The 110,054-nt window shown below is 36.5% G+C and overlaps 16 protein-coding genes, 1 long non-coding RNA gene and 2 pseudogenes across 21 annotated transcripts in view; 7 read left to right on the top strand and 12 right to left on the bottom strand.

Annotated features, from left to right (window-relative positions):
• PRL (Minichromosome maintenance (MCM2/3/5) family protein) overlaps positions 1 to 807 on the bottom strand; it is a 6,073-nt gene extending 5,266 nt beyond the window's left edge. Inside the window, exons 1-3 of the mRNA XM_086251227.1 lie at positions 745 to 807; positions 355 to 414; positions 38 to 261 (exon numbers count right to left, since the gene is read on the bottom strand). Coding sequence (XP_086107353.1) covers positions 38 to 261; positions 355 to 414; positions 745 to 756 — 296 coding nt within the window. The 5' untranslated portion in view covers positions 757 to 807. The remainder of the gene's footprint in view (positions 1 to 37; positions 262 to 354; positions 415 to 744) is intronic.
• A 9,594-nt stretch (positions 808 to 10,401) lies between these two features.
• On the top strand, positions 10,402 to 11,689 carry LOC147280358 (uncharacterized). The gene is made up of 3 exons (XM_086252189.1): positions 10,402 to 11,184; positions 11,293 to 11,553; positions 11,654 to 11,689. The coding sequence occupies exons 1-3, from the start codon at positions 10,402 to 10,404 to the stop codon at positions 11,687 to 11,689; spliced, it is 1,080 nt and encodes a 359-aa protein (XP_086108315.1).
• An 8,945-nt stretch (positions 11,690 to 20,634) lies between these two features.
• Positions 20,635 to 21,250, bottom strand: LOC147280357 (uncharacterized). Its single transcript, XR_015123213.1, has 2 exons — positions 21,193 to 21,250; positions 20,635 to 20,981 (listed from the first exon to the last, which is right to left on the bottom strand). It is a non-coding gene; the product is annotated as an uncharacterized LOC147280357 (long non-coding RNA).
• A 1,827-nt stretch (positions 21,251 to 23,077) lies between these two features.
• Positions 23,078 to 24,208, top strand: BZIP53 (basic region/leucine zipper motif 53). The gene has a single exon (XM_086250842.1). The coding sequence runs from the start codon at positions 23,597 to 23,599 to the stop codon at positions 24,023 to 24,025; it is 429 nt and encodes a 142-aa protein (XP_086106968.1). The 5' UTR covers positions 23,078 to 23,596; the 3' UTR covers positions 24,026 to 24,208.
• Positions 24,209 to 25,162: 954 nt separating this feature from the next.
• Positions 25,163 to 25,778, bottom strand: CP12-1 (CP12 domain-containing protein 1). The gene has a single exon (XM_086252602.1). It carries the CDS (start codon positions 25,741 to 25,743, stop codon positions 25,357 to 25,359), a length of 387 nt encoding a protein of 128 aa, XP_086108728.1. The 5' UTR covers positions 25,744 to 25,778; the 3' UTR covers positions 25,163 to 25,356.
• Positions 25,779 to 27,455: 1,677 nt separating this feature from the next.
• Positions 27,456 to 30,697, bottom strand: EXT-LIKE (hydroxyproline-rich glycoprotein family protein). The gene is made up of 6 exons (XM_086251007.1): positions 30,532 to 30,697; positions 30,296 to 30,396; positions 29,473 to 29,582; positions 29,139 to 29,214; positions 28,819 to 28,959; positions 27,456 to 28,428 (listed from the first exon to the last, which is right to left on the bottom strand). Exons 1-6 carry the CDS (start codon positions 30,623 to 30,625, stop codon positions 27,613 to 27,615), a joined length of 1,338 nt encoding a protein of 445 aa, XP_086107133.1. The 5' UTR covers positions 30,626 to 30,697; the 3' UTR covers positions 27,456 to 27,612.
• A 4,043-nt stretch (positions 30,698 to 34,740) lies between these two features.
• On the bottom strand, positions 34,741 to 37,754 carry LOC147280353 (protein FAR-RED IMPAIRED RESPONSE 1-like; annotated as a pseudogene).
• A 3,045-nt stretch (positions 37,755 to 40,799) lies between these two features.
• On the top strand, positions 40,800 to 46,153 carry LOC147280352 (Prolyl oligopeptidase family protein). Of its 3 annotated transcripts, none has more exons than XM_086252574.1 (11): positions 40,800 to 41,110; positions 41,305 to 42,283; positions 42,853 to 42,981; positions 43,241 to 43,540; positions 43,624 to 44,082; positions 44,228 to 44,293; positions 44,531 to 44,591; positions 44,681 to 44,830; positions 45,003 to 45,140; positions 45,353 to 45,663; positions 45,796 to 46,153. In XM_086252574.1, coding segments are annotated over exons 1-11 (2,865 nt in total). In that variant the 5' UTR covers positions 40,800 to 40,839; the 3' UTR covers positions 45,797 to 46,153. The 3 variants fall into 3 exon arrangements, with proteins under 3 accessions (XP_086108700.1, XP_086108699.1, XP_086108698.1); XM_086252573.1 differs by having other exon boundaries at positions 45,791 to 46,153; XM_086252572.1 differs by lacking the exon at positions 45,796 to 46,153 and having other exon boundaries at positions 45,353 to 45,667.
• A 179-nt stretch (positions 46,154 to 46,332) lies between these two features.
• On the bottom strand, positions 46,333 to 47,845 carry LOC147280351 (cytochrome c oxidase subunit 5C-like). The gene is made up of 2 exons (XM_086252578.1): positions 47,694 to 47,845; positions 46,333 to 46,728 (listed from the first exon to the last, which is right to left on the bottom strand). The coding sequence occupies exon 2, from the start codon at positions 46,715 to 46,717 to the stop codon at positions 46,526 to 46,528; it is 192 nt and encodes a 63-aa protein (XP_086108704.1). The 5' UTR covers positions 46,718 to 46,728; positions 47,694 to 47,845; the 3' UTR covers positions 46,333 to 46,525.
• Positions 47,846 to 50,348: 2,503 nt separating this feature from the next.
• LOC147280350 (uncharacterized) lies at positions 50,349 to 52,565 on the top strand. The gene is made up of 2 exons (XM_086252577.1): positions 50,349 to 50,899; positions 51,801 to 52,565. The coding sequence occupies exons 1-2, from the start codon at positions 50,464 to 50,466 to the stop codon at positions 52,346 to 52,348; spliced, it is 984 nt and encodes a 327-aa protein (XP_086108703.1). The 5' UTR covers positions 50,349 to 50,463; the 3' UTR covers positions 52,349 to 52,565.
• Positions 52,566 to 53,673: 1,108 nt separating this feature from the next.
• TBL6 (TRICHOME BIREFRINGENCE-LIKE 6) lies at positions 53,674 to 56,123 on the top strand. Its single transcript, XM_086252576.1, has 5 exons — positions 53,674 to 54,653; positions 54,804 to 54,996; positions 55,140 to 55,330; positions 55,510 to 55,668; positions 55,765 to 56,123. Exons 1-5 carry the CDS (start codon positions 53,899 to 53,901, stop codon positions 56,063 to 56,065), a joined length of 1,599 nt encoding a protein of 532 aa, XP_086108702.1. The 5' UTR covers positions 53,674 to 53,898; the 3' UTR covers positions 56,066 to 56,123.
• Positions 56,124 to 56,244: 121 nt separating this feature from the next.
• On the bottom strand, positions 56,245 to 63,404 carry SWN (SET domain-containing protein). 2 transcript variants are annotated; one of them, XM_086251104.1, is made up of 17 exons: positions 63,213 to 63,404; positions 62,874 to 62,975; positions 62,533 to 62,804; positions 62,216 to 62,380; positions 62,002 to 62,086; positions 61,741 to 61,890; positions 61,603 to 61,650; positions 61,444 to 61,503; positions 60,033 to 60,634; positions 59,308 to 59,461; positions 58,824 to 59,041; positions 58,040 to 58,171; positions 57,643 to 57,730; positions 57,492 to 57,539; positions 57,280 to 57,408; positions 56,842 to 56,919; positions 56,245 to 56,767 (listed from the first exon to the last, which is right to left on the bottom strand). In XM_086251104.1, the coding sequence occupies exons 1-17, from the start codon at positions 63,390 to 63,392 to the stop codon at positions 56,576 to 56,578; spliced, it is 2,703 nt and encodes a 900-aa protein (XP_086107230.1). In that variant the 5' UTR covers positions 63,393 to 63,404; the 3' UTR covers positions 56,245 to 56,575. The 2 variants fall into 2 exon arrangements, with proteins under 2 accessions (XP_086107230.1, XP_086107229.1); XM_086251103.1 differs by having other exon boundaries at positions 61,444 to 61,515; positions 63,213 to 63,402.
• Positions 63,405 to 65,478: 2,074 nt separating this feature from the next.
• On the bottom strand, positions 65,479 to 68,908 carry LOC147280347 (DELLA protein RGL1-like). Of its 2 annotated transcripts, none has more exons than XM_086252580.1 (3): positions 67,946 to 68,908; positions 67,120 to 67,147; positions 65,479 to 66,383 (listed from the first exon to the last, which is right to left on the bottom strand). In XM_086252580.1, exons 1-3 carry the CDS (start codon positions 68,906 to 68,908, stop codon positions 65,479 to 65,481), a joined length of 1,896 nt encoding a protein of 631 aa, XP_086108706.1. The 2 variants fall into 2 exon arrangements, with proteins under 2 accessions (XP_086108706.1, XP_086108707.1); XM_086252581.1 differs by lacking the exon at positions 67,120 to 67,147 and having other exon boundaries at positions 65,479 to 66,426; positions 67,943 to 68,751; positions 68,788 to 68,908.
• A 1,819-nt stretch (positions 68,909 to 70,727) lies between these two features.
• Positions 70,728 to 71,562, bottom strand: LOC147280346 (uncharacterized; annotated as a pseudogene).
• A 3,505-nt stretch (positions 71,563 to 75,067) lies between these two features.
• Positions 75,068 to 77,404, top strand: LOC147280345 (berberine bridge enzyme-like D-2). Its single transcript, XM_086252188.1, has 2 exons — positions 75,068 to 76,703; positions 77,310 to 77,404. Exons 1-2 carry the CDS (start codon positions 75,068 to 75,070, stop codon positions 77,402 to 77,404), a joined length of 1,731 nt encoding a protein of 576 aa, XP_086108314.1.
• Positions 77,405 to 80,014: 2,610 nt separating this feature from the next.
• Positions 80,015 to 80,897, bottom strand: LOC147280344 (uncharacterized). The gene has a single exon (XM_086252362.1). The coding sequence runs from the start codon at positions 80,889 to 80,891 to the stop codon at positions 80,034 to 80,036; it is 858 nt and encodes a 285-aa protein (XP_086108488.1). The 5' UTR covers positions 80,892 to 80,897; the 3' UTR covers positions 80,015 to 80,033.
• Positions 80,898 to 83,870: 2,973 nt separating this feature from the next.
• On the top strand, positions 83,871 to 85,385 carry LOC147280343 (uncharacterized). Its single transcript, XM_086250463.1, has 3 exons — positions 83,871 to 84,210; positions 84,358 to 84,498; positions 84,719 to 85,385. Exons 1-3 carry the CDS (start codon positions 84,122 to 84,124, stop codon positions 85,266 to 85,268), a joined length of 780 nt encoding a protein of 259 aa, XP_086106589.1. The 5' UTR covers positions 83,871 to 84,121; the 3' UTR covers positions 85,269 to 85,385.
• Positions 85,386 to 86,330: 945 nt separating this feature from the next.
• On the bottom strand, positions 86,331 to 89,699 carry CLPP5 (nuclear encoded CLP protease 5). Its single transcript, XM_086249787.1, has 9 exons — positions 89,432 to 89,699; positions 88,761 to 88,880; positions 88,547 to 88,661; positions 88,373 to 88,465; positions 88,065 to 88,110; positions 87,892 to 87,964; positions 87,321 to 87,355; positions 87,142 to 87,230; positions 86,331 to 86,784 (listed from the first exon to the last, which is right to left on the bottom strand). The coding sequence occupies exons 1-9, from the start codon at positions 89,557 to 89,559 to the stop codon at positions 86,527 to 86,529; spliced, it is 957 nt and encodes a 318-aa protein (XP_086105913.1). The 5' UTR covers positions 89,560 to 89,699; the 3' UTR covers positions 86,331 to 86,526.
• Positions 89,700 to 90,419: 720 nt separating this feature from the next.
• Positions 90,420 to 94,579, bottom strand: LOC147280341 (HIT zinc finger and PAPA-1-like domain-containing protein). The gene is made up of 7 exons (XM_086249786.1): positions 94,059 to 94,579; positions 92,461 to 93,236; positions 91,471 to 92,110; positions 91,279 to 91,379; positions 91,095 to 91,184; positions 90,848 to 90,975; positions 90,420 to 90,761 (listed from the first exon to the last, which is right to left on the bottom strand). Exons 2-7 carry the CDS (start codon positions 93,127 to 93,129, stop codon positions 90,617 to 90,619), a joined length of 1,773 nt encoding a protein of 590 aa, XP_086105912.1. The 5' UTR covers positions 93,130 to 93,236; positions 94,059 to 94,579; the 3' UTR covers positions 90,420 to 90,616.
• Positions 94,580 to 110,054: the final 15,475 nt, after the last annotated feature.

Raw genomic sequence — 110,054 nt, 5'->3', positions numbered from 1 at the left:
ACAAGCAATAGGAATTAGGGTCTTGCTTTGAACTCACAAGTAGCGCTTGATTTCTGGAGGCATCTTCTGATGTGGATCTGGACCATCCATATTCTCCGGTCCATCATCAGACCTTTGTGTCATCAATATGTCATGATCATCATCTGTAAAGGCCTCTGTAGGCTCTGGCATGAGCTCATCGATAGCATCAGCAAAAACACCAATATACCGGCGGGTATTTTCAGTTACCCGTCTGAGGAATTCTTCATCCAAGTCCTTATACTGCATAAATCCAAAATACCAGTTGGCTCACGACAGAATTTAGGGTTTTGCAAAAAACAAAATAAAATAAACAAAGGCATAGGTGTGACTTACATTAAACAAGTCCTCAAGATCAATCTGGATTGATCGAAATTTGCGGTTTGCAACTTCTTGCTGAAAAGAAGGGAAGAATTATAGCTCCTTAAAAATAAGAACAACTAAAAACAAAAAATGGTCTCTGTTTGCTTCACGACCAAAACAAAAAAGTCTCTGTTTGCTGAAAGCTCAAGAGAAACTAAGATTTAATCATCAATTCATATACTACTTTTCAGGACAGGAATACAAAAAAGAAAAAGGATATTTCGGGTTTTGTGTTGCTTAATTAAGAATTTAGAAAAAAAAAAGAGGATCCTGCATTTTCTCGGGAACCAAACAGGAAAATAGGGTTTTCAACCGTACTGTTGTTTAAAAGAAAATGTGTTAAAGAAGATAAGGTAAACTCACAAGGACGTTCATGTATTTGGCTTCACCATTTACATCAGCAAAGTTCGAAATGAATTCCTTCGCTATCACTGTGAAAATTAAAAAATGAAAATTACAAAATGAAAATCACAAAATGAAATCGAGTATGAGAAAGAGAGAGAGAGAGATGTGAACCCAATTTTACCTTTGTCAGCGTCAAAGTTGAGGTCCTTCATGGTTCACCTGCAAAGAGAGAGAAGGGGAGAGCAAGAGAGAGCGAAGGAGAGCGCAAGAGACACGGAGACAGAAAAGAGAGAAATCAGATTTGGCGGTAAATGACGGATGGGGATGAGGGTTTTGGCGGGAAAACGAAGTGGGAACTGAGAACTGGGCCTCTATTTTTTTTTCTTGTGAAGTGGGCCAAGGCCCAAAACAAAAGAAAAACTAAAGAGGAACATCCAAGATAGAACAGCCCACAGCCACCGAATTCTTCTCGCTGTGGTGATCTGGTCTATACATGCTTGATATTGAAGTGTCTGATTTACTGCATGTAATTATTTTTTAAATGACATTTTTGACCTCCTCTGTCTGTTAAACCACTAATCTTGTCTAAATTATATGTCATTTTAAGTTGATTTTATTACACTTTACACATCTGAATTTTGAGTTTAATCTTATTTCACCACCTAAAATAATGGTATTTTGGTCTTTTCAAGTCATTTTTTTATTGTCTCAAAACGAGTAAAGTGTAAAAAAAACCTTTTTTCTAATAATAAGAACTCGAAAAAGACCAAAACACCCTTATTTTTAATAAAAGTTTAAACAAAATTAGCTAAAGATGGTGCAACAATTTTTTAATTCAGGTGATAAATTGGCACAATTTTTTTAGGTGATAAAGTGAGTTCGAGTCTAAAATTCAGGTGGGTAAAATGTAAAAAAACCTTTTAAATTTTTATCATGTGGACTAGAGAGATTTGAGATCATTTTTTCTTTTCCATGCACTGTGGAGTGGTGGACTATGATTAGTGTTATTTTTCATTCTCTAAATTTTTTATTTTGTTACTTTCCCCTTCGTTAAGAAACAAGAAGCATATTTCAAAGAAAAATAGATCAAATATTTAAAAAATATTATAAATCTTGCAGTGTAGATATAAATATCTTAGTACATAGTCCAAGTAAATTTGAATGTATAAAGCATTTAAAAATTATTTTTAGAGAATTTATAAATAATGGTATAATTATTAGCAAAAACAAAATAATCTTAGAAAAAACTGACATGAAATTTTTAGGATTATACATAAAAATAGGAACAGTTAGATTACAACCAAGGAGGAAAATTTCGTTTTTTGAGTAAGGGGAAATTTTATTTCAATTCCATACTTTTTCGGTAAAATTTCGTTTATTTCGCCGAAATTTCGCCGAAATTTTGGGCGAAATTTCGGGCGAAATTTCGAAGCCTACTAATGTGCAAGTCTGTTGTCTTTTCGCGATACATTCACGAAATTTCGCCGAAATTTTGGCGAAATTTCGTTTTTCATTTCCAGAAGTCAGAAGTTCAGAACATTTCCCAGCCTCCCCGCGATTTCAGTCTTCGCGAGAGACCGGAGGGAGAGAGGGGAGGCAGAGACCAGAGCCGCCCGTCGCCGGAGGGAGAGAAGAGATCGGAGAGGGAGATCGGGGAGGGAGAGGGAGGAGAGAGAAGAGATTAGGCGGAGGGAAGAGGGAGTGAGGGATTGGGAGAGAGAAAGAGAAGGTGAGAAATCTAACTGTCTAAGCAAAGTGCAGAACTGAGAAATGATTGAGTTCAAATAAGTTACTGGAATTGGAATATACTTGAAGTTGAAGAGAAGTTTTCCGCTCCTTCTGAACTTCCTTGAAGAGTCCTCGCGTTGGGTTGGAACTTGGAGCCCTGTTGGAGGTTTGACATTTGACAGCTTGGCTTTCCAAGAAAGGGAATATCACAATATCACGTTCATTGAACAGTGGCCCAAATCATCTCTTTGACTCTTTCCTTTTATTTATGCAGTAGACTAGTAATAGTGTAATACTAATGAAAAAAGACTAATCATCTCTTTGATTCTTTCCTTTTATTAATGGAGTAGACTATTAGTAATAGACTAATAGTGTAATACTAATGAAAAAAGACTAATCATTTCTTTGATTCTTTCCTTTTATTAATGGAGTAGACTATTAATGATTAATGAGAGAAGACTTGAGAGGTCACGGGGGAAAAAGGAAAAATGAAGGAAAGAACGAAAAAAAAAAAGAAGAGAAAAGAAAAGAAAAAAAAAAAGTTTAAGGTTGATTGGGTCATTGGGGTTTGGGGCCTTTGGGCAATTGGAAAAAAAAAAAAAAAAGATTTGGGGTTTCGTTTGGCCGTTTTAATGTTTCGTTTAGTTGTTTTTAAACCCTAATATATTTTTATATAAAAAATAATTTAAAATACCCTAAAGGACCTAAATACTAATATCTTAAACAATATGGAATATAAATTATAAAGTATATAGAGTTTAGTGAAAAATTATAGAGTATAAAGAGTATTAAGGTAGATAGAATATATAGGGTTTAGTATTAGGATTTAGTCTATAGATTATAAAGTATAAAGAATATACTAATTTTATTTATTTATTATACTAATTTTATTTAATAATATTTGCTTCCAGCGCGCATTATATTCACCTTATATCACATGAAACCTACTATATAATTTAGTTTTTTCAATATTTTTTATCAATGTAGTAAATAATATGTTAAATAAACATATGGTTAAGTTTCATTCAAAATTTCCGTATTTTGATAGCAATTTCCGTCGTTTTTGTTTAATTATGTCGAAATCGAAAATTTACTCGAAACCGAAATTTTACTCCTTGATTACAACCTCACATAGCACAGAAAATCTTAAAGGTTTCTAGATAAATTAGAAGACACAAAACAGCTACAAGCATTTTTATAATTACTAAATTATGCAAGGAGCTTTATTCCTAACCTAGGTAGAAAAATAACAGTGTTACATAGTAAAACAAGACAAAAATATTTCAACTCTGAAGATATTAAAGTAGTAAAGCAAATTAAATAAGAAGTACAATTAGAAAATTACTATAAAATAGTAGAGACACATCATCAACATTAGGATGGGATGCCACAAGCACCACTACCAACTAGCAATATCAATAACAGAGCAAGTAGAATGTCACAAGCACATTATCAGTTATTAGTATCCGTAATAAAACACCTATTTACTCTTTTAATGGTATTAAAATTTAGACAGTGCAAAATCCTTGAAATCATTTTTGAACAGCCAGCCTGTTAAAACTCTAGGTTTGGGGATAATTTTCTGATATTTTTCATAGACACCACAAAGTCAGTATATGTACAGAGCCTAAGCCACAATTACAGGAAACAAATCAATCTATAATTACACCCGTATATCTCTACCTAATTACAAGGTTTGACCTTGTTATCAACTAATTACAGTAATTAATTGAAAGAGTTGACTCACGGCAACACTCTCCCTCAAGTTGGTGCATGGATATCGCACATGCCCAACTTGACAAGTGAGTCAAGAAATACCCTGCTAGCCACTGCTTTGGTAAGTACATCTGCTAGTTGGTTTTCGGACTTCACAAATGGAAAGCTAATGATTCCTACTTCAAGCTTTTCTTTGATAAAATGTCTGTCAATCTCCACATGTTTTGTTCGATCATGCTGAATAGGGTTGTGGGCAATATCGATGACTGACTTGTTATCACAGTATAGATTCATTGCCATTCTTGGTTTAAATCCCAAGTCCTTCAGTAAGTTTTCAACCAGAGCAACTCACATACCCCAAATGCCATACCTCTATACTCAGCTTCGGCACTTGATCTTGCTACTACTGGTTGCTTTTTACTTCTCCACGTCACAAGGTTTCCACCTACAAAGGTGAAGTATCCTGAGGTAGACCTTCTGTTGTCAGCCGACCTTGCCCAATCAGCATTAGTATATCCTTCAACCTTCAAGTGACCATGATTAGAGAATAATAGACCTTTGCCTGGAGCAGATTTCAAATATCTCAGTAAGCGCTCTACAGCATCCATGTGGGGTTTACGTGGGTCATACATGAACTGACTCACCACACTTACTGCATATGCAATATCAGGTCTGGTATGAGATAAATAAATCAATTTTCCTACAAGCCTCTGGTATCTCCCTTTGTCAGTAGACGATGCACTCAAACATTCAAATAGCTTGTGGTTCTGTTCAATAGGAGTATCAGCTGGTTTACACCCAAGCATCCCTGTTTCAAATAACAAATCCAGGACATATTTTCGTTGGGATAAAAAAATACCATGCTTCGATCGAGCCACTTCAATCCCAAGAAAATATTTCAAGTCTCCAAGCTGCTTCATCTCAAACTCAGAAGCTAAATATTGCTGTAAACTAGACATCTCCTCATGATCATCTCCTGTGACCACCATATCATCAACATAGATAATCAAAGCAGTAATTTTACCTCTTCTTTGCTTCAAGAACAAAGTATGATCTGAATTACTTTGTTTGTAGCCAAAATTCTTCATAGCTTTGGTGAACCTGCCAAACCAAGCCCTTGGTGACTGCTTCAATCCATAAAGAGTCTTCTTCAGTCTACACATCATTCCTGTGTCTGAATACTCTGATATATCTGGAGGAGGATCCATATATACTTCTTCAGTGAGGTCTCCATGCAAGAAAGCATTTTTGACATCAAACTGGAGAAGTGGCCAATTCTGATTGGCAGCTAACGATAAAAGCACTCTGACTGTATTCAGCTTGGCAACTGGTGCAAAAGTCTCTTGATAGTCAACACCATAAGACTGAGTGTACCCTTTTGCAACCAACCGAGCTTTGAACCTTTCAATGGATCCATCTGCTCTATGTTTCACTGCAAATACCCATCTACATCCTACGGTTCTCTTTCCCTTCGGTAGGAGAACAAGTTCCCAAGTTCCATTTTTCTTCAATGCTTTCATTTCCTCTGTCATCGCTTTGGTCCACCTAGAATCTGCTAGAGCATCCTGCAATTTACTAGGGATAGATGCAGAGGATAATTGATGTACATAAGATGCATATGACTTGGATAACCTATGGGATGAAACGTGATTATTAATTGGATATTTGACTTTGGCTTTAGGATCAGATTCATACATAACAGGAGGAATACCTCGAGTACTACGAGGTGGAAGTTGATATTTTGGAGAATTAGACACAGAATCAGACAAATCAGAAGAAGAAGGTACCTCAAGAAGCACATCTGGAGGTGATTGTACTAGTGGTTCAATAGAGGGAGTTGTATTATCATGGACATCACCAGAAATAATATGTTCAGGAGCATGATGTTCACCATCCCCTTTTGGAGTTGAATGTTCGGATGAGCGTTCAGGACGACCGTGATCACTAGAAGAAGTAGAATGCTCAGATTCAATTTCCTTTGTCTCTTTTAAAGACTCTTTCATCTTGAATGTATCATAAAACCCCAAGTCTAAAACCCATTCGGTCTGAGTCGTCGCTTCACCATTCGTCTCCCCCGGAAGGGAAGAATCAGTACTTGTCATAGGATAAAATAACTCATGTTCATGGAAGGTAACGTCCATAGTCACATAGAATCTCTGAGTTGAAGGATCATAACATCGATAACCTTTTTGGTTAGAGCCATAACCCACAAAGATACATTTGAGAGCACGAGGATGAAGCTTGTCACGCTGATGAGGATGTATGTGGACGAAAACCACACAACCAAATACCCGAGGCTCCAAATGTAAAATAGAGGGAAGAGCAAAGTTATCAGACAAAACATCCAAAGGCCGACGAAACTCCAAAACACTGGATGAAGTTCGATTAATGAGATAAACAGCAGAACTAAGGGCAGCACCCCACAGATAAGTAGGTACACGTCCACCAATCAACAATGCTCAAGCAACTTCCAACAAATGTTGATTTTTCCTCTCAGCAACCCCATTTTGTTGGGGAGTGTGAGAGCATGAAGTCTGATGAAGGACGCCATGAGAATCAAAGAAATCACGTAACTCATGATTGACAAATTCACCTCCATTATCAGAACGAAGAATTTGAATACGAGACTGAAATTGAGTTTGAACCATGTGATAAAAAGACTTAATTGCAGCACAAGCATCAGATTTATATCGGAGAAACTGAACCCACACCATTCTGGTACAATCATCAATGAAAGTAATAAACCATTGCATACCATGAGTAGTAGTCAGTGGAGCGGCCCCCTAAACATCAGAATGAACGAGTTGGAAAGGAGCAGTAGCCCGATGATCACTTGGAGTAAACGAAGTGCGGTGACTTTTAGCCACCACACAAGTTGCACACCGAAAGTCTGAAGCACTACAACCAATGAACAAGGAGGGAAATAACCGTCGAAGATAAGAAAATGAAGGATGGCCTAATCCGCGATGCCACAACCAAACCAGCTTCTTATTCCCCAAGACCTTGTCATCAACTAAATGAGCATGTCCAAAGCGGCCTAAATTTTCATCACTGTCTAGATAATACAAGCCCCCTCTTCGAGTACCACTACCAATTCTCTCATGTGTGCGGATGTCCTGAAAAATACAATGAGTGGGAAAAAAAGTTGCAACACAATTGAAGGACTTGATTAGTTGACTAACAGAAATAAGATTGCAATTTAGAGACGGAACAAAGAGCGTATTAGATAAAGACAAAGATGGAGACAAGGACACAGTACCGACTCCTACAACGGGAGAGGACACACCATTGGCATTAGTAATAAAATGTGGAGAAATAGGTTTTGACAAAGACTGAATCACATACTGATTATTAGTTATATGGTCAGAAGCACCAGAATCAATTATCCAAGCATTATCACATGTAAATTGAGGAGTACTCAAAGCAGAATTAGGTGTACCTGACGTGGCAACAAAGCCGGAAGTATAGACAAAATTTTGACTAGGAACCGACGTCTCCACCTTAGAGTCAGAGGCTGCCAAATATGTCTTATCGGAAGTAATTAAGAAAGATGTTTTTTTACTGAAAAGCAACATGTTTTTTTTTTTTATAATTTTTGGAGTGCTAAATCAAGAGAATAATCTTTGAAAATAACAGCACATGAAAAACTTATTAGAGCACTTGAGCAAGAATTTTTTAGCTCTAATTTTAGTTTGGGAAAAATTTTCAAAAAGGACACGTACTTTGGGGTCAATCTTAGTTTAGGACACCAGTTTGAGTTTGTGTTAGTTTAGGACATATATTTCGAGTTTGTATCAGTATGAGATTTTCCGTCACTTCTGTCACAACCTCTGTTAAAAACAGACCACGTGACTTATTTTAAAGGGCAAAATTGTCACTCCCTATGCTTTTAAGACAGATCCAACTGCAAGAGATACTTTAAACAAAAAGGAATTCATTTTAATGATTTAGAATTCAATCTGGTCGCGCAAAAGTGTTCGCTGGTTAGGGTTTTAGACTCTTTCTTCTTCGATTAAAGGTGTAAAGGGGATTTTGGCTTTCTAATCACTGCACAAGTGATATTCGCTGCAATAAAAAGTGATATTCTCTGTTGGGGAGAAGTGATATTCTCTGTGGAGATTCGAAATGGAGTTCCTGAGGACAGATGGAGATCCACCCGAATACAATAAGTTGTCCCCTTAAATGATTGTTTGAAGATTCTTTTTGTAGGGTTTTGTTTCGATGGTTTATGTTGGTGAATCGATGAAGAATTTTTTTTGGATGGGTCTGTGTGATGTTGTGTTCTGTACATTGACTATCTTTGTCAATTCCATTTGTTTATTGGAATTGCTAGGCCGTGCACCCCATATGTTCAAACCTTTTTGACATTTTCTGCTTTATTATTGTCTTTATGGGTAAATGGGACCAGAGATGTTGAATAAATAATTGAGGGTAATGGGAATCCTAAATGGTCTGCTATGGTGGGTGTAGAGTAAATTATTGGTAGGTGTAGTGTAAATGAGACTCCTAGTTTGGTATGGTGTAACATTTGAGTCATGTTGGGATTGCTACTGAATTAAAATAATATAATGGATTAGAATAATGTCTTAGGGTTTACTAATTAGAATAATGTCTTTATTGTAGTTTAGACTCTGATTTTGTTGTACTTTAGGGTTTACTGCTTAGAATAATGTCTTTATTTTTGCATGTTGTACATTAGTGCATGTGACTTTGAACAGTGTTAATAAGCATGACATGGCTTTATTTTTGGCAGGTAATCCAGACCATTTCACTTTAGAATTTCACCATGGTGGTAGGCTAGTGAACTTAAATGATGATGGTAGTGAAAAGAGATATGTTGGTGGCATGATTACTTGGGGGGATTATGCCAACATTGACTATATGTCTTTACTAGAGATGGATGGTCTAGCTAAGCTATTAGGGTACAATGAAAACATTGTGTATTATTACAAAGAACCAGGACATCCAGAACATAGGGGGTGGGTAGCTGCTATAAGTGATGCTTGTATATTGAGACTATGTGGTTTTCAAACACCTCAGAGAGTGGCTGTGGTGTATTTCTGTCATCCAGGGAACCTAAATACTGGTGCACAGCAGGTAGTGCATGAACCAAAGACAATATAATTGTTTGATGGCTCTGAACCAGAGGTTAATGCTAATGAGGGACTAAGTGAGAATGAGGCATTTGAAGAATTTGATGCAAAGCCATCAGTCAACCAACAAGGAGAGGTACATGCTACTGATTTTGGAGAGGTACATGCTACTAATTTTGGAGAGGTACATGTTGGAGGTTATGAAGATGAGAATGCCGAGGTGCCTGAGGAGGAATGTGGTGAAGGAAGAAACTCTGCAAGTGAGGATGAAACAGATGAGGATGATTTTGATTATGTGGACATTGACTATCAGCAGAGTGAAGATGAAACAAATTAGGATGATTATGTGGACCCTGAGGTTCATAGTGATGATGGTGGGGGTTTTGGTGAGTTTGACTCTGAGGACATGACTAATTCTGAAAACATGGGGAGTGTACAAAGTTCATCAGATGACTCTAAAGAAGATGATATTCCAAGGAAGAGACCTAGAGTAAAGCCACCAAGGCTTACTGTTTTTAAAAAAGATGTGGATATGAAAGATCCTAAATTTACATTGGGTCAGTGTTTTGCATCTATGGAGGTATTCAAAGAAGCTATCAAGGAATACTCCATATTGAATGATAGAGAGCTAAGTTTTAAGAAGAACCATACAAAGTGGTGTAGAGTGGTGTGTGCACCACATTGCCCTTGGCATATCCATGCTGTCAAGGATAACAAGAGTGACAATGTGATTGTGAGACAGTTCCTTGATGAGCATACTTGCACAGGTCCTAGGTATAACTGTCATATTAATGCAAAATGGTTGGCTAAAAAATATGGGGATAATTTTAGGACCAATCCTAAATGGGATGTTGGGGCTTTCTAAGAGCAAATCTTGAAGCAATTCAATGTAGAGGTTACTAGGACAGTGTGCTACACAACTAGAAGGCTTGCATTGAAGAACATTCAGGGACAGATTGAGGAACAATTTGGCATGCTGTGGGATTATGCTGAGTAGTTACAAAGGAGGAATGAAAATACAACTGTCAAGATTCAAAGTAACCTTCTTCCTGGGGATCAACCACAGTTCCAAAGAATGTATATATGCTTTGGTGCATGCAAGAGGGCCTTCATTGATGGATGTAGACCTGTGATAGGTATGGATGAGTGCTTCCTTAAGGGACCTCACAAGGGGCAGCTTTTGACTACCATAGGGGTGGATGCTAACAATGGAATGGTTCCATTGGCATATGCAATTGTGGAAATCGAAAACAGAGATAGTTGGGGGTGGTTTATGCAGCACTTGATTATGGATTTGAACTTGGAGAATTCACATCATTATGTGATACTCAGTGACAAACAAAAGGGTTTAATTGATGCAGTAAAGGACTTGCTTCCCAATGCAGAACACAGGCATTGTGTCAAGCATTTGGGGGAGAACTTCAGAAAGAAGTTTCCCAGCCTCTTACTGAAAGAGATTTTTCAGAGTGCAGCAAAGTCAACTTATGAGGCAAAGTGGAGGTCAGAGATGAACAAGATGAAGGAAATAGATGGTGAGGCATACAAGTGGTTTGATGATAAGCCTCCACACCATTGGAGCAAGGCATTCTTCAAAATAGAAGCAAAATGTGATTTGATTCTAAAAAACCTATGCGAGTCATTCAATGCAACAATCTTAAAGGCAAGGGACCAGTCAATACTTACCTTGCTTGAGAGGCTGAGAATGTATCTAATGTTGCTTTTTGCAAGAAGAAGAGAGCAAGCTCAGAAGTGGAAATATCAACTAGGGCCAAGGATCAGAGGCATAATAGACAAAAGAAAGAAGGACTGTTGTATGTGTAGGGCTTTTTGGTGTGGTGGAAAGAAATATCAAGTAATCACAGATAAGCATCAGTATGCAGTTGATTTGGATCTCAGAACATGCTCTTGCAGACAGTGGGATGTAAGTGGTATACCTTGTTGCCATGCAATATCATCTATTTGGAAGCATGGCAGTGACCTTACAATTTAAGAATTCACATATGAAAAGTATCATATTACTGCTTACCAGGCAACATATGCATCAATGATTAACTCTATGCCTGGGAAAGACCAGTGGATTAGAACAGGGAAGCCACCACTCAAGCCTTCATGCTATAAGAAACAAGCAGGAAGACCCAAGAAAGTAAGGGCCATAGATTCAAATGAACCAAAGAAGCCACCAAATCCAACAAAATTGAGAAGGTTTGATGTCACCATTACCTGCAAGAAATGTGGTAAGGAGGGTCACAATTCAAGGACCTGTGGAAGAGAAAATGATGTACAAAAGAAGGTACCAAACTGACTGTGTGTGCTTAATTGACATATTCATTGACTAGATTTGAAAATATCTGATGACTCTTTGTGGTGTGTGCTTTTCTTTCTGTTTGCAGGGAAATGAGAAGGTTCAAGGTGATGGACAAGAGTAAGGCCAGGACCTAGACTAGCAAGCCAAGAAGGTAATCTAAGTCAAGAGCCTTGTTATTTTGTTCTCTTTTTAATTGCAGTCTGAACACATTATTTATGGACTTGAGTTTGCTTGCAAGTAAAAAAGAAACCCCAAATTCGAAGACTGAGGTCTAGGAATGCAATGCAACGATCAAAAAAGGCTTCACTAAGACCACCATCTGCAGATTCATCCAACCCCCCAACCAGAGAAGTGTCATCTCAACCATCATCCTCTGTGAGACCACAATCCCAACCAACATTCATTTTGCCACAAAGTTCATCACAACCTTGTACTTCAAATGTGACTGCCACAGTGCTCCCCAAAAAAAGGTTCAAATCACCTGTCAAGAAGAAATCACTAAGGTCGAGGATCCCATGAAGCCAATACTAATCTGTTGTGTTCTGAAATTTCTGAAATGTAGTTTGAAGTTAGGATGATCACAAGGTTTTTTTGTGCAGGTCTTAGGAATATGACCACAAGGTTTTTTTGAGTTGTACTACTGCTTTTGGGTTAAACATTTTACTTTTGGGTTAGAATTCTGTTTGTGTGAAGTTGGTTAAACATATATCTTACTTTTGGTTAAACATTTTACATTGTCATGATTAGCTATATGTTGTACTGAATGAGATAACAATGTATGGAACTATTTTTGGCTTCAAGTGGTTTGGAATGCTTTCCTTTGAATGTATATATAACAAGTCTAATTTGATTTTTGTCCATATGACTTGTCTTGGATTGAAAATACAAGGCTTATTTACATTTCGAATGAAATCAACTTATTTTTGGTGTTGCAAAATAAATGGTCAATTCTTCCCTTTAAGAGGTTTATGTGTTTATCTTCAATCCAATTTGATACAATCCAACAAAAAAAAAATACCAAGACCAGCAAATTGCCAAAATATCCTTTCATTTAAACTTAAACATTGCCATTACAATATAAGGCAATCTGAAATGTTTGGCCATACATAACACAAAAGCAGATAGCCTTAATCTATTCCATTCAACCCAAAACGGATAGCCTTGATCTATTCCATTCAACCCCACAATATTAACAACCCGAAAACATAAAAACCCGAAAATATTCCATTCAACATTTATGGTCCATTGCTTTTGCCATTCATCCAGGAAAACACAAAAATCAACCAAGACAATATCAAACAAAACCAGAGCTTCTTCACCCTTGCTTAACCTCGATCAACCTGTGTCTCCAGCAAACTTTGTTTCCTTAGCAATCCAGGTATCACTTGCCTTGACCTTGCACACATGGGAGGATCAACCCATCTGAAAAAATCACATCCTCCCTTGGGATTCTGGAAATAAAAACATAAATTACTTAACTAAAAAACCCATAGTAATCTACATGTGTAACGAAAATCAAACAAACACAGAGCTTTTATACACCCTACTCTGGAACAGCCATCGAACCTTCTGCCAGGGTTTGCATCAGTCCAAGCCGTGATCCTTGCAGCTGGAAAACCACAATAGCAGTACCTTCGACCCACCGGTTCCATCATCACACGCAGGTATGTTATTCAAAACCCAAAGCCTCTATTTTATCCTCAAATGAATAGAATTTTGTGTTTTTATAAAGACTTAAAGTCAGATTTTAGGGGGAAATCCCAGAAAATTGGAGGGATTCAATGTTCTGTGGCGGGAAGAAAAACGGGGCAAATGCTTGCAGTTGGATCTGTCTTAAAAGTATAGGGAGTGACAATTTTGCCCTTTAAAATAAGTCACGTGCAAGTCACGTGGTATATTTTTAACGAAGGTTGTGACAGAGGTGACGGAAAATCTCATACTGATACAAACCCGAAATATATGTCCTAAACTAACACAAACTCAAACTAGTGTCCTAAACTAAGATTGACCCCAAAGTACGTGTCCTTTTTGAAAATTTTTCCCTTTTAGTTTTCAAGCATTACAAAAACATTTTGAAGCACTTAATAATGATCATAAATATAATGGTTTAATAAAGCATTTTTGTATTTTAAATCTAAAACACCAAGACTTATTAGCTCATCTGTTTCGACAATCATTTATTATACCACAAGAGGTTAACAAGCCTAATGTTAGTAATAATAGTGCAATTTAATAGGTTTCTGAGGCTACTCAGAAAACCAGTGAGGAAACTCACAAGTAAATATTAGAAAAGGCTAATGAACCACTTTCATGTAAAATGTCAGCAAATAGTACAAATGAAGATCCCTCATTACTGCACGAATCGATTGAAGCAAGAATAAGGCAACTCGCTTTTCACCTTCAACACCAAATCTTTAAATAATTTTCAACAACAGAAACAACTTTGCATTTAAAATTACAAAAGGCATTATATCAGTCAATTTCTAATCCTAAATTTGGCATGGACATTATTACGCAGATATTACCTCCATCTTTTTGTGCAAAACCAAGTTCATGTGTATATAGTCCATACATCAACATAGCACTAGCTCACATCAATATGCAAGACTAGGAGCTTTCACATTTTAGCTATAAGCATAACAGGAAGTAAGAAGTAGTTAAAGTTACTCCTAAGCTGCTCATTAATTTGGTTATCATAGTCAGTTATATGTTTCTAACAACAGCCATTTCCAATAGTTCTCTCCAAAGTTCCAGTATTTAGCATAGATACATTTAAAAAAGTGGCATGATCTCTGCATTGATTTCCTCAGCATTCCCCTAAAATGGTTTATAAATAAAGTTCATAACCAAGCATATCACATAACAGTTTTCAACAGGAGTAGGTATTTTGTCACTTATGTAGCAGCATACAGGTGGACGCCGAATATTGAACACATCCAGAGGTTTCAAGGAGGCCAACTTGTCCAATTTGATAATTTCAATGACACTCGTCCCAAGCTTATGCTTATAGAAGAAGATGATATAATATGAGCATTTGCAGTAAAGAAAAGATTCTCAATAGCTCCTATGTACCTATACTCAACATGACAAATCCATGACCACTTTTATTTCTAGCATGGATGTAATTATCATTTCAAGACAAAGGTTGACTTGGTTATTACAAAAGCCTCCAAAATGGGCTGAAAATGGAAGTATCCCAATTTAAAGCAGGCCTAGGCTAATTCCACAACCCTCAGTTGCTGAGTTCACCACCCTAACATATTTGTCCAACTTTTTTCCTATTTTACCCTCTCTTGCAAAATGAAGATGAAATCACCAACACTCATTCGATAGTTATCTACCGAAACCTCCACCAATGTTCGACAGATAACTACCGAATAATCCACAAAAGTTTGGCAAATATATGTAGAATGACCATTCGGTAGTTATCTACCAAAACCTCTACCAATGTTTGGCAGATAACTACCGAATAATCCACCAAAGTGTGGCAGATACCTATAGAATGACCATTCGGTGGTTATTTACCAAAGGGTAAAATTGAAATTTTTGAAATAAGATGGTGAACTCAGCAGTTGAAGGTGATGAATTTAGCCTAGGCCTTAAAAACAGCCCGGTAATTGTAATTTGTGTTTTTGAACTTTTGTTTTTGTCCAACCGGTCTAACAAGGCCTTTACTATCATCATCCAAAAAGCCCACAACACAATAGCCCAAATGGACAAGCAACATCAGTAGCATAGATTACACAATATAAGCATGGCTTATGTCACAACCCACCTAATCCTCCTGCCAAAGCCTTCCTTCTACATTCAGTAAGTAATGTACAATTTTCACTAGCCCTGTGCAAATGTTATCTTTAGAGCATATACAATGACATGGCTAATGCTATGCTATATGCTAAATATAGCAGAATTGATAAAAAAACTCACTACAATGACATAGCTAAATTTAGCATTTGCTATGCTATTGCTAAATTTTCCACTATATATAGCATAAAATTTAGCAATTGCTATTGAGGAACTCAAGAAAAAAGTGTACCCACCATTTGAAAAGTATGGGTAAAAAAAGAATAAAAAACCAAGTGAAAAAAAGTGATTGGTTGAAAAAGTGCTGGGTCCCATGAGGAGAGAGAGAAGAAAGGATATTCACATGGATGGAAAAGGTTGCAGCAAGAGGCATGAGGATGAGCATCTGTCATGGGTTGATTGGCCATGTATTCAAATTTTACAATTCTTAAATTTGACTTTGACATGAAAAATACTAAAATATTAATTTGGGTATTAAAATAATAATATTTAAATATATTTAATATTAGGCTCATATTAAAGATCTCATTAAAATATAGGTCCATTGATTTTAACTACTAAACTTTAATAACTTTTTGGTTTAGGTACCAAAATTAAATACCATTTTAGATTAGATACTAGTTGAATTGTGAGATCCAAAATTTTCCAAATTTATTTTGGGATTTTTCTTTAATTTCTAGAATTTTTCTAGAAATTTGTTTGGCGGAAAATCGTATTTTTCACCTTACGCTTTAATTGTTTGACCAACTTTGACTAGAGTTTTGACCCAAGTTAGACCTTTAAAAGGTGGTACTTTTACTCACGAACCCAACGGAACAAGTCTCGTATTATTCCGAGTCCGGGAGATTATTTTATGAATTTCCCAAAATTTCTTTTTCTTTAAAGCATTTTATCTTAGTTTGTGGAGCTTGAAATTTTCGAAATTTTTCTAAAGGGCAAATTGGTAATTTGACCTCATAGTTAATTAGTACTAGTCGATACGAGTCCGTAGTATTTTTCGGGGTATTTTTCTGAGTCCCGAGCTATTTTTAATTAATTTTTGAAGTTGGGGAATATAGGAAAAATAAGATAAAATAGGAAATACCAGATCGCGCCACGTGGCACGATCTGAGCCGTTGGATCTCGCATGGCCCATCTGATCCGACGGCTGCATGTGCAACCAGCTGCATGGCCCGCGACACGTGGCAGCCTCTCCACTTGACACGTGGCAACGGTTGGTGGTGAGTCCACCCACTGAGTCAACGAGTTGACCGAGTTGACTCAGTCAAGCCTTCCTATAAATAGTGCCGCACCCTTACTGGTTCTTCACCCATTTCAGCCGCACGCTTCCCAAGAGAGAGATTCTCTCTCCTCTCTCCTCTTTTCTCTCTCTTCTTCAATCTTGTTTTGAGTTTATCTTGAGTTCTGGAGCTCCGATCGACGATCCGATTTCGCCTACGCGATCGTGGCGACGACTTCTTCAATTCTAGTAGTGTGAAGGCTATGTTTTGGTGAAGTTTTAAAAAAATCATTTCTGAGCTCCATAGGTAATTTCTTGATCCCTGTCGAATTTCTGCTAAAATTTTGTTAAATAAATCTCTTGTTAATTAGGCTATTTTAATCTTGTTACTTAGCAAGTCTAGTAGTACCGAGACTCTGCTCGTGGGAAGTCTTCAACAGGTATACCCTTAACCCAGCTTATTTAATTTGCTGTTGTTTAAGTGGTGGTTATAGACGAGACGCCGTTTAACTGTTGTTATTAAATGAACTTAATAAATATTGAGGCCATATCAGTGGTAACCAAATAACGTGATGACTAAGGTCAGTCCATGAGCATACAAGCGTTGGGTACTGAGCCAGAGCTCCCTCAGTTTCCCCATGCACTGACCTGGTCACGTTGTAAGGTTCATATCTGATCAACCTCCTCGACAATAAATTAAAATAAACTTAGAAACCACACGGTCTGACATGACTGTCTGCCTCGGGGAGCAGGGTCATGCCGGATCAAGAATTTAGAGAAGCCTAGCAAGTTGCGCTAGTGCCAAACCTCTAGATTTTACCTGGTCTTAACAGACAAAGTCGAGAGTACGTTTAGTACGTTCCTAATAGCTGTCGTCGGATTCGGATCTCCAGTTTCCCAACAGGTACAAGTGGGACCCAGACACAGGAAAGGGATCAGGCAAGGGACACACTTTGGTAAAACAGGTAGGGGGAAGGTACCATATCCCGGTTATTGGATTTCCTGCCTATTTTCGTACTATATGTATATGAAAATGTCTTTCACAGAGAATGTGCATGATTTTTGTATGGCATATTTGTGTGATTTTCTGTATGATACCTTGGACGACCTGAGAGTAACGGGCACGTGTTGTGACCTTGGGTTTCGATCCCCTAAACCTCCGGAGGGGTAAGTACGGACTGGTTAATCGAATGTCCTTCTGGGGAGGCTAACCAATGTGGTATTACCAGGTAAATGGATACTCTCACCACAGTATCGAGGTGGTGGTTGAATTTTCAATACTGGCGGTTGGCCTGTATGTGATCGGTCGCAGGTATGTTTCTGAACTATGTCACGTAACAGGAAGGATTATCACTGAAAAAGATGTATGAGCATGCAAAGGCTTTACTCACTGATTATTGGCATAATTATCTTTATCATTACTGGCTTTGGTTACAATATTATTGATATCGATACCCTGTTTTTGGGTGTGCATCGCTTTTAAACTGTTTTCCTTGAAATCCTATATTTTCGAGTATTGCTTCAAACCTAACCAGAATTTTCCCTCGAGGGGAAGCGATGAACATATGTGACGCTTACCCCCTACTGTACTCTTGTGAGTGCAGATAATCCAGTTGTTGGAGACCAAGATTGAGGTCGTGGGTGTGGCACTTGCAGCTTGTCAGTTTCAGTCTTGCTATCTGGTTTAGATCCTTTCTTTGGATATGTGGTGGTGTTTCTCTTTCATCCTCGTAGGTGGCATATCCCAATGGCTATCCATGAGTCTAATTTGTTGCACCACTTTGTTGAAGACTGAATCACTCTGGCGTGGGTTGGACTATCCTGACATATCTGTTTATCTACTGTTTTATTATGTAGCATTAGGGTTAGTGTATTTGAAACACATAACCCTCACGGGTTGGTACTCTTTACTGTTATTTATAATATGAGGCATTTTCAGTAATTTCTTCCGTTGTATTTTTACTACTCTGATCCAACCCGGGTTCTTCAATAAAAAGGGCTTAACTCGTTTTAGAGAGCTTGAGAATATAATACTCGGGGTAAGGGGTATTATAGTCTCAAGATCTTTAAGACGGGTGCCGCTGTGGTGTTCCCAGTTTCGGGGCGTCACATGAATAGTCAAACCTTAATGAAATTAAAAAGCCTTCAACAGTTCTATATTTACTTGCTATGCCATTGTGAAAAGTACAAATCTACCCTTCCCTCATCATCAACATGAATGACTTCCAGCCACTGTTTTCCGGCCGACCTCTGGCCACCGTCCTCCGGCCGAACTCCGGCCAAGCTCTACTCATTACACAAAAAATTAAATTAACATTTAACATGGAGGGGATTCGAACCCCTCTCATTCAAGAGGAATGAAATATCTCCCACCATTACAGTAAGTTAACTACTATGCAAAAGTATTGTTTTAACCTAATTTATACTATACTATTATATATTTTTTAAAAAAATAATTAATCCAATTAGTCACAACTAATCTAAAGTTGTGACTATCACAATTAAGTTGTGACTGTCTTTAGATTTAATTGTGACCGATTTAAGATGTGACTATCTCACAACTAAATCAGCCCTAAATCTAAAGTGTGACTGATTTAGTTGTGATCAAATGATATTCATAACTAAAAAATCCATAAACTCTAACATGAAAACTAAAGACAATGCACCTAAAGCAACCCCAAAATTCATATAACAATGAATTAACAAAATTTGAAGTTGTGAATGATATTCATAAAAAAATAAGTTTAACATAAAACACCTACATGTTTAATTAACATAAAAGCTAACATAAAAAGGAAATTTGCATTAAACATATACCCTCTTAAGGAGGAAATTAAACCTGTGACTGTTAAACAGAAATAATTTGACATTCATCTCTATCTTTGCTTCCATTTAGAAGATATCATCTTAAATCTAAGTTGTGACTGTTTCGTCACAACTTTAGATTTAGCTGTGACTAACTTTAAGGTAGAAAGGCAGCCTATTCTTAAAGACAACTTCAGCCTAATTTTTTTTTGATGTACCATTCAAATAGACGGAGGAACTAGAGCCGAGCGCCGGAAGAAGTGCTCAGTTGTTATAAAAAAGTCACTGCCGAGTGCTTGGTACCATTAACCAACTTCATAACCCAACCCTATATTCCTAAATCAAACAAAAACAAAATCATTAGAAGGACTACTATAATAAGAGAAAGTTTTTTTAAGAAATCTGCAATTACATATGAATAAAGAGTCATGCATTTGGCTTCCAATTCACACACAAAGGATTCAAATAGAAAAAATAAAAAATCAAACGGATTAATACAGAACACCTAAAAATAATAAAAAATTAACTGTGACTGTCACAATTTAGTTGTGACTGTTTGGTAGTCACAACTGCATCTGAAATTGTGACTGTCCTACAGTCATAACTAAATCTAAAGTGTGACTGATATTGAAAGAGATAAGTTTAGGTTCTTAAAAGATAGACCCTAATGTCCTAAATTCCAACATGAAAACTATAGAAAGTGCACATAAACCACCCCCAAAACTCATATAACAACGAATTAACAAAATTTGAAGTTGTGACTGAGATTCAGAAAAATAAATTTAACATAAAACACCTTAATGTTTAGCATAATATAAACATAAACAGGGGAATGCATGAAGACCATATAATACTAACATAAACAGGGGAATGCATCATATTATGAAGCTACTGATGTTTACACATACCTACTTTCAGCTTTGAGTTTATTGAATCTTTGAGTTTTACTTGTGGAATATCAATTTTACGCAGCCATATGTTGCAGAATCCTGCTTAAGCTAGCTTCAATAGATGAATTTCATATAAAATGTAATGTAATGAAACCGTGTGATTGATGACCCCATCACTAATTTAACAGCAATTTGTGCAAGTGCCATAGTTCTAGTTGCTATATTGATGTTGGATCCTTGATCAAGTCTTTTCTTATAGGATGCTAGAGCATAATATGCAACACATAAATTAAGCTAGCTCACTAAAACATGCTTATGAAAACAAGCCTTATGTAGAATAAACACAAATTGACATATTCAAGATCCAGATCAAAGGATTTCTCTTTAAAATGTATTCTGGCAGCCAAAACAGAATGCCAAAAAAAGTTTCTATAACCTCAACTAATGAAATTAAGAACAGACAAAAGCTAATAATAATCAACATATCCTACAAACTAACAATGTCTCTTAATTCCAGCCAGTAGAAACATACATGAAGAGTGCTTGGGTGCATAAATGAGCTTTCTGATATAATACTACATAGATTTCAGCTTCCTTTGTCTATATATATATATATGAAAAGTGTACCAATATACCCACCTAGCTGGAAGGTCATACGCCTTAGTAACCTTTGCCATCCCTGTTCGGCATCCACCCTGTCAAGAAACAAAGGTATACCAAATCAGTTGAGTCTGATATTAATTAATTTAAACAGAACACCAGTGAGAAAGCTTTAAAAAAAGACATATTTCAAGTATCAAGGATTGTATGACCAGTGTCTGAAGACAACATTCTACTACAACTGAGTATAAAAAATATATATATTTCAATATAAAATAGCTAAAAAACAATCAATAATTAGAATACCAGTGCTGCACATTCTTCTGCAAGACCAGGTCCAGCTGCGGCATGCAAACCAGGGCTACAGTGTGCTTCATCCATGTTCTGTAAATGATCAAATTGAAAAGCATGTCAGGAATAGTACAATTTGTTAGTCACATGCATCTTTTAGTGGTTCAATCCGAATATGCTTGATGGTGTTTCCTGATTAAAGGCAACCTTATTGGCCCAAGGGTGGATTGATTTGAAAACTAAAAAGTCCTTAGAGGCCCAAGCATGCTTATTTTCAGTATATAAGCATGTTCATTAGGTAATTAACCTTGATGGCCCTTTGAATAATGATCATCACCGAACATTAACATTAGGTAAGTAAGTAGTTGCTAAAATCACTCTTCTAGTAATGCCTAAAATCATGAATAGAAGTTGTGACTGAGCTCCACAAAAAATTTAAAACTCTAATGCAGAAATCACAACAACGGAACAGTCACAAACATAAAGAGAAATAAAAATCAAATCAAATACAAAACAAGAATTAAAAAGAAAAAACATAGCCAAGCCTAAACTCCAAAATTAAACAATATACAAAACTTGAAACAGACACACACAAATTACTCAAAGATAACAAAATCCAAAGATCAAACCCTAAGAAAATTAATAAAAGAAATTCATAAGCAACATATATCAAAACAAATTAAAATTGCAGTATATGAACAAAAAATTTAGATCAAACTCAAGATCAAGATTACCAAACCAACACCAATTCCCCAATCTGACGATCTCCTCCACACCAACACCAAAACCACAATCACCAGCGCAATCTAAGTCGTCTCAATTACCACCACTGTGTTCGTCACCGAGCCGCTGAACGAAACCCAACGCCAACTCCAGCATCTGCACCAAATCTGTCTCTGTCTCTCTCTCTCTCTCTCTCTCTCTTAGCTCCGTGAAGTGAATAGCTTGGTGCAGAGCTACAGAGCTATAGAGCTATGGAACTATGGAGCTCTCTCTGTCTCTCTTTGGGATTCGATAGCAAGGTTGGTGAACAAGATTGAGAAATGATACGACCCAATTTAAAAGAGTTCGCAATTTCGTCAAAACCATTTTAACAAACTTCAACTTTCATCAGACATGGCCCAAAGGGTAAATCTGTCAATAATAAGGCCCAAAAGAACAGGCTGTTAGTTTGTGACCTATTCTGAAAATTAACTCTATTAATTAGTAGCCCAACCTAAAAATTATATGGTCTTACTGGTTTTCTAAAAAATTATTGGGATTAGGTATTTAACCCAAATTTTCTATTAAAATATTTACAAGCATATAATTATTAAAATAATTTAATTTATTAAATTTAATTTATAAAGATATATATAAATATATTAAAAATATAAACATACTAATATATAGTTATAACTTTTATGCCATTAAAGCAAAAAACATAAAAATTATTGCTAAATACTAAAATAGCATATAACAAAAAGTCATTATACATGCTCTTACGGTCCTAATTTTCATTAACTAAGCATGCTGTGTGCATTTATGAAGGCAGGTGAAGGTTGACCAAGCTTTGTGGCTTCCTATTTCTGACTGACCAATCAGTGAAAAAGAAAAACAAAAAAGGAAGGAGGTAAAGAACCTTCCTTCTATTTTTCCTCGGGTTCATAGTATAATAGTATAATGGTTGAAGTGGCAAACGTATTAGCTGTGTATTCAGTAATGCACGCCAGCCATGACACACAAAATTAACACAAAATGCCATTAAAAAATATAAACTCCCATTTTTTATTATTCTTTAAACCCACCATACCCCTTACAGTTTGTGAGCTTCCCCTATAAAACCCCCATTCGAGAGCCTTCTCAACCTTCTTTCACCTCGCCTCTCATTTCGCATTAGTTTCTCCGCTACGCGTTTTAGATAAGTACTTGCCTTCTCTCTCTCTCTCTCTCTCTCTCTCTCTCTCTCTCTCTCTCTCTCATTTTCGCTTCTTCCGAGTCCTCTTGTCTTTTTTCTTGATGTTTGATTAGTGTTTAGATCTGAAGTTGATCTTGGGTTTTCGTATTGGGGGTTTGAATTTCTTGAATCGTATTTCATTTTCGTCTAGATCTGATTTGGGGCTTGGGAGTTCTGGGTTGTTGTCACCTACATCAATGAGTCTCGTGTTTTTATGACATACGCTATTCTCATGCGTCGAATTCGTTTGCTCCACTCCTTCTCATATGTCTTCCTCTACTGGTTCTACGTCTTCTCATGAATTAATCGAATCAAATCGCTGTCTCTGATTCCAATTTCCCAGTTCTAATCCCAATTTTTTTTAGTCCAACTTTAGAAACCCTAATTTTTTTTTCAATTTTCTTCGCAAATTCCCATTTCTAGTTCATCGAATTACAACCCATTCGATATTTATTGTTGGGTAAAATAAAATACCCAAAAAAAATGGGTTCGGTTGAGCGACAATCAAGCTCAGGATCCGATGGGTCTGGGACGGTGGACGAGAGGAAGAGGAAGAGGATGTTGTCAAATCGCGAATCCGCGCGGCGGTCGCGGATGAAGAAGCAGAAGCAAATGGAGGATCTGACGGGCGAAATCAGCCGACTACAAATCTCAAACAATCAGCTTGGGCAGAGTATTGATGCCAAGGAGCAAGCCTACGGTGAGGTGGAGTCAATGAACAATGTGATGAGGGCTCAAGTTATGGAACTGACTGACCGATTGCGTTCCTTGAACTCTGTCCTCCATATCTTTGAGGAGGTCAGCGGCCTCTCCGTCGACATCCCGGAGATTCCTGATCCTCTACTCAAGCCATGGCAGCTTCCCTACCCCACTCATCCGATTTCGGCCTCTGCTGACATGTTTCTGGGTTGATCTATTCTGGGTCACTTTAGTTTTTGTGCTTTGTCTTTGTGTTCCTTCGGTGTATTTATCTTTGATGTTTTTTTTTTTTGGGTCTTCGTTAGTCTCTGTTTTCAAGTCTTAATAATGGTTCTCTGTCCGTACCGTATGTACCAGGTTCATCATCTTTGTATAATAAAATGTTTGTTCTGGATATCTCTGTTTTCATGGCATCGCTTATTGATTGCGTTATCTCAAATTCCCAATTCCCAAACATTCAAGCCCTCCTCCATTTTGGGATTGGATTGGAAAACAGATTGTTTGTTGATTAGTTCTATATTTCCATGGAAGTGGTGGGTGGTGATTCCTGTTTTAGGGGCAAGATATTCTCATGTTGATGTGATGGTTAGATAGATATCTGAATTGAATTGTTAGATAAGTATCGATCAAAACACAGACACCATGGACCGAGCCTCCGTTTATAGTCATTCAATTTACTTGGAAATTCTATTCACTTTGAATTTAAAAAACTATAATCAGATCAGAGATAATAACACACGGTATAATCAACTTATTATAACAGAGGAAAGAAATTAAGGTAAATAACCAATATATATACATACGATATAATCAAACTTAAGTGTTATAATATAATCAAGATATAATCAACTTAATAGTTACAATATAATCAAATTAATACGTTCAAAATACCCTTACATCGATTACCTTACCATCGAAACTGGAGTATTGATTGGCCAATCACACGATTAACACATGGGTCAATGGTTGATTTCGAAATAGAATAAACTTCCCTTTGAGCTTGGACAAAATCCAAAGCAACAGAAAGAAACGGTGATGGTTGTCGGTTGATAACATGATACCACCAAATCATGAGCCATGCTTCGCGCTTAATGGTAGTCACGAGCCTTTAATTAAGTAATTAATTTTTGTTTTTTGGCCACTAAGTAATTAATTACTTTAAAAGCGACCAAATACACCTTTGGTAACTGATAACGCCAACCATTTTAACATCTAAACGGCTATATAAAAATGAAGTAAAAGACGAGGACTTGGGTTAGGCCAGTTGGCAAAGCAGTTTCGATCCCCTTTTCCACCCTCTAGGCCTCTTTGTAACAAAAAGAAAAAAATAAAGTAAAAAACAACAAAAAAGAAATAAAAAGCTTCTCCATAATATTTGGAAGCTAATAATTAATCAGCAAATCATCATCTTTCACATAATAAGTAGGAATGGTATCATGTGAGATAATTCATAAAACAAGGCAACAAAGTTTGATGACGCAACAGGTATAATTTAGTTGTAACATAAACAAAGTACTAAGAAATCTAAAAACACAACAACCTCATCAGGTGTCATAAGTGCGGCACTCGTCGGTTTCGGGGTTGTCCTTACAGTAAGTCTCCAACGGGTCGGATCCTTTCTTGTTGTCTCGGGCATGGCTGGCCGCAGCACTGAGCTCCTCAACCTCGTCCCATGCAGCCACGCACTCTCCACTGGCCGGGTCATCAGAGCAAGCCTCCTCTGCGCTCTTGATGCTCTCAGCCACCTTCTCGGATATTTTATCTGGTGCTGCACCCACAGGCCTTATCATACTCATGCGACCACTGCCCAACTGGCTCCACCTTTTCCATGGGTTGTTCAGCCATGCTGACTTAGCCTTTGGTGTTTCTCTTGCTTTGTTCAACACTCTTGGGCTTGATAGGCTCACTCCAGCTACGCTAGTTGTTGCCATTTTAGTTTCTGGTTTCGTTTCGTTTGCTTTGGTGATGACCAGCATCAGGATTTAATTGGGGTTCGCAGTGTTTTATGATCGCATACTTCTTATCGGGTCACAGCCAATCATATGCTTCCACGTCAGAACGATCACAGAAGATATTTTTTAAAGACGTGCCCAAAATTCCAAATTAAGCTTGCAAGGCACACACAGTTTCGTCGTTTTACTGTATGGTTGTATACTTGTATGTATGATATTCAGAGCTTGATATTTTAGACCTTTCAATTATATTACAGGTTTTGACAGCCATCAGGTATCAAACTATTCAAAGGCGTGTAGCATGTAACAAAGTTTCTTAACCAACTATAACTCCTCTCGCTAAAAGTCAAGAAATACACACCTAAATCAAGCCAACCCCCAAATCATGTTAGAATGATTCACCAGATATTATTAACAAAGATTTAGAGGAACAAATGCTCTCCAACAACTAATTAAATATACCTGTATGCGTAAGCATTTCTTGTTTAATTCATTGTATAATTTTTCAAACAGCAAGATAAAAGAAACCAACTTCCATTAACACGCAAGTCCACATAAATCTAAGGCTTAATTATCGATTTACCACCTAAAACTGTAACTCATTCCCACTTTACCACCTGAAAGTTTTTTTGTCCTAGATTACCACCTGTAACTTACACCCGTGTCCCATTTTACCTTATTCCGTCAACAATTCCGTTAATGCTGACGTGGCGCGCTGGATGTGCGCCACGTGTCACATCTTTTTTTGTATTTTTTGATTTTTTTGATTTTTCTATTTTTATAAACTTTGAAAATTAATTAAAAATAGCTTCGAGCTTAGAAAAATACACGAAAAATTCCTACTGACTTGTCTTGACTAGTACTAATTTACTATGGGGTCAAAATGCCAATTTTCCCTCTAAAAATTTCCAAAAAATTTGGAAAGTCTAAATTTATTTCTAGAAAATTAAAATACTCTAGATTCTTTGAAAATTCATAGAATAATCTCCCAAACTCCAAAAAATATGAGATCTGCACCGTTAGTCTTCTAAAAACTAACAATACCTTTCTCGTGAACACTTGCTACCCAAAAAACCTCTCGGTCTTAGAGGAAAATAAAATTCCCTGTAAAATAAATTCTAAAAAAATTCTATAATTTCTGTAAAATCTTAAAATAATTCTCTAAAACAGGCTTTTGGTAATTTTTCAAAATATTTTTGAGAATTTGTCCAGAGTTTACGAAAATTCTAGAATTTATTTAATAGAGGAAAATTTATTTTAATTTTTTAGAAATAAATTTGGACTTTCTAATTTTTTTGGAAATTTTTAGATGGCAAATTGGTAATTTAACCTTATAGTAAATTAGTACTAGTCAAGACGAGTCCGTAGGATTTTTTTCGTGTATTTTTCTGAGTTCGGAGCTATTTTTAATTAATTTTCAAAGTTTATAAAAATAAAAAAATGCGAAAAATAAAAAAAGATGTGACACATTGCGCACATCTAGCGCGCCACGTCAGCATTAACGGCCAGATCGTCAGCATTAACGGAATTGTTGACGGAACAAGATAAAATGGGACACGAATGTAAGTTACAGGTGGTAATTTGGGACAAAAAAACTTTCAGGTGGTAAAGTGAGAATGAGTTACAGTTTTGGGTGGTAAATCGATAATTAAGCCTAAATCTAATGAGGAAATTGCATGCTTGAAAGAGTATGAAGCATAAAAAGGTGATTCTCATTCCCGAACACGCATCCACAATTAACAGTAACATTTAGTGCACCTGTCCACTATCCAGTGACATTTACACATTAAATCACACAAACAAAATACGGGAAACATCTGGAATCCCAAGCACCTAGAAATGAGAAACTTACTGACCAGCTGATGGATTCGTTAACAATTCAAGTGATTTAATTAAGTGATCTACTGCAACAGACACATCATCAAATGCCAATGCCCCAACTGCAAATCTGGCAGCCTTATGTGCCTCGGCAATTTTCTCAGGTGTTGGCTGATAGCTGCTATCATACTGGTACGTCTTTGCAGGGGTAGGAGCAGGTTCTGAAGCAGTCCCATTTCTGTTGCTCGACTGGTATTGGGCAGCTGACGAGTAGTTTGTTGGTGAAGGAGCTGACGGGTAGTTTGTTGGTGAAGGATCAGAGCCCTGATGGTAAGAGGGAAAGTGGGATGAGACTGCTGGAATATTGCTTTCTGTAAAACTTGGATAAGATTGGAAATTAGGATAGGAGTAATTAGTTTCATGAGAAGGATAGTTATGTGGCAAATGCTGTAGGGGTTCATGTGGGTTAGTTTCATGAGAAGGATAGTTATGTGGCAAATGATGTTGGGGTTCATGTGGGTAGGGTTGCTGGTTGTATGGCTGAGAATAGTCAGAAGTTTCTGATCTATTTGTTGGGGGAGGTGGATGGAAATCACGGGAAGGGTGACCACCAGTAGGGTAAGATTGAGGTGGTGGCGGAATGTTAGTAGAATGCTGGTCTTTGACTTCATCATGGAACTGAGGTGATGACTGAAAGCTAGTAGAATGCTGGATGTTGACTTTATCATGAAACTGAGAAGGTGCAATGTCTGCAGAATGCTGCCTGTTGACTTCATGATAAAACTGGGGTGATGGATCAGATTGTGGTCCAGGACTGGTAACTGCAGTTTCACTAGGCCCAAGATCCTGCAAGGATAGACATAGTTGAAGATCAAATCATACAAAAAGTAAAAACTCATAAACAAATTTTTCTCCACTAACAGAAACATCATTTTACTTTCTTAATATGTTTATAAACATGCAAGCTAACGTTCTTTAACATATACTCTTTCATTCAATGAAGGGGCCTTAATTGAGAAGGCATGGATTAGCTATATCCTGCTTACAACCCCCACCATCTTACGGCCACAAGTAATGAATTTAGAATCATAGCCCGAATTTTATCACTTTGTTCTCAATGATAAAAAAAAAAATCATGAATCACTTCAAATTGATGATACCAAACAATTAAAAGGAAAAATCCCTAATCTATCCAACAAGTTCAAAAGAAAACTACTGCCAAGTTTAGAAACATACATATTGACCACTAGTTGTACTTGATGGAACTGAAAAATCATCATCGCCAGCCGGGGGGCCTGCTTGAGGCTTCCTTCCTTCTTTTAAAGCTTTCCTTATATCTGCTGCTTTCCAAGCTGCATACTTCTGTTTCTGCTCAAGCTGTAAAAGATCATAAAATGTAAACTACCCAGCATCCAACTGTATAACCTTCAAATTAGTAATAACATAGCAAAAGAAGAATGCACATCACAAATCATTCGAACTACAATCCTATAACCCTAATGGAAAAGAATATATGAAACTTCAAGCGAAATTGCGAAACATAACCAGAAACTCACATCAGGCTGAGGCACACCAAACTGGTTAAGAATCTCAAAGAAAATGCTTGCAGCATAGAATGTTTTTGCAGTATTCCTGTAACAAACTCAAAAAGAATTATTTCTGTATCACATAAAATCATTTACTTCCAAAGAAAATGTAAAATCCTGTAAAGAAACATGAGCTGACAACATAAAGGGAGCATTATGACAGGAGCACTGCATTCATGAAACCTAGAGGTGTGGAGATCAAAAGTTGAACTCTCAGAGATTAAACTAAATGAATGGTTCATAAAGACATAAGAACTCAATCCATTTTCAAAGAATATGCATTACCACGAAAAAATTGACTTACAAATCTGCTCGACCAGCACGATCTTGCTTGTCTGCCTTCCCGAAGACATTTAAGGCAAATCCCTCAAGATACAGATTGTCTTCAGGGCCCAACGTCAGTGACTTCTTATCCTATAGAGCAAAAGTATCAATTGGGGGCATAGAAATCTATGAATTTTATCACAAAATAACTTTGCAAAAACAGCAGCAAAACAAGTATTCTAGTTATAATATTGGTTACAATTCAAGACTGACCATGGGAAAAACTACAGGGCCTATACAAACTTAATGCAACAACAACCTAGTTTGCATTTCTCACACTATAAGCAACCATTTTTGCTCCGTAAAGAGTAATTCTGAAAGGCATCGTGGATGAAGTTCCAATTAAATGGAATAATAAATTATAGGAACCCTGAAAATGCTTAAAGAAGGAATTGGTAAGTAAAACGATGAATGTTCTTGTTGTTTAAAAATCAACCAATTCTTCTTTGATACAAAAAATCAACCACTTCTTCATTACTGAGGCAAACAAATAGGAAAAAATGCGAGGGCATTACAAGAAACAGAAACGTATCATTCTTTCAGTTGCAAACCGAATCCCAACAATTTATTTTGCACATTGAAATTAGGTTACACGGAACCTAAGTACTAGAGCAACTAAAAATCAGAGTCAATTAAGATATTTGTACTCAATTTCCAGTAATTGAAGCATAAGATGCAATCATGCAAACTTAAAGTTTCATTACTGTTTTCCTCAGTTTTCTCCGAAACCAAACAGACCCAAACAAATTAAAAAAAAAAATCCCATATTTCCAAAATAAAAAACGTCTAGAAGAAGAAAGGACCTTTTCAAGTTGCTTCATGAGGGAAATTAGGAGGGAATTGGTGGTCTTGGTACGCTCGTTCTGAGGGATCTTCAGCCCTCGCTCCATTGCGTATAATCGACCTAAAATCAATACAAAGATAATAAAATTCAATTAGTTCAAATATTAAATATAAAAAACTCACGAGGATAGCAAGACATCGAATTGGCAGATAGGGTTTCAGAGCTAATAAGAGAGAAAGAGAGAGAGAGAGTTACAGTAATAAGCGACCATCGGTTCGTGTTTCTGCAACTCATCGGCTCGTTGGAGGTACGGTAAGAGAAGCTTCGCAGGCTCGTTATCGCTCGCCATCTATGGCTTCGTCTGCTGAAGAGAGAGAGAGAGAGAGAGAGAGATGATTTGAGCAAGGCAAGCTTAGAGTACAAGGCAGAGTCCTGAGTCTAGAATGGGGTCTGAGTCATCTGACGATTATGATACGACGTCGTCGTCATCGTCGTCAATACCTAAGCCAGGTAGTAACCGACCCAGGCCCAATTCACTGGAGGACCCACCCAATATTCCAATTGGCCCAATTCCACAAAAGCCAAAGTTCACTCTTAGTCCCTTTAGTTTGAGTTAGGTTCCACTTTCATCTCTGTAATTTTAATTATTTTGATTTTAGTTTTGTAGTTTATAAATTGTTACAAGTTAAGTACACATTATGATTTTTGTCTATTAATTCGTTAAATTAGTCATTAAATCGCTAACGGTATATAAAGTACATGACCAAAATCGAAATAGTTTGTAAATTACATAATTAAAAGCACAACAAATTTGATGATTTGATGAACAAAAATACTAACTTGTCCTTGAATTTGCAACGATTTGTAAATTATAAGACCAAATCATAACAATTGAAATTATAGGGACCAAAGTGAAAGTTAGCTCGAACTACAAGGACTAAAAGTGAATTTTGGTTTTTGGGCAAGGTAAGCTTAGTACAAGGCAGAGTCTACAATAGGGTCTGAGTAGGGCTGCCCATCGGTCAGATCAAATCGGTAAAAGGATTAATACCATTTTGCTCCCCTGACTATTACACTTATATCAGTTTGCTCCCCAGACTTCTAATTTGAAAAATTAAGGACTCTGACTTTTTTTAATTTTGTCAATTGAGGTTCTTCCGTCAATTTACACATTTTTTTTATCCAAATCTTTGAGGACAAAATGGTCTCTTCCATTTAGATCTTATCATTTTTTCCTCATGCATCATTTTTTCTCTTTTATTTCTCGCTAAATTCTGGTTGATCATCTCGACATTTTAGATGAAAAATGTATAAATTGACGGAATAACCTTAATTGGCAAAATTGAAAAAGTCAGGGTCCTTAATTTTCCAAATTAGAAGTCTGAGGAGCAAACTGATACATGTGTAATACCCTGGGGAGCAAAATGGCATTAATCCCATCGGTAAATGGCCTTACCGATTTGAAAAATTAAGGACTCTGACTTTTTTTAATTTTGTCAATTGAGGTTCTTCCGTCAATTTACACATTTTTTTTATCCAAATCTTTGAGGACAAAATGGTCTCTTCCATTTAGATCTTATCATTTTTTCCTCATGCATCATTTTTTCTCTTTTATTTCTCGCTAAATTCTGGTTGATCATCTCGACATTTTAGATGAAAAATGTATAAATTGACGGAATAACCTTAATTGGCAAAATTGAAAAAGTCAGGGTCCTTAATTTTCCAAATTAGAAGTCTGAGGAGCAAACTGATACATGTGTAATACCCTGGGGAGCAAAATGGCATTAATCCCATCGGTAAATAGCCTTACCGATTTGATTACCGAAAATTTTGGTAATTCAACTTCGATGCTAATTACCGAGTCGACTTTTTCGGTATTCGGTATTTTTCGAATCCTTCGATTTTCGGCAATTTTTGATCTTTTCGATATTAAACACAAAACGCCATGCAGTTCCAAATCCCACACAACAGAAAAACCATTAATCAAAACCAAAGCTACCTGCAGTTCCAGATCGGCGAGATCGGTGACTGAGTTGGGTGAGGTAGATCGAGAGTTTGAGAGATGAGAGATGAGAGATGGAAGAGTGAGAGTCTGAGATAGGCAAAGAGAGAAAGACAGAGGGAGCCGCCGACATCTCTGGCTTCGATCCACCGTCGTGGCTGATCGAATGGAGAATCTGAGCACACCATCATGCTCAGGATGTCGAGAGGAAGAAGACTTGGGTGGTGGGAAGCCTCGAAGCCAGGAAGGGAAGTCAACGCCGGCGACAGTGCCAGATTCTGGGTTCGAGTTCTGGGTTTTTGATCGGATTCTATGTGAAGAGAAATGAGGGAGAGATGAAGCTTTTGGGACTAGTCCCGTCGCCATCAGCCGCCAAACGAGAGAGTTCTATCGGAAAAGGTGATCGGCGCAGGGAGAGGGAAGAGAGAGAAGAAGAAAAAAAGTGAAAAGAAAAATTGGGAAAGTGATAAATGAGAGGGAAGAGAGAGTCACGGGGGGGAATAGGGGTGGGTGGGCACGGAAAAAAATAAAAAAGAAAAAAAAATTTGAGCAATTGGGATTTCGATTGAGGTTTTGTTTGGGGTTTTGTTTAGGATTTGTTTTGGGGTTTCGTTTAGTTGTTTTAATTTATATAATACATTTCTATATAAACAAATAATTAAAAATATATATCCTAAACCCTAATATAAACTATAGTATAAGACTATAATACTATAATACTAAACCCTAATATAAGACTATCATAATATATGTTACATATATAAACTATAGTATTATAAACCATATAGTATATACTATCAAACATATAAGTTTATACTATCAAACTATAGTAACTACTAAGTACTAACTAGTTTATAACTTTATAACTTTATATATAACTATATATGTTATATACATAAACAATGTTAGGTGTATATAACATTATAGAGTAATTAATAAATAATAATAGACTTAGCGTATAGGGTTTAGGATTTAGAAATTAGAATTGTATGCTTGGGTTTTAAGTTTTAACTTCTAATTATAGTGTATAGGATATTTAATAGAATTTAATGTATTTAACTTTTAAATTTTAAGTTTAGGATATAAGGTAAAGTGTATAGACTATAAAGATTATACTATATAAGGTAAAGTGTCTAAACTATAAGTATAACTAAAAGTCTAAAATTATATACTAATTAATAATTTTATTATATAGGGTATAAGTATAACTAAAATTCTTTATACTAAAACATTATTATATAAGTAGTTTATACTTTATTCTATATACTATATAAAGTTATAAATTATATACTATATAAAGTTTGTAAAGTTATAAACTATATATTTATATAAACTATATGGTATTATAAACTATATACTAATCATATTAATGTAATAATAATACATATAAATATATATAACTATATACTAACCATATTAAATTATTAATGTAATAATATTACATATAAAATATATATAACTAAATTTTGGTAATTGTTTTGGATTTTTCAGTATATATTTTGGTTTTTTCGGTAATAATCGATTCGGTTGCTTTCGATCATAAGTTTCGATAATCGGTCAGTTTACCAACTTTTTTCGATTTTTACCAAAACCAAACAAACTTTTTCGGTAATTTTTTGGTTTCGGATTTTTGATTTTTGGCTTGTTAAAATCGATTTACCAAACCAAAAAATTTTGGTCTGTAGTCGGTCTGTTCGGTAAATACCAAACCAATGGGCAGCACTAGGTCTGAGTTATCTGATCATGATGATACGACGTCGTTATCGTCAATACCTAAGCCATGCCTAATTCACTGGAGGACCCACCCAATATTCGAATGAGGTTTCCTACCCACAGTCGACTGTTTCAAAACTCACCTACACGTGGAAAGTTAACTAATATGAGTTGTGATATATTATATTAAATTAAGTTTTATGGCAATCCAAAAGGTTGCAAAGGATGCCTTTAATGTTGCATAGCCTTTTTTGAAAACAGATACTTCCTCCACCTATTAGTTTCTAACATTCCTTTTCTACCCCTCCTTGAAACCATCAGATAAAAGACTACGGCCTCAGGCCCTCAGTCATTCTCCATATCAAAGACAAGAGGATATTCTGTTTTTGCACTAGTCATATTCTGTTTGTGCACTAGTCACTATGCACAAGAAGATACTCTGTTTTTGCTATATTTCAATCTTGTATGTCAGCTTGGCCAGTTAACCTTGGTTGTTGTTTTTTTTTAAATAATTTTGATCTATATTAAAACAAACACACTAGACACAATCACATAATGTATTATCGTCTCAATTGCATAAAAAAATTTAGAAATAAATTGGCTAAAAGAAATTGGAGAAGTTCTTTTTATGGTCAAACAAATTTGGAGAGTATATCATCTCTAAAGTGGCAAACCAAAAAAAAAAAAAAAATCATCTCTAAAGTTAAATTTAGTTTAGAGCTATATAGAGTATTCAAATTTATAGTCTCTTAATCACTAATAACAACTTCAAATTCTTGTTCATTGACACGGCATCTTTCTTCTCTTTTTTTCATATTCCACACCTGGAAATGACAACAAAAATTGATCATAAAATCAATTTAAATATAACATTAGTAGATAAAATATTATTAACATATTATAATTTTATACCTTAAAAGGTTTTCTAAAATGTGGAATTACTACAAGATGCTTATAAGTTTCAAATAATATACCCACCTGCACCAAAAGTTAAAAATAAGAGCTTAAGAGTGATCATAATTACATTTTAAAATATTAATATACAAGAAATAAATATTGGACTTTTGTTATATTACCCTTCTTTGGTTGTGGGGTTGTTGATTGATCAAAACAACCATGAGTTTCGATGTCAACAAGCCATCAAAAGAACTAACAATGGTCGATGCAGGATTTATCTACATGTGTATCAAATATCAAGTGAGTTACATAAATAATAGAATTCATTATCTAAGTTCTTTTCATTTACTAGTATTTATAACACTATCTCTTATCATATCATGTAGAGATCCTTGACTATTTTGAGAAATATCAAAAGTTTCATTTGTTGAGTTTGCACGTCCCTGTATTATAAAAAGTTCACTTTAGAGTTATTTGGAACTTGTTCAAATGTATACTAAGAAAATGATTGAGTCACTTTGGTTTTTGAAATAAAAAAACTGCATAAAGGATAATCGGAATACCTTTCTTTTCCATCAACTTTCCATTTGATTACTAGGCACTTCAATATTTATATCAGCCTGAAAATTTACAAGCAAAGATAATGTTTAAGTAAGAAGAAAGACAATTAAAAAAATATAGAGCAACACGATTAAGGTTTTAAACTAACCTTTTTTGACCTGTTGCATTCTTTTCAATTTCATGCTTTTTCTTTTAGGAGCTCCCTTTGTCTTTACAACTTATGGGTCATGCACATGTATTGCACAATTGTTACTGTGCACATTCTTGTCATCTTCATCATGAAGCCCATGAGGTTGTTCCAAGCATTTGAGAGATTGATTAGCCATTGCACATTTTTGATTAGCCATTGCACATTTTTTCAAAGCTTCTTTCATTGCAAGATATGCAATTTCAAAACTCTCTTGAGATATTGACTCCTCCTTACTCAACTTAGTAGCTTCTTGAAATAATTCATCAAAACGTTGCTTCTAGCTTGGATTGAACATCTTTTGGGATATGTTTTATGATATACATACTCTTCACATCTTTAGTTCATCTCTCTAATATATAATAAGATAGAATGTGAAAAATCCCCAAAGATTGGAATACAACAATAGCATGTCTACAAAGAAACTTGTTATATTCAAATAATCTACAAAAACAATAAATCTCCTCCTTTCTTGCATCTTGTACTACCATGAACTCCTCATTTTTTTCAAAGTCTCTAACTTTGAAAGTTGGGTCATATTGTCTTCCTTCTCTTTTTGAGAATAACATCATGCAACTCCTAAAATCTCAACTTGAAACTTTTTAAAAACTTCATGTGTGTAAACCATGGACATTTGTTTTTCAAAAGGTGATGGCGACTTCAAAATAAGTTCTTGTGCCATGTTCTAAAATCTGCTTCAGCTTTTTTTCTTGCCTATCTTTGAGTGACACTTTGTATTGCTCAAAAATTCTTTCAAAGTAGTCTTTTCATTCACATATTTATCAAAAAAAAAAAGTTCATACTTTCAGAACGTTGAGTTGTAGACATTCCAACAAAAAATGTGTCTCTCATATAAGTGGGCACCCAATATGAACGATCTTCAAACAATGATGCAAGCTATTCATTTTCTTGAAGCTCAAATCTTTTAATCATGTCCCACCATCTTCTCTCAAAGTCTTCACATGACATGAATTGTAAATGCAATTATTGAAGATCCTCATGAAATTTTCATGCTTTTTAACTACATAGTCAATCTTTTCAGGAATTTTGCTTAATCTATGCCATAAACAATGTCAATGTCGTGAACTTGGAAATACCTTTGAAATGGCTGCTTTCATAGCTTTGTCTTGGTCAATTAGTATAGAAGTTGGAAGTTTTCCACCCATTGCTCTAAGCCATGTTTGCATTGTCCATTCAAATGTGAGTATATTCTAACGTGAAAGCAATGCACACCCAAGTAACGTAGATTCAAAGTGATTGTTCACACCAATAAATGGAGCAAATGACATATTATACTTAGTGAGATATATGGTATCAAAGGAAACAACATTCCCAAAAATCTTGTAGTCTTCACGACCCTTTTCATCAACCCAAAAAACATTTATCAACCCAAAAAACATTTATCAAACGTTGATTTTCATCTAAATCCATTGCATAAAAGAAATTAGGATCCTTTTTTTGCATATGCATAAAATGCTTAAGCATAGCTTTAGCATCCTCTGATGCTAGTTCCAAACACCTCTCTTTATCAAAAAGATTTCACATATCTTTTTTAATAAATTCAATATTTTCATATCCCCCATGTTGTTTGGCCATTGTAGCAAAAATTTTGCTTGTTTTCACACCAACTGCATGTAATTCTTCAATACAATTTTTGTCAAGAGAGGATATATTCCTATGACATGAAAATAGTGTGCATATTCAGGAAATAGTTCATGATTGTGTTTTTTGATAAAATTATGAACTACCCATTTTTCATATTTCCTTCTTTTCACATGCAAAGTATGCTTTACAATCTATTTTAAGGTAAGGTCTTGAATTAGATGCATTACAATCTTGTTTCTTGCCATGCCTTGTACAAGCAAACTTCACATCTATAAATTCTCCAGATGCCTTTTGTGATCGACGACTAGCACCAAATCCTATAGATTTGGCATACTTTAAATAAAATGATTTTGCTTCTTCATGTAAAACCAACTCCATACCAATGTAAGGTTCTAAAAATTTGTCTTTTTCATCACCATGTTCTTCAACATTTTTAAAATTTTCATCAACATATACATCATTATCCTCATCACACACTTCAACATCTAAGTTTAAATCAATATTTAAACTCATAGTGACCTATTGAAATGCCTAAAAAAAAAAAAATAGCTCAATCGATAGATATAAACATCATATAAATACAATATTTATTGAAACTATATAATAACTCATTGCTATGAACACCTAAAAAAACCATATATATAACTCAACGTTAAAAACAACTAACTATTTTCATGATGCTATATCAAAAATCATCAGAAAAACATACATTACCTTGAAAAGAGAAAGTTGAACACTGACTGCTCACCAAAAAAAAAAACACTAATTACCTACCACTTTGCCCCAACTCGTACCATAAGCAGGTTTTACAGTTCACTTTTGTTCTGATGTTGCAGAGTTTTTTTGTTGTTTGAACGGATATTTCCTTGCCTGTATATGGCTATTGAGGTGAAACCGTGAAACAATAGAGAATAAAAGTGTGTGATCAATTAAACTTCTGTCTTCACAAAAAAAATAAGAGTAGAAAAGGAATGTTAGAAACTAATAAGTGGCGGAAGTATGGTGGAAGTATCTGTTTTCAAAAAAGGCTCTGCAACATTAAAGGCATCATCTGCAACCCTTTGGATTCCCATACAACTTAATTTAAAATAATAGGGTTAATTTCATTTTAGTACCCCAAGTTTGCTTCATATATTAATTTTATATCTCATATTTAAAATATTTTAATGTCATACCTCAAGTATAATACCTCCGTTAATTTTAGTGTCAATTCAATTGTTAAATGCTGATGTAGATGCCACATGGTTGGACACATTGTCAAATGTCTTTACTAATAATGCCACATGGCAAGAAAATAATAAAAAATTATAAAAATAAAAAAACTAAAAGACTAAAACACAAAAAGAAAAACAAAGAAATTACCTATACTGCAGATCTCCCCACGCAACCCCACCCTTTTTTTTTTCTTTCTTCTTTCTTCTTCCTCATCTTCTTCTGCAATCTTTTTTATTTGTTTGGTCTGATCTTCTGCAAATCTCACCATTACCTTTACCCACCCACAACCGTCAAAATAAAAATAAATAAAAAAACAAAAAATATAAAGAAACCCCACCCAGTACAGATCCCCAACGCACCCCACCCCTGTCCAAATTCACCCATGTGCAGATTCAACTCCTTTACAAAGCATTTTTATTTCTTACCCAAGCCCAGCAAGCGGAAGTCCACCACGATGATGGTTCATGGGTATCTCTATTCCGTTGGTGGCACAGCCCCGTGAATTTTATTTTTTTCCCGTTTTCTTTATTTTGTGGCTGGGTTTGGGTAAAGAATAAGAAGAAAAAAAGACGAGGAAGAGGAAGAAGAAAGAAGAGGAAGAGGGAGAAGAAGGGGAAAAAGAAAATGGGTTTGGGCCTTGGGGTGTGCGTTGCGTTGGAGGGGGGGAATCTGGGATTGTGAATGGTTTTTTGATTTTTTTTTTAAATGCTTAGGTTATTTTTTAATAATTTTTATGCCATATAACATTATGTGTTGGGCTACATGACAATGTGTCATATTACGTGCCATCCAAATCAGCGTTTAATAATTTATTTGACAGTAAAATTAACGGAGGTATGACATTGTAATAAATTGAAAACTTGAGGTATGACATTGCAATATTTTAAGAGCAAATTACAATTTAGTATCTCAACTTTACATGTTGTTTCAACTTAGTACCCAAACTTGAAATTAAATTTGCAAAAAAGTACCTCAACTTTTATTTTGTATCAAAATAGTACCTCCGTTACTTTTTCTATCAAATAAACCGTTATCTGCTGACGTGGCAGGGGTACTTTTGTCTTTTTTCCCAAATTTAAAAAATAATAATATATTTTAAAACTTTTGAATAAAAAAATTTCTTAAAATAATTAAAATAAAAAAATTTCTTTAAATAAAAACCTTTCCCCCTCCCCCTTCCCTAGCCTCCTCCCTCAGCCCCTCTTCGCCTCTCTCCCTCCCCACTCCAGCCCCTCTGGACCCACCACCTCTCACCCAGCCCCGACCCACTCGCTGCCCCTCACTCAGCCCCTTACCCAGCCCCGACCCACCCTCCTCCCCTCACGTAGTTGAGCGGGTTCTCGAGCGCGAGACGAATTGAGGACGAGATGAGGTTGATAAAAGTGTCCTCGCGGAAGGGAAAGTGGATTGGACGAGTTGGGTGAGGACTCGGGCATAGCGCCCAAGCCTAGTTGTTCCAAACCAGCATGTCTGCCGTTGATGGCTCTCGTCGTTTTGGGTGTAGGGCTGAGTGAGGGGTGGCGGGTGGGTGAGGGGTGGCGGGTGGGTCGGGGCTGGGTGAGAGGTGGTGGGTCAGGGGGGCTGGGTTGGTGGGGAGGGAGAGAGGCGGGGAGGGGCTGAGGGAGGGGGCTGGGGAAGGGGGATGAGGAGAGATTTTTATTTTAAGAAATTTTTTTATTCAAAAGTTTTTAAAAATATTATTCTTTTTTAAATTTGGTAAAAAAGACGAAAATACCCTGCCACGTCAGCAGATAATGGTTTATTTGACAGAAAAACTAACGAATGTACTATTTTGATACAAAATGAAATTAAGGTATTTTTTTGCAAGTTTTCAAAGTTGGGTTACTAAGTTGAAATAACATGTAAAATTAAGGCACTAAATTGTAATTTACTCATATTTTAAATATGAAGTATGAAATTGAAATCTAGAGTAAACTTGGAGTACTGAGGTATGACATTATTCAAAAGGTTGCATATTTTTATGCCATATATCACTACTCATATCAGTGAACTTTTCACGTGTAGACAAATTTTGAAAACAGTCAACTTTTAGTTGGCTTGTTAAAATTGATTTACCAAACATAAAAATTTCGGTCGATAGATGGTGGGTCAATTCGATAAATATCAAACCAATGGACAGTCTTAGGTCCGAGTTATCTGATCATGATGATACGACGTCGTTGTCGTCAATACCTAAGCCAGCCTCAATTCACTGGAGGACCCACCCAATATTCCAAATGGCCCAATACCACAAAAAGCGTAGGGACCAATGAGAAACTTTTTATTTGATTGTACTTGACAGACTCTCTTTTAGACTTTTAGTACAACACAGTGGCACGAAAGTGGTAAACTAAACTATCAAAAAATTAAAAAAATCAAGGGGATGAATGATATGATGCTCCTTCACAAAGTCTATCATCGCCTATCTTTTCTCTCCCTCACTCCACACTCCTTCTCTTTCAGACCCGCGCACCTCAGAACACCACGCTCCCGAAACGACACCGTAAGGTTCATCAGAACCACCGCCCTCATGGCTAGCTCTAGGCTCCGCAACCTCGTCCCAGTCAACGCGGTCGCGGCGGAGGACGGTGGTGGTGGGACCTCCAACGGCTCTGCCTCTTCTACCACAGCTACCACTGCACTTGAAGATGAAGGTATTTCACTATTTCATTTCAACATACATATATATATATATATACAGATGCATGTATATTTGTTGTAGAATATGTAGTTGAATTTTAGGACTTTTAATTTGCTGGGTTTTCTCGCAACCTTGTGTTTAGTGATTCATCTGAGCTATGAATTTTAAAGCTGAAGAATTTTGACTGTGTATGTATTTATGTACAAGTGTTGGGAGTTAGATATCGTCTTCCTCCACAAGAAATTAAGGATATCGTTGATGCTCCACCACTTCCAGCTTTGTCATTCTCACCACACAGGGATAAAATACTGTTTCTCAAGCGGAGAGCTTTGCCGCCATTGGAAGAACTTGCAAGACCAGAGGAAAAGCTTGCTGGTGTTCGTATTGACGGAAAATGCAATACAAGGACTCGGATGTCATTTTATACTGGTATTGGGATCCATCAATTATTGCCTGATGGTACCCTTGGGCCCGAAATAGAGATTCGTGGATTCCCTGACGGTGCTAAGATCAATTTTGTTACTTGGTCCCCGGATGGTCGCCATTTAGCCTTCACCATTCGATTTGATGAGGAGGATAATGCTAGCAGTAAGCTTAGAGTGTGGGTTGCCCAAGTGGAAACTGGGATTGCTAAACCTTTGTTCAAGTCACAGGAAATTTGTTTGAATGCGGTTTTTGAAAATTTTGTTTGGGTGAATGACTCTTCTTTGATAGTTTGCACCATTCCCCTGTCTCGTGGAGACCCGCCAAAGAAACCTTTGGTTCCTTTTGGGCCTAAAATTCAATCTAACGAGCAGAAAAACATTATTCAAGTTAGGACCTTTCAGGATTTGTTGAAGGATGAGTATGATGAAGATTTGTTTGACTACTTTGCCACCACACAACTTGTATTGGCTTCATTGGATGGGACGGTGAAAGAAATTGGTCCACCGGCTGTATATACATCATTGGACCCCTCTCCAGATCAGAAATACCTTTTAATTAGTTCAATTCACCGACCATACTCTTTCATTGTACCATGTGGAAGATTTCCAAAGAAGGTAGATGTGTGGACAGCTGATGGGAATTTTGTTAGAGAACTTTGTGATTTGCCTCTTGCTGAGGACATCCCCATTGCATTCAGTAGTGTGCGAAGAGGGATGCGTTCTATCAACTGGAGAGCAGATAAACCATCAACACTCTACTGGTATATATATCTAGCCCTGCTTTTAAACTATTTGGATATCTTCAATGACATCTGTTTGAGATCTTATTTCTCTCTCATGATATCTTAAGAGTGAAATATGAGAACATGCGTTCAATAAGGATTTTCTACGAAGGAGTAAAATTCATGGTTTCTTGAAGTGATAGTTAGTTTTCTAAATTTTTAATTAAATATAATTCCAGCGCATGCGCTTGAAAAATGAAATAGTAGAATGACAGTCTATACTCTGTTATAATTCCACATTATTGTAATTAGACTAATCTTTCTTCTGTAATGGCTTTAGATTTTTTAATTTTATCCCACAATGCATTGCCATTCCGTATCAATGATATAAACAATTAACAGAAGCAACTTTAATCACTGCATATATGACCTGATCATGAATCAGGCCTCAGGCCAACTTTTTTGTCGGGTTTTGGCTAGACCCATTCAGAATTTGACATCTCCAATCCCAAGCCTAACCCTAAACCATGGTCAGGTCTACATATGATTTGTACAGAGTTGTTTGTCTATATGGTTTTGGTACTTGTTTGACTCTCTGATATTACTAGGGTTGAGACCCAAGATGAAGGAGATGCAAAAGTGGAAGTTTCTCCACGTGATATTATTTATACAGAGTCTGCTGAGCCACTTGAAGGTGAAGGGCCAACAATCTTACACAAACTTGATCTCCGCTATGGGTATGAACTTGAGCTATTAATTTTTTCTTCTATTGGCATAATAAAATGATAAATGTTGAAATGGTGGATGTATCCTGGAGAAAAGGTGCAACTTCTTTGTATGTCTGTTTTATTAGGATGTGGAAAGAATGGTGTTTCCAAAAGGAAATTTATGTCTAAAGACTTCTGAAAAATGTGCTAAGGAAGCATAAGATACTTCATGATGGGCCCAACACTAGCAATACTTGTTTTGATGCATGTGAATTCTTCATTTTCACAGAGGGATTTCTTGGTCTGATGATTCACTCGCTCTAGTTTACGAGTCTTGGTACAAAACACGGAAAACAAGAACCTGGGTAATTTCTCCTGGATCAAATGATGTCAGTCCACGCATCCTATTTGATAGGTCATCAGAAGATGTGTACTCCGATCCTGGCTCTCCCATGCTGCGGAGAACTCCTGCTGGGACATATGTGCTTGCAAAAGTAAAGAAAGAAAATGACGAGGGCACTTATATTCTACTGAATGGAAATGGTGCTACACCAGAGGGGAATATTCCATTCCTCGATTTGTTTGACATGTAGGTGTTTTAAAATTACTTGTTTCTGTTGTGTTTTCCAAGTGCTCATTTGTGCTGTAGTGGTCTAAACCAAATTCTTTCAGAAATACAGGCAATAAAGAAAGAATATGGAAGAGTGACAAAGAAAAGTATTATGAGACTGTTGTTGCTTTAATGTCTGATGAGAAAGAAGGAGATCTGCCAATTGATCACTTGAAAATATTGACTTCCAAAGAGTCAAAAACTGAGAACACCCAATATTATATCCTAAGCTGGCCAGAAAAGAAAGCATGCCAAATTACAAATTTCCCTCATCCATATCCACAACTGGCATCACTGCAGAAAGAGATGGTCAAGTACCAGAGAAAGGATGGGGTTCAACTAACTGCAACATTATACCTTCCACCAGGCTATGATCCATCCAGAGATGGCCCTCTTCCATGTTTGGTCTGGTCTTACCCTGGAGAATTCAAAAGCAAAGATGCTGCTGGACAAGTTCGTGGTTCTCCTAATGAATTTGCTGGCATAGGTCCAACATCAGCCCTCCTCTGGCTGGCTCGAAGGCATGAAATACCTCCTCATTGTTGTCTTTCTATGTTTTGGTGTTTCTGCTTTATGGTTCTTCTTTGCATTGGACTTTTTTGATGTCTGGATTGTTTCAAAGTTTAAGCATGCTGGACCAGTTTTTGATTGCTCCAAATCTTGCAGGTTTGCTATTCTATCTGGACCAACAATTCCTATTATCGGAGAGGGTGATGTGGAAGCCAATGATAGGTAACTTGTTAGTCACATGTTAAAATATGGATTTCTGTTTCCAGTCATATGATTAATATTAATGTTCCTTATGAACTCATAAGCATTTCTCATATGGTTAGTGACAGAAGATGATTCATAACATAAATTCACCCCATTGTTTGTACCCCCAACGTGCTTTTAATGCTTTAGAGTTTGTCAATGAATTTTAAACATATATTTTTTTTTCAATGAATTTTAAAACATATTTTTGACCAGTTATGTGGAGCAATTGGTTGCAAGTGCAGAGGCTGCTGTGGAGGAGGTTATTCGACGTGGAGTAAGCTCCTTCATATTTTCAATATGAATTTTAGCATGTTTCTGACTTTAAACTTACCTTGAACCTCTTCTGGTGCTACCCTTTTTAAGGTGGCTCATCCAAACAAAATTGCTGTTGGGGGACATTCATACGGGGCATTCATGACTGCAAACCTCTTGGCACATGCCCCTCACCTTTTCTCTTGTGGAATTGCACGTTCTGGTGCTTACAACAGAACGCTTACTCCTTTTGGATTTCAGGTAGAAATTTTTTGCAAATAATTAGACGCTTACCAGAAGTTTTTTACTTTTTTTTTCAATTGTATATATATTAAATATATTTGTTCTTCGGCATTTACTCTTGCCATGACAACACTAGGTTATTGTTTTACCTTTTGTTTTGATGTTCTGACCCTTTCGATTATTGGTGTAGAATGAGGATAGAACGCTGTGGGAGGCTACGAGTACTTATGTAGAGATGAGTCCTTTCATGTCAGCTAATAAAATTAAGAAGCCAATCTTGCTCATTCATGGAGAAGAAGACAATAATTCTGGAACTTTAACAATGCAGGTAAAGAGGTCCTTCACCAATCACCCCCTTCCTGCATTTCTGTGTTAATGAATGAGTTTCATAACATCCTTCATGCCCTCTCATTGTTTCACTCTTTCAAATCAGTTTTTTCAAGAGCGGATCTTTATTCTGTTTGATACTTAGTGACATCATGATTTCTTCTTGTTTGTAAGTTGTTGATTTGCTATTTATTTTGTGTGGGTGCTATGCAGTCAGATCGTTTCTTTAATGCTCTGAAAGGTCATGGTGCTCTTTCCCGCCTTGTGATTCTTCCCTTTGAGAGCCATGGCTATGCTGCAAGAGAGAGCATCATGCATGTGCTATGGGAAACTGATAGATGGTTGCAGAAATATTGTGTGTCAGACACTTCCAAGGTAAATGCAGATCTTGATGCAAGTAAAGACAATTTAGGCACAGGATCTACAGATTCTGAAAGCAAAGCAGTTGCTAGTGGAGGCGGTGGCCCAGAGGTGTCAAATTCTGAGCATGAAGGAGTTGACTCGTTGCCAAGGTCATTGCTATGGTAATTTTCTTCACTCCCATAGAAACAAAAGGGAGATGACAAAATTTCACTCTCAGAAGAAAGAAGCAAAATAAGAACCATTCAGCTTTTTTTCTGATTTATTTATCTGATAATTGATATGCTGTAGAATAGATTGCTGATTTTGCTGCCGAGGACCGTAGTTGGCACATCTATGTGGTGTACAAATGACACAAGACCTCACAGATGCTTGTCCCTGTGAAAGTGCAATAGCAAGATGTCTACTCGTCATAAGTGCCATTTGCATTTGTACCATTAGTGGTGTATCATTCGAAATTGTAACCTAAACTTAAATTTGCCCCAAAATCCTCTCAGCATTCAGTTTGGGAGAGGAGGTTGGAGGTGAGGTGGGATTAGGCTTGTGTTCCATAATTTACAGTTGCCATAAAGCTCTTGGAATAAAAAGATACCATTGAATCTTTTACGCATAAATTGTGTGAAAATAAACATTGGGTTGATAACTTTGATTTTATATCTTTGTGAACAATGAGTTTTGAGATGAGAAACGTGTACCATTTTCATAAAAATTTTAACTCTTGTTTCAATTGCATCAGTCTCTTTTTAGTTCTAGAATTAAATTGAGCATGTAAAACACAAATTACAAACAACCAGATAACATCCCAACTTGAGAAACCATAAAAGCAATACAAGGAAGCAAATATCAAATAGATTAACCAAATTCCATTACAGTAGTCCACAATAGTACGAGAAACTTATTATTTCATAACCCAAACTAAGCTCTTCTTAAGTTCGAGAGCCAAATGGAAAGGAGAGACAAAGATTAACAAACTGTTGAATGTGTCCACAAAAAAAGTGTCCATAAAATCATGATCGACACTAACATCTATTCTTCAACAACAACACTGATTTCACCTTTTTCCAGCAAGTCATAGAAAGCCCTCACTTTCTTCTGCTCATTCCAGTGATGCATTTTCCATAGGCTTCCAGCAGCTAAAGCAAGCACCGAGCCAATACATATCTCCTTGATAACGCTCGGTCCTTTCAGCGTGGCATGAGCAATCTTATGACCAGCCATTGCACTTATATCTGCAATTAATAAAGTTTCACATTCTCATTTTCTTTGCATTGTAAGGCACAAAGCCATGAAGAAGCCATGATTAGCTATACATATGCAAACACATAACAAGCCTAACAATAAATCCAAAACGACTATGAAATTTATGCACTTAATATCATTTAGATGATCTCAGAAATGGTAAAATATGATTAGACATTACTCTGTTACAAAATACATTAACAGTTGAAGCTACTCTCAGTTCATGCATTAAGGAACTTCCTTCTAATTTATTATTTTTGCCACCCAGGATTGAACACAAGGCACCAGGAGGCCTTGGATTTATGTGGATTTATCAATAGGATGTCCCCATAGGAACATGTATGAAGAACATAGATATACAAGAATGCTAAAAATAATACCTGAAAGGATACTACAATCAAATCAATAACCTCTATGTCCAACCTGACCATCATCACACTTTGGCATCTAAAATTTATGCCTCAAAATTTAATCTTTTTTACAGGATGCCCAGAATAAATTTGGTGAAATGAAAAAAAAATATAAAAGGAATAAACTTTTTGTTGGTATGAAAGCAAAGTTTGGTGTCACAAATGAGTTTGGCATGCACAATTTCTTTTAGTTGGAATCTAAAATTTTTTGTACAATCCATGAAAGTTTTCAAGTGGGTTGTGTGCTCGTTGGGTGGAGACTAGGATTTTCACCAAGCCCTTCATCCAGAAATTCGATTTATCCATTATTTTCCTACATATTCAGGTCAACCAAACAGAGAACTAAGAACAGCATGAAGATACTCATCGAACCTAAAAGAGACATAAATAATTGGATTGAAAAAGCAAAATATTGCGTACAATGATACAACAATTACACACATATAGACAAACCCTAAAAATACGATTTGATTAGCTAAATAGAACAATAATCGAAAAGAAAAATCAAATAAAAGAGTGAAATGAGATCGATGTTTAGGTTTTACCTGAGACTCAGAGAGAAGCTGCGGTGAGATGAGAAAATGGGTGTGAAATTGTAATTATGAATCCTTAAATTGGGGCTTCCTTCAATCCTCCACAACTGATTCGCAGCCTAACCCGTAGGCTCTTCGTTGTTAAATCTCTGTTTTGCCCTCAGATGCTGTTTGTTTGTGGGGTTATAATGTTCTACTACAAGGTTGGACTGAGCCTGATCGCTAATTTATGCTGGGTTATCATATTCGACTATTTTATGTTTTGGGCCTCTACTGTCCACTGGTCCAGTCTTCTCCTTGGGCTTTGGAACTTCGGCCTGCATAGTTCTACAGATCATAACATGTATTTGCACATACAAACCCAACTTAATCAGTTAATCTAAGTCAATTATTTCATGGCCAAACAAATAAAATAAATTACTCTCAAGAACAAAAAATTTAAAGTTTTTAACTGGAAATCTACCTAAAAAAAAATTAAGCTAAATGCTATTCTATTCGCCTGGCATGTCTAGAGGCGAGAAAAAGGCTATCGAGCACTCGGTATTCTTGCCGAGAGATTGGCGGAAGCAGATGTATTCTCCATCTGCAAATTTTAGGTTGCAGATGCAATTTTTTAGGTTGCAGATGACATATTTTAGGTTGTAGATAAAAATTTTAAAATGCAGATGTAGGCAGCTGTCGAGTGCTCGGCAAGAACTGCCAAACGCTCGGTAAGAATTTTGTCTAGTGACTTAAGTTTTAAGTCAAATGGACTGTAGGTTAAGTTTGTTTCTCATTTTGACCTTCTACTTAAATTACCCAAAAAAAAAAAATCTACGTCAATTATTTGCTAATTAAGTAAAAGTTCAGTATTGGTCTTCTCTTCCCCAATTTATTTTAGGGAAAATTTTAGCACAAATTGGTCACATGACCAATTTTAAATAGCATTTATGACTGAATTGACGGAAAGTCTTTGATTGGTACTTAAGTAAACCAACAGTACTTAATTGAAACACTTTAAATGTCGCATCCTCAACTGAGACAAGAAATAAAAGTCGAGGTCTTTTGCTAAGATTTTGCCCTCACAAATTGGTCACGTGTGGGTTACGTTTAAAATCACGTGACCAATTTTAACGGCGATTATGACGAAAATGATGGAAAATCCTTGATTAATATTTAAGGACTATAAATTCTTAATTGGAACATTTTAAATGCCCAATCCCTCAACTGAAAAAATGAGTAAAAGTCAGAGCTATCAATATATCAAATTCTAAACGGTACTAAGATCTTTTATTGAACTGGGTAAGTGGGTAATCTACCAAGCAGACTATCTTCTTTTTTTTTTTTTTTTGGCCACTCAAGCAGACTATCTTCAAATCCAAAGAGAGTACACATTCCAAAGGTTTAAGGTAACACTATTTGACTGTGAACATACGCAGTATCAGCTAACAATGATGATTTAGATCTTTTGTTTTAGACAAAGGCAATGTAGTTTAGATGTCATTATTAAAAAGGCATCATTTTCCACATTTTGGATTATTCTATTTTTTATTGGTTTTTTTTTTGCCAACATTCTATTTTTTATTGGTTAAGATACAAAGTTTTTGTCTTTTAGTCAATGGTCGCAAGTGGTAGGCAAATGACATACAATGACTCGATGGGAAATGGGTGATATTAAGCCAGCAGCACTAACAGGCAAACTACTTTCAAGTTTTCAACAATAAAAAATGGAGATTTACAGGCTATATAGCACCCCAAAATTGAATCCATCTTCCACATGCCACCCTTTTTTAAAAGTAAGTAATGTCTGCGCTTTACATTTTGAGTAGTCATATGTTAATGGAATTATGGAAGCACAAAAGCAGAGCAAAATTTGAAATGGTATGGTACAAGTACAACTGTACAAGAAGAAGGCTTTTTTTCTTTTTTTAAGCAGACCAAAAAAAAAAAGAAAAAGAAAAAAAGAAGAAGAAGGCTTTTTAATACATTGTAAAGGTAAAGCGCACGAGAATAGAGATATTTTGTATTTACTTTTTCCTATGCTGTGCATGGAATGCCAATGCAGTAATGCTATACATCCACCACCCACTTATGGACAAAACACTCGGCGTTAATACTTTTTTATCATTTCAAATGCATCAACAAACATAATCAAGGCAACCAAACCAATCAAATGATACACCCAACAAGGCAACAAATCAATATGCACGAACTATTTTCTTTTTCTTTTATTTTTTCGCTTAAATAATTTGAATTCATCTCAATTAAATATGGAAAACTTGGTAGCTATTTTATTCAGATAAGTGTCATTTTATTTCTTAAATTATTGTATTTGTATCAATTTGCTTCATATATTTTTAATTTAAAAAATTAAAATTTTTTCAATTAAGGTAATTTCGTCAATTTATTTGATAAATTAATACAAGTAATTAGCATATGATTACCATTTTTTCCTCAATAAGAATTTTCGTGATGAGCATTTAATTTTGTGTAAACATAGCTTTAAATAAAAGGTGAGTAAATTAATAAAATTACCTCAGTCGGTAAAATTAAAAAATTAAATATCTTAATTTTTCAAATTCTATTTATTGAAATTGTTAATAAGCTCATAACATTCAAAGTGTGATCCACATAATTTAATCAAATAATGAATTATTAACCTTGTTATTTTCACCCATCCATGGAAAACTTAGCTATGACTCTTTGAGTAGGAAGTTGAAGTGAAGTTGATCCCATAAATACCCACTCTTCACCTAAACATTAACTCTCCCTCTCTTCTAGTCTTCTCTTCCCAACAATCAACATGGCCTTCTTTCTCTGCTCCCCAAAATTTGTGGCCCTCTTCTTCGTACTCTCAGCCATACCCGTAGCCTACCTTATTTCCTTGGAGCTTGCCAAACCCACCTCCCACGTCTACCACTACCACAGCGCCGGCTGGTTCCGGGAGTGCGCCAAGTGGGACGATCTCAACCGTCGCTTCCTCGTCTCCTTCTTGGACGGCGGCGTCGGTCAGATTTCGGTGCCCGACGATCTCACCCCCGATACCATCTTGGAGGAACTTCCGCTCGTCAAACACGTTGACTTGGCCGGAAATGCTTCCCTCGGATTCGTCATCGACCGCCCAAGGAATCGCCTCCTCGTCGCCACTGCTGACGTCATGAGCAACCGCTATGGTGCGCTGGCGGCGTACGACCTGTCCACGTGGGACCGGGTGTTTCTCACTCAGCTCAGCGGCCCAAGTAAGTAATTTCAAATTTCAATCCATCTCCTTTTCATTTCAGGCTTACTGTTATTTGTACTGTAAGGTTCATATTTCACTGTGGACCATTGATCTGGGATCTGGGTTATTCAATCCGGGGCAAACCCACATGAAAGAACGGTCTGGATTGAAGTTCAAACGTTTTGAACTTCAAGCTCTTGATTTTATCAGACCAAAACAAAAAAGTTGTTGATTTTTAGCCACAAGTTTTGACTGTTGTTAAAATCTGGAAAATTTCTTGACTTTCATGGTCCAGCCATGTCAACCACCTGGGGACAATTTCATTTAATACAGCTACCCCTCAGTAGGTGAACTAAAGCTGATTCATTCAGGCCAAATTTATTAGAATGCAAAAGCATGTTATTAAAGTAAATTTCTCCAAAAATTATCTTTTTGGTCTTGTCTAGAAAATTTGAGTTATTCTTGTACTGGTTGGTGTGTTAGGTGTGTCTGTCTTTTATTTCTTTTAATAAATATCTTAGTACTAATAATTGAAATCAACCAACTTGAAATGAATCCTATAGTTAATGGGAAAATTTGAAATGTTTTATAGTTCGTAGACCAACTTGAAATGGACCTAGATGTAAAAGTAGTTGAGCCTTGATTTAATTAATAAATGCCAGACACAGCCTGTTATCTTTTGACTAGAGGTGGGGTTGTGAGTTGTGACTAGTGATTTAAGACTTGATTTTCAAAAGACAAGAAGAAAAAAAATTATGAAGAGTTGAAGATGGTTGTTTGATAATAATACATGTTGCCATATTCTTGCATCTTTGATAGATATAGATTAATAATGTTAATGTCAAATTAAGCATGATCATTGAACTTGTTAGGCCATGTGTGTTTTATATCATATTTGCCTGTTTTCCCTGTGGATGCAGGTGATGAGAAATCGTTTGCAGATGATGTTGCAGTTGATGCAGAAGGCAATGCATATGTAACAGATTGCAAAGCCAGTAAAATTTGGAAGGTTGGAGTAGACGGCAAGTTCCTATCAATAATTAGAAGTCCTCTCTTCACTACAAAGGAGTGGTACAAAAACTTGGTTGGCCTAAACGGAATTGTGTACCACCCAGATGGGTTCTTGATAGTCATTCACACTTTCAGTGGCAAGTTGTTCAAGATTGACCTAGCAAAGGGAGAGGAAGTGAAGCCAATTGAAGTTGTTGGAGGGTCACTAACATTTGGAGATGGTCTAGAGCTACTATCTCCCACTCAGCTTGTAGTTGCTGGGAACCCTTCTGGTAGGCTGGTGGAGAGCTCTGATGGGTGGGAGACAGCGTCTGTCGTGGCAAAATTCTCAGGGCCGAAGCACCGGTTGGCCACAGCAGCAACCGTGAAGGATGGGAAGGTGTACCTCAACCACATGGTTGGCATGGGGTACCCTAAGAAGAAGCATGCCATTGTTGAGGCAGTCTTTTCTGCTTGAAATGGACTCTCAAGTACTCAACTCAACAACCACCATCATTTACTTTGTAGATTAGAATTAGATGTTGTCTGCGGTAAATTTATGTTTCAGTAAGCAAACCACATTTTGATGTTGTGAAGGAATAGGTGTCTACAGTCTACTGGTCTGTAATGAATTGATGAATCGTCTCTGCAATCTTCATATCTGCTGCCCAAATGAGCTATTGAGGCTACTAAAAGGCTTTTAAACCCTGAATTGTTTTATAAAATGGGCTAGGTTATATGCCCATGATGTATGGGCATCTAGTGGGCCTATATTTCATGCATTAGTAAACTCTACTACATTTGTTTAGTGGCCCAATTTTTGTTATTTTTTTTTGTTAACAAAAACGGTAGCTCATGGCCAAAAAAAACAAAAACGGTAGCTAAACTCCAAAGTGGGATGTGCTCCTTTCGTCACATGAACACACGTTTTAGTGCAAAAACTATAGGTAACAAAAAGGGTTACGATCCTTACAGCTCAGGATGAGAGCCACTGATTATTCCTAACACAAACATTGTCACGACTCGAAGTTGGAATTAGGATACGAATCTCAATTCAATTCTTTTCTCCATTTATTTGTGGACAGTGACAAGCCATTACCATCATGTACTAACGTCCAAGTTGCAACACAGACATCGCCATTAATGTTTCTCAGAATTACTGTCCTGCCATGCTCCTCATAATCTTGTTTTCGCAGGTTTCTGGCTATTAAATTCGTTTACAAAGACTAATATACCCCCTTCGTTTCCATAATTCACATTCCCCAAAGTTTAGTATCACTTGCAAGCAAAGCAAAGCTAGCCAACTATGACCTCGGCCTACAAGGTAAACTGAAATGGGAACAAAGGGTTTGTAAAAGGAGAATATGAGTTTTGAGGTATTCACCAAGGCTACTTTCTAGAAAATATAGATAACTTCAATTTGAATCTTGTTAAACTGAGAATATGATTATATTTTAAACATATCTTCCGAATCCATGTTAGTGTGTAATTAAAATGGAGTGGCACCTATTTTTTAGGTTCGATGTTAATTGTTTGTTTTTGACTGGTTAAAAGAATTAGTCTGATGTATAAAAATTGACCCGGTTAAAGCAACACTTTCGATTAACACAAAAAAAATAAAATAAAATAAAATTAATTGGTAAGGCAGTTATAAAAAAATAGTGGTAATAATTGAACTCAAATGAGGATATACTCGTCATTTTCTCATGCAGTTAAGGTTATGCAGTGTATTCCATGTACAATATTGTAAAATAAAAGGCAGGACATGGATTATCTGTTTGTTTTTTTAACGACCCACTTTCCCATTTAGCAACTGCTCTGCTTTAGCATTGCCTGCTCATTATCTGCAAGTTTGCTGTACAGCCTGTACTTACTATTTTTCCGAATTGTTTTCCTTCAAGTTTCTACAGCATCACACAGTGTCACAGAGACTACGAAATCTCACCCAATTCTTATTGACTTTTCTAGGGAAGCATATATTTCCCACTCTTTCAGTCCAAGTGAGGAACTGTGAGAAACGGATGAGTTATGGAGAGGCAGAGAAGTTTCTCCTTTAAGCCCACTAGATTCTTAGTATTTTCTTTTACGATCTCTTCCTCTGTCATCTTCCTCACTTTCTTCACCATTTGGGTCACCAAAACCACCCCTTCAGTGCTCCAAAATACCCATCTGCAGTTCAATACATCCTCACTCGTTTTGGGTTTCAAACCCATTGCTGTTCATACTTTGACTGGTTTCAGTAGAAATTTTTCAGCAAATAGTCTGAAAAATTCATTCTTGAATGTTACCCGCTTTGGCAAACCTGAAAATGCTTCTGGGTGTGCTGGGGTTTCACTTAATAGTGGGTTACAGAGGAAGAAAAACGAATCCGAAGTTGCACAACATGAAGACAAAGGCGGTGGGTTAGATGGTAATATCACAGCAATGGCCCCTAGTGCACCTGCAATCTTATTTGAGAAGATTGAGATGTCTGAAGTGCAAAATGTTGGAGCAACTACATTGAAGAAGATTCAAGCCACAATTAGTAAAAGGATTGAAGTGAAGAAGATAAAAGCATCTTCATTTGCAAAGGCTCAAATTTCAAGTAGTGGGAGGTTTGGAGACAAGAGAATTAGAGGATGCGATTTTACAAGAGGGAGGTGGATATATGATGAGAGCTATCCTTTGTACACAAATGTTTCCTGTCCTTTCATAGATGAAGGTTTTAATTGTCAGGGTAATGGGAGATTAGATAAAGACTATATGAAGTGGAGGTGGCAACCACAAGATTGTGACATTCCAAGGTACCTCCTCATTGGATCTTTTATTTTATTTTTTAAGAAAAAAAATGTAGCCATAGATGATGGGATTCTTTAAGCTTGGTATTTTGGTCTAGACACAATGTAGTTAAAAGATTGCAATCTTAAGTACTGTATTTTTGGCCTTCCATATAGGTTCAATGCAACAAAAATGCTGGAGCAGATAAGAGGGAAAAGACTAGTTTTTGTGGGTGATTCAATCAATAGGAATCAATGGGAATCCATGCTGTGCATGTTAATGGGAGGTATAAGAGATCCAAAGAGGGTCTATGAGACCCATGGCCGCAGAATCACCAAAGAGAAGGGGAACTATAGTTTCAAATTTTTGGTAATTCTGCACAGCTGTTCTCTCTCTCTCTCTCTCTCTCTCTCTCTCTCTCTCTCTCTCTCTCTCTCTCTCTCTCTCTCTCTCTCATGTTGATTCATTTGCTGGCTATCCTAAGTATTTAATTTCTGAAGTTGTTTTTACAGGATTACAAGTGTACAGTTGAATATTATGTGACCCATTTCTTAGTTCATGAAAGCAAGGCGAGAGTAGGGCAGAAGAGAGTGCAAACCTTGAGAATTGATTCCATTGATCATGGTTCATCTAGATGGAGAGGAGCTGATATTTTGGTATTCAACACTGCACATTGGTGGTCCCATTACAAGACTAAAGCTGGGTCCGTTCCCTTATTGAACTATTAAGCTTTTTAGGACCTATGCTACCATGCTCATTAGTTGTTGTGAGATTTTACTCGTATTGAAATCTGATGATGAGTTAAAAATCTCATGTCCACAGAGTAGTGATATATAGAAAACTTCTTGAATTGGAATAAGTGACATTTGGATCTGATAACAGGATCAATTACTACCAGGAAGGGGGCAAAGTTCATCCACGGCTTGATGTTTCCTCAGCTTTCAGAAAAGCTTTGATGACCTGGGCATCATGGGCTGATAAACATATCAATCCACGCAAAACCCGAGTTTTCTTTCGAAGTTCAGCACCGTCCCATTTCAGGTTTGCATATGTTCATGCTGCATAAACTTCTTATATGGTAATGTCGAAATTGTGAACGTCGGTTGCTGACTGAGATTGTAACCCACTGATGAATAGGGGAGGTCAATGGAATTCAGGTGGGAGTTGTAAGGAAGCTACTCAACCCCTCCTCCAAACTTCAAGCTCCTCTTATACAGAGAAAAATATAATTGCAGAGGAGGTCATAAAGCAGATGAAAACTCCTGTAACTTTGTTGAACATAACTGGCTTGTCAGATTACAGAATAGATGGTCATCCATCTGCATATGGAAGAAAATCATGGAAGCACTCCTCTTCAGGCATTCAAGATTGCAGTCATTGGTGTCTTCCTGGCATTCCTGATGTCTGGAATGAATTGTTGTATGCTCATTTGCAGTAACTGAGGGTAAACCGCTTTCTATATATCTAACTTGTAAATTCTTTCAATTATTTCATTATTTATCAAATTACTGGTTTCCAACAATTCTTTGCTTTTAGCACGCCCTCCATGAAAGAAGTCATATTTTCAAGATAAATAAAGCAATTCCGAGCCATTTATTTCCTTAAAACAAAAAAAAAAAAACAAAACAATTCCCATTATTACCATAACGACATGCCTCCCTATAAAAGCATTGTCGAGCCCCAATTGTAATATCAAACAGCTAGAGGAATTTCTAACTTATTGCCAATACGATCCATAAAATTAACCTTATTGTCTAAAATTTCTATAGTCAAGAAACACGCTTGGGCACATCAGCAAGCCATTCGAACTTGGAGGGAAGCTAGGGTAATTACTTACAAGCTTCCTCATGAAGACAATTCTCGTCCCCACTGTTGTCATGGATAAAAACCTCCAGAATCGAAATATGCGCCATACTAATGTACATTCCAATCCATGCCAAATTTGCATTCAATGAGATTGGTGTTTCTTCGCTCTGCCTTGATAGACAGATGAATCATCCTTCTTAGAACCCTCAGGTTTTTGAGCCCATGCAGGTGCTTCTTTTGGTCCATATTGATAATCATAGAAGAGCTCCTCACCAGCATCCATATGGTCCTTGGCAAATATGCCCACTCGGTGATCTCCCGCGACCAACATTACCTATGCAGGCCGCCGTATTAGCTCAACCAATGATGATAACTAATCAAACAGAGGAATCACTGAAACTTAAATACCTTTGCATAGCAGTTGGGGTTCGGTGAGTGGTTTGCAAATTTAAGCTTGTCTCCTTTTCGGTAAGCATCTACGACGTACTGTAAGTAAACAGGTGACATTGAGATCTCATGCCAGAGTAAAGCTATACGTATTACATATTTTCCATGAATGACAAATGCAAATATAAAGGCAGTAAAGCACCGACTCACTGAGCTAAAAGCAAACAGAGTAACAGGCAAGAGCTTAATTGGTGGAGAATAACTGCCAAACAGTAAGGCTGAAACCTAATGTTCATTTGGGGGAAAACAGTGGTCACCTAGAAAATTTGTTCTTTTGTTTTCCGAGCTTAAAATTTTATGATAAGTAGGGATTTAGTGAACAGCTCCACGAGCCATGCAACCCTTAAGAAGGAAAACATGAATACTTTGCACGAAATATTAATATTAATTTTCCCTTACCTGATCATTCAAGTCAAAAAGAAATGACGAGTTTGCACGATCATAAATCTTCCCGCGCCTGTCTGCTTCCTCATGGGAGATAAGTTCACCAGTATATTCTCCAAGATAATCATGTTTGGTTACAGGGTTCTGAAATCATATAATTCAATTTGGTGAGAAGAATTAGCTATAAATTAGTAGGAAGCCAAATAGATTAACATTTATCTTCGAACCTTTAAAAAGGCTCCCCATCCAGCAACATCAGACTTAGCCAATAGAATCTGAAGAAAAAGAAAGGGGCAGGCAACCATAAATCATAAAGTAAATTATGCCGATTGCAGACCACAGCAGTAATTTATTAACTAAACACCAACAATTGCTCACCCTCTGTTGTTGCCTCAGAAGAAGCCTCATGTTTCCACATTGACCATCTCCCCGTCTTAGTGGCTCGCCTACTGAACCGTCCCCACAACTGCATCAAGTATGTTATATTTAAAACCACCACCAAAGGTATAACAAACTCTCTACAATGAGATACAAGAAAAAAAGAAATGCTTAAATAGACCGGATGCCTCCTGGGAACCCAATTATTTTGACATAAGATTGGAGCTCAAATAAAAAAAAAAATATGTGCTTGCTTCAAAAAGCTCGACCGCTGGTCCATCATCAAATGAAACTCATTACCTAATGCAACAGAATTTCGACATTTGATTTTGCAGAGAATAGCATGCAACGAGTGTCCAAAGTCACAAGTAATAGCATACATATAGAAACTCATTACCTAAGCCAACAATTGCGACAGACATCTGGGTCGCATTCACGCCCAGCAGCAAAGCATGGGCACTGCCGACTTCTGCATTGGCTCTTTGCACAGTGGCATCCCCTGAACCTATTCTTGCAGCTCTTTGGGCACCTGAAGATGTAAGAATTAATTGATCAGATAAACACTTTCCATTATGCAACCAGTGGAAACTTTTGTGGGCAAAAAAACTGCAAGTGAGTACTTCATAGTGGGTTCATCTAAAAAGTGAAACACAACATATAAACTGTTTTTGTTAGCACGTAATTAGCCAAGCTTAATAATCACTTGAACAAACCAAGCCTGAGAAATTTATTGATGTAGGTTTTTAGGATTGCAGATTCAATTCGCAAATGCAAAGAATCCCTATTTCTTTTAGTTGCAAGGTTGGGCAGTAGGGGTACTCCTTTCTATCCATCCATCTCTCCCCAACCTTAATGAAGGCAAGATCTGAATAATCTGGTACTTGTATGAGGCCTTAGGAGATCAAATATGCAGGCAACTTGGCATCTTCTATGTATCATGTATTTCACATTTCATATGGGACAACTTTCAACCACACACACACACACACATGAAAAATCCCAGCTCCTTTAAATATTAAAATTTTACTGAAAATGAACTCCAACATACCCACAGGATGTTGGGATGTTTCTTATGAAATTATTATTCTTTTTCCTTTTTTCTGATAAGAAACATCCCAGCAACAGTTGTATGCATTTCTTTACATCATTAGATAACTATTTTAAAAACAAATCTAACATACCCACAGTATTTTTCACAAGTTCCAGTATGCAGACAAGGGCATTGCTTTCCACACACAGACTGGCATACACATGGTGTATATTGTTTTCGGTACTGGTCTTTGCCATCAGCAATTCTTTTCCAGATTGATGGGTGCCCAGCAGACTTCCAAGAATATTTAAGCCTCCGTGCTTTGCCCCTTCTACGAAGTGACCGTGACTTTCTTGGCATCTCTTGGTCCTAACTCAAGTAAAATAAAAGATAACAGAAGTGTAAGTGTGTAACTCAATGTTGCAGAACCAAATGATTGGGCTATAACAGGGAACAGTAAAAGAATAGGGGTGAAAGGACGATGATAGATTGACTAGCAACTGCGGAGTAAAATACATGCTAGATCAGCTAGAAAGTTCCACAGGCCTGGTTGCCAAAATACCTTTACAATCACCTTTTAATAGAAGATATTTAATAATAAAAGAAATAGGGAGGAAAATTTCTTTGATGTTTACCATCTGATCCGTATCAGCATTTCCATTATCTTCCATAACCAAACATGGTCCAACAACAGATCTGTTAGGCATTGAACCTCTAGTATCATGCATGTAACTGGACACCTCCATGCAAGTCCTCAAGCCAGAAAGTAAGTTCCTGGCTATGAGGCAACTGTAAAATATGAGTTACCCATTAAGTACAAAGAAATATTAAGAAAAAGATACAGTATGTCATATATATAAAACAAACAAAATTAGCAACATGAAACATTAATTTGCAAACTCGTGCAGGAGGATACCATCGTTGAACTTTCCTATGAAACCTAAATTTCCTACCAACCCAAATGGCACATTCTGTTTGCAATAGGAGAAACTATAATGTCATTAGACTATGCTACATGGACTTAAATAAGGATGTAGGCAGACAGTCTATTCCAAAGTGTCAAATTGGCCTGTTTCAAAATTTTGGGGTGCACTTAGCCATATCTTTTTGATAGGAAACATCATAGTTGTATTAATAATAATGGAGAATTCCAATCAAAGTGGACCAGCAGTCCACAAACGATGGTACCCTAGGCCTCCAAAATCCAGACACCAAGCATGCATTAAGTGAACAAGCTGCACTCAAGCTTTACAAAAACCTGAAACTGTAACCACTCAATTTACACTCAAAGACTAAGAATTGGCATGCAAGGGTAATGTGAAGGGTCCATGTAGCACGTTTTGAATTCAAAAAGACGTACCTGTTTCTCCCAAATATCTCTAATCCCTTCATGTATAATTCTTTCTCCACTGGCTTCCACTCAGAGCTGCTGCACACCCCTTTAACTTGACCTCCTGTAGAATTGGATGGTTGCTTCAGTTCCGGCACTTCTGCTACATCTTTTGGTTCATCTCTGACATTGTTCATAGATTCATCACGGGAAGCACTACCAGAACAAACAAGTTCCTTTGAAGTATGGCGACCAGAATCGTTTAAAAGGCTTTTGTTGGTCATTTGATATTCATTTTCAATGGGTAAACCAACATCTGGGTTCTTACTTTTGGAACCAGAAATGTGATCCTGAAGCAGGAATGGTTCACTAGTTCCAGTTACTAAATCCAAAGCATCTAATCTCTTCTGTTTCTTGCAAGAACCCAGGAAATCATCAGGTACTATAGTTAGGTCATCTTCCATTTTATCTGTGTGCCTTACAACCTTGCGCTTCCCTGTACTACCATGAGAACTTGGTTGTTCAGCATTAAAGGATGACGCAGGAGCACTTCCTCTCTCTGAAATTATTATGTTCATCCTATGCAGAGCATCAATATCTGGACCTCCTGGCAAGTTTTCAACTACTCTTAACTGCAAGAAGGACATGGAAGTCATACTTCAAAATCCCATGAACAGTGGAAAAAACCCAAACAAACATGGATCATATGAATCATAACGTCGGGATTAATAAGCCCTATACAAAGCAGAATGACAGAAATTGAATTATGCAGCCAGCCTCAGATTAGAACAAAAGGATAAAGTTGTTCCTGTAGCCGGCCTCAAACTATTGGTATTTAGGCATTATAGGAGTATAATTCATTAAAGTCTATAGTATTGAGCAAATAACTAGAAGAGCCAATAGATTAGCATTACCCTACTAAAATATTTCATGGAGAAGGAAAGAAATTAACTAGTTCAACTAAACATAACCAACCAAAAATCTCACCGTATGTGGGCTTTTAACTCACTACATAAAAACTTTCATAGCAGTTTCAGAACACTGGAAGTCAAAACTAATATGTTACAGATAGCAGACATAAGATCTTTCAATGAGTGACACTTGACGGATAACTAGTCAGAAGTTCCATTTCTTTTTCTCCTAAACTTCAATTAGCGAAAAGCAAAAGACCTAGACATGTGTGACCCCAGATCGACGTACACTGCAATGTACATCAATTGAGTCAGATGATGACCATAATAATAATCAGTTGTTCCATTTCCGAGCAGTGTCCTTTTTTTGATAAAAAAATTCCTCAAAAAATCATAATTATAAGTTTTTCTTTTAACAAAAAAATAAAACTAGATTGAGGATTTGAATTCTGCAAAGCAGATAGTTCACAAACAAAATATCAAGAGTGGGAAGATCATGTCCTCTGGAACATGAAGAAAGAAAGTCATACCCTAAGGTAACATTGATCACTGCAAGGTTTCCTGTCCTGATCATGTTCGGACCACTGCAACTGTTTTTCACGCTGTCAAACAAAGCCTCTACTAAATATACAAACAATTGAAATGAAATTCAGAGTAAGCTAAAACATATAAACAATACTGCTGCTTACAGGATAGATTAAAGGTTGAGAACATCCATGCAGACGACAATCAAATAGCTGTTGGATAGATAAAAGCATTCAAGCGTTATATCAGAACACAACACCAATGATTTTCTTAAACAATTCATGTAAGATGACACCCCATACCAAGCAACGGCGACAGAAAAGGTTATCGAAAGAATCTAAGGCAGCACTGAGACTCTTATCAAGAGAAATGCACCTATTGGACCCACGTTCCCCAGAACCTTTTGGTTCATGTTTCTCAGAGTCTCTTTCCTTGATTGTGTTGTACCGCTCCTGCAATTTTGAATTCCAAAAAATTTAGACATCAAAAGTTGGATTTCAAATTAAATGAGAACATGGATCATCCTCTGAAACATAACGATCCGAACACATGTTAATCCCTACCAGGATTTCCAAAGTAGTCACTCCAACAAACTGGCTAACAACTTTGACCACTTCCTCGCCTTGCCCATGCTCCTGAAATGCCATCCTACCAAATTCAACACAGAAAAAGTAAAAACCTTCATTTGGCCCCAAGAAAAAGTTGAACTATGACGAGTTAACAAGGGGTCATAGGCATTGAGATTCTCTAAAAGTCTAGCATCTCATTTTGACTTACAAAAGAATTCGATCTTCATCCGCAGAAAATTCATGTTTCACTTCTTCGGGTTCTGCTATCTCTTCATCATCAGTGTCACTACAGACGAGAGCTTCACTGCCATGCTTATCATAGTAAATGCGTCTCCTCCCAACCACTGACTGATCATCAGCCATTCTCTGATTTCTGTGCTGTGAAAGGCAAATTTGAGATAGGAGAAACACAACAACATGTTCACATTAAAACAGAAGTCTGTGCTTTACACAAGTCCAAACTCGAAACCCCGAAAAGCCCCCAAAAACAAATTAGAGCTCTCAAAGGAACGTGTATCTTCAAACCTGTCCAAGAATATCCAAGTTGTATAACGTGGTATCTTGGCAGCAACTGGAAGCTCCGTACTTGATGGGAATAACACCTCCTGATCGTTGATAACGTCTTTATCACCAAATTCAGGAGCAAACCCACTGAACTTGCAGAGAGGATGTTCAATTCTTGAAGAAAGCAATTTACAGCTCCCATTTTGCTCCGAGAACCAACCACTCGCTCTTGACGTTGCTGATATTTGCGAAACATGACTTTCTACCTCCTTCCTATTCTTCTCAATTTTTTCCTGTGAAAATTATAAGCAAGAGGAATCAATTCCATATCATTGGCTTTGTATGTATTTATGTCAACTTACTTTTACTGAAACCATTCTCTCTGCTTGAATTTGCTTCTTAAGCTGGTGAATCTTCCGTTCCAAGCTTCCAACATCATCACTTGGCTCTTCACCATGTGATTTCTGCCCACATAATTCATGATTATAAGATCAAACATAATTCTCAATGGAATTCTAAAATTCAATTCTTTCATATCCAAACTGCATATTCAAAATTCAAAGATAAATACTCATCGCTCTCAATTCTGATGAAAAGCATCGAAATTTTTATTTGTAAAAGAAAATTCGAGGAAAATTCGCGTGGAGAATTAGCGGATTCAAGGATCGATGACCAGAGAGGTAAAGTTTTGAGATACTGACTCTGAGTTTAGTTGCAGAGTCGGTAAATTTGGACACCATGCCTCGAACTGTTGTGCTCATCTGCTGTGCGACTCGACCAAGAAAGAGTGAGAAACGGAGAAATAAGCCTTTTCCCAATTGACACGTGTGAGGATTGGTGATGTGGCCTACATGGTGAAGGGTTGGTGATGTGGCCAACATGCCGGAAAATTGGTGACGTGGCTTTCATGCCGGAGCAAAAATTTATTGTCCGCATCGATTATGTATAACTTTCCTCTTATAAAATTGTGACGCGTTATAAGCCAGCGAATTTATGATGGTTATATATTGTATGTTAGCAAATTGGTAATGGTTACACATTATATGCCAACAAATTGATGACGGTCACGCATTATCACCAACGAATCGGAAACGGAAGAAATAAACCTTTTTTGAATTGACACGTGTGAGAATTGGTGATGTGGCCTACATGGTGGAGGGTTGGTGACATGGCTAATATGCCGGAAGATGGGTGACATGGCTTATATGCCGAAGGGAATATTTATTGTCCGCATCGGTTATGCATAACTTTTTCCTTATAAGATTGTGACGTGTTATATGCCAGCGAATTGATGATGGTCATATATTGTATGCTAGCAAATTGGTAACAGTTACACATTATATACCAGCAAATTGATGACAGCCACGCATTATCACCAACGAATCGGAAACGGAAGAAATAAACCTTTTTCAAATTTACATATGTGAGAATTGGTGATGTAGCCTATATGGTGGAGGGTTGGTGACATGGCCAACATGCCGAAAGATAGGTGACGTGGCTTACATGTCGGAGTGAATATTTATTGTCCGCATCAATTATGCACAACTTTCCTCTTATAAGATTGTGACGCGTTATATGCCAGCAAATGAATGATGGTCATACATTGTATGCTAGTGAATTGGTAACGGCCACACATTATATGCCAGCAAACTGATGACGGTCATGCGTTATCGCCAACGAATTGAAAACAGAAGAAATAAATATTTTTCGAATTGACACGTGTGAGAATTAGTGATGTGGCCTACATAATGGAGAGTTGATGACATGGCCAACATGCCGGAAGATGGGTGACGTGGCTTACATGCTGGAGGGAATATTTATTGTCCGCATCGGTTATGCATATCTTTCCCCTTATAAGATTGTGATGCGTTATATGCCAGCGAATTAATGATGGGCATTCATTGTATGCTAGCGAATTGGTAACAATCACACATTCTATGCTAGCGAATTGATGACGTACGGTCACATGTTATCACCAACGAATCAAAAACAAAAGAAATAAATATTAACGTCGGATTGACACATGTGAGAATTGGTGATGTGGCCTATATGGTGGAGGGTTGGTGACATGACCAACATGTCGGAAGATTGATGATGTGGCTTACATGTCGGAGGGAAAATTTATTGTCTGCATTGGTTATGCATAGCTTTTCTCTTATAAGATTGTGACGCATTATATGCCAACAAATTGAAGATGGTTATACATTGTATGTTAGTGAATTGGTGATGGTCATACATTGTATGCCAGCAAATTGGTAACGGTCACACATTATGTGTGAGCAAATTGGTGAAGGTCATGTCTTATGATATTTTTTCTTCTCTATAATTAAATATCAACATTTGTTTTTTTGAAAATTGAATATTCTTGTTGAAAAATTCTATAAAAATAGAAAAAAAAAAAAACAATCTTAAATGAGTTGTGCCTAATTCGGGCCCATTTCGTGCATGTGCTCGTGCCGTGCTTGGCCCGTGTGGTGCTCGTAATGTGCCTGATGGGCTAAAATCTTTAGCCCAGCCCTGTCTATTTTCTAGTGTCGTACTCTGGCCGGCCCGACCCTTTTGACACCTACTATCATCAATTCGTTGAAGATAACACCTTGATTGTCACCAATTCGTTGACATCCACTGCGTGACACGTCACTAATTCTTAACCTATAACAAATGTGCACAATAATGTTTCCTATGAGCCCAAGAATTGGTGGAGTGGACTTCATGTTAGAGGAAATATTATTGTGCACATTAGTTATATATAACTAATATTAGTCTAAACTATATAAAATTAGATAAAAAGCAAAGCGATCAACCCTAAATCTTATAATTACCATGGTTTAATACAAAAGCTTAAGCAACTATGTTATCTACATGACATATGTTGCAGTCCAAGAATGAATTTTTTTTTTTCTTACAATATTCAGTAAGCATATATATTGCATTTGTTTTGAAGAACATGTCACCACCCATTATGTTTCAACGAAACTTCCAAGCTGAAACTGAATGAATTGGGGTTCCCTTCCACCCAATAGTGAGGCACTTCCCATTTCTATCAAGTGTGCAAGAATTGCAACCAAACTTTTTAGCCTCCAAACTAGCTTGGTACAAAGCTGAATTACTAAAGTTCATTTCTACCATTCTGAACCTTGCAAAGAAGGCCCTCCACACATCCATTTGCACATTTCGAGTAACTCTTTCGCTGCCTTCAGATGCCACCATGTTTCGGATGCCCTCACAAAACAAGCCTTCCATGCTCACTCTATTCTTCTCCTCTTTCATGCAAGTTTCAAGGCAGTCGATAAATGCACTATAATAAAACAGTGCATTGATGAAGCGTTTTTCAAATGATGGTGAGTTATGGTTGGCTTCCACTTCAATGACCACCATTATACAAGGGTTGAGATTTCCAATCACCCTCATCAGATTTTCCAAGCAATTAGGCCTTGAAATCATTGTCCTTAGTATTAATGGTGCGTATATAGCCACGGCTTCCTCATCTTCGATTTCAAATAGTTTATCTTTGATATCTTCCATGTCTGAAATAATCACTGCCTTAAATTGAAAAGGTATTTTCAAGGATTCGGCAACACTTGTTAACCTCTTCCCTATCTCTTTTATCTTCTGTCTGCCTTCTAATCCGACAGCGGTGATCTTAAGAAGCTCAATCGGGCAATCCTCTCGTTTTGCAATTGCATCCATCAGTCCTATCCATTGTACTCCACTCCTGATTTCAAGGTCTATCAAATGGATCTTACTCTCCAATGCAACACTTTCTATTATGGCTTCGATCCCTGTGAATTGCATTACTCGATGGAAAGGGATTTCTTGGTGGCATGTAATGTATATAGGGTATGTACTTAATCCAAGACCAAAATCAGACACTCCTCTTCCCTTAGATGTGCTGCTTGATCTACGCATTTTATGCTTGATTATTAATGTCTTTCTCTCTACATTTTGCTTTGTTATGAGCTTAGTAAATATGTTGCTAACTTGTTTTATGTTTTTAGGCAGAAAATAAAGGAGAAATAATAAAGGAGACGATTCGGAGCAAAAATGTGTGCTAAGGAAGACGTTCCTAAATTCCGAAGAATAAATGGTCACGTGGAATTACATGGACCTTAATTGCATGGACATTAATGGATTGATTTGCATGGCATGAGCTGGCTAATGCATGACTTAAAATGGGTAATTGCTAGTGCACAAAACGGTATTGAACTAGATAAATGGAAGAAACGGCAAGAGAGATGATTGGATGAAATGATGACATAATTGGCTAATCGGATGAAACGGGGAAGAGGAGCAAAACAGTTTTGCATGGTGCTGTACGGGTTTGGCACTAGCTACTGAAATGGATGGCCTAATCAAATGGAGCATAATTGCATGGTTTCAAATGGAGGTTAATTACATATTCATAGTAACGCACCATTTTTTTGGGAGGAACGGCATCATCATCATCCCCTATATAAAGAGCTTTGGAGGAAGAGAAAAACTCTCTCACGATCATAGAGCCGAATCCCTGTCCTCACATCAACTCCTCTTACACTTAGCAAGAAATCTACCCTAGAACCGAAACACCATCTCTACCACCTTCCAAACTATCCTTCCTTCACCCGTGACTATCCTTTGCTCGACTTGGCTGGGATTTCTGCGTCTCCATCATCACCAAGGTGCGGCTATACTTGAAGATTGCGGAGCGAATATCCCTCGGATCCAAAAAAAGTGTAACCATGTCTTGTATTTTATTTCGGTTTTTTGTGTATTATTTCAATCCTATTTGTAAAGAGAACAAGCTTTGATGTATGGATGTTTATTTTCAGACTTGTTTGATGCCTTCCATGTGTTTGCAGCCCTAGGTTCGAATATGCATACTAGCATACATACCCCTAATGCGTTGGAGCTTGTATGGATGATACTCGATTTGGTTCATCCTTGCATGTTTCAATGAACTAATCAAAGATAAAATTGGACTTAGGAAGTTCACTCGATTTGGTTGCTTCTTATTTTCAATGTATGCATGTGTGTATGTCTTAACCTTAGTTGGAAATTTCGTAGGTACCAAAGGAGGAAGAGGTAAACGGTTTCAAGTGACTAGATGTGATGATCACTTGTAAATAATAGACTTAGGAACTTATTTTCAGCTAGATGCATGTTAGGATTATGTGTTCTTGATTGTTTGCTTGTCTATGAGTTTAAACATGTTAGAACTTGTGATTTCTTGATATGTATCTAACCACCTTCTTGTTTTATTTCGTAGGGACTTAGAAAACCAAACTTTGCACCCCCATTAAACCAAACCTAGCATAGTTATGCATTCACCCTCAATCCCCGGTTAAGAACGATCCCTACTTACCAATGCTACATCTACAAAGAAGGGTTTTAATTAATTGTTTTCGTGTTTGATTGAGTGTTTAAATTAAGTACTTGAAAAGATGCGAATTACTGCTTCCTGTTTCTTTTTCCTTTCCCGAAGTGCCTTAGCAAAATAAAAGACAACTCTCTGAACAGGGGTACCTTTGAAAGATGCAATCCATTCACAACGTAGAAGAAGTTTGCTTGCGCTTTCAAATTTTTGGAAGCCAACCTTCTCTGCTACAGCTAAAAGGATGTGGGCAAGTTCTACATCCTTTGTTTCCTTTTCGGATAGACCCGAAAGAGCATAGCCAAAGGGGTGCATAGGCATGTAAAAGTCATCATAACCCTGATTAGAGAATTCTACATATCTTGCTCCAGCAACCCTCATGATCTCTTCGATTGACAACTTCTTTTGGCCCATATAAGTTTGTTCAATTTCATTGCTTGTTGTGTTGCTCGTTCTTTCCCTTCTCAACTTCTTGAACGCGCTTCCATAACTATTTAAGAGCTCCAATACTGCTAAAGAAGATTGAGGCGGCGTTTGTTTATTGGGTTTGGAAATGTCTGAGCCTCCAATTTGGTTGAATGCAAGCCGAGTGCCATCTTGGATTGGTTGTGTTGGTGGGAAGGCAGTATCAAAGTTGAAACTATCCAAAAGTGTATAATTTGACTTGGATTGTTGTTGTTGGTAATGGTAGTGTTGTTGATCTTTGGATAAATTGGCCAGTCCCTTCTCGTCCTTGTTATCCTTATGAAAACCATGTTCAGGAGAAACAATATCAAAGCTGAAATTATCCAAAATTGGATAATTTTGCTTGGATTGTTGCTGCTGATCATGGTAGTGTTGCTGATCTTTGGACAAATGGGATAAGCCTTTCTTGGGGGCTTTGTGGTTGTCTTGACAGAAACCATGTTCAGAAGAAATTTGAGCACCCATCTCCCCCAATTCTACTATACCAAACAAAACCTCTTGTTTCTCATAATCTTCAAGTGGACTCAAACCACCTATGATTCCAAAATCACATGGTGTGAAAGAGAGATATGCATTAGCCATTTCACAGAATATCTGCAAAAACAAATTTTACAGCAGATGTACTCTCAACTCCAGTGAGACAATATGATTAATATCGACGAATATATCTACATAATTTTGTATGTATGGTAGATAACAACAATCACATGCATGATTGAAAAGTAACTTAATAAAAGAAGGCGAGGTATACAACTATGATAGTGATATTCTGATATTGTCAACATAGCCAACAAGCATGAATTGCCAAAAAAGTTGTCTATATAAAGACCATTTTCGTGATATTAAACTATGCCACAAAGGCAAAAAACAAACAAATGTCACTATCTGTTAGCATATTTAATGACAATATTCGACTTAATTAATATTACATAGTTGATCAAACAAACAAGATTTGAATATAAAATGATAAGATTAATTAAAGAAAGATGTCACTGCCTTGGATGAGTACAGATAATAAAAAGACAAGCTCAGAAAGAAGACATATAGAAGTGTTAATAGGAAAGATTGGAAAGTACAAGAATGAAGCAGTAACTAGTCCGTTAGTAACATAGTTATTATCATATTACCATCTGTAATTTTGTCAATAGGAGAAAATTACTATAAAACTTATCTTCTTAATTATACCGTCTGTAAAGAAGCAAACTATTTTAACTCTTTGGTTAATTTTGTATTAGTTATGGACGATTGTACTTGTAATATTTTGAAGAGGTATACTATTACAAACCAAGGTTTTGTTTAATTAAGTACTTTTATGGCAACAAAAAACCAAATTTGGCTTCTAAAATTACTAGTTCACCACCCCTAAACATTGGCAACCATCATGGAGTGGTGAGTGCCATTCTTTTTTTTTTTTGTTTTGTGTGTGTGTTGACTGTAATGTGTTACCCAAGTAAAGATACATTTGACATTTTCTTCATTTGATTGATATTCTCATATAATATATAAATGCACATCTTGCAAGAATAATACAATTGAATAAAGATACAATGATTGATGTTACATTGGGTAAAAATACAACTACATGTTCATTGAAAAAAAATAAAATAAAGGTACGTACAAGTTTTGAACTAGAGAGAAAAATAAAATATGAAGGAAGAGAAAAGAAATGAAGTTATATAATCAACACTCAGAACAAATTCAGACTTTGTCTTCATTTTCGCAAATGTTACCAAAGTTTGAAATTATACATAAGGTGTATATTTTTGGTTTCCTACTTGAGGGGACCTCGAGTAGTACTCAAGTGCTACTCGAGAAACTATACATAAAGTGTGTATTTCGGGTTTCCTACTCGAGAGGACCTCGAGTAGGACTCGAGGGGACCTCAAGTAGTACTCGAGAAATTATACATGAGGTGTGTATTTCGGATTTCCAACTTGAGGCCTCAAGTTTGTACTCGAGTGCTACTTAAGAAACTATACATAAAGTGTATATTTCTGGTTTTCTACTCGAGGGGGCTTCGAGTAGTACTCGAGTGCTACTCGAGAAACTATAAATGAGATGTGTATTTAAGATTTCCTACTCGAAGGGACCTCAAGTAGTACTCGAGTGCTACTCGAGAAACTATACATAAGGTGTGATCAAATTTATGAGTTTAACATTTATCAAAGCCAAATTTACGAGTCATGTCAAGAAGATAAACATTTTTCATTCTCTTTGATTAAAAAACAACTTAATATGAAAATATTGGAATTGATGCAAAAAAAAATTACATAGAAATACATATGAAAAGCATCTTTTAATAAAAGTCAAATCAAGTAATGAGAGTCATTTCTAATTTTCTTAGGGAATTTCAGAATATAATCTAATATGAAATTCAAGTCAAGTACATGTGGGAACACAATTATGATCTAGGATGGAGTACAGTTGGATTCGGGCAAGTTTGGCGGTTGTGACCTGTCCCATTGCATCTACCACACTTCTTTGTTGCCTCGTCCTCCCCTTGAGATAGAATTCTTTGTTTCTTGTGTCTTCCAGGCACTACTCGTCTGGTTAGGGGCAATATAACTCTGTTTTGCACATCTTCAGGTACATTCTAGTCACTCTTATTGCCAACTGGCCAGATGAACTCTGCGTATGCTAACACAAGTGCATTAGCTGTGTAGTATTGGGAGCACAAATTGTTTATCGATCAATTCTGATATCGACATGCAATAGTGGCATGGGCGCATGGAAGTTGATCAAGATCAAACTCTCTAAAGGTGCACGTCTTTTCATTCAAGTCTACAACGCAATCTTGGTCTCCATCATGAGTTTACAATGCATAGAGATTAATCGAAGACACTTGCATAGATGAAGTTATCTATATATATAAATAATATAATAATAAAATATCGATATATGTATTACACACATATGCATACCTGCATATGCAAGCCTTTCCTATTATTTGTGCGTACTTTATTTTCTACCCATTTTGTCAAGTTAGAATTCAGAGAACTTGTGGCATTTCGGCGTTCATCAAACCATTCTTGGAGCACCCTTCTTAGGTGTTCCGCTAAAGCAGTGATAGAAAGTTGTCGAACATCTTTAACTTTCGCATTTATAGATTTGGCAACATTGGATGTCATCATGTTATATCCGTTTTCATTGAAATGTGCTCTAGACCATTGATGATACCCAATCTCTTCAAGATATCTACCCATCTCTCCATCTGTATATGCCCATATGTTAGCCATTATGCTATTAAGCTCTCACACAAGGGCCTCGTTGTTGGAGTCAGGCCTTGAGAACCTTGACTGAGGAACACTGTAGTCCTCTTTGTGATTTGGCAATTGTGGGCGTGCCACTGTTAATGGCCCCAAGGTCGGATACAGAAATGGAATCAAACTCAGTTTGGCCCAAAGGCCATTTTCATCGAGCTCAATGTAAATGTATATGTTGTGATATTAAACTCATTTTAGCCGAGAGGCCATTGACTTAGTTTAATATGAATGTCAACTTGATTTTGTGTTATGATCTAACTTTCTGATCTGTTGATTGTACGGCCAAGCAAGGAACAATTTTCTTAGCTTAAGTTCTTTTTTATGCCTTGCTCCACAAGGATTTTTTTATAGTAAATGCAACTTGATGACAAACAATTCAATTGGTAAAAAAGCATAAGATTAACTTAAAACCAAATCAAATTGATGTGAGAGAAATGGAAACACAAACAAACCTCTTATGACAAATATACATGAATCTACTTTCATAAGGAAATCATACCAAGACAGATGTACCTCGGCAGAGCTAACAAACAAGGATTGCTTGAATTGACTTAAATACAAGGGAAATAGCTTGACATGAGCTATCGAGGAACTTGCTTGCTGATCTTGATGAGCTCAGAGAACTGGGCAGATTGTTTGGTAAGTGGGTAGGCTTTTTGAGTGAATGAGTGAGCTTGAGTGATCTTTGAAGGCCTTGAGTAACTGGAAAGCTGTTTGGGAAGGAGATGAAAGGAGGAGATAGATAATATCAGTTTTGATATTGTTTTAGTCTTGGGCTGTTTTGGGTTGATTGTGTATTTCTTGGTGTTGCCTTCTTGATGTCTTTTTATAAAAAAAATGACCTTGAGATGGTGAAATGACATTGTGATAATGGCAATATGATGGCTGGTCTTGACTTGTGGGTGAAGTGTGCTAGTGGCTTTGCTTTTCTCAAAAAGGCATGGAAAGTTGCCTTAATTTTGGCCACAAAACTTGGGCTCTCTTTGGACTGTGCTTTGGATGCCTTCCCGTGCTTAGAAAAATTGTAAACTACATCTTGTTGGAAAGCCCTAGATGTCCTATTTCTAATCATATATCATATGCCTCAATCCAAGCTCGGACAAAAAAGTTATGCTCCACACAATGCTGCTGACTCACTTTTCCACATATCCTGTATGGTTACTTGAGTACCACTCGAGTAGTACTCAAATGGGCCTCGAGTAAAATAGGTGAAACACACATCTCCTGTATGGTTACTCAAGTATCATCGACTACTACTCGAGGGGGCCTCGAGTAAAATAGGTGAAACACACATCTCCTGTATGGTTACTTGAGTACCACTCGAGTGCTACTCGAAGGGATCGACGAGCTCGATGATGTCGTCACAGAAGAGACCTACAAAGATGAGAAGTTGTATGCCATTGACCCAATGCTAATTTGGAGTGTAAACAAGTTGTTACCTATATGAAATATACAAGCTCCATGGTGAGCTTCTGGAAACACGTTTTGCACAACTTTATCGATACTTCCGTGTCTAATAGATACAAATACTAAGTTTGCTACCTCTCCAATTGCCCTTCGCAATTTTTTTAAAAACCATGACCAAGATGCATCATTTTCTGAGTCTCCTACACCAAATGCCAAATGATAAATTTGATTTTCTCCACTATAGCACGCAGCCACAAATAAGGTGCCAAGATATTTACCTTTTAAAAATGTTTCATCCACACCTATCACTAGTCTAATTGAACCATGAAAAAGTATAAAAAGTGTTATCTTGATCAGTCTCTATATTTTGTTACTATACCTGGATTTTTTCTCTCTAACATGGAACAATATGCGGGAAGTATGGCGGAAGATTCCTCTGGTGACCTCCTGACCATATCTAGTGCACATTCTCTTGCCCTCCAAGCTTTCTCATAACTCATATTAACTCCAAGGTGTGTGCGCATATCTATGAGGTCAAGTTATAGGTATGTTCTGAACCAAGTTGAAAAAAATTACGTTCAGCTCCTACAATTCGTATTCAGTTAAATACAAAAATGGTCCACGAACTTAGACCTGTGTCTCAATTTGGTCCACAAACTTCAAAACGTGACAAATTGTCTACGAACTTATCAACTTGTTTCAATCCAATACAAACATTAACTTCCATCTAAGAAGTTAACAGAAGTGATCATATTCAATAAATTAAATAAAAATGAAAAGAAACCCCAAACACACCATTTTTTTCTTCCTCCTCCTCTTAATTTTTATTGTTTTTTTTCTTCTTCCTCCTATTTTTCTTTAAACCCGTACAAACCCCAGCCACTAAAAACGATGAAAAAACAATTAAAAAATTTAAGAACCCCAATGATCTCACCCCTACCCCAACGCACCCCCATGAAAACTTTGAAAGAAATTTTTTTATATTATTTTTTTCATTTTCTGAAGAGGGGTTGTTTTTTAGTAGTTCTCAACTCGTTGTTTTTAGAGACTATCCTACTCACATGAAAAAGAAAAGAAAAAAAGAGAGACCAATCATACTAAATACTAATTTTGTTTTAAAATGTATCCCTTAGTTTTGAAAATAGAAAATAGTTTTTAGATCCTATGCCAAACAGCCATAGGTCCCTTTGCATAAACCCTTGCATTGTTTTTTCAAAAGGCGTTGCACTAGTCAAAGAGAAGGAAAGAAGAAGAGGCTACACGACTTTTGCAGATGATGTGTTCTCTGGTATGCGGTCAAGATGAGATTATTTACTTTTCCAGTTTCAATAGGAGGTTAGTATTAATCAGTAAAAGTTACAATCATAAAATTGGAGTACATGTTATTGTTTTTTTTTTCCTTGGATATGTATGTATAAAGATATTTGTATTAATTTTTCACATGTAATATATAAAGATATTTGTATAAATATCACATTAACATGATTGTCGGATATATCCAAATAATAGTGACAAATGTAACTAAAAATCCTAAAGCCTAAGACCAATACCCACTAAGTGTCTCCATGCATAGAGATATGTAAATATATGTACACTTATACATCATCTCTCAGATAAAAACACATGAGCCAACGTGAGCAGGCTTTGGACCCTTTGGTTTGGCCGGCATGCCGGATGCATATATCGACATTTTGTAACTTTTTAAATTAAATAATTCATCCTTTGTTCTAAATATGTAATTTTGTCTCTCTCACCTCCCATCCCCATCCTAACCACTTTTGTATTTTATCTCATGCAAGCTAGCTAATTTTGTCACCTTCCATGGTGGTTTGAACCCATTAAATATAGGCTTATGCAAATAAGTCTTAAATATATGTGGGGGAGTTTCACTTCACTCAACTTCCAATTTTAAACAATTGCCGGCCAGATCATACCAACCTTATATTGATCTCTTCATCTGTTTGTCTTTTATGTATTACATTATTCTTAATTTTTCTCTATTAAAATCCACCACTCGTGTTTCGTTTAGCTTCATAGCAGCTTTCGAAACCAATAGAAACCGAGCTAATTCATGGCAATTTCCCTGAGAAACCCTTCTACTCAAATATTCCTTATCATTATGTGTTTTCTTGTTCCTTCTTTAGCTGAAACAACAAACCAAATCACTTCTTGTTTGACTCTTTATAATATTAACAACTTTACTACATTCCCCAACACAGAGAATGACTCTACAACTTACTATAAGTTGCTAAATTTTTCCATTCAAAATCTTCGTTTTACTGATCTCACAGTTCCTAAGCCAATTGCCATTATACTTCCGAAGAGTGTTCAGCAGTTAATAAACTCTGTATTATGCTCTAGAGAAGGGTTGTTGGAAATTAGAGTACGGTGTGGTGGACACAGCTATGAAGGAACATCATCCGTTGCCGCTGATGGAGCTCCATTTGTGATCATTGACATGATGAATTTGAACAAGGTTACGGTGGATTTGGAAACCGAAACGGCATGGGTGGAAGGAGGTGCAACACTAGGTGAGACGTACCATGCAATTGCCAAAGTGAGCAATGTTCATGGGTTCTCAGCTGGGTCATGCCCAACTGTAGGTGCCGGTGGCCATATTGCTGGTGGCGGATTTGGACTAATGTCCAGGAAATATGGAGTTGCAGCTGATAATGTGGTGGATGCACTACTTGTTGATGCTAACGGACGGTTATTAGACCGAGCAGGCATGGGAGAGGATGTGTTTTGGGCTATTAGAGGAGGTGGTGGGGGTGTTTGGGGAGTTGTCTTTGCTTGGAAAATCCAATTGTTGAAAGTGCCAAATATTGTAACTACTTTTGTAGTGTCTAGACCAGGAAAAAAAGGCCATGTAGCAAGGCTTGTAGATAAGTGGCAACATGTTGCACCTTACTTGGAAGATGACTTCTACATTTCATGTTTTGTTGGTGCTGGGTTGCCAGAAGCCAAGACTAGTACTACTGGAAGTGGGATATCGGCTACATTTAAAGGGTTTTATCTGGGTCCAAGAAGCTATGCCATGTCCATCCTAGATCAAGTTTTCCCTGAACTGGGTGTTGTAGAAAAAGATTGCACAGAAATGAGTTGGATTGAGTCGATCTTATTCTTCTCTGGCCTAACTAATGGAAGCTCAGTATCGGACTTAAAAAATCGGTACTTGCAAGACAAGGGGTTTTTCAAAGCCAAATCAGACTATGTGAGGACCCCAATTTCTCATGTTGGCATAAGGGATACCCTGGAAATACTTGAGGAAGAGCCGAAAGGGTATGTCATCTTAGACCCTTATGGTGGGATTATGCAGCATATAAGCAGTGAATCCATTGCTTTTCCTCACAGAAAAGGCAACCTATTTACAATTCAATACCTTGTGAATTGGGAAGAAGAAGATGATTACAAAAGAAATGAATACATAGATTGGATAAGAAGATTATATAACTCAATGACACAATTTGTTTCATGGGGTCCAAGGGCAGCATATATCAACTACATTGATCTTGACCTTGGAGTGATATCGATGCATAATTTGGTTCTGACTGGGGATGAGGATGCTGTGGAGATTGCAAGGGATTGGGGTGAGAAGTACTTCTTAAATAATTACGATAGACTGGTAAGAGCAAAGACACTTATTGATCCAACCAACGTTTTCAATAATCAACAAGGGATTCCTCCAAAGTCTCTCACTTCTGCTCAGAGGTAGATGTGATCATGTGATTGTGAGAGGATATCAAAACTTGTGCGACTGATTTGTATATCCTCTATGATATCTCTTGGTCTATATGCAACCCTTTCATACTTTGATTTTATACACTGGCCAATGAGGGAACTACTAGCTTGTCGATGATCGCGATGGATAATATCCAATGATCGAACATAAATAATCACTACAATATTTCCTTACTTCAAAATATTCTGATGATGGCACCTGGATTGCACGAAGTCTCCACTTGCAATATCATCCACGCATATAACCTCTAGATATTTTTTAGTGGATTTTTTCACTTTGAACTCAAAACTCTTCCTCATTGCAATGATACCTAATTTTTCTTGCAACTCTTTTTTGCTTGGGTACATCTGACCAACCAAAAAATCTTCATTTGTGTTTAATGAACCAATACTATCATAGTCTTTTAAGCTCTTACCCTTACCGGCTAGAAGATGGTGGGTTATAATTGGCGTGATCGGGCTAAACATCAACATGTTATCCATTATCGTGAGGCACTTGAGAGGGTTGTACATTATCTGCATCTAAATGAGGGATGTCAAATCTTGTACCTATACCATCATCATCAATTATGTTATTGTCTTGGAACATAGCAGCATGATTATCAAAATCATTGTCAATCCTATGGTCAAATCGTGCCGGTGTACGAGAGAAAGTGAATGCGGATGAGTGATGATTTTCAAGATTAGTGACAGGAACTTCTAACACAAAGTCATCAAATTGAGATGGAAATGTAAGTCTAGTTCTTGTGACCTCATTACTTCCACTTGCATAACTTGACACCTTATGTTCAATAGTGATATATAATGGAATCTTGTTGGGTTGTATAAAAAGACTATCAAAAACCCAAGTAGCCACATCATCTTCATTGGCTATTTCCATCATATTATACAATCCTAAATTGCTCTTATATTGATAGTGTATTTTGATTCCATGGTCACTTAAATTCAAACCAATACGGTGGAGTATCTCATGCATCAGCTCTTGATAAGTAACTTCATCTGACAATAACATACATTTTGCTTGACCACGTATGCACCCATATATGAATTGAGTATCAACCCACCTACCACCATAGTTAAGCATGATCGCAAACGTACATAATCATTTCCTGAAGAAAAATAACCAAAATAAACCTCCGACGAATAAAAAAAAAAAAAATTCTACTCACTCATCAATAAAAGAAAAACAGTGATTTTACTTGATGTATAGTCGAGTATATCTCAAGTACCCTTCGAGCAAACTAACTTTAATAAGAAACTAAAAAGTTCGTGTAATACTCGTTGGGTACTCGAGTGGGAAACCTGCATTTCATCCTAAAGACCCATGAAAGTCGTTTTTTCAAACAAAAGATTTCCTTCTTCGTTCTTCCAACAACAATAGGAACCATAAACTAGCTATGTTATAAAAAAAATATCTAGCAATTAAAAGTAAGAATAAAGTTATAAGACAAATCTTGTACTTTATATGATTTCTCACAATCCAACTTTTAATGATGGCTATTGAAGGAGATTGAAGCTATCTTAGATTATCACATATGAGAATGAATGATGGACGTTGAGGAATGGGTCTATGACAGAGGAAGAAACTAAGACGAGGGAGGGTGAACTGAAGTGGGAGAAGAGGGAAATACGTGAGGGAGGGCAGGGACATTAGGGAGGGCAGAAAGAAGACTCGGAGACCACACTGTGTAGGTTTCTGAGTTTTGGCAGAGACTTAAGTGAGGGAGGGAAGAGGAAGAGACATACATGTGTAGGTTTCTTGGTTTTGACAAGTTTTTTAATGTTAAGGGTATTTTGATATTTTCTCAACCCATTTAGGTTGGTTTTCTATGAAAAAAAAATGGTTAAAAGTCTTTAATGGGTTCAAAAAGTGGTCATTTTTTCAAATTTCTCCATAAGTAATAAAAAAAATAGATGGACAAATTGGTATTTTCCAATGCACCAAAATACATAACATCATTAAGTGGATTAGGTTTAGTGACTAAAATGGGCTGGGCCATAGACTAAAATATAATTTCTCAAAGACTTATTTACTATTTCACCCCTGAAAGTAACTTCTAATTTAACTTCACCTCTGAAAGTAACTTAATTTAACTTCACCCTCTAAAGTTTATTTTGTATCACATTACCCCCTGAAACTAATTCTTGTGTATTACTTTGCCCATTTTTTATTTTTACAAACTTTAAAAATTAATTAAAAATAGCTCCGGACTCAACAAAATACGCAAAAAATTCCTACGGATACTAGTACTAATTTACTATGGGGTAAAATTACCAATTTTCCATCCGAGTGTTTCCAGAAAATTAAAATACTTTATACTCTTGAAATTCATAAGATAATTTTTCAAACTCTAAAAAATACGAGGTTTGCACCGTTGGTTTTCTAAATAATAACACTACCTTTCTTGTGAACACTTGCTACCCAAAAGACCTCTAGGTCTTAGAGGAAAATAAATTCTAGAATTTCCGTAAAGTCTTGGAAGAATTCTTTAAAGCAGGTTTTTGGTATTTTCAAAATATTTTTGGGAATTCATTTGAGACTTTACGAAAATTTTAGAATTTTTATAGAGGAAAATTTATTTTAATTTTCTAGAAATAAATTTGAACTTCCCAAATTTTCTAGAAACTCTCAAAGGGTAAATTGATAATTTGACCCCACAGTAAATTAGAACTAGTCAAGACGAGTTCGTAAGAATTTTCTGTATATTTTTCTGAGTCTGAAACTATTTTTAATTAATTTTCAAAGTTTGTAAAAATAGGAAGTGGACAAAGTGATACACGAGAATTAGTTTCAGGGTAATGTGATACAAAATAAACTTTAGAGAGTAAAGTGAGAATTGAAGTTACTTTCAGATGGTAAATTAGTAAATAAGCCTTTCTCAAAAATTCAAAATATACCATTCACTAATATGCGAAAGAAAATTTTGTATTGACCTATTTGTAATATTGAAACTTTTTATTAATTTTTTTGTAATTTGTTATTTTTTTTTTTCTCTATTTTGGATGTGTGTGTGTTGACTGTAATATAATGTGTTACTTAAATAAAGATAACCTTTTCTTCATTTGATTGATATACTCATATAATATATAAAGGCACATCTTGCAAGAATAATACAATTGAATAATGATACAGTTGTTGATGTTACATTGGGTACAAATTGTCAAATACAGCTACATGTTCATTAAAAAAACAAAACAAAAAAGTACCTACAAGTTTTGAATTAGAGAGAAAAATAAAATATGAAGGAAAAGAAAAGAAAAGAAAGGAAGTTATATAATCAACAATCGGATCAAATTCAGACTTTGTCTTCATTTCCGCAACAGTTACCAAAGTTTGCTTCTCTCCTCCTACATAACAAAACCATGGAAAGCCACATAACACCCTTCACCAGCTTAACCATTCCAATAGTCACAGTCAAGTAATATAACCACCAACCAACAAAGTCAGCCACCCCTACATCCATTGACAGCTCACTTTTAGTCTTGACCACAGCCACCAAAGACTCAATCTCTTCCCTTAACCTCCACCACCATAACCAACCAAAGCTCACAGCCATGGCCACCTTCTCAACCCACCATTCCTCCCTAACCCCATCAAAAACGGTGTCGTCCACCACCGGTTTTACCACAACTCTACACCAATGAATCATGGTCTCATGCAACCCCAGGAAAAATATGACTCGGCTGATCAACAAACACCTCTCAGTGCCGAAATTAGAGCCGGCGATCCCCGTGGCGATGCTCTCTTCAATGCCCAAACCAACGCAAACTTGCAATGTGCAGAGGAAAATCCATGCAGTGCACAAACGGGGGCGGAAAACTGGAGTTGGGACCTCACTTATGAGGGTGATTTTACCTGTGAGGCCATGGATAAGAGCAGCTACGCTAACAAGGGAAACAAGCAAATAGAGAAGAAAAGGGGTGGTGTATAAGAAGAGAGAGAAGATATTAGAATAGGCAGAGGGCTGTGGATTTTGAAAGGTGAAGCTGAAAAGATAGCTTGCACATGAAAGCCTGGCTAAGAGAAGAAAAGAAAGAGGAAGCAATAGACTCAAGAGGGTCACTGTGAGAATGTGGAAAGGTTGCTTTACAAAGCTCCAATTCAAGAGCTGCAGCTTAGCCCTCTGTTTCCAATACTGCCAAACCATGCCCATTTTTGTTCCAAAACCAAATTCAATTAGGTAGCTAAAGCTTGTTTACACTAAGGAACATAATATGAGGCCTATTTATATATATATATATATATATATATATATCTGACTTTGTAATAATTAGTTGCAAATAATAAGAACATATAGTTGTTGTCACGTCCATATTCTACATTAGTTGACATCTAGACATGGTCTTACACCTACTAGCTAGGTAGTTTCCATGCCTCCATGAATTAATTAATTTATCATTTCCAATGAAATATATATTTGAGTTTGAATTTTCCTCCTTACTATTATACTGCCCACTAGGACTAATTTTATATGATATATATATATATATTATTGTGGAAGATTTATAACCATTTAAGAATAAGGAAATGTTTATCTCTGGTAGTGGAATATGCCTCATTTATTATAAATTTATATTGGATTCAGATCATCCATTCAGGGGCAGCGGACTTATTGCAAAAGCATAACATACTGTTAGTCTTGTTTGGAGTTTTCAATTTGTTATTATTATTTTAAAAAAATATATTTTATTTAAGAAAATTAAATAGAGTTACAATCAAATTGAAGCTGCTATTGAAGCCATACAAGAGCTTCCCCCACCCAACTAATAAGATTTACACAATGTAAAACAAAACATGGTAATATCATGTGTCATCCATTATAATTATACACATAACTACATCAAATCTCAAACAATTGAATTCAAAATTCTCTTAGCCTCATCCAAAAGGTGCTCGTTAGGAGCTAAATCCTCCTCCATCTTTTGAAATTGAATGAACTCAAAGAGAATAGAAAAAAACACAGCACTCAAGACAAACCGGATCCTGTGCAAAAACATCAATCTCTACTTGTTGAGAGAAAGCAATACGGATAAAGATAGAAGACTATAATCACCACAACTTCTCCGTGTGAATATTGTTCTTGACAAAAAGTCAGAAAAAAACCCTAAATAAACTTTTTTTTAAGAATAAAAAAGAGGACTCAACAAAATAAAACTAAAACTAACCCTCCTCAATCAAGTTTTAATTTTTTTTTTTTGTTTGTTTTATCAATAAAACATTAATGTTGTTATTGGCTAAGACAAGAGGTGGAATTGGGTGCAAAACAATCACTTCAATAGATCTATTTGGTCATGACTGTCTCATGTTATGATATTTCAATCTCAATTCCACTAACGAAAGTAATTGCTATAGTGAGGGGTGGATTACAAGAAGCTTCTAGTAATGAGTTTATGCAATACAGCTTATAATATAAGAATGCTACTTGCTGGCCGGTGGTCACGATGATGAATGAGCTTGGACTCGATCATGCGTGCAAGATTTGTCTCAATCATGAGTCGGTCATGTGGACTTGAGGTGATATTTCAATCCTCCTACTTATTTCCGAAACTATTTTCTATTTTCTCGGATAAAAAAGAAGTTGGAAATTTTAAACTAAATCACTTTGTTTTTTCTCTTATGGATAAACGAAATTATCTGTTTTTTATGTTGTCTACTTGTTTGATTTTAATTCCCAATGACGCCTACAAAAGGAATCTTCTAAGAATCTAATTGTTGCAAGAGGAACATAAGCTTGGTAGGTGGGCCTAACTCAAGGCAACTACATGCTGTGGTTCTCAGAACCTAATGGTACTCTTGACGTGGGAATGTGGGATGGCTTACCAGGTCGAAATTATGAATGATTCCCATCCTAACTTGCACCATTTTTAATTGGTTGAAAGTTTTCATATATATATATATATATATAATTCTTCTCTAGAAAAATGTTTGCATTTTATAAAATTTACAAATGTGAACTATCCAGTTGTTATTCCGTAGTCATTTACTAGATCCTAACGACCAAACTTGCTACAACACCTGTCGATCAAAATTTGCGGCTGTCTACCGAATGATGACCGAATAGTTCACATCCACAAATTTTGTAAAATACGAAAATCCTCTCTAGAGAAAATCTTATATATATATATATGTATATATATATACACAGTTTTGGATAAGCAGCTAGAATGTGTGGCTGAGCAGTTCAAACTTGAAAGCTTCAAATTTAATTTGGCCTTCATTGGCTGCTTCTCAAATTAAGAAATGAAGTCTGATGTGTGACAAGTAGCTACCATTTTCCATAACATAAGCGCACAGGAGTAGGAATGAGGACACCTGGGTCCTGCTTGTTTACAGTAAAAAAGGAAACCCTGTGATCTCATATTCTCATTTCTACTTTAATCTCTGAAATGAACACTGAGGTAAAATGTGCCATGTCACCCCCCAAATTCAGTAAATTAAGCAGAGGGTAAATCTATCTTGCCTTAAAGTTCCACATCTGTCTTTGCACTAAATTTGGTTTGGTCTGGTCGTGGGGTTCTGGCTTGTCCTATCATTCACATGGGAAACCGCAGATATATAGTGTATTAAAATAGTGCAGGGCTGAGAGAGTTTTAAAGATGTGAGCCTGTGAGGTAACATAAATACAAAAGATATATGTAGTACAAATATTCAACATAAGTAGAATTAAATATATTTATTATATGTAGTGGTTTGAGACAGTACTTGTCCATTTTATTTGCCCTGTATATGATCATATATTATATATATATATATATATATCTGTCTTTGAGCTTCAATAGCTAACCTGGAATTGGACATGGGGGTATTCCTTTAATAACTTAAACTTTTGGGTTTTGGACATTTGATATTGGATATTCACTACTGCTTGTTACATATATATATATATATATATATACCAAATCCATTGATTGTATGGAGCATTAAAAGGTGTATATGGGGGGCCAACATGTTTTGTCCATGGAAATATCAAAAGTCCCTTGCATGGTTCTAAACTTCTAATGGGGTGGGCTATAATATTGGATGGTGGGGGTGGGGCTAACCTACCTAGGGGGGAAGGTGGTGAATGGTGATATGTGCATATACTTCATAGCTTTATATTAAATGAGTGAAAAGAAAAGAGAGAAAGCAACTTGGGGTTTGTCATCTCTAGCTTATCCTTCTGCTTTCCTTTCTCTCTCTCTCTCTCTCTCTCTCTCTCTCTCTCTCTCTCTCCCTCTTAATCAATTACAGTTCTGATCTTGATCCATTTCTTTACACTTATTGCTTATGCAACTTCTCCCCAGGAAAAAGAAAAAATCTTTCTAGTATTACTCAACCCTTTCATCTCAGAGTACAGAAAGAAGATAGAAGACCAAGGAGGAAGCAGAAGTAGAACAAGTCCACATGGATGGAAATGGAACCCAGCTTTCTCCGGTACCGGACTCAGAAGTTTCAAAAGAACTCAGGCCAGAGAGTCAGGCATCCAAAAGAAGGTAGGCCAACTTTTTTATATGTATAACTTGATTTGGAGGGTACGTTTTTTATACACCTGCAGTGATTTTTTCAGACTGCAGTTTGATCTCTAGGGTTTTAAATTCACTTGAAACTTGCATATAACTATTTTTAAGGTACTATTACAGGAAGGTGGCTAATCAGAAGACTGTTGTGACAGTGAAGATAGCAGCAAATGTGGGGAAACTAAAGAATGAAGGGCCCCCTTCTGATCTTTGGTCATGGAGGAAGTATGGTCAAAAACCTATAAAGGGATCTCCTTATCCAAGGTTTATTTTTCTTTTGCTCATAAATAATAATTGGCCTCTTTTAATTAACATCTTAATGAAATATTTGAAGTCCCAAAGGGACTCATGTTGTCATCTCTGATCCATATCATTGAATTGGCAAGGTTGGAGTGGGTTTCTGTTATGCCAAATACTTTCACAAAAAAGATTCACAAGGATTCTGTTTTCTTGACAGTAGTACTTAATGATGATATATATGCAGGGGGTACTATAGGTGCAGTACATCAAAGGGTTGTTCTGCCAAAAAACAAGTGGAGAGAAGCAAAACTGATGCTTCAGTGCTCATCATCACCTACACTTCTAGCCATAACCATCCAGATCCTGATGTCTGCACCAATAACCTTATCCAATCACCAAAAGAACCCCAAATGCAACCCACTGAGGATCATGTCCCTGCAGAACCAAAGCAGGAACAGCAAGAGCAAGATCAAGAACAAGAACAAGGGAAAGAAGACCATCCTAGAATGGCAAGTGATGAAGATGCAGGTGATCATGATCATTTCCACTACATTCAGTCCCCAATTAGATGTTCCCAAGACATTATGATTGACCAAGAAGAAGACCATGACAATCTTGGGTTCCTCTTGGATGAAGAGCCCCTCTCTTATTCTCAGCTCATGAGCTTCTCAACACCCAAATCAGAAGAAAATGATGTCTTTGATGAGCTTGAAGAATTGCCCACATCTTCATCTTTCCCAAGCTTCATGAGGAGCAATGTTTCCCTTGAAAGGATTCCTCCTGTCCCTTCTTGATCCAAGTGTTTAGTGTTTTAGTGTTTGCAGCCTTAGAACAATGTACCTAGCTAAATTGTTAATATATGTCATGTTCATGCCCACTACCGGCGGTGGTTCCTAGTCGGCATCTTTTAGAATATTTCTATTTTGGGTTCACAAAATGAGAAAGTTGCTTCACTTTGTCAAGACTCATGGGCAAAAAGTTAATGGGGAGTTGGGTGGATGTCATCTTTAAATCACTGCTTCAACACTAACACAGAGAGAGAGAGAGAGAGAGAGAGAGAGAGGTTATTATAAGTAAATTAAAGATGGCACGAGGTCCACGAGTGCTCAAACATCTTTGTTGAGATGAGGTGTTTCTTTTTCTTGAGTGGTTTGGTTTGGTGGAAGAGACGTCCTGCTTTTGGTTGTGTGATCGACAGAAGCTAGCTCTTTTTAAATGTTAATAGGTGGGTGGTTGATTTGGTGGGGAGAGTAAGTTGTTTGTTTCTTTGTCATTTTGCTTCTTTTTCTTTTTGTAAAAATAGGATCAGGTTCGGGAATCTAGAAACTACAATTCTATGTTACATTTGTTCTTTGGTGTTTTCCGTTACAGATTCCCTGTACAAAAGGCCAAACATGAAACTAACAAGTCCCCATACCGTATAGTATAGGACTATAGGACTATAGGACTCAAAAATCATACATAGTCGTCAAATCTCCGGGACCATGTATCTATCTGAGGCACGTAACGTGCACGTCACATAGATTTGAAGATGCCAAGCATCAAGTGGTAGGAACCAGTAATAGACTGGAGTTTAATCACAGCTTTAATATCATTTTCATTAGCACACAAATTTAACAACATAATTAGCCAAAAAAAGAAGTTAATCACCACAGTTATTAAAGTAGCTTTATCCCAAAAAAAAAAAAAAAAGTGGCTTTATCCAAATCGAATGTGAAGACTGTGAACTTGTGACGGAGGGCATGTGAGAAAGACGTATTGATTCACAAAGAATGACTATGAAGAACCAGCATGCCAATCACCACAGCAGTTGTCATCACTATCATCATAACTGAAGTGAATGCTCAAAGAACAAGAGAAAAGAAACAGAATTTTCTATTTTTTCAAAATTCAATCATTATTCGTTCAGAGGGAATCAACGGCAAAACTAATATTTCTTTTTGCAGACAGACGGATATCAACATCATTCAGCATTCAAAAGTTACTCCGTAAATATCATTCTCCTTCTCGTACAACTCTACAACATTGCCAACTTGCAGCACCCGGAGAAGTTCAGGCAGCAGATTCAGCTTTACTGTCCGCAACAGTTTGCTCAGCAGATTCATCTTTACTCTCAGGCGGGGGTGGCAAAGGTTGGAGAGCTTTGAGAGGATTCATTATCACTCCATCTATGAGCCCATACTCTTTGGCTTCCTTCGCACTCATGAAGAAATCACGATCCGTGTCTTGATTGATTTTTGCAAGACTTTGACCAGTGTGGTAAGAAAGATAACCGTTTAAGTTTGCCTTATGATGCAGCATTTCATTTGCCTGTACAGCATGCCAACAATTTAGAGATTTTTTTTCCCTTGATTAGTAAAAACTATTTAGAGATGTGTTCTAGGAAATAAATGGAAAACTTGTACAATAATTAAATCCGTCTAGTCCAAATCCAAGCATATTATGCCACAATTATGGTGGGTTAAAAATTTACAAGCATCAAGAGTTTTAGATATAATATTCAAAGCCTTGACTACCAAAATAGACAGGTATAATAGGCCAGCCATAAAAGTTTAAGCAAGATGTGATTGTTAAGTAACATGAGGTCCAACTATATACAGAGATATTTCTCTATGGCTTTTGGCCGACATGGATAGAGGGTTCAAAAATGGAAAACAAATAACATACCTGAATATCTATGTCAGTTTGCCCACCTTGAGCTCCACCAAGAGGCTGATGGATCATTATCCTCGAATTTGGCAAGCTGTACCTTTTTCCTTCAGTGAAGTAATGCAAACATATTTAGTAAACTTAAGGATACATAAACCATAAACTATACAAGTCACAGGTCCACAGGAATTGCTTACCTTTGGTACCAGCACTGAGCAGGAAAGCCCCCATACTGTTTATGGAAAAGCAAATATATATATCAATTAATGGTGAGTGGTGATAAACATTGTTTTGGATGCCAACATTAACAAAAAGTAAGAATTATTGCCATCAACAAACACCTCTTTCAGATTCTAAATATATAGCCATTCAGTAATACAATATTAACAAATTACAGTCTTACAAGTAGCAAATGAAATCTTTCACAAAATAAGTAACACTTCAAGCTTAAATTTGCCTCAGTCTCATGCAGCCACAAGAATAATGAAAATATCACCCTTAAAATTTAATGAAAAATGGGAGAAAAACCCAATGTAAGAATAGAAATTTCAGCTGTCCCACACACAAAGATAAGAAAAAGAGGGAAAGAAAACAAAAGTTTAAGTAAATCAAGTCAAAAGTATCTGGGAGGCAGGAAAAGATATACGCTTCGAATAAATTTGCATTACCAACACTGGTACCTTATATCTATGCAAGTTAACACCAAACACATACAGACACACACTTGGAAGACCCATTAATAGTAACAAGAGAAGAGAAGGAATGTACCTAGCTGCTAGTCCAACACATACAGTGGAGACATCAGGTCGGATATGCCTCATAGTGTCAAAGATAGCCATACCTAAGCAGATAAAAAGCAAGTCAGTCAAGTAATCAGCAACAACTGCCCTATGAACAAAAATTGCAAAAATAGCAAGGCAGTTTCCTAGGATAGATTATACCAGCAGTAACAGATCCTCCTGGTGAATTTACATACATGATAATATCCTGTTAAGAAATCAGAAGACACACAAACTGATCAATTTATTGCACAATGGTCTTTACCTTACCAAAAATCATTGCAAGATGCATGCATGAGAGAGAGAGAGAGAGAGAGACAGAGAGAGAGAGAGAGAGAGAGAGAGAGAGAGAGAGAGAGAGACAGAGAGAGAGAGAGAGAGACAGAGAGAGCGACAGACAGAGCGACAGACAGACAGACAGACAGAGACTGGAAACCAGGAACAAAAATAAAATAGTATAAAAACAACACCTTCTTAGGATCAACAGCATCAAGGTAAAGAAGTTGAGCAACAATTATATTTGCCATGTCATCATCAACAGCTCCTCCACAACGTATTATCCTCTGAGAGTCAAAATGACAACAAAACCATGAGTTAAAAGATAGTAACTAGGAGTTCAGAACTCACCTAAGCTACCACCTTACATGCTGGAAAAGCTGACTAATAACACTTTGAAAGCGTTCTTGCACCATTGGGGGTGGCCCCTGTCCCTGTGCATATGCAGGAAAGTATGGCGAAGATGGAACTTGCAAATCATCCCTAAAACATCATATTCAAACTGACATAAGTAAAATAAATGAACTTGAACTTATCCAAGATAAAACTAATCATGCAGGCATGAATCAAATCTAAACCCACCTTATGGACCAAATTCCTGGACGAGAACTCCTATCTGGTGCCCAAAATTCACCAGAGTAGACAGCTTTCACTGGAGAACTCGGGAGGTTTTTGCCATTCCCAGCTAACTTTTTCAATTTCCTGCAAAACATCAAAACCTTAATGTTCTATCTGACACCAATAAAATGAAAAGAAAGCCAAAATCTTTCCTTTATGTTGTGGTAACATTTGCTAAATTTTCATGAATACAGTAGATATACAAAATGTACAGAATTGGGTAAGGAGAAAAGTTTCGAAATTTTTTAATCCCAGATGTTTGGAAACTCTAAGCATGACCTCCTAATTGAGCTCAAGCTGAAGAAGTTCCCCAAACTTTTAGATAAACATTACGACACCGAAGACCATACATACAAATAGAACTCATAGTATCACTTTCATTATCCCCATCAGTTTTGTCAGCAATTAATCGGAAGTTTGAGTTTGCAGTAATTTTTTCGGATTATGAAGTCTGAAATTTCTTATCTTGGCCAATCAAAATAGCTCTATTAAGATTAGAAATGTGAGATGCACTAAATAATGAAGATAAAAAATTCAAAATTAGAAATGAATTCATATTCTCGGAAACCAAACATCGAAAAAAGAAAAGTTAAAAAGAAAACATAGAGATTGAGGTTGAGGTTGTTAGAAAGTACCTGGAAGAAAAGCGTTGGAAGGGGATAGAGAGGGTCTGTGGTTGGAGAGAAGAGCTAGGGTTTGGGGCGAAGAGGAGGGAGTTGAATCTGAGAGACGAGGCCGAAGTGGAAACGCACGTCTGCGCCATTGTTGTTTGGTTTACGTTTTGAAATTAAAATCGTTGGCGGCTTATCTGCGAAATAAAGCTCACGGCTCACGACGGCAGAGTGTGCAGAGTGGAGTGTTGGAGCAAGCAACACCTTACCACCTTAATTTCCAGTCTAATATCTTCCACCGCAAATCACATTTCCATTGCCCTCAATCCGGATTGGGCCTTTCTGTCCAGTAAAGCCTAAAGCCCATGGCCCAATAAAAGGTAGCCCAATACTGTTCCATCTATTGTTTACCACGAATAAAAAATTCATAGATTTCATTAAAAGTGGTAATTTTGATGGTTTGGATGTATTTTGTTCATATAACGGTTATGAGAATTTCAGCCATTTTTTTTAAGATTTTGATGAATTTAATGAAAGCCAATAAGAATTCATAAAATTTATGAAATCTACACTCCTTTAAAATCTCAAATTTGAAAATTAAAAAGCGACATGCGATAAAGTTAAGATGAAACAACTCAAGGCTTCGATACAATTTGAAAACGAGAAATTTCTTTGGGGAAAACCCCCTAGTTTTTAGGTTTACACATTTATTGTACTAATCATCATTACCACTTTGTATTACCTCGTTTGAGTAATTGTATACTATTTTGTTAACTGATATTTAATTGTTCATGAACTGATTATATTACATTAGTTTTAGGTTGAGAGTTTTAAACTAACAAATTAGGCTTTGAGAGCTGCAGTTATTTTTTATGTTTTTTTGGAAATGTTAAAAGGTCTGAAGTCTGATATACTTTTGTTTTTTTGGCAGTTTGTTACTAGTGTAAATGTGGAGAAAAAAAATTATAAAAATGAAGTTGGGTCAAGAATAAGATAGCACATAAACACACTCTTAAAAACAATATTAATCAATTAAATGATATTGTGAGGTTTAAATGGTGATATTTGATTTCATTTATTGAGAAACTCTATCATGAGAAGAATATAATAGAAGAGAAGAATAAGTATTTTACAAGTGACACATATTTAACTTATTTCGCATTTTCAAAAGTTTGCAGGGGAGATGTCCCTTCTATGTCCCGCCCCTGATTAGCACGTAGTTTCTGTTAGCCTCTCTTTCTGGATTGCCTTGTAGCACTGAAGACTGCAAAGAGGAAGCTTTGACTTAGAATCCCTATACTTGTATGGGTTGGTACATGATGGACCCGCACAATTCTCACGCCGAGGAGGATAGCTGAATTCCCATAGCACAAGATGTTAAGACCGACCCTCAGCAAAGCAGCATAAATCTCAAGTATAATGTGCAAGAAAATGGATTACCTGCAGGGTTTACAGTTGAATAAAGTGGGGAGACCCATATCATTGGAAAATGTCACTACAGTCCCCTCTGGGCCCGTCACATATCTGATGGTGTTTGATGGAAGCATCAAAGCGTTAGCGGCCCTCTCCTGCATCATAAAGTACCGTGAGTGAAAAGATTGAACTGCTAGAGCACTTTACAGACGGTCAAACGAACAGAGGCGAGTGAGGAAGGGAGGGAAGGAGATCAACTTATAGTTTTCAAAACCTGTTGCAATTCTTCTTGGCGTTTCTTTATTTTGTCTTCTCGCTTCTTCCTGCTGGAATCTTGACCAAGTATTTTTCTAATAGCCTCAGCCTACATAATTCAACCAAAAAAGCTGGTTGCACTCCTAGAGCCCTGAAGTAATTAAGAAACAATGATGAACAATAAAAAGCAAGATAGAACATACCTCGGATTCCCTAGCAGCCTTCTCAACTTGCATTCTTCGTCTCTGAGCAGCCTCAGCTTTCTTCAGTTGCTGCTCCACATCTGTAAGTTTCTCCTTTTGCTCTGTGGTCAACCACAACAATAATGGAAATATTACAATTAACTATATAACAAAAGAATTTGTAGTGTATGAAATTATGGCAGAAAAGCTCACTTCTAGGTGGTGCAGGTGGTAATCCATTTGGAAACTCAATTAAGCTTGCACCAGGGGAAGAAGAAGCATCTTTGCTTGACTGAAGGGCCCGTTGACGTGTTGTGAGAGTCATTTCCCTCTTACCATCCATCAAAGAATCAACAGCTTCCTTCTTTTGTTTCTTTTTACCTTCAAGCTCACCATCAGATAATGAATCTTCTTCTTCCTCATAATCAGTGTCTCCAGATACTCTATCTGTTCTTGACTTCCTCTTAAGGTCTTTGCCCAACCTTGATGCACCGGCATTATCAATATTAGAAACTGCAGAAAGTTTTTTATGTTTCTTGCTTGTCTCTTCATCATCTTCTCTATACCCTGCAGTAACCTTCGATGTTTTGAGTTTCTCCAGATACCGAATCTCATCATCCTCCTCATCATCTCCAAATTCTCCATCAAGAACACGCCTCTTAGGTACTCTCTTGCTCTTACGAACTGGTTCGGACTTGTCACCTTCCTTTCCAGAGTTGTTTTTTCCAGATATCCTGCCCATCGAAGAACGGTCCCTCCCAAGACTAAAACCACTTCTTGAGAAATCCGTCCACGGAATTCCTTTTAAGCCACTCTTCTTATCTGAAGGGGAATGATTATCATCTGAATTTGCCTGCCACAAAGATATTTGTTTAATGAAAAGATCACAACAGAGGAATGATAATAAATGCAATTATTATGTTCATATGCAGACATTAATGCAAAAGATTATTTACCATACACTTAAGATTCTAAATTTCCATTTATCCAATTAAAAAGACCCACGTGGTGACAACTAGATATTCCGATGTGGGTTAAACCAACAAAACTAAAAAAAATATCAACCAAATCTGACATTGCATAGGTATAAATATCTCAAATAAGATGATAAAAGAGCAAAAATAAAAATAAAAATCCTCTCGGTATAATGTGGAGCGACAGTGATTCCCTGACCTAAGCTAAGGAAGAGCAATAATTTATTACCAGATTATTTTGCTTCTGCCGTGGTCTAGAGACATCTGACAATCGAGAAGTCTTTGTAGAAGACCCACCCTCTGTCGTACCATTGAAAGCAGAGTTGGCCTGAATTGTACGTGTGACACCACCAACCTTGAGTTTAACCATTTTAACCTTGTTCTCATTTCCAAACCCATCTAATCCTGACAGCCTAGTACTTGGACTTTCATCACTCCTTCCATTAAATCCATCTGCATTTCTTGACTCTGATATAAAACCATCAGTCACTATGCTTGTGTTTTTCCAATTAGCAGGGGCAAGGACACCTTCGCTAGAACGTTTGTTATTGATCCCATTTCGTCCTGGCTCATTATTGTAATACAAATCAAATCCTACATCCTTTCCGTCCTTATTGTGAGGTTTTTCACTGGTACCTCCAGCAGGAAAATCCCTGGCCACACAGTCATTAAGACTCAATTCTTTTCTCTTAGAATTGGCATCACAACCTGCATTCTCATCACTAGAGACCTTGCTCAGGTCGTCCGACGGTGTAGTTGATGACAAAGATGACTGGTCATGGAGTTCAGAGTATGGCTGTGAATCAGGCCGAGGTCGACGAAAAGTTTGACTTCTCTTCTTTCTTACAGCATTGCTGATACTGTCAAATCTGTGACTATTGTTGCTAAACTCTTCCATGAGGGAAATTTTGTTACAGCCCAGTTCTTGTGATGCCACAACTTATCAAAAAATAAATGAGAGAAAAAAAAACACACCAACGAAGTACTCCAGCAATGCCAAAAATCCTATTAAAAGAGGAAACATAAATAACTATACGGATAATTACAAATAAGCAAATGATATGCTGTTATTTTCAGTAGCATTGGAGTGACGGAGCATAGGAGAAGTATTAAGCATTCATAACATGACACCCACAAGAACAAGCAGAAAAAGTCTAACTATGAAGAGCCCAATTTGAAATGAGAGAAAAAAGACTAGGGTTTTTGGGGTGGGAGGAGGAGGTTAACAAAAACCTGTGGGCAATAACACAAATTGGTATTGATAGCTGATCAATGTATAAGGAGATTAGGTAAAAACCCAGAATCCCATAAAACAGTACCGTAATAGCTAACAGATAACATACGAAAACTAAAACAATCAGATAGATTACATCCAAATAAAATAGCACGGGAATTACAAAACCTACAACCACAAGAAAGAAACCAAAATGGAATATAGCTAAAACTCAACAAATCCATATATGATAATTGCGCACCCAGGACCAAATTAAATCAGAAACTTCCATTGAGTGATGAGAACAAAAACCCCAAAGCAACTAACTTTTCACCAAAAGTATCAGAATTTAGAAGCAATCGAAAAAAGTTGAGATAAAATCAAAGCAACCCCAAAATTACATACATCAAAACCTAATACAAGGTACGAATATAGAATATAATCCCAGGGATCAACACAAGCACAATGACACACTCATCATTCATCAGAAACAAAGAGAAAATGAGAAACAAAGAGAAATTGAGAAACAAAGAGAAATTGAGAAACAAAGAAATACCCAAATAAGCAAACATCATAAGATCAACGAAATCTCAAGCAAAAGAGCGATCCATTACCTTATGAATCGAAGAAAATTCAGGCACCAAGAGTCGCCGTAGTGAAAGGAAACGAAGAAAGGAAGCAAACCCCGAGAGGAAGAAAAGCAGAGAGAATAGAAAGAGAGGCAGAGAGAGAGAAGAACAGAGAAAGAGAATAGGGATGGTGAGCAAAAAGAATATGGCGGTGTCTGGTTTGGATAGAGACAGGTAAAATTAGGGTTAGGGAGAGAGATAGAGATAGAGTCGGAGTTGAAGTTTTTAGGGTAATGTGAGAGAGAGAAAGGAGGTGGTGGTGGTAAAGGAGAGGTGGAGAGGCTAATAATCTTCGTGTTCACCATTTTGCTAATTCCACACCAAAGACGACCCAAAGCCCAAGTTCCCCGAGAGACCCCAAAGCCAAGCCCCTGTGGTTTTTATTTTGTTTACATTGGTCTTTGTTGTTTCTTTGTCGATCGGTCACCCAACTCGTTCAACTCACTCAGTAACAACAACTCAATCCTCTCTCTCTCTCTCTCTCCCTCTCTATCTCTCTCCCTCTATCTCTCTCTCTCTTTCTTTGCCTTACCTTTTATTTCCCTCCTCTTCTACACACACACACGGTTATACACTGCAAGTGTAGGCGCAGGTTACGATACTACGCACCATAGGCGTATGCTAGTCACTACCTCTCTTTTATATTATTCCACGTGGACTGGCGCGTGTCAGGATTTTAGTAGTGGGTCAATTATTCAATTTTGTGTTTTCCTTTTCGCTTATTACAGATCAATTATTTGCTGCATGGATTATCTTTTTCAACCCATCAATTACATTTGCTATTTTTTTCTATTATAAAAATGGTTTGTTTATTTAATAAAAAAAATATAATTAACATATTTTTTAATTAATTGATTTTTGTAGTCTTTAAATAGTGATATAAAAATGAACAATTAAAATTATAAAACTATACTACAAAATAAAAATCAAATAAAAAAGTAGCTTAAAAAGTATGTCCAAACCGTCAATTACGTTTGATTTTTGTTCATGTATTGATACCAAGGGTTTAAATTTCGAAGTTTTCGGCGAAATTTCGCCGAAAATTTCGTTTTTTAGGGGTTCCGAAATTTTAACACGGATTCGACTAAATTTCGAAAAATTTCGCCGAAATTTCGCTAAATAGAAGCCAGTGAAGGACTGAGCCACTGAGGAAGGAAGCAGAGATCAGAGGAAGAGAGGGGAGAAAGAGGCGAGCTGGCCTCGTCGCCGGCCGTCGCCGAAGACAGTAGATCGAAGAGAGAGAAGAGATCGGCGTGGGTCTGGTGGTTGGGCATGCAGTGGGAAAGAAGAAGGAGAATGGGTATGGTGGCTGGGCGCAGTGGGAAAGAAGAAAAGAAGGAAAAGGTGAAGTTACGGGAAGAAAGAAGAAAAGAAGGAAAGGAAGGAAAGGAAGGAAAAAGAAAAGAAAAGAAAGAAAAAGGAAAAGAAAAGAAAAAGAAAAGAAAAGAAAGAAAAGGAAAAGAAAAGAAAAGAAAAGAAAGAGAGAAAAGAAAAAGAAAAGAAAGAAAAAAAAAAAAAGGAAAAAAAAAGTTTAGAATTGGTTGAGGACTTGAGATTTGGGGTCTTTGTGTAATTAGAAAGAAAAAAAAAATTTGGGATTTCGTTTAGTTGTTTTTAAATTTTAAATCCTATTATATTTTTATATAAAAATAATTAAAAATATAGAAAATTAAGATTAAATATCAAATATCAATAGTTTTTCAATAAAGCAGCAAGCCACTAATTTTTTTTTAGTTTAGGTACTAACCTAGAGTAAGACATTTTGGATTAGGTCACAAATCAGTTTGTTATATAGTTGTGACTGTCGAATAATCACAGTTGTGATTAAACTGTGACTGTTTCAAATTTATAAAAATTTAAAATTTTTAAGAGTTTAATATTTTTTATTTAAGCTTGGGGGATGAAGTCATATAACTCAAAGCCTAAACAGTAAAGTTTAAGCTTTACAAATATTGAAAAAACAAAAAATCAATAAAAAAGTTATGACTGTTAGACAGTCACAGCTCGATATAACTATGTTTTTTAAAATTGGTACCTAAACTGAAATTTAGTACCTAAAGTAAAATGACATAAATTTTTTGGTAATTAAAATGAAAAAACATTATAATTTGGTACCCAAAATCAACGGACCTTTAAAAATATCTTAAAGAGCCTAAACTTTAATATCTTATACCATATCCTAAAAAATATAAAATACACATTATAAAATATATAAAATTTAGTGTATATATTATAGAATATATAAGATTTAGTATATAGAGTATATATGATTTAGTGTATAAATTATAGAGTATAAAGAATATAATAATTTTATTTATTCATTATACTAATTTTATTTAATAGTATTTGCCTCCAGCGCGCATTATATTCATCACATATCACATGAAACCTATCATATAATTTGGTTTTTTCAATGTTTTTTATCAATGTAGTAGATAATATGTTAAATAAATATATGGTAAAGTTTCATTCAAAATTTCCGTATTTTGATAACAATTTCCGTCGTTTCCGTCGAATTTTTGTCGAAATTTAAAAATCTTCGAAATTTCCGTCGAAATTTCCTCGAAACCCGAAATTTTATTTCTTGATTGATACTAATACTTGACCAAACGAAAAAAAGAGATGGTGGATATACTTGTAAGGATAAACAAAGGACAAGCCCATTAGCTAGCTGTCAGAAACTACAAACTTTAAGGCCCTAACCTCATTGACTCAAAAAAGGCCCTTCACCTTCACTCACACTTGTAATGGATCTAATTATCCATGTTATTAACTGGGCTGATCCGTCCCAGTGAGTCGAAGCCCATCAAAGCTTCACTTGAAGAAGTATAACGGATTTGTCAAAAAGAGAGAATTATAGCAATGGTTCGGTTCTCGAACTTTACCTTGAGTATCATTTTGGTCCATGAACTTATTTATTAAATTTTGTAGTCAACAATCTTTCACATGTGTACTACTTTAGTCCATTCTGTCAATTTCATTTATATTTTTTTGTTAATTTTAGTCACGTATATTATATTGCGGAAAGAAAGAGGGGGTGTGTTACCATTTTTACATTTTAAAAGTACCTCACATGCTTGACACGTGACCAAAATTTACGAAAAAATGTGCATGAAATTGATGAAATGGACTTAAGTGATACACGGACTATAAAATTTAAAAAACAAGTTTGTGAACCAAAGTGATACTAAAAGTAAAGTTCAAGGACCATTGTTGTCATTTGCTCTTGTCAAAACTTGAAACGCAGGTATTTCCAATCCGTTTGGCACTGCTTTTATAAAAAGCACTTATGCTCTGTAGCGTTTTTGTTGGAAGCACTTTGGTTAGAAGCACATAAAAGAATTTATAAAAGTTCAAAGTTATTTCCTGTAAAAGCATTTGGAAGTGCTCTTCTAAAAAATCCCCTTAAAAGCACTTCTATGACCCATAAAACACTTTTAATTATTTATATAAAACGTTACTAAAAATGTTTTTACTGATTCACCCTATCCTCTCATTTTCTCGGCGTACTGCTTTCTCTTATAGTCTTATATATTGATCTTACTACGTAGACTTAGGCCCTCTACAGTGAGGTCTTGATTTAGATTTTGACTCCAATTTATTAGACTAAAAAATAGGAATCACAACTTAAAGTGAGTTGGAGAGAGTGATTCCTATTTGGCTTGAGCCCAATTAGTGATGTCCATATATGGACATCACTGATTTTGATTCCAATGAAATGTGGCCCCGACCCACCTGAAGAGAGAGCAGAGAGAGATAGTGATCGATAGCTAAGAGAAAGTGCAGGCCCCGCCTTGTCTCCTGTGTCTGGAACCGCCTAGAGGATGTGTGATGCACATGTTCGTCCTAGCTCATAAATTTGTTGGCAACGGACTGTGCGGATGCACGCTGGTTTAAAATTTTTTTTAAAATTTTTGAAGCTACCAATGCAAATTCAACGGATCTGGCTTATTGACCATTGGAGAGATTTGTCATTTCTTTAATTATTTCTTTAAATTAAATAAAATACTTAAAAATTTTGAAAAAATCGAGAAAAATTAAGAAAAAAATTATGCACATACTTACACTATTTCCAACAACTAATTTCATATATATATTTCTTTTTTTTTCTTCTATAAATACCTCATTCTCTTTATCAATTTTCACACATTTATCAATCTTTTTCTCTAAAAAAATCTTACATAAATTTTAGTTTTTTCATTGATGGGGAAAAAAGGTCCACCTTGGTCAAGTGATGAAGAGATTTCTTTTGTTAAGGCTTTGCTAGCCAAATAGTTGAATCAGGTTCTTGATGCTGGTCAAAGAAATCCTGATTTTTGGGCACAAATTCACGCCGAGTATATTGAGAATCCCTAAGGCCGCTCCTTGGGTCAATAACCCGACACTTTCAAATTAAGCTCATTTTAGGGCAATAAGCCATGATTGCACGAAGATGTGGACATACTACCTTGTGGTTCATAGAGAGCATGCTAGCGGCATCAATAATGACATGTTGGTGAGTTTTTTTGGGCAATAATGAAACGTATGTTCTCCATGTACCTAAATATTAATTTCTTTGAGATCATTTGTATAGGTGGATAAAGCATATGCTCGTTACAAATCTTTAAATAAAAACAAATCTTTCAGATTTCCTCATGTATGGCCATTATTACATACCACTGTCAAGTGGGGTTCTTCAATCGTTAACGATACAGACACCATCGACATTGACGACACACCAAATGACGACTCTGATGCAGACACCCCAGCTAAGGACACTTTGGCATTTCAACCATTATCTAATGCGTGTCCTATGCCACCTGTAAGAAATAATTCAAAAAAGGCCAGGCAAGATAATTCAAACGTGGACAAGATTGCCGATCACATGGAAAAATTCTACAAAAAGGCGCAGGTTCTTGATGCTAAACGCCTAGCTAGAGAGAAGATGATTGATGAGGAGAAACAAAATCTAAAAGACATGGAGGTCATGAAAATGGACATAGATACCATGCACGGGGCACGAAGGGCATTTTGGGAGCAACGTCATGAAGGGAAAACATAGTCTAGGTTTCAAAATTTTTATAATATTCCCCTTGTAAAACCAATATCATAATTGTTGTAGACCATGGAAAACTAAACATAAAAGAAAGAGAGGTGCGAAATTTACCCTTGAAGATTGGAAAGGGGCTAGCTCTTGTGTCAACCCGTGGGGGTTCCCTCTCCTTATAGTTTCGGCCAAAGTGGGAAGACCACCTTCCTCCTCTTCTTGTTGTACCAACTTGGTTCATCTCTCTAGTGAGACCACACAAAGGATTTACACACTAAGAGACAACCTAGGATGGGATCCTAAAGGAAAAATTAGCTAAAATGGTTTTTCCTCTAAGAACAAGGAACCAAGGACAAAGTGACTTGAATGATAATCTCTAGGCTCAACTCGATCATGAGCATCACTCACTAAGCTCATCAAATGCTTTAGAGAGGAAATTGGTTCTCTAGGGAAAAAGAGAGGAGAATAGAGGCTAGGGTTCTATAGAGAGAGAGTTAGAGAGATGAGAGAATGTTCTTGTTACAGAGACTTAGTCTTAGTAGACTAGTTTTTAGAATTTTCTAGGGAGACATGATCAAAAGGAAAGGTCATTCCGAGACTCTGCTAAATTTACCGTTTGATTAAAGTCAGTATTCTGTCGGATTTAGATTTCCAATTTTCCAGAGAAAGACTTGAGAGCAGTGGTGCTGTGGAAGTGCACAATGGTTAAGCTTGGACACTAGGTAGGGGGATTCTCATACCCTAACTGTTGAGACTATTTTGTGCATGTATGTATGATAATCAATATGTTTCTTGTGAACTCTGCATCACTTTTGTATGCAATGTTGCATGGTTTTGTTATTGTTAATGATGATCTGAGAGTGAAGGGTCACGAAAAATGATGACTTTGGGTTTCGATCCCCTAAACTTCCGGAAGAGGTAGGTACGGACGAGCTAGTCGATTGTCCTTCTGGAGAGGCTAGCTTAAGGGGTACTACCATGATAAAGGATACTCTCACTACATTACCTAATGTGGATGCGGTAAGTGTAGTTGGCCATTAGTGATCAATCATTAGGTAATGATATTTTGGGTACCCATAAACATTTTGAGAAGTTGCATGCTCATCATCAAAAGATTTCAGGGATTTCAATTAACGATTAAACTTTGATATTGGTTTGTTGGTGGATCTTTTCGAACCATTTTATAATTGGCTATATATATTAAGTATTTTACTTACTATTCTCAAACTCAGCTAGGGTCCCTCAAGGGGAAGCTATGATCGTATGTGATGCTTACCCCTACCTGCTTTTGCAGACTACCATTCGGTTTATGATCTTGACTAGTCAGTTGGGTGAGATACTCGTATATCTTACTGGGCATCTTCAAGTCTTCTTCATTATGTTTAGTTCGTTGTTTTGCTGGGTCTTCTACCTGCTTGTTTATCTATCATTTTTATTCCGGTTTGTAAATATTCAGAACATCTTTCTAGTAGTCGGTTGTTACCCTTTTTGAAATTTGCTTCACAAACATAACCGTTCAAGTTGTCATGTTGTTTTAGGATTATTTTTGTAAAACTTCATACCCTACCGGGTTGGCTTATTTTAAATATATTTTGAAGTATTTTTTCCGCTGTACATTTTATTCTCTGATCCAACTCGTATTTCATCAAGAAACTTGGAATAGTAATGCAGAAGCGTGACATCATATTCTGGGGTTCTTGGAACAGGTGCCACTGTGGCGGTCCTCGATTGGGATGTCACAATAACCCTCACTACAACAAAAACATTGATATATATATATATATATTAGTCGTGGACTAATATCTAGTGGGGTACCAATCTGATATATCGAGTCGTGATATTTAATGTATTTCTTTAGATATTAGTTGTTCGACTAATATCTAAATATGTTTTACATACCCTCTTTTGAAATCCAATATAATGTCCTAAAAATATAATGAATATAAGTTTTTTTGGTATTTCTGATATCTAAAAAAATTCCGAGTATAATAGTTCTAGTCAATAGACATCGTCTTTGACACTAAGACTGATATATATATATCTAAGGTATAAAAATCAGTTATGAGAGTGAGTTAGATATATACAACCATTTTTATATATCAGGTTTGATATAGAATATGATATATAACCAGAGTATAAAAATCAGGTCTGAGAATAAATCTGGTATATAACCAAGGTATCAATATCAGTTATGAGGTAGAATATGATATTGTTTATTATTTCGGGTTCAAAAGAGGGAATTTTAATTTAGGGTAGATATCAGTTTTTTTTTTTCACATAAAAATGATATTAATAACATTAAAATATGCCTATAATTTGAAATGGCCTGAAATTTTTGCAAGTACCAATAACATTCAAAGCTGTTAATTCAAATAAAGTTTTAAGTACAATATCCAACAAAATATCACAGTTTTTGTTTTGTAAAGGTCTAAACCTAACTACCAACTAGCCTAACTAAGAACTAAGACAATATTGCCTAAATTAACCTGTTTTGTGAAGACCTTTACAAAACCAAAATCAATTAGCTAATAATGTTCCAAAGTTAGCCATATGGACAAAAATATATGCATGGTAGCACCTAAGTTAACATATGCAAATCAGCACTATGTATGTTCTAGGTAGCTAGTTCCAAAATCTGCCATCATTTAGAAAATATTGGCTTGGTAGCACATATTCTAAAAGTTACAAAATCTTCAATCATCTCCCATCTTTTACAAAATATCAGCATGCATGGCAGCAAACTCTATCCACAAAAAAGACAAAACGTACACCACTTACCAACTTGTCGGTCTACAAATATTTGGCGTTGACAAAATCTCCCCATTCCACCCGTACCTCATCTATTTATGCTTGAGTGTATCTGCAATGCTTGGTCTTCGTCCACTGAAAACATCAAAGGAACATATATATATTTATATATATATGCATTTTCTCTAAGTCAACTAACTTATTCAATAATTTGGGCAGTACAATGAACCACTTAGAGGAAAATAAGACAGACTTGCAATATATCCAGATTCAAGTATTACTTAAGCAACAAACGCATATCGAATCAATTCCAAATGCATTACAAACCATACTTCAAGTATTCAATTCAAAAGGAATCAATTATCCAAATGCATGAACAACACAAAGGCGCGCAATACAATCTACACCAGGTTCAAGTATCCAAAATAATAGACTAACAAAACCACAGAAGGTGAGAGATATGGGCCAGATTTTTGATGAAATGGAAATCTGACCTTTTTCTCGTAAGCAAGGTTGGTATCCTCAATAATTTCCTTCATGTAGCGCATTACATAATAACCACATTCTATGCCACCAAGTTACTCTGGATACTATGCATGCAGGATCCAAAACAATGAAACACACAGTTATTAATATTCCCGCTATAGTCATTGGCCTTGTTAGTCAGAAAACAATAAGGTACGTTAATGACTTTAAATATCGAGGACTTACGGGAAGATGACTCTATTGTGGCTTTTCGAACTTTCTAGTACATGTTCTTTCATTAAATTGTCTAACAACACTTAATCAACAAAATTTGAAATTTAGTTATAATCACATACCTCTTGAAAAAAAGATGGTAACATATATAAATCTGAAAAACAAAAAGTCTATATGTTTACAAATGAATCAAATAAAAGAAAAGTCTTATGTGTTGACAACTTTCATCCACTCTTTGTCATGAGTTTGCCTTAGAAGATGGTCCATGATAAAAACTGTGTCTTTGTCTTCATTGAGAATGCCCTAGTATCTTCAATAGTTTTATAGTAATTATAATGACTCAACTCAGACTCATGTTTATGTGCGGGGTACGAATGTTGAAAAATCTTTAGATGTCATTCGCACCACCTTAGGTCTTCCTTTGTCTTGGCCAATCAATCGTGATAGTTTTAATCAGGCTTTGATTACTTGTCAATATGATGTTGATCACATGGTCCAGACCATATTTGTTGATCCCTCTCAGTTTGATCCTCACAAGAACTACTTTTCCTCTGGAAAAGTTCACCGGCTGTATTAGGAATGCAATTATTTCCTCAGATATTACCTTTGGCCCAAGACGAACTCGTCTGAAATCCCCTTTGATAATGCTGCCTTGATGCTCTTTTTCTTTGACTATGATATTCATGTTTTTGCCATGGATCTTATTTTGAGCGGCTTCAGTCTCATGCCACTTTCGGTAAGCGGTAGGGTTTTCGGAATGCGCTTCCTTTTCCTTGCCTTCTTACTCGAATATTTGAGGCTACAGGTGTTGATTTTAGCGGGGTTACTGATACTCTGCTCCGCTTCCACCTGAGCCTGTTATAGATGATGATACTGATAATATTCCTGCTCCATCTTCTATTGCATCTGTTTCTCTGTCTTCTGGTTCCGTTTCCTTTGATTTTGCATCTTTGCATGCATACCTTGCTGGTATGGTTTCGCATGTCGATTCTCGTTTTGATGCTATTGACACTCGTCTTGATGCTTTTCAACCATCCTTCAGGGTCGTGCTTCTTCTTCCTCCTTTCCGGACCCCTCGTTCCAGACACTGAGGATACTATACATGATGATATTTAGGGCTCTTTGGCCTTCCTAGCCAAAAAAAGGGAGAATGGTGGTTGGTTTAGTTGATAGTTGGTTTTATTGATGGTTTGTTGTTTAAGATTGAGATTGTTGAGAAGTTATTTTGTTAACTTGTGCGCTCTAATTGGTTGTACAACTTCTTTATATTTTGATTTTGTAATTTCAATCTTATCAAATGAATTGTTCGTTTAATCATATATGCTTTAGTCGATTATTTACACCTGTTTTTGCTCTAGTTTATTACACTTGTGCGTTTCAATTGGTTGTGCTTTTAGTTTTTTTCTCTACATGACTCAGGCATGATGATCGGCTTTTTTAAATTATAGGTAGAGTCTATTTGCTTATATTTCCTATGTATTGTGTTTTGTCTAGGAAGTGCCAAAGGGGGCGATTGTAAGATCATTTTAGTCTTGGCATATTCCTAGGACAAATCTTGAGTTGTAATCGCCTTAGAGTCCTTAGTGTGTTATGACTGTTCTCGCATTTCATAGAAGATCAAGCTTTGGAAAAGTGTGTCACATTCGACGATGATGCTCAACGTCGAAAGTAAGTTACACTTGCATACATTTCATTTAAGATGTTGCATCTAGAATTGAGTTGTTGCCAAATTGTGTTTTCAAGTGAATTTGAAAAATTACTGAAGGTTGGTTTCCTACCTTCCTAGGACCGGTCATGAATGTCTCTGACCGGTTGCCCTAATGGCTTTGATTAGTCTGTGCGCTCTGCCAGTCAGCGACCGGTTGCCCATGGCTCTGACCGGTCATCGAAGTTCCCTTCGTTTGCATTTTACTCTCTGTGTCTTGCCGACTGGTCGGAAGTTTCCGAGACCGGTTCGGCCCACTCTTTTTAAAAGGTTTTTTTGTTATCTTATTAGTCTTAGGATACATAATTAAGTTCTGTTTTGTGCGCTTTAAATACATATTGACAAAATCACTTATGTGTTTTTTTTTTCAGATTAGATTTTAGAGAAATTAAGGCTTAAGCGAAAACTTATTTTAGAGAACCTAACAATCATATTTTGAGTGCATATTGATTGAGAGTTAGGTTAGTGCATACACATAGATAGTTTCAATAGATTGTTCCATGTTAATCTATTGAGGCTATCGATTTCCTTCATCTACATCATTACATCTATAACTCGAGCATCGAAAGACTGAAGTCAAGTTCGTGAGCGCTTGTCCGAAGGAAGTTGACGAGTAGGTCTTCGTGCAACCGTTAATTAGAAAAGCTCTGCCAGTGGCGTGAGGTTAGTAAATCTTAGGCAGGACTCTAGGGTTTAAATCGAGTCACTGTTTGTAACCTTTTAATTATAATGGATTGCATCTCTGGACAAGGTCCCGCGATTTTTCCCTGTTTAGGTTTTCCGCGTCAACAAATTGTGCGTGTTGATCTATATGATTGCTTTATTAACTATTAGTTAAATTTTTGAGGCGATCTAGTTTTTAAATTAAATTTTAAAAAACCTATTCACTCCCCCTCTAGGCTAGGTTGGTGATCTGAATCAATTTTACATGCATAACTGGAACCACAATCCACCATAAAATCAAACTCCAAACCCAGAATTTATGTGCGAAAGACCCATCCCAAAACCTAGCCAGAAGCTCATTTTCAGACCCAAAATATATGTGCAAAATTTATGTAAATTACAAAAATTAAAACCCTAAAATTGAAGAAAAACAGACGGAATCAATTTCCCTAACCTCAATCCCCTTAAATTGAAGAAATTTAGAAACCCTAAATTAACAAAGGTGGGAGACAGAGAATGGAAGACCCGATGAAAGAGGATAAGGGGTCGGATTTAAACACATACATTTCGAACCTACAGGATCCTTTGTCACACGTCCTACAAATACTAATTACATATATAGCGCGCACAAAAATTAAAAGGCACAAATTGCAATTGCAACACATTCACTAGTCACTCTCCTCATCATCGCTAGTGTACGTGTCAGAAACATTATAGGCTTTTCCCCTCATCAAAGCGTCATGCCAATATGGGTCTTCCACATCTTCTCGATTGTCAAAAGAATCTTGTGATACTTCATTCTCCAAACCCACAGTAGGAGCTCTATGGTTTCTCTCATCGTCATTTTCTTCTATTATGATCGGATACTTGGCGGTCTGCCCATGATTAGGCCATTCTGGTTGAGAAAGACTTTATCGTTGATTGAAATTACTACTAATAGAAGATTGGCTATTCTGTCCTTCAACTGGGTTCAAGGTAGCTCCATCTGAATGTGTGATTGGTAGAGCTTTGTTGGGTTGATCAACCACAATCTATTAGGTTCAGAAGGAATCTGATTCTTATTCCTGAATTATAGGGAACTTTTGTACTTGTATAAAAGTTTATTTTATTTTTGTGTGCATGTACTTGTATAATTGTTAAAAGTAAGAGTGTGCACATATGTTCCTTTATTCAATTATATTGCTCATAAATATAATAATGATACACTCTCATTATTTCTCCTTTGAATATAAACTGCACACTTCCCAATAAACTGCAATGACCACATTTTGATGTGTCAGTGAATCCATACTTTTGTTTGTAGACTATTGACTAACAACAGTGTGAAAGGTAGATACAATCAGTCCCACTTGCTTTTAAACACACACGGGTCTAATTTTCATGGGTAGAAAAGGGTGTTTAATGCCTCCTTTTCTTGTAGTGATTGCACTTGCATACTCAAGTAAGAAACTCTAGTCCATTGGGCCTAGAAGAAATTACATATTCAAGGGAGATAGACATTTTAGAGAATTAGAGAGGCAAGACCTACAAGCCTTATTTACATATAACCCAAATAAATGAATAATTACAAACTACCACATTTAACCATGCTTAATCATAGCCAGCCAATTACATAGTGTCATACTATTGGTCTTGTCCATAATCACCATTTATGTTATTCTAATTTAAAAATTAAATTAAATATCATAGATACACCAATTGATGAAGTCCTCACACTTGGGTACATTTATATGGGTGTAAATATCAAATCTTTGATTCTTTGGGTGCAACAAAGTTTCTAGTTTCAAAAATCTTTCCTTTTTAAAACCTTTCAAGAAACCTTTTTCCCTTTTGGTTTTAGAGAAAAGAACCCACAAAAGGTATTTCATGGTTTATGCAATAAAACAAACAAACTATCACTTTGATTATAACAATTATAATCAACAAGAGCTTAACTAGGCTTATGGAATCAAGTGTACACCAATGTGTTAACACTTCCAATCAAATGCCTTTAGTTTCATTTACTCACAATAAACCAAAGTAATGAGTTTACAAAAATATGATAAAACAAAGTTTCAAAAACTTTTCAAGATCACATTTTTATCAAAACCAATAAACATCCAAAACATTATAATGAACAAATTCATTAATTTGTACAAAACCAAGACAAGAACAACCAAAAACACCCATTAGGGGTTTCAGCCACCACCATTAGTTGGTGATGCCGAAATCCTCTCTCTATGCCGAACCCACATATAGCCACACTCACATGTGATTTAATGTATTTTGTATTCTAAACTACTTTTTTCATGTCTAAACAACTATTGGTTCTGAAACCAATTGCAGGGAAAACATAGTCTAGGTTTCAAAATTTTTTTATGATTTCCTTGTAAAACCAAGATTATAGCTGTTGTAGACCATGGAAAACTAAACATAAAAGAGAGAGAGAGCGGTGCAGAATTTACCCTTAAAGACCGAAAGGGGCCCTTGTGTAAACCCGTGGGGGTTCCCTCTCCATGTGGTTTCGGCCAAGGTGGGAAGACCACATTCCTCCTCCTTTTGTTGCACCAACTTGGTTCCTATCTCTCTAGTGAGACCACACAAAAGATTTACATACTAAGAGACAACCTAGGATGGGATCCAAAAGGAAAAATTAGCTAAAATGAGTTTTCCTCTTAGAACAAGGAACCAAGGACAAAGTGACTTGAATAATGATCTCTAGGCTTAACTCATGAGCATCATTCACTAAGCTCATCAAGGCTTTAGAGAGGAAATTGGTTCTCTAGGAAAAATGAAAGGAGAATGAAGGCTAGGGTTCTTGAGAGACAGTTAGATAGATGAGAGAATGTTCTTGTTACAATGAACAAAACACAAGAGAGTCTTAAGCCGTCACTATGCCACACATCCCACTTAGTGAGTGCATGTGATGGGATAACCATCCTCACTCTCATCATTTCATATCTATCCTATCATTGACCCTAGCTTAGATCAAATAGGTTATTCAATCTCATCCATTGGATGAGATTCCCTCACCATTAAATACATTATCCTCTCACCAACCTTTCCCACCAATTTTAAGTCACATGTGACTACCATGTGCATGGTTTTTCACATTTTCACTTTTGCCCTTTTACTTTCCTTTATTTCCAAATGTGACCCACCATCTTTGACTTATTCAAAGATTATATTTACTATGTCACATGTGGATTTAATTAACACTTTAATTAAATCCCACTAATCATAGTTTAGTGATTAATCTTATAATTGATTTACTCACCTGGGTCCATAAAGTAATTAGTTAACAATTAACCATGATTAATTAACTCTTTAATTAATCGTTCCTTGCTAATTATTTTATGGTTAAACATCTTTGACCTAAAGTAACTATCATACAGTCACTTATCCCATCATGTTTATTCTAGGATGTCAACTTATAGGTGTGAGATTCGTAGATTAGATATTCCAATTTGGCAGGAACAATCAAATCTCCATTTGATTTTCTCACGAAAATAATTGCACTAATATCTCTTTGAGATTATAAGGTGCATTTGACCATTTATTTACTGGGCTTCCAAAAGCCTTAAGTGACACTTAGTTATGTATCAGGCTTACCCAAATTGAACATGATTCAGAACCTATTTAACTATAGATACATAGATACACCAATACATGCAGTCCTCACACATGGCCATTGGTGTCTCTACAAGCGTAGTCTGAGACCGACCGCCTCCACATTTAAGTAGACTAAAGAGCTATGCTGATCTCACTCTAATATACTATTTTTCAGATAGTAATCCCTTCAATCAGGAACAGTTTAAAAACTATCAACGGAGATGTATAGGTCTCGTGGATAACAAACCTTTATTCCATTTATACTTTCCTCTAAAATAGCTCAAAGGTATCATCCGTCTTAAATATGGGTCTACTTGACGGACGAATGCTCTTAAGGTCGCAACGATTGGAGTTAGGGCACACATTTCCTACACGTCAAATTGAACTGCAAGCCAAATGGAGTGCACGTGATAGGGCTCATGCAATGAATGAGGGCACGTCAACATTCTTCGGGTAATCCAAATATGAATTTTCCACCTCTCGAGTAGTTTATCATTGTATTTTCGATTATGTTGTATTTTCAATTGTGTTTGTAGTTTCCAGGCATGTTGTATTTTCAATTATGTTTGTAGCTTCCTTGATGTCATGTTTGTTGTTTATCAACTTTCATTAGATAAATTTGATTTAGTTACCGAATATACTTTCAAATCCAAACGCGCCTTTATCGTAACTATCACCCCTTGACATGATAAGATAACAAAATGATTGGATTTTGTCAGGATACGATTCAGATTCCTTTTGATTTCGAAGAGATAAGCCTCTGACATGAAAAGATTTTCCACATGACATTCAATCAATCAAGGTCGTTGGTTTCTTATCTTGACCGTGTGTTAACCTAGTTTACCAATCACTTTATCTTTCAGGATGCTGTTCATAAACCCAAAACTTGTGCCTCATCACGATACTACTGAGGAAGATAAGTTAGAAGAAGAAATTCAAAATCTGATGGTGATTTTTCCTGGAGCTATGGTCCAATATTACGGTGAGCAACAATCGATGCATGGTGGTACCCTTCAACACACGACAGTACATCCCTCGAGATCGGACAATAGGGCAACACCTGCTCATGACCAACTACTTCAATCCAAACCTTAGATACACAGATGAGATGTTTCGTAGGCGCTATCAATGGAGATGGACTTGTTCCAATGGATCATGGGAGACATTTGCGCGGCTGATGTCTACTTCACACATAGACAGGACGAAGTTGTAAAGTGGGGATGCACGCCTCAACAAAAAATATGTGCAGTTATGAAGATGCTCGCAAGTGGGGTCCCAGCTGATTATCCAAAAGAAGGGTTGTAGATTGCCGAATCAACTATTCTTGATTATCCCAAAGTCTGTCACTTTGAAGGCATCCAAGCAATTCTAAGAGCATGTGCAATAGTGGTGTCAATGTCAAGTTAATTTCAATTTATTGACTTTATGGAAGAAAAAGGGTTTGCAATATAGAGTCAATGTTGAAAATTGAATTGCAATGGATGTCAAAAGTCAAGATGCATGTCAAAAAATTGATATGAAAATTGCAAATTGACCTCACAAATGCCAA

Source organism: Dryas octopetala, chromosome 7 (genome assembly GCF_963921425.1).
Source record: "Dryas octopetala chromosome 7, drDryOcto1.1, whole genome shotgun sequence".
NCBI lineage: Eukaryota > Viridiplantae > Streptophyta > Magnoliopsida > Rosales > Rosaceae > Dryas > Dryas octopetala.
The sequence above is the reverse complement of the archived record's forward strand: the minus strand, read 5'-3'. Positions and strand labels throughout refer to the sequence as shown.

Coding starts and splice junctions, on each gene's coding strand:
- BZIP53 (XM_086250842.1), top strand. CDS start 23,597: ATGGGTTCGGTTGAGCGACAATCAAGCTCAGGATCCGATGGGTCTGGG.
- LOC147280343 (XM_086250463.1), top strand. CDS start 84,122: ATGGATGGAAATGGAACCCAGCTTTCTCCGGTACCGGACTCAGAAGTT. Junction 84,211..84,357: donor AGTCAGGCATCCAAAAGAAG/GTAGGCCAACTT, acceptor GTACTATTACAG/GAAGGTGGCTAATCAGAAGA. Junction 84,499..84,718: donor AAGGGATCTCCTTATCCAAG/GTTTATTTTTCT, acceptor ATATATATGCAG/GGGGTACTATAGGTGCAGTA.
- CP12-1 (XM_086252602.1), bottom strand. CDS start 25,743: ATGGCAACAACTAGCGTAGCTGGAGTGAGCCTATCAAGCCCAAGAGTG.
- LOC147280344 (XM_086252362.1), bottom strand. CDS start 80,891: ATGGGCATGGTTTGGCAGTATTGGAAACAGAGGGCTAAGCTGCAGCTC.
- LOC147280350 (XM_086252577.1), top strand. CDS start 50,464: ATGGCCTTCTTTCTCTGCTCCCCAAAATTTGTGGCCCTCTTCTTCGTA. Junction 50,900..51,800: donor CACTCAGCTCAGCGGCCCAA/GTAAGTAATTTC, acceptor CTGTGGATGCAG/GTGATGAGAAATCGTTTGCA.
- LOC147280352 (XM_086252572.1), top strand. CDS start 40,840: ATGAATGATATGATGCTCCTTCACAAAGTCTATCATCGCCTATCTTTT. Junction 44,083..44,227: donor CTCCTCTGGCTGGCTCGAAG/GCATGAAATACC, acceptor CAAATCTTGCAG/GTTTGCTATTCTATCTGGAC. Junction 44,592..44,680: donor AGGAGGTTATTCGACGTGGA/GTAAGCTCCTTC, acceptor ACCCTTTTTAAG/GTGGCTCATCCAAACAAAAT.
- LOC147280347 (XM_086252580.1), bottom strand. CDS start 68,908: ATGGCTAATGCATATCTCTCTTTCACACCATGTGATTTTGGAATCATA. Junction 67,148..67,945: donor AAAGGAAAAAGAAACAGGAA/GCAGTAATTCGC, acceptor ATGGAGACGCAG/AAATCCCAGCCAAGTCGAGC. Junction 66,384..67,119: donor GCCAAGTCGAGCAAAGGATA/GTCACGGGTGAA, acceptor AGGGAAGAGGAG/TGTCTGATTTTGGTCTTGGA.
- LOC147280351 (XM_086252578.1), bottom strand. CDS start 46,717: ATGGCTGGTCATAAGATTGCTCATGCCACGCTGAAAGGACCGAGCGTT.
- EXT-LIKE (XM_086251007.1), bottom strand. CDS start 30,625: ATGGCGAGCGATAACGAGCCTGCGAAGCTTCTCTTACCGTACCTCCAA. Junction 29,215..29,472: donor CGTGCTGGTCGAGCAGATTT/GTAAGTCAATTT, acceptor AGTTTGTTACAG/GAATACTGCAAAAACATTCT. Junction 28,960..29,138: donor TTGGTGTGCCTCAGCCTGAT/GTGAGTTTCTGG, acceptor GATCTTTTACAG/CTTGAGCAGAAACAGAAGTA.
- SWN (XM_086251103.1), bottom strand. CDS start 63,392: ATGTTGGCCACATCACCAACCCTTCACCATGTAGGCCACATCACCAAT. Junction 59,462..60,032: donor GAGATATTTGGGAGAAACAG/GTACGTCTTTTT, acceptor CATATTTTACAG/TTGCCTCATAGCCAGGAACT. Junction 59,042..59,307: donor ATGCTGATACGGATCAGATG/GTAAACATCAAA, acceptor TACTTGAGTTAG/GACCAAGAGATGCCAAGAAA.
- LOC147280341 (XM_086249786.1), bottom strand. CDS start 93,129: ATGGAAGAGTTTAGCAACAATAGTCACAGATTTGACAGTATCAGCAAT. Junction 92,111..92,460: donor GGCAGAAGCAAAATAATCTG/GTAATAAATTAT, acceptor TCTTTGTGGCAG/GCAAATTCAGATGATAATCA. Junction 91,185..91,278: donor AGGCTGCTAGGGAATCCGAG/GTATGTTCTATC, acceptor TGAATTATGTAG/GCTGAGGCTATTAGAAAAAT.
- TBL6 (XM_086252576.1), top strand. CDS start 53,899: ATGGAGAGGCAGAGAAGTTTCTCCTTTAAGCCCACTAGATTCTTAGTA. Junction 54,654..54,803: donor CAAGATTGTGACATTCCAAG/GTACCTCCTCAT, acceptor CCTTCCATATAG/GTTCAATGCAACAAAAATGC. Junction 54,997..55,139: donor ACTATAGTTTCAAATTTTTG/GTAATTCTGCAC, acceptor TTGTTTTTACAG/GATTACAAGTGTACAGTTGA.
- CLPP5 (XM_086249787.1), bottom strand. CDS start 89,559: ATGGCGCAGACGTGCGTTTCCACTTCGGCCTCGTCTCTCAGATTCAAC. Junction 87,231..87,320: donor GCTCAGTGCTGGTACCAAAG/GTAAGCAATTCC, acceptor ACTTCACTGAAG/GAAAAAGGTACAGCTTGCCA. Junction 86,785..87,141: donor AAACTGACATAGATATTCAG/GTATGTTATTTG, acceptor CATGCTGTACAG/GCAAATGAAATGCTGCATCA.
- LOC147280358 (XM_086252189.1), top strand. CDS start 10,402: ATGGATGAGTGCTTCCTTAAGGGACCTCACAAGGGGCAGCTTTTGACT. Junction 11,185..11,292: donor GCTCTTGCAGACAGTGGGAT/GTAAGTGGTATA, acceptor ACTGCTTACCAG/GCAACATATGCATCAATGAT. Junction 11,554..11,653: donor AAAATGATGTACAAAAGAAG/GTACCAAACTGA, acceptor TTCTGTTTGCAG/GGAAATGAGAAGGTTCAAGG.
- LOC147280345 (XM_086252188.1), top strand. CDS start 75,068: ATGGCAATTTCCCTGAGAAACCCTTCTACTCAAATATTCCTTATCATT. Junction 76,704..77,309: donor AAAGTCTCTCACTTCTGCTC/AGAGGTAGATGT, acceptor TCATCAATTATG/TTATTGTCTTGGAACATAGC.